The following is a 144,179-nucleotide window of genomic DNA, read 5'->3' as shown; positions in this document are numbered from 1 at the left end:
TAATCTCCTAATTAACTTACTAAATATCCCCTAGCTGTTAAATTGGGTATATGTGCTATAAAAACAGCCTCTCTCAAATTTGAGAAACTAACAAATAGCAGGTAGCAGAACTGGGGAGTCCTAGACATAAATCCTCTGTACGCGCTTCGGAGGTAAGGGTAAAGATGCTTATGTAAACGGACCTCACCTTGGATTGGGTTTGGGTTAGCCAGTTTGGATATATGCAGCAGCCTGGCTCTGAAGTACCTAGCACAGGGCCGGCTCCAGCGGTTTGGCTGCCCCAAGCAGCCAAACAAAAACAAACAAACAAAAAAAGCCACCATCGCGATCAGTGGCGGCAATTCAGCGGGAGGTCCTTCGCTCCGAGCAGGAGTGAGGGACCGTCCGCCAAATTGCCGCGGAACAGCTGGACTTGCCCCTCTCTGAAGTGGCCGCCCCAAGCACCTGCTTGGTAAGCGGGTGCCTGGAGCCGGCTCTGACCTAGCAGAATAATAGCGGGTAAATGTGCCACCCAGAACTGTAATATGAGGGCTAGCAATGGCTCCACCTGTATTTTGTGTGGTTACTTTCTGTGTCAGTTACATTCATGCATTTTATCTGACCAGCATTTGAACAGCTGTCTAACTTGTGCCTGAGTATCTGCCACGTGGATAGAGAACAGCTATCCACCATAAGAACAGTACAAAAACTTTTCCAAAAGCAGTTAATAACACTCCATCTCACTGTGAGTTTGCAGAGCCTGAGTGCAGATTTACAGCATGCTTTATGTATATTTTTTTAGTCCCAAGGTCCCTCCTTTTCACAGATACATACACAATGTGTCATGTAGAAAATATAAATTGTTGATTGTACAGCCACTTTCCTCCTTTTTAAACCTTTCCAAAGGTCTTTTTGCTAAATACACCCAGACACCATTTGACAGATGAGGGGCTAATTGCTCTGTGAATTACCTCTATCGATTCCTGTTTCATGTTGAGCCAAACAAACAAAAGATATTAATGCTTTGAAAAAAATGAATGATGACCTTTCTCTGCAAACACAGCTTGCGGCCTCTGATTATTGGTGATTCCAAAGAGCAGCGGTCAATCGCAATAGCTGTAACGCTATGATCACTATAATAAGCTTTCCTGACCTTCTCTGCCATGTTAAGTGGTTTAAATTTATTTGCCCAACAACAGTGGAGCTTTCATTTAAAGTCACAGAACATTCAATTCTATTTAAAGATGCTGTGTATTTTTTTAAAAGCTTTTCCTATAAAGATATTGTGTGCCATTCAGAGGTGATAACAACAGTGGAGACGAACAATAGCCCCATGCTATTTTAACCTGTATAACCAGAGACTGTAAACTCTAGTTACATTTATATCAGTTCAGATTTGTTCTTGGTCACTTATGCTGTTTCTCTAGCCATAGAAGTGTAATCTGTTTTGTACACTGTCTTCAGTAGAGTTCCAGTAGGTCTCTGTCTTTGCAGTTATGCCAGCCAGACAAGGAGAAACATCACTGAATGCAAACATAGTTCTAAAAGCTCTACTCGCTTTAATGAAGGTTTTGCCAGAAATGGTTGATAGCAGAACTTGGCCACAAGCAAAACTCAAATGAGTTCTTCGCTGACTTTCTCTCTCTTTTCCTTGCAGTTAATGTAAAATAACAGAAATCAAGGATAGGCAAACCTCAGTAGACTGGGTTGCTTATCTTTTTTCTAAGAGGTGGCTAGAAATTTCACTGGAACATCCTTTATCATGAGATGTCCAGCCCCTGCTTGGAGCCTTCAAAGCTACAAATACTTTGAAGACAATTCTGTCTCCTGAAATCTGCAGTGATATGATTCCCTATCTGTAAAATACAGGTAATAATATCTGCTCACCTTTTAAAGCACTTTGGTATCTGTGGATGCAGTGGCCTATCTAATAAAGACTAGAGATTAATTATTATTATATTTCAGTGCTATCTGGTTTCAGGTGAAGGTGGAAATAGAGGCAGCAGACACACTAGTGACTAATATTCATGCCTGCAAATTAATTATGGGCATCAAAACATGGGAGCAAAACTACACCCACAGAGATGAAGGCTAAGTGGAAACTCATTAATCTTTCTGGGCCTCCATTTTCCCAACTTCAAAATTACACTTACCCTTTTCATATGGGTGTTGTGAGATTAAACCCTTAATGATTTTAAGCTGCTTTGAAATAATGGAGTGGTCGATACTGTAGAAATGCCAAGCATCATTACCATCATTTGACTTCACTAGCAAATATTAAGATTTTTCTGTAACCTCAACTTCACGGATGCTACTTTTCTCACGTGCCTAACCCTTACTGGGGTATGCTGTTAGGGAGTAGGGCAAAATAAGCAGCCTCCCTCACTTTGCATGACCCTCAAGAGATGCAGGCAGAATTGCAGTCCCTGTGTTTAGGGGAACACTGAGACTACTTCCTCCCTCCTCCTTTGGAGCATGTGGTTCCCCCAAGGAGGCAGGAGGCTCTATCTTTGCCCTCCTCTATGCACTGCTTGTCAGAGCTCAATGGCTACAGGAGGAAAGTAAGTTGTACCCTACAAAGTAGGGTGACCAGATGTCCCGATTTTATAGGGACAGTCCCGATTTTTGGGTCTTTTTCTTATATAGGCTCCTATTACCCGTCACCCCCGTCCCGATTTTTCACACTTGCTGTCTGGTCACCCTACTACAAAGTGTTACAGCAGTGCATGTATTCTGCCTCAGAGAGTGTCCTCCAGGTTGGGCAGCTCTGCACTCCTCCCAATGCAGGGCAGCACCTACCAGCTAGACTTCACACAAAGAAGAGAATTTGTTTGAGCTTGCGATAAATTTGGGTCTATAATGAAGGTGACTCCTGAGAGATACAAGTATAGCAGTGAAAGAGAGGATACATCAGGTTTGTCAGATTATCCTATGCATATTGCCATAAAACCAGGCTGCAATCATGTTTGTGTCCATGAAAGAAACTTCTTCCCTAAATGCACTTATTATCAAATTCTCTTGAGGCTGGAATTTAATTTCAAGTAGAGCTTAAGTAATCAGACATCTATGTCTTGCAGCTGTGAAAGTCTGAGGCCTGTTGTCTTGCAGGAGACAGCTGTATCTTTAACATCACAATGTAAGCTAAAGTTCAGAATAAAGTGTGTTTCAAGCTGAACAAAATGTGGACGCATTTTTACACCCATATGTCATAATCCTGTCCACTAACTAATCGATCCTGAAAACCCTACTGCAGGCAAATAGTACTGACTCATACAAGTGGTTTGAAGAATCAGGTCCCACTACTGTACATGCCAGGGCAGTAGAGCTTCCTCCCTGTTTGGACATGCAGTGGCATCCTGCGTTTTCCACGCTGTTTTCTTTCTGAGCTGTGGCAGAAAGTGATAGCTCTTTCTGACCACAGGACTAATCAGTTTCAGGATTTTGCCTTTCACTTTATACCTGAAGCCGAGGTTTCTCCATTAGTAATGGGAATGGGTGAGAACATTGCAAGTCTTGTGGTTTCGATAAAGCACCCAAAATTCAGATGTCTATTTGAAAATCCTGACTCTACACTAATAATACACTGCAGTGCCGCTGAATTAAGTTCAATCATCTACAAAAAATCAGGAAACATCTTAGTTTGCAGCAAGGGAGCTTCAAGTTAGCTATTAGGAAAAACTTTCTTACTGTAAAGATAGCTAAGCACTGGAACAGGTTATCTAGGGAGGCTGTGGAATCCCCATCACTGGACATTTTAAAGAACAGGTTAGACAACAGGTAGACACCTATCAGGGATGGTCTTTGTATACTTACACCTGCCTCAGTACAGGGGGATTGACTACTACAGGGGTCGGCAACCTTTGGCACGCAGCTCACCAGGGTAAATACCCTGGTGGGCCGGGCCGGTTTGTTTACCTGCCGTGTCCGGAGGTTTGGCCGATCACAGCTCCCACTGGCCGCAGTTCGCCGCTCCAGGCCAATGGGGGCTGCGTGAAGTGGTGCAGGCTGAGGGATGTGCTGGCCGCCACTTCCCGCCGCCCCTGAGGATGCGGCAGGTAAACAAACCGGCCCAGCCTACCAGGGTTCTTACCCTGGTGAGACGCGTGCCAAAGGTTGCTGACCCCTAGACTACTAGATATTCTGAGGTCCCTTCCAGCCCTTCTATGATTCTACTGTAATGTTTCTGTTTCACTATGTATTCAAATAAGGAGTGGTGACAAGGAGCTTTCACTAACCCTTCCTGCTTTTTAATTTGGGTGTATTTTATGCACATTGAATCAAACAAGCAGGTAGGCATTCTGGAGTCTTGCAATACAGAGGCATCTGGTTAACAGTTGAACAGGTGTTGCAAATATGTTCACACAGTTGTCAATTTTGTTTTATTTTTGCACACCAGCATTATGTAGACTCCATTCTTTTGTTTTTATTTTCTGATGAAGTCTTTGGCTTCCTTCTTTCTTTAGTTCTAGGTATTTTTTTAAATTGTAGGTTTTCTACGGGGGCTCAGCCAACTTGATTAAATAACAACACTGACGTTCATTTGTTACCATAAATGTGATTGCTATATTTGAAGTTAGGTTGGTGGTCTCAGACTAGCCTTTTTTTCCTCATGGGAGGTCCTCATCACAAAATACTACTGGTACAATGGGCAAAAATAGGCATCCATATTGACAGCCACCACCTTTACAAAGGTCTCTGAGGCTAAAGTGAATGAGCAATGGAGACAACTATCTATTACCCCAAAGTTAATCATTCCAGTCCTGGGCTGCTGCACTCGGATGGGGATGGTGTGGGGGACCTTACTCAGATGCTGTCTGTGCTGCACTTGCTTTATGTGTAAATATAACTTAATTGTCCATAGGTTGTCAACCCTTTCCTTGAAAAGAAGTTTCTGCCCTATACTAGAGCTTTCCTCAGTAGAAAATTGCCTTTAAAAATAGGAAGGAAGAGAGAAGAAAAAAAATAGGCTTTCAGTATAAGTTGTTCTAACTATAGGTCTCCAAACTGTATTTCCTACTTCACCCTCTCACCTCTCTACACCCTATTTTTCAGGGCTACAAGATGTTTGCTTTACTCATGCTAAAAGTCCCATGAGGAATAGTCTTAATGGATGAACTGTTGTACCAGACTTTAGAGACATATTCTTAACTGGTGCAAATCAGTGTAGCTGAAGTCACTGAAACTATGCCCGTTCATGCTAGCTAGACTGATGATCCAGTCTCTTGAGAACAACAGAAACAAGTTACAATTTGTTTCTAAAAGCATGTATATATTGTAGCTGACTTTTCCTCCTGGTTCTGTCTCCTTTAAGTCAAAAATAGGTTCCATTGGAGGATACGATGCATAAATCAGGATTCAAACCATGCTTAGGTTTTTTTGTTGTTTTTTTTAAAAGGATTTTTTGCCCCCCGTCTAATTTTTAGAGAATACCAGTATAATGCTTCTGGAACTGAAACAGGTAGATGTAATCATTTATGAGTCTCTGAGTACTTTGCATCTGAAGAAGTGAGGTTCTTACCCACGAAAGCTTATGCTCCCAATACTTCTGTTAGTCTTAAAGGTGCCACAGGACCCTGTGTTACCTTTTACAGATTCAGACTAACACGGCTACCCCTCTGATACTTGAGTACTTGGGCTTTTATAGGGCACCTCTCTGAAATGCCTCAGGTTGTTAACTAAAGGGATAAGGCGCTTCTGAAGTTGCATTTCCACAGCCAGATGGGATCTCAGATTTTCTCCCTCAGCTGAGACACTTGCTTTTCAAATCCTGTCTAGGTAAATTACCTTTCCAGGGCTTGGTATTTCCTTTTTGGAGATTCCTTGGAAGCAATCTTAAGGGAATTGACTAACTTCTTAATGACTTGGTCAGACCAGAAGGAAGGAAACTTGACCAGTCCAGAGGGAGGCACCATTTCAGGCAGTCAGCATCCTGCAATTCTTCCAACTCACTGAATCATAGCTGTTTAACTCTCTTTCAAGGGCAAACTTTTTCCTTTCAGATAGGGCCAAGGTAGCAAAGATGAGGCCTAAAATAGTCCTAGCCAACCTTTAGCTTTGAAAACAATTTACAAGAGCCATTGCTCACTGCTGGGAAGAAGGCTAGCCGTGATCTAGAAGAATTGGACCAAGAATACCTCCTTGTGTCTGAGTTCCTGGAGATAAGGAGCCATCTACAGAACTGCAATAATTAATAAGATAAACCCACAGCTTCATGTACGATTACCAAGAATAAGCTTTAAAACAAGACTTGCCTATTTCTAGCTCATTGCTGGGGGGGCATTGCTTCCCTATCCTGAAATAGTCTGTCTGCTTTTTGCTGTATTTTATAATGTCAAAGACATTATATTTTTTACTAATTTTAGAATTCAATCTCTTAGAAACCTTGTTACAAAGAAACCTCATTTTGGCACCCCAACCATTCCATTTTAAAAAGGGCCATGACTCCAGGGGTTGTTCTGTGCATTTCTTTACAAAGCATAGCTTCACCTTCTCAATTAGCCAAGCCTACATTTACATTTTGCTGTAGGTTCTCTCTATTTCCAGTTCAGAGTTACACTTTTTCAGGCTAAGTGTAGCCTCGAGACTTTTTGTGAATATCTAGTGGCCAACATTCACACTAAGTTAGGGCATCATATTAATCAGGACTTGGGGCTTGTATGATAAGTGAAGAAAATAGTTGAGTAAGTGCTTCTTCACTCTTGTGGGATGGGAATTTGAATATGATAATGGCCAGAACAGATTTTCCTAGGTAATTTGTATCTAATAGAAGTGACTTTAAAAAAAATCAGGTGATAGCAGTTTAGCGTGGCAATTCAGATGCCAGAACTAGAAAAGGTCTCCATTGGTCTGACCTCCTCATAAGAGATAATGCCAAGGTTACTTCTTGAGCTCAACTCTGGTGTTTCCTGGCATGACAACAAAAAACAGGAGCCAAGGAGACAAAGGAGAAGAGGCTTCTGCCAGGTCATACTGTCTAATCCCTTAACAGAGATTTTATATTGGAGATTTCTCTGAAGACAATATCTAGATTCCTCTATTCCTGGATACTTATATCCTCTTGTAAAGTTCTGTGGAAGCTTTTCCTTCTTTCTGCAGACTCCATTAATGAGGATAATTGATTCAAGATGGACAAGGTGGGGTGTACTACTTGCACAAGCCATGATGAAACAAATCTCCTTATACAAATGATGTGTTTGAAATTGAATTATGAGAGGATACCAGGAAACGATAGCTCTTAAGAAGGGCAGTGCTAAATTAAGATTAGGTATTTCAATTCTTTTCCTTATATGTGCTACTGATAACATCTTAGTTTATTAAAACCAAAAGAATATTAAAAATCATTTATTTAAATCATTTATGTACAACATAATGTACAGCATTTTACAGCGTGGCTCAATAAAGCCCATCTGCAGCACCAGAAGTAGGGTAGAACTTGCTAGTCAGTTTAACTACCTGGCTGTGAACTGCAAGCACATTATTGTATGGGATGCAATACGAGACTAGCTAGATATTTTTTAAAAAAGGGTTGTCACTGAAAATGATTTTTCCATAGATATTTTCATATGATACCGTGAAATTAATGGACACTCCTTATCCACAAGACTCTTGTAATGCTTAAAATTACTCCGTAAAATTTACTATATATGAACAGAAAGTGGTTTTCATTTTAAACTCAGTTATTTTAAAAAAAGTAGCCTTCTCCAAATTATGGAAAAAAAGCTTACCAAAATGTTATTTTTAAATATCAAGGTGGTTTTTTTTTTTTTTTTTTTTTAACTTAGAGAGAAGCCAACTGCTAAATATAGTTTATATGCTGGAAACAATGACATAATCTTAGTTCTCGTGGTGCTGTTAAATATACAACTTTAAATATAATTTTACAGAAAAAAGTGTTTTGCTTAACAAAGATTTCATTTCACTGTGTAGCTGAGTAAATCACATGAATCACATTTAGCTTATACAGTGCTTTCCCTCTGTTGACCTCCCAACACATTAGATAAGGAGGACAAATCCATGACTACCATTTTACAGAGGTGAAGAGAAGTGACTTCACCAAATAACACAGCACACCAGCTCTCTACACTCAGCATCCAATTCCTTGTCCATTGGAACACACTGACCTCTAACACTTAAGTTAGTTTCTGATTTTTCTACGTTATAAATCATTGGGACTATATCCCAAGAACTGATTAGGCTCAAGTGATCCACACCAGGTGTCATGTCGCATCTTGTGATCCATACAGCTATTCTTCTTCTCATATTTATTATGATAGTGCTGGGGGACCACTAAAAACAGGGCCTGATTGTTCTGGGCACGGTACAAACACAGAGTAAAAGACAGTTCCTGTCCCAAGGAGCTTACAATCTAAAAAGAGTAGACAGCAGGTGGAGAAAGGGATAGAACATACAAACAGAATGAACCATGGTGGCAAACGTCAGGTTAGTTTCTTGATTTTTGTTTTGTTACTTTGGGAGTATGTTATGTTATGTTAGCAGGGGATTAATTAGGTGCAAAGACAAAGGAAGGTGGGAGCGGTTGGAGCAAACAACCAATCAGCACAGAGGAGTGCAGGTTCAGAGTGAAAAATGCAGAGCACGGTCAGACATCATCAGTGTCTGGAGGTCACTACTTGAACTGCCCTCTGCAGCTGCTGTGCTGACTTCAGTCTCTGCCCACCCTTCTGGTGACAAGGCAAAATTTGCTAGGATTGTGATCACAATAATAAGAGTGGGGGGTGATGGTGGAGGGGAATAAAAGGCAAGAGAGAAAAAACTGTCAATAGTGAACAACTAATTGCACTTGAGAATGTACCTTCCCATACAGGGATGCTATCACCTCAAAGTCATTGGTTCAATCCCTTCCCAGGTAGAGCATGATTAACATTTGTTACCATCTGCTAGTTGTTTGGTGGCCGATGTCAGTGTTTCCCAAACTTGGGATGCTGCTTGTGTAGGGAAAGCCCCTGGCGTGCCGGGCCAATTTGTTTACCTGCCCCGCTCACAGGTCCGGCCAATCGCGGCTCCCACTGGCCGCGGTTCGCTGCTCCAGGCCAATGAGAGCTGCTGGAAGCGGCGTGGGCTGAGGGACGTACTGGCCGCAGCTTCCTGCAGTTCCCGTTGGCCTGGAGCAGCGATCCGCGGCCAGTGGGAGCTGTGATCGGCCGGACCTGCGGACATGGCAGGTAAACAAACCAGCCCAGCCCACCAGGGGCTTTCCCTAAACAAGCGGCGTCCCAAGATTGGGGAACACTGAAATAAGTTGGTGGTCTCAGTCCAGTTCCTAGCAGGCAGCAATCTGCCTCATAAAAACTACTATCACAGTTGGTATGAATTTACACTCAAAGTGCAAAAGAGGTCATTGTTGGGACTGAAATGGCAGGGGGCAGTGTGGGGAAGGGTGTTCGGACTCCACCCATGCTTTATATGTTCTGTGGACAGAGAACTACCACCTCCAGAGTTGTTAATCTGTTATTTTCCACCAGAACTAAATGTGTTTATAAATTATTTGAAAAAAGAAAATAAAATAGAGGGGTTAGTAAACACAAGTCACAATTCCTATCAATAAGATAAATTTTAGATCTGTAGCAAATAGGAAGTTTTTCCTAATATCTAACCTAAATCTTAACTATACTTGTAATTTCTTTCTGGAACAGTCTTCAAAGGGAGATTGTGAAATCCTCGTAAGTGGAAGGTTTTTTTAAGAACAGGTTGGGCAAACACCTGTCTGGGATGCTCTAGGTTTACTTGGTCCTGTCTCAGCATGAGGGGGAATGTGTGTGTGTGTGTGTGTGTGTGTCTGTGTTGGGGTCCCATCCAGTCCTACTTTTCCAACCTGTTCTTCAAAAATTAAGGTTTTTAATAGGAAATACATACATATGATATTAAATATATAGAATACATAACTACATCTCCCTAGCTGCAGATTAAGCCCATTACTTCTTGTTCTACCTTCAGTGGATGTGGAGAACAATTGACCACCATCCTCTTTATAACAGCCCTTAAAATGTTTGAAAATTTATCAGATATTCCGCCCTAAGTGTCTTTTCTCAAGACTAAACATGCCCATTTTTTAAATTCTCTTGATAGGTAAGGTTTTATAAACTTTTTATTATTTTTGTTGCTGTCTCTGGACACACTCTCACTCTTTCATAATATATATTAGGTGGAGTTTATTGTGAACTTTAATTGCTAGAAGGCCAGATTCTGGTCTCTTTTACATTGGTCTGAAGCAAGTCTATGAGATTTGGAAGAGTCTCTCTGGATTAATACAAATGTAACTGAGGGCAGAATCTGTCTGAACATCAGCACAGACTCAGAGAAATGTAGGGCTGGCAGGGACCTCGAGAGGTCATCGAGTCCAGCCCCCATGTTTAAGATGTTCCCAGTATTCTTGTAAGAGAAGTTGTTCAGTGTATATACAACAGTTTTCCCATTCTCTATTTACATTCTCTCTTTCAAAAGGTACAATAAACAAACCAAAACAAAGCATAGCAACAACAAACCCATCCTAAGTATTATATCTTCCACTGGTGTAAATTGGTGTAGCTCAGTAGAAATTCATTTAATTAGAACAGCACAAATTTACTCCAGCTGAGGATCTGGCCTCATGTTCTACAGAACTTGTCAATATTATTTTATAAACAACAAGACTGTTAAAATAATATAACCCTGGCCCTTTCAGGTTTCACTGATATTTGATTGGTTTGAGTATTGGCTTTCTGACAGGGTTTGGAATGAAGCCATTTTTATTAATTTAGTTATTTTTGCTGATATAAAAGGTCGTCTATCATGTTAATGATGTATCGGTCTGTGGTACCACCAAACAATAATTACAGAATGTTCCTAATAGTAAATCATTTGTCACAATCACAGCTCACTACAACAACCTTTTGTTGAGCAATAGAATACATTAGGTGAATAGCAATACACCTTTATGCTTACCAATTAAAGGGTCCTCCACATATAGAATTGACGTGAATTCCAGTGGGAAGTATTATGAATTATGAACTGTTGCATACAACAATCTTGCTAGGAATACAACTTGCTGCTATTTTTTAACCTGTCAAATAATTTACATATGTCTTTTCAAATATAATTGGAGTCAGAGACAGACAGATTCCTGTCAGTCAGGTTTGAAGTGTAGGAAAAGAGAGAGAGAGAGATTTGGGACTTTGAAATATATTTGTTTTTCTTTCAAAAGTTAATTGGTGTACATTTTCAGAGTGCAGATATTCCTTGTCTTGTCACTCTACACAGTCAATGGTAGTATTTCTTCACATTTTCCCGACTTGGTGAGGACTGTGGAAATGTTTTCATTCAGAACAAAGGTTTCCAAATTATGGTCCACAGACCACAGGTGGTCTTATGATCATCCATAGAGAACACTAATATACAGCACAAACACATTAAATACCTCATTTCTCCTACTTTTCCACATAGTATTACTTTCCTGGAGTTTTTCAGGGACATTACGGGATCACATATGGGAAGGGAGTTGGTCCACAAGATGATCGGTGGACAGATGTGACCCAAAAATGTGTGAAAACCCCTGACTTAAAATGTTCCACCCAACCGTTGTGAGGAGCTAGGTTTGAAAAAACAAGTTGTGTCCTTTTCATTACTTAGTTACGTGTCCTGTGGAAGTGAAAGACCTTCACCATCATCAGTGGTATAGGATGGAGCCATAAAACACAGACACATGACTCTAGTGGTGAAATGCATAGACTGGCTCTAGATAGGTTTAGGTGACAGGACAGTTTTGTCTGACAATGGTCCTTTTTGGAGGTTCATAGAAGTTTTGGTAATTTTTAAACTAATTATCGCATAGTCTCATACTTCCTCTTGCCAAAGCACAGAGTGGATGTGTCAAAATACCATGAAACAGAATACTGTTCCTTCAGCTAGCTTGGATAAAAGTCATCCAGCTGGGTACTTTTATGAACTGCATTGTTGATCCTTGTGCCCCTGAGTAGTTGTGAGACAGTAACTGGCATAGAAAAATAAGTGATGAACTGCCAAAATAGTGCAACGCTCCACCCATATGGCTTAATTTTATCTCCCAGGCCTCTAACACCACACCCAGAGCAGCAGTGGAGCTGCCTATGAGTAATTAAGCCTCTTATTGAGTTGCATGGCAGAATAGTTTTCAGAACATCGGTCAAAAAACTTCAGATTCACAGATTTTATATAAGCCTCTTGACTTCTGCTCGCCTCTCTCTGCTTTCTAAAATTTCAACTGTTAGAGTAAGCTTTACTGTGAACTGCTGGGAATAAGAGTATTTGAGCTAGCAAATGCTAAAATGTTTGTTCATTAAACCCAGTGACTTTGAAACTGCCTCAGTGTGAATTAAAATAAAAACTGTCACATGCTTTTAACAAACAACTTTGTATAATAGGACCTCTGTCGGGTTTATTGGCAAAGAGAGCCGTTCTGGGAAGCAGTGCAGAGGAAAAAGCTGTGTTGGACTTACAAATGGACCATATTTTTTGGTCCATCTCATTCAAGAAACACACAAATACACATACATGCTTGTGTGATTTCTAGCAGCGGGAGATAAAAAAAAAAAGACACCTATGAGTAATAACTAAAATGCCAAGTTTTTCTAAGACAACAATTAGCATTATTGACAACTTAAAAAACAAAACATGGTGGCTCATAACTGGATGCAGATTTGTCACTTCGTATAACTTAAAAATGTTGTTTAGTTACAGTAGCCAACCAATCCGATACGGGATCTTCACGCCTGTGTGTCAAGAGTCAAGCATAAAATAGCTGTAAAGCAGGACAATAAAAAGGGTGTTACTGTAGGTTTCTGACAGCCTTGGCTATCGGCAATTAAAGAGCCTTCCAACCAATTAACAAAATTGAAATCAGATTTAAGAGGCAAGACTGGGTGGGTGGGTTTGAGGGGAAGAAAGGGCCTTGTTTCTTTAAACACCTCTCCTTGCTATTGTGAAGCAGAACATGCACACATTCAGTGGGCATCTCCAAACAACGAGAAGACAAACAGTGCAACCGGGTCCTCTGGAAGTAGTAGCACTGCTTTCCCAAGGGGAGCAAGAGTCCTTAACAAAAAAAAAAAAAAATTCAAATGGCTTCCTTGCCCCACACACGCCACCCACACCTCACCATGTTCTGTCCAGAAGAAAAATCCCTCAGCCGCAATGGTTGTTTTTATTAAATTCTCCTCAATAAAAAGCTCAGGCAGGATTTATTAGGTACTCAGGGTGGACGTTTAGTATTTCGCCAGTTATTAAGTGAAAATCAATAGAAAGCAAAGAAAATGGAAGTCACTGCACTGTTAGCACGCTGTTGTCGCCCAGATATTATGTCGGCTGTCTTGTAGATTCATGACAGACGAAAGCGGCCGGGAGAGAACTCTTTCTGCTTACATTGCAGGAGCCAAAGTGGGGTTATTCATTAGATCAGGCAGCTGGCCAGATGGATTTCCAGTTCAGTTTTACCATTTATCTTAAAAACGCCTGTATCGAGTGAGAAAGAACACTGATATTATGTGATATCAATGGCAGCTTTATGTATCTAAATCAGGATTTATTGTTATTTTGTTCTGAAGACCTTTTTTTCCTCAAGAAATACCATTTCACTGGAAGAAAATAATAGCTAAAACCTTGTCAAAGATAACCTTTCATGTTGTTCGTGCACCGCTGGTTGTAAAACAAATAGAACCCTGGGTATAAATAGGTTTACCCACATCCTTACAAATCATTCCCTTTAGGATTTTCTTTTTTAATGTTACACGCATGGAGTTTGGTCATTAGCTGTTTTCCTTGCCAGTAATTTAGCTATAAATAACGTCAGCATTTGCTTTAATTGCATTAAAAAGCTTAGGAGTTTTATGTCTTTGGAAGACCGTAGCTGCTTTTTTTTGTTAAGCTCCATTTCTGTTTGCACACAGATCACAACAGCAGCAAACTGCTTTACATGGGTTGAGAATGTTTCCAGCATAACATCAAAGCATCCAAAGATTTGGTTTTGAATAACTTATCAAAAGAGATCAGGCCCAACATCTCCCATTTAGACACCGATGTGAAGAGGCCAGGTATTCATCATCTAGCTGCTTGCCGTTCCCATTCTTTCTAGGATGTTCAGCACTTTTGAAAAATCTGTCGAGTTCTGGCCTAAATGGAAACAGAGCTCTTTAGAATATCTAGCCCACAGGGCCTATGTCTGAATTCACTTACATTGATGTAACTTCACTCACTGCAACGGAGTTACTCCTAATATATACCAGTAGGATGGAAAATGCTCATTTCACTTACATGGATGTAACTCCACTCGCTGCAACGGAGTTACTCCTAATATATACCAGTAGGATGGAAAATGCTCATTTTCTCTGCACAAACACAAGACAGAACCTACACACATTGACAGAAAGAACCACCGCATTCAGGAAGCTATGATTCAGCAAATGTTGATAGCGCTGGATTTAATTAATAGTGGAGAAGCAGTATTGATCAACTCTGGGAATTTTGGTATTAAGCATTTTTCACTGCATGTTTCACTTACTGGTGCACCAAAAAATAAATAAATAAATAAAGAAGGCTCAGTATGCAATAACTTAATGTCCTGGGAGACGATAAAGAAACAAATGAAACTACACATTAGCAAATACACTGGACAACAGTCTTTTCATTATTTTACATGGACAATTGTGATGGAAGGAATGTTCTTTGAGAACAGACCAGGATGATGAAAATATGACTAAGTGGCTAGTTATTGCTGACCACAAATTAAATGATTTGAGAGAGGCTTGAAGTGCAACTCCAAATCTGATTACAGCCAGAATTTGGGATGTGAGGCAGCAGGAAAAGCCAGCCATCTGTGTGGCTCAGACCAAGCTATAATTATTGATGATCATTTTTATTATTATTTCCTTTCTTTAGCTCATGACGGACCTTTCTCTTGCCCTCTTCTTAGATGTGTTGCAAGTCAGGTTACAGGAGAAGCAAAACTGTTGTCTTTACTAAAAACCTTGCTGGCCCATTAAATCACCCCTGTTGATCAATGATACTAACATTTGCAAGGGTCTTGATTTGTAAAGGTGTGTCCCATTAATGCCGATTGTAGCTAATCTGATAGCTAGCAACAGGAGTAGGAGATTCGTCTCACTCAAGAATTTTTCCTCTTGAGAAATTGCTTCAGCTCTAACATCCCTTGGTAACACACTGCAGTGGAAATCACTTACACCAAACTGGATACAGTGAAAGTCTATTTGTAGTGCAGAAGATTGAAAGTTGTAAGTTGGTTCATTGAACTGCAGCATGGGAATTGCAATTCCATTTACTATGAGCCTTCCCTTGGAGAACCTCAGGGTGTGGCCTGGTGCAGTGGTTCTCAAACTAGGGCCGCCGCTTGTTCAGGGAAAGCCCCTGGTGGGCCAAGCCAGTTTGTTTATCTTCCGCGTCCGCAGGTTCGGCCAATCGCAGCTCCCAGTGGCTGCGGTTTACCGCTCTAGGCCAATGGGAGCTGCAGGAAGCGGCGCAGGCTGAGGGATGTACTGGCCGCCACTTCCCGCAGCCCCCGTTGGCCTAGAGCGGCGAACTGCAGCCACTGGGAGCTGCGATCAGCCGAACCTGAGGACACGGCAGGTAAACAAACTGGCCTGGCCCACCAGGGGCTTTCCCTGAACAAGCGGCGGCCCTAGTTTGAGAACCACTGCATTAGGCCACACCCTGGGATATTATGAACATTTACAAACTCCTGTTGAAGTCAATTCGATTCATTGTGCTCCCACTGAAGGCAATGAGAATTTTGGGTGCTCAGAAACTCTCAAGATTGGCCCTCCTAAAAGGAGTCCATTAATTACAGAACTGCCAAGATAATCTCCTTCACTATATAGCTGCAAAGTCAATTCTTCACTATAGGCCATTTTATGCTTCACTTATTAATATTATCTCGGAACTTACTCTGCAAGAAGTCCTGTTGAAATCAGCAGAATAAGGCACCACTCAAGATAAGCAAAAGCAGCAAAATCTGGCCCTATTTTTTAAAACTATGAAATATATGCAAACATTCTGTGACAGAGTACAATTTTGTCATTGAATGAATGTGACTCTGGCTTTTTGTCTATGCATTAATGGGGAGAATGGATGCAGAGTTACTATTTACGAAATAAGACAGATGCTTAGGGGTTTTTTTCTGTGTAGTCCTGTAAAAAGTGATAAAATCCCCTTCCTAGCAAGGCCAGAATTTTGTTGGATGTCTTTGTGAAAAATCATTTGCCGACAACGGTTTAGAAGTTTCAGTTTTTAAGTGTGAACTCTGGCTACTTGCAAAGCCATTCAAGAACAGACCCCCTGATAAGTTAACTTTTCTGATTCCAAAGTTTTGCTTTTACTGTCCCTTGTAATAACTAGAAAGCCTGTTACATGCAATCCCTTTCCAGTTTCTCTACTGCTGAGGATGATTTACTTCTTGGTACTAAAAGTCCACAGTTTTGTAGAATTTTAAGTTAATTTTTCCCCCAGCTCATTTTGCACCTATCTGCATCCATAAACTTTTGTTTCATGTGAAATTTCACCTCTTACAACATCTTTGCATTTCTTTTTTCCTCTCTATTTTTATTCTCAAATGTATCTTGTTTTAGATCCTTTTTATCCTCCTGTTTGTGGGTTATACACTTTTGCTTTTATTTTCACCCTCCTTTTTCACTTGGCATAAACTGTGTTTTACATTGGTTTGCAAATATTGTAGGGGTGGTGTCTTTTAATGATTTGGGAAGTTGTTTGTGTGTGCCCGCTTCTGTATTCCTTGAAGTCGTACTTGCCTCCAATACATTTTGCTTTAAAAAACTCCCCACATTTTTATGCAAAACTCAGCATTGCTTGGAAAATGGACCATTTTCACACAGAGTGGATATTTTTATGAAAGTAGTTTGATTTCCACTGGTAATGTTTGCATACTTTCCACCAAAAATTATCCATTTTCCCTTATAGCAAAATATTCAAAACTGACTTTCTATTAGCATAACATTTCTTTATAAATATTTTGCACCTTCCTTGCTATTGATGCTGTTCATTTGACTGGGGTTTGCCACTTCCACTAAAGAGCACACCTCAACAGGATTATTTCCCACCTGTGTCTTTTTGTTCTGACATTTGATCTGACCTTCACCATCCCCAGTTTTGCAGAGAAAGCCAACTTGATCCTAGACATTCTACAAGGAGGCCTTGGCAGTTTGTATGGATTTGGTCAGAGTTTTCTTTATCAGTCCTAGGGCAGATTTAAAAAATGTCTTCTTTCCAAGTGGAACTCAAGACCAAGAGAGAATATTTTCCCTCCTCCAGCTGTGTTAACTCAGTAGCCCAAGCTCAGTGAGAACATTAAAAAAACACTAACACCTGATTTGATTAGATCAAGTTTTTTTCCCCTAGAATTGTTAATAAAATCACACTTCTTAAAAAAAAAAGAGGATGGAATGTAAATGCTGCACTAATTTAATTACACTTTGGCACTGGGAGACACTAATGTAAATATTCTGGTGAGTAGGCCTAAGACACTTGAAGTAATTACTTAAAGGCTTCCTTTCAAAGAATCTCCCCCTTTTTATTAAATGCCTTTTAACATTAGCACTTTCTTCCTGTCAAATTAAATGAAATTTCATTACTCTCCCTGACTTAATGGCATGAGGCTGCATGCCGCCAGCATGAGTTAACCCTCTCTGGACAGAAGATCGAGTTTGCGCACTCCCATTGTCTCCATGCCTCACCAAACTGGCTGGGACATCAGGAGAGAAAGAAACCTCACCTTGAACCTATCGTGATGCGAGCATGCAGTCATGAATAAGCTCTGCCTTTTGCCCCAAGATGGGAAGTTTTATTAAAGGTGGATTTCAAATAATTCACCAGCTATCGGCTGCTCAGACCCAAGACACAAAGTTTGGAGCTGAAATTGCATCTAAATCTCAACTTTCTCAGAGTTTTGGGATGTTCAGGTTAAGGGTTCTGACTTGAACCCACAATCAAGATGGGCTGACCAGTAACATTCAGATCCATATAAGGGCTAGGCCAAAATTCAACAGGGGCTTAGCCTGTTACATTCTCTGATTAAAAGGAACCAGAGAGGAACCCAAATTTGAAGCTGATATTAAGATTCCTAATGTATTACGTGCTGCAGCAAACATGCAAAGAGGAAGGCAGAATGCCATGAGAGATTCGGGTGACCATTTTTAACAGGCTTGTACAAATGCACCTTCAATATTAGTAGCAATTCAGTCTACACGCAGGAAGTGCAGAAATAATGCTCATCAATATTTGTGTAAGCAGTTCTAGCCTATGAATGTGCAGATGGATTGCATGGCAGCACACCTCCAATATTTCCATTGTTTGATTGGTTTTTAATTTAACATCTTTTAAAATTCATAATAAATTAGAACTGAACTACAAACATTCCAAGTAATGCCTCAGCTTTTATAAATGGTCTCTAACAACTACAGAGTCCCTCCCTGCTAGCTCCTTTAATTGGACAAAAGCGCTCTTGTGTCATGACAAATTTCATGCCTTGCTGTTCGCAAGATATATGCATGGCACAGGGATTAATCTAGCAATTGAGAAATAACTTTTGGGTCAGATTCTTCCAGCCTCCTGGGGAAAGGTAATACCCAGCACGGGGAAGGGTGACCCTTTACGTTTAATGACTTCCGAACAAGAACCTTCATTTTTTTTTGAGTTATTTTCTTAAAGGGTAAAGGTATTGCCCCAAAAAGGGAGAGGGCAGGGTCTCCAGCACTGAACTCCTCAATACCCTGAAAAGATACAGTGTAGGAAGCTGCAAGTTACTTGCTTCTACAGCAGGTGGTCTCATCAATGGGCTTCAACCCTCTTTTAGAGAGACGTCCTCTGTGTCTGTGAAAATTGTCTCCTTAGTGGCCCCCATTATCTGGAGAATTCTCTCCCCGTTTCTTTTTAAAACATTCCTCTTTTTTCCCCTCCTTTGCCTATAATTTTCTCTCTCCCTCTGCTCTTTTCACTTTAGACAAGGAATATTTTAACATAATCATAACCATTAGACAATACCTTTACGCCGCTGCTTTCTGGAATTCATAACATAATAAATAAGCTAGTGAGAAAGTATTATTTATATTGCCGTATTGTCTAGGAGCCCTATTCCTGGACCATGATCCCATAGTGCTAGGTGCTAAACAAGCAGAACAAAAAGACCATCTCTGCCCCCAAGACTTTGGCCATCGATTTTAAATGAAGCAGGATGGCTGGAATCAATAGATATGCTACACCAATAAAGCTTTAGTGCCAAAACCTCAGCTGGTGTACATTGGCATAGTTTGAGTTAAGTCAATAGACTTACACTGATTTACACCAGTTGAGGATTTGGTCCTAGATATAGAGAAATAAGAAAACAGTTCCACTTCTGTGCTGATTCAGTACTAGACCTCTGCTAAGGCTGCCAACAATGGAGGCAATTTATATTATCTGTAATAATGACTTTTCAGCTCTTTGAGGCATGCTCAGAAGAGACAGACCCAGAGATAATTTTGCATCACACACAATATGGGTGTTGCTCGTGCCAAGTTCCATCTTATCACTGATGTCCTTTTTCAGTACTTGGGGCATTTGGCGCTAAAAACAGGGACCTTGCAAGCTAATGTTCACATGGAACATTTTTTTTGGCAGGGTCCATAGGTTAGCCTATAAAGAAAGAAAATATCTATCTGTTTTCTTCTTCAGAGTTATCTGATTTTGAAAAGAGCTCTCCCCTCTTGTGAGGTCCAGGTAAAAGTTCACCCATTCCCTGGCTGACTGCTTCTGACAAACAAAAATTAAGACCTGAAAATAAGTATTTTATCTGAAAAAATGCTAAACATCTCTAAACAAACATTCAACTGTGCCGCTGCCAAATTCCACAAGTAAGAAAGCTACAGGCAGAGACAGCCCATGTCTCACTGGGGAATGATGGGTAAAGTTTGGCCAGCTGCCCCTTTAAGGCCTTCTGGGACCTTCAATCCAATTGCAGTGTCTTAGCAGATGTGAATTTCAAGGTTACACCTGGGTGTTCAAGGGCAGGGCCAAGTGTAATCGGCACTTAGATCATAGATTAATCTTATTTGCCATCTATTAGGTTTGATTCCTGCTTCCCTCTCTCCCTCCCTAAAGCCAGGATTATTGTGATAGTTTAAGATAATGGATTCTAACGGAAGAAAGGTCATGCAGGCATTGAGATTTGGAACCTTAAGATAATATGATTAATCTAAAAGCTTCTTTCAAAAGGGGAGGGGACACACTGTCATATGTTTAATTGAGAAGAGGCGAAGAGAGAAAGAGATGGAATTAGCAGCATGAAAAATAAAAGTGAAGGATCCCACTTCTTGTCAACAACTGCAATAAACTAGCACAAACAAACTCTTACATTCGTTTTCAGACCAATAAAGGAAGTTTTCCTTTCAGTCATGCTTGAAAATGATGATATTTTACCGGCGAATTTGATAAGAACCTCTATTTAGCTGGTACTTAATAGGTTAATTGTTTTTCTTAACTACATACATGGTTTACGTATCATATATCATCATATATACCAAGCACTTAGGGATGAAAGTTACTATAAAAATAAGATAGTACTCTGTGCTTAGGTATTATGGTGATGGCTGCTATACGAAAACCCTCAAATATAGAAACAAATTATAATAATATTGCATTAGTAGCTAAAATGTGCTCTGCGCTATATAGACATATAGAAAACTCCTCTGTCCCAAATTGCTAACAGCACTGTATAATTACTAATAATAAAGTTTAACTTTATTTGCACTTACCTGAGGGTATCAAAGCTAAAGATTTTTTAAATCACTTTGCCGTTGATGCTGTCAATTTAATTATTTTTGGATTTCACTCAGCACTTGCACAGCAAGGCCAGAAAGATCAAGCCATTTCTTTACATACTCCTCATTTAGTTCCAATGCTGAGGGGAATTTTTAAATAATTAGAAAAAAAAATTAACTCACGAAAAAGTTCCTATTCAGATTCTTGAGCCAAAGCCTCAACAAATAAAATGGGGTCTTAAACTCAGTATTGTCAGCCCCCAGCATTTAAAAAAAAATGACTTCAGCAATGAACATCAGGAGATTGGCTTAAAAATAACAAAAGTTGGGTTCTATTGATTTGGCTTCTGGCTTTTGAGCCTTCGGTGTACTTGCTTCATGTTTTCAGGCTTTTTTCTGCAATTGTGAGGACTGAACTTTCGTTGAGATTTCTGCCATTGGATATTGGTGCACCTCCATCCCTCCTATTCGCTGCCTGTGACACACAATAGTTTAGTCTCCTGAGATCTGTAATGCTTTGCTCTAATCCAGGTTATTGGGCTCAGTACAGGGGTAGCTGGGTGAGGTTTAGGGGGCTGTGATGTCAGGAGGTCAGACTTGATGATCTGATGGGTCCATTCTTGCCTTAAACTTTATGACTCATGAAATATGATGATTCCCGCACAAGTCACAAGAGTCTGCAACAGTATAAATTACTCAACCCTTTAAAGATCATAAAGAACTGGGTAGTGTGGGTTTTTTTTCTGCTGCTGACTCCTGCTGAATGGATTCGGAACTGCTCAACCAAATGTCAGAGGCCTGATACTTCTGAGGGTGATTTCCCTTTAACTCAAGTGGTAACAATGCTGTGCTTTGGAAGCAGACTGATCTGCGCCACCGACACTGTGAAGTTCTGAATAGACATGCTGTGTAACGTATGTCTACGCTGCTGCTGGGAACATGCGTCCCAACTTGGATGGACAGATATGTGCTACCTTGAGTAACTCTAGCACATTAAAAATAGCTGTGTAGCCAAGGTTAGCCTGGGCAGTGGCCTGGGCTAGCCACCTGGATACAAACCCTCAGGGGGGAGGGATAGCTCAGTGGTTTGAGCATTGGCCTGCTAAACCCAAGGTTGTGAGTTCAATCCTTGAAGGGGCCATTTAGGAATCTAGGGCAAAAATCTGTCTGGGGCTTGGTCCTGCTTTGAGCTGGGGGTTGGACTAGATGACCTCCTGAGGTCCCTTCCAACCAAAATAGTCTATGATTCTATGACCCCCTAGGTATATAATCAGGTGGCTGCCTGATCCACAACCAATTCAACCCCCAGCTACACTGCTAGTTTTGTGTGCTGATCCAAGGGGCTCATTGACATGGGGAAATCAGTGGATAGTATACAACTTTTTCACTTTTCTCCTTCTTTTCATTACTAGTTTTGTTCTCGTTTCAAATCATACTTCCTCAGCTGCTCTAAGAGAGAGAGAGCTGGAGAATTTGCTTTATCCCTGACCTTGCAGGCCGACTAAGACCTAGTAGGCAGATTATTCCTAGAAGCTCAAGAACTAAAGCAAGTGTTACTGCTGCTGTGTCTGAGGGGTAATGTAATTAGAACGTGAGCTATGACTGCTTAATAAAACCTGTAATAATAATATATGCCCATCATCATTCAGGGCTATTCTGAGAGTCCGCATGGTATTAAAGCAATATGAAATAATTAGTCCTGAATAGGAATGATGTGGCCCAGCGCATAGTTCAAATACAGGAGTCACTACAGAAGGCTTTAAAAGTGACAGCCCACAACATCCTCCTTAAGTTTGGGGTGCTATATGGGTAGGAGTATATGATAAAGAAAGTTAGAAAGCCAGTATCCTTGGAGCATTGATGTCTGGGCACCAACTGGGGGTTGGGTGCTGCAAAACGGACATGCACAAGTCAGACAGTTACGGTAGATATCTACCTACCAAATTTGCATGCCCATTTGTATGTGTGAAGGTGAGTTTCCACCTGCTTGAATTGCTCTGGAACACATTTTAGGATAGTTTTTACCTTCAAGAAACCACAATAATGGGCACTTAATAAGCAATTGTGGGCACAAAACTTACAGATGCAATCTCAGAGTCTCTGACAATGTTATCCATTAAACTTCTTATTTCACTCAGCAGGTGCACTGTACGTTTGAGTCACACTGATAACGTTGCAGGTAATGTAACCGATATGTCCCTTCCAGAGATTTCATCTTGAACAATGAACATGACTTTTTATCAGTTTCAGGCAAATAACTCACTGGAATGTGGCTAGTTTAAAAAAAAAAAGAAGAAGAAGAATTAAATTATATTTTGTTGTGTGTTTTGTTTTGGCTTGATGAAAATAAAAAAAACCTGGCAAGAAATTCACAAAATTTCTGAAATTTAGCAACACCAGAAAAACACTTTGTCTCAAAATGAAGGGCCTGATCTTTTGAAACACTGTAGTGGTGCTGATTAAGCAAATCACTTAAGTACATACTTAAGCTATGTCTACACTTACCATTTAAAGTGCAAAAAGTCCCTTTTTTGCACTAAAACTGCAGGAGCGTCTACACTTGTTAATGACTTTTTGGGGTGAAACTCAGAAGTTTCATCGCAAAAAGAAAACCACCTTCTTCACGGGAAGCATATCGCTCTTACCGCTGTTCTTTTTGCACTGTTGTGAAAGTGAAGACACGTTCTACCAGCATAAACTCCTTTTGGCCTCTGAAGGATATCCCACAGTTCCAAAAGTGACCACTCTGGCCAGCATCTCCGCTGCGCTGACGCCAGGTAAATGGACGTCCGCCCCTCCCCCTGTAAGCCCCGGGAAGTTTGAAACTCCCCTTTCCCTCTGCTTGCAGATATGGCAGGGAAAGCAGCCAGACAGCGGGGGGGAGAGGGAGGGTTAAAAAAATGCCATGAAAGAAACAAGGAAGTAATGGGGCTGCTGAGACATGAAGCAGGGCAGCCCGGGGCACTGATCAGGGACCCAGAATGCCTTCCGCTTACCTCCCCCTTCCCACAAGACCTATTGAGAGAGCTGCATTGTGGGATAGCTGCCCTACAGCCCTGCTCTCATCAGTGATGGAAGTGCTGCTAGTGTAAATACTCTCTGTCGCCTGAAGAATTGAGTGAGTACACAAACCAGTGCTTTACTTTCCCCTTTTCCCTATCACCAGTGAAACTTACAGCGCAAAAACTCTACAAGTGTAGACATATCCATAGCTTCAAGTATGTGAAAAGGCCAACTGATTTCAGTTGGGCTTATTCAGGTGCTTAAAGTTAAGCATGTGCCGTCATGTTTTGTTTTATCAGTGCCTACAACTCATTGACTTCAATGGAAGCTCTGGTCACTCACACTTTTCAGAATCAGACCTTTCACTTCCAAGAGGGAAGGTGTTCAAGCTGAGTGAAGGCTTGGTTTCAATTTGTGGAGACTCGGGAGCACATTTTCCCTGCTTTCAAATCTGCATAGACTCACAAACCCTGGGAGCCTGGCTTTAAGCTTCACATTCAAATAAAACCAAAGGTTCAACAGAAAAACTCTGCACAAAACACTGAGTTTCAGAGTATGGTACTGAAACCCTAACTCTAGCCAGGTTTACTTGAAACATTTGTGACTCCTTGGTTGACCTGAGGCCGAGTTCTACATTGCAAAGTCACTTATGCATGGTATTGCTAAAAACATTTCACCCAGGTCTAGCAGGAGGGCGATTTCTAAATATAGATTGAAAATGGACAAGATTTCAGGACCAAAGGTGCTGGAATAATGGATGGACTTTATTTCCCACTATGACAAGTGACAGAGAAAGGGTCCATTATTGGGAGCTGCTGTGCACCCTCAACTCAAGCTGAAGTCCATGAGGAGCTTTATGGTTTTGGAGATAGATTGTGATACAAAGACTTGCAGAGGTGCTATGGAAGTTGAGTGCTTCCAGCACCTCACAGGATAGAGCGCCAAATGATACATTTTGCCTAATTTACTTGCTCCATTTACAAAACATTGCCATCCCGGAAGGACAATCCCCTGGACGCATTCAATCAGTTCAATGGACTATCAGAATATTCACTCCCTTCTCCCTTGCTCGGCCTCTGGGCTAGTGCACGTTTTTCACCTTCCTTGGAGCTAGTTGTCAGTGCTCTTGAGTCTCTCCAGAGAACAAGTCTCTGCCTAATATATGATGTGCTTATTCATCCCAGACGCAGGGCATATCATTCTCAAATGACTGACAAGCGTTCTCAAATGAAGAGAGCCCAAAGTGTGCTCTAATAGTGATGGGAAGCATTTCTAGTCAAACATAAAGCAAATTAATGTGAGCCCCCACTGCACCTTTCATCTGGAAATGTCATAAAGTAATAAGCAGAGTGACCCTGCCAATGTCTAGGGCTGGATTTCAATAGATTTACATCTTAAAGGGCACCACACATTTTTAAATAGCGGGGCCAAATTCTGATCTCACTTACAACAATGTAAATCCAGAGGAACACCATTAATTTCAGGTGTAACGGAGATAAGAGTTTGTTCTTATGTTAAGGGATCAATGCAGGGCTTAACTTGTAATGAAAAAGATGCCAGGGCTCAAGCAATTAGGTGCCGGGACTTAAGCAGTTTTTTTTTTTTTTTTTTTTTTACTTTCATAACTGACGTGGAAGCCCAGAGTTCTGGGGCTCAGCAAATGGCAAAATTCTCATTTAACTTCAGTGGGAGCAGGATCTGACCTTAAATATCTTGTTCTTCAGGTTAGTTTCAATAACAATAGCTTTAAAAAAAACAAGTCCTTTGATCAGCAGTCATATTCAGAGACTATTTTGCACAGCTACCAGACACTTTGATTTTAACATAATATCATTGGTAGGCTGAAGGCCATATGCTAGTGTAGGAGACATTTCCTTAAAAAGAGTTTTCACGGCCGACTCTATGGCTGTGTCTACAGTTACATCTTTATAGTGGCACCACTGCAGGGCTGTTATTTCTCCCGTTGGTGTCATTAATCCACCTCCCCAAGAGGCGCAACCTAGGTTGACAGAAGAATTCTTTCCTTGACCTAGTGTTTTCTACACCGGGGGTTAGGTCGATTTAACTATGTTGCTCAGAGATGTGGATTTTTCCCTTCCCTGGGTGACTGAGCTGGGTTCAGGGCCGGCTCCAGGCACCAGCCGACCAAGCACGTGCTTGGGGCGGCACCTCAGAAGGGGCGGCCAACGTTGGGGTGGCGGGTGGCGCTCGTGGTGTTTTTGTTTCGGCTGGGCAGTGCGGGGGGTGTTTCGGCGGTGCAGTGCTGGGGGGCGGGGGATTGGGCGGCCCGGCGCGGCGCTCGGAGGGGGCGGGGTTTGGGCGGCCCGGCGCGGCGCTGGGGAGGAGCGGGGTGTTCGGCAGCACGGTGCTCGTGGAGGGGGACGGGGGTTTGGGCGGCCTGGCATGGCGCTGGGGAGGGGCGGGGGGTTCGGCGGCACGGTGCTCAGGAGGGACAGGGGTTTGGGCGGCGCGGCGCTGGGGGGCGGCGGGTGGTTCGGCGGTGCGGTGCTGGCGGGGGGTTCGGCGGCACGACGCAGCGCTCGGGGGGGGCGGAGGATTGGGCGGCGCGGCGCTGGGGGGGGGTTAGGGGGTGTTACGGCAGGGCGGCGCTCTTCTTTTTTGCCTGGGGCGGCAAAAAAATTAGAGCCGGCCCTTGCTGGGTTGATATAACTTTTTAATGTAGAACTGGTCTAAGTCTTCCTGCGTGTTTGTGCAGACCCTGCTACAATGGGGTGCCCATCCTGACTGGAGTCTCTGGTGATCATTGTTACAGTAAATAATAAATAAATAATAAATGAATATTTTTTATATTAGTGAAAAAGAATTCGAAGGCAAAAAAATTCCTGATAGCCTAATCTTCCTGGTGTTTTTAAAGAAAGAAAATGGTTTCCCACTTGTCTGGGAGAAAACAAATCTTCCTTATTCTGAGTCGTGTTTCATCTATTTAAGGCCAAGTTCACAAGTTGAAGATGAAGGGCCAGATTCTAACTGGGTCTGGTTAGGGAAACTGGCTACAAATAGCAAGCTGACAAGAAGTATGTCAGCTCTAGACCTTGTGCCTGTTCCTCCCGCCACACACACACACACACACAGAGTGCAGGGGGCATGTCAGAGGAGGAAGGGTATATGGATCAGGGATAGGTAGGGAGCAGGAAGAGGACAATGGCAAAACTTCACTAGGCTACTACTATTCTCCAATGAGGTCTGGTCCATTAAGGACCCTATGACAATGGCAGAATTTAGAAGTGCCTGCACTGGGGCTGGCTTCCTGATATCGGTTGAATCCCCTACACCAATGCTTCTCAAACTACGGCCGCCACTTGTTCAGGAAAAGCTCCTGATGGGCCAGGCCGGTTTGTTTACCTGCCGCGTCCACAGATTCGGCCAATTGCGGCTCCCACTGGCCGCGGTTCGCCGCTCCAGGCCAACAGGGGCTGTGGGAAGGGTGGCCAGTACGTCCCTTGGCCCGCGCCGCTTCCTGCAGCTCCCATTGGCCTGGAGCAGTGAACCACTGGGAGCTGCGATCGGTCGAACCTGTGGACACTGCAGGTAAACAAACCAGCCTGGCCACCAGGGGCTTTCCCTGAACAAGCGGCGGCCCTAGTTTGAGAACCACTGCCCTACACTAAATAGATCTCTGCTGCAGGAGACAAATTTGTACCCAAGTCTTTCATGGTTTCATAAAGGAAGAGGGTGCAGGGGGTGATAAAAAGTTAATAAAATTCAACAATTTATAGTAAGATTTAATTTTAAAGAGCTCTTGTTTCTCTGTGCTAGAACGAGGGCATCTAAATATCAAATCAACCACCTTTCCGGTTTCTTGAAACACAGAAATTGACAAGGAGGGAGGGAAAGAAAGAAAGAAAGGGGGGAAAGGCATACGTGAGGAAATGTAAGAAATATAATGTAATTTGTGTGCTTTTACTCAGTGCAGGATCATATTTCACTTTAAGTCTTTTCAGGCTTTTAAAAGTGAAAAGAAATTGAAATGATGTCCTGTTCCCTGGGGCTTCCAAATAAAGACAATTCCACAGCTTTCAGGTATGTGTGGTTTCAATGCAGTTTGCTTCTTTAAAATTTCCATCACTCGGTGCCCCCCTCCCACGCAGTGAGAAGGCAGGGCATAATAAAAACCCAGCATTTTCCCGTGATTAAAGAAAGGGATTGGAAGGCAGAAGCTCCTGAACTTCAACCAGTGACCAGCTTTGTAGCCCTCAGGCTGTCACTCAGCACCTGATTTTCAGGATAACTCCAGCTTAAATCAAGAGGAAGTGCAGGTGCTCAGCACCTCTCAGATGTTACGGTTTCCCCAAATGTAAAATGGGGATAGTACATCATCTCTAATTCACAGCGGGGTTGTGAAGACAGATCAGTTAATGTTTATGTCGAGTTTTTGAAATGTAAAGTGCTATATAATTGCCAAGGATTATTATGTTCCATTCTTTGCAGCTGAACCTTTTGGGGGAAAGAAAAGAGAAATCTATTAAATAGTACTTGCATTTTATATCTCCTGCTCCCTTTTCTTTTCTTTTGATGCTTTTAGTAACTAAAGAAACTTTTAAAGCTTTTATGGTCCTTTTCCTCTGCCTGTCTCTCTTACTGATGCACACGAACAATACCTAACCCTAGGCTCACATGTGCAGATTTAGGGTGATAATGACATTGTAAAGAATCACAGATGATACTGGAGGCACAGAATATCTATTAGTTCATCTGGTTCAGTCCTCTCCTTCCAGTGCAGGATTTGGTCTTACAGAATATTCTCCAGTCTTAAATGGCACCAGAGATAGATCCTGCTGCAGACATCATGGGCCAGATCTCCATCTCCTGCTGTAGCTGCTTTGTTATTATACGTATTACCATACAGCTTAGGAGCCCTGGTGTAGGACTAGGACATGGACATCACGGTGCTAGATGCTGTAGAAACACAGAAGAAAAGGATTATCCTTTGCACAGCAGCACAAAGTGGTCAGTAATCTAGCCTAATTGACTACCTGTGGATTTCCCCAATATGGGGAGTGGAGTAAAGCCAGCTCTGCCACCCCCTGATGTGGTTCAGGGAACAAGGTGTGACTGGAAGCTGCTGTGCTCTGGCAATCCTCAGAGTGCATATTGACCACACTGGGGCAATAGCCAACCATCATGGCTTAAATTAGACCTGTGGCAACTCCATACAACACCAGACCATCAGAGAACTGGCTACAGGAGCAGGTAGCCATAAATGGCTCATTTGATGCCTTTTCTGCCTCTCTCCCACCTCTGCACCCTTACCTATTGGGTGCATCTGAGAATGTTTTGAATGTTACTTTCCAGTTCCTCAACTTTGTCAGTTTCTGCACCAGCTGTAATTCCAAGTTGCATTTGGTGCCACAACATTCGGTCACTTTATTTTTACAAATTGGAGGCAACCAAGCACGTGCAGGCTGGTAAGGAGAATGTGTGGCTCGTCAGCCCAAAATCCACAGACTCCAGATTCTGATTCCTAAAGGGCAATTTTTTCCAGCAGTTGAAAGTCAGATTTTTTGGTTTTGTGAAGAAAGTTTAAGGTGAAATTAGCAAAAATTCAATGCTCTGCCAGACCACTACTGTCTGCACAGTTCTAAACGCAAATATTACTTGTTCTCATATGCAAAATAAAACAAAAAAAAATGGAGGGAACCTTGATCTGGGTCATAAACATGTTATGATAAGCATGCATGTAAGTCATGCACATGTATCCTCATAGGACCTGATCCAAAGTCCATTGAAGTCAATGGAAAAAACTCTAAATGACCATGGGCCATAACCACCTCTTCAGGTGAAAAGATGGCTAAACACAACTGGGACAAATACACACACACACACACACACACACACACACACACACCAGCATGCACCTGTACAGTTTTCGATGCCTCAAAGGCAAACATTCTACATTTCTTAGGAGACCCAGAAGAATGAAACAAAATCCAGGATACATGTATGCAAATAACAAAATACCAGAGTAAGGAACTAAATCCTTCTTTGCAACATGAATTCAGTAATAAGATTTAACAAATATATAAACTACCTTCAACAACATGCATTGGTTAATAGCTATACTGCTGCAGATGAGCTTTTAATGAAAGAATGACGCAGTTTTAAAGGGATCTCTCCCCTCTAATCAGAGATTGTTTGCAAATAAAAGCTCTATTACCTCTGATTTCTTGGCAGCCACTGGAGGAAAGGTCACTTAATAAAGTGCACTTATCCCTCATTTCAGGAAAACAATATGTCATCTCTATGTTCATTATTTACCAAATTGTCTTCATTTTTCCTTCACCTGCTGGGTTTTTGGCTATAAAGATAAATAATATTATAAAGCCAAGCTAGATGGTTTCAGAAAGGACCAGGATTTGTCACCGAGCTAGGTTCACAGAGTGAAAGAGAGAGAAAATGGGGGAATGGTGCTAAAGGATTCATTATCAGGAAATAGGCATCTAAAAAGTTTGCCCATACTTACATTTTAAAATACTGCACTGGGCTTACTGTTTCATATATACAATAATAGTGGACTTTTTTAAACAGTTTAACAAGTTACATAGAGAGAACCATAAATCCTGAGTGTAATACTGATAATAGGTCATAATACATGAATTTCAGCTTTTTACTGTAGAAATTCAAAAGTGAAAAGAACCATTTTGAAAATTAAGCCACTGGATTTTTTTTTCTTTTCTGAGCTTGTTCTCACAAAAGATTGAGTCAAAGCAAAAGCCCAGAACTGATTCCCCCTCTCCCCCAAGTTTATGATCCAGAACTAAACTCTGAAGTTTGGATCCACCTTTAGCTTCTTAGGAGACACAGAAGAATGCTACAAAATCCAGAAAATATGTAGCTAGTACACAGAAGCCCCTTTACCCGGTGCTGCTTCAAATCCTTCTTTAAGACCTAATTTTACTATAATCCCTACAAGAAATCATCTGTAAATAGACAGGGATCTGCCTGAATGTAATTTATTTCAGAATCAGAGCCTTAGTTGGTAAGCTGTTCTGGACAGGGAATGGGTCTTTCTTGAGTTCATACATACATAGCATAACAGGGACCCAATCCTAATTGGGGTTTATAGGCACTATGCACCATTTAAACTCAACTGACATGGCTTAAGGGGTAGCTAGGCCTTTTGTGGATTCTTTGAATTTTACCCTTTATTTCCAATCATTCGTGGCTGGTTGTCAAAACCTCACTTGAGAAACACTATATATCCATATACACAGTATGCAATGTAGATAGGAGCTTGGGGGTGCACAACAAATTTGGAATTAAGCCCTTAATGGGTAAGCATGCCAGCTTGAACAACTCCTTTGGCTGAAGTTTATTATATCCAGCCAGCAGACTGTCTGATTGCTAATAGGATTTCCAGTGTAATATCTACTTGTAAACAAAATACTGCACTTATCCACTGGGCATCTAAGTTCTCTGTGCGTGTGTGTGCATCCCCTTTAGAATCTCTTCCCTATATTCATTAAACAACAGGAAACAACCTCTTCTTGATGCAGCCAAAAATACATTGTGACAATCTTTCTAAGCAGTCTGTGGGATGCAAAGCAGATCTCCTATCAAGCAGAGCTTTGATATATAATTTGAGGAGGTATTTTTAAACTATACAAAGATGTTTGTTCCTTATTCCCTTTCTTCCGCTCCCATACTTTCTTGTGTTATTTTATATTCAGGGTAGCGTATGCCCTTCTCCTTTACAACATCCCACTGACCATGGTCATTCCCAAGTGTGTTCATTCCACCACCATACAGACATTGTTGTTCTCACAAGGGCTCATCCTCCTCATCATCACACATTTCTGACCATTGCAACATTTGTCCTGTGTCTTGCGTGAAGTTGCAGCACGCAAGACTGCTTTAAGCTGCCATGGAAACAAATGATAATGCTTTATGGCATCATGGAGGTAAAAGAGAACCAGAACGTTGGCTTTGCCCCAGGTGTACTCTCCCCACACCTCACTTAACAGGGGTGTGATCCTGTAGTATTCATTCAGGAAAAACTCCTGGTTGATTTCATTGGGATTTTTTGCATGAATGAGGAATTCTAGTCCAGGCCCTGTGACCCATAACTAATAATCTGCTAACATGTTTATTATTTTATTTATACCATTAAAAAAAAAAAAAGAATGAGGAACAGGGTATATAAAAGGGTGTCATAAGGAGGAGGGAGAGAACTTGTTCACCTTAGCCTCTAAGGATAGAACCAGAAACAATGGGTTTAAACTGCAGCAAGGGAGGTCTAGATTGGACATTAGGAAAAAGTTCCTAACTGTCAGGGTGGTTAAACACTGGAACAAATTGCCTAGGGAGGTTGTGGAATCTCCGTCTCTGGAGATATTTAAGGGTAGGTTAGATAAATGTCTACTAGGGATGGTCTAGGCAGTATTTGGTCCTGCCATGCGGGCAGGGGACTGGACTCGATGACCTCTCGAGGTCCCTTCCAGTCCTAGAATCTATGAATCTATGAATCTATGAATCTATGAAAACATTCATCCAAAGCCAGGTATGTATGAACCAAACACAAAATTCACAATAATAAAAAGAAGTAATTTCAGGTGATTTTCTTTCAACTGGTAGTGTCCCCATCATCATACTCGGTTCAGCCCTGATAGATGACTCCATTCAGCCCTCATCCGCCACCTCCCAAATGTCCCAGAAATAAGAGAGAGTCTGCGGCATGACCAGAAGGTTAACAAGCTGAGCTATGAGTGCCATAATCAAGGGTGAAGAACACCCTGATGGTAGTTTCCTCTCTTCTCAAGTGCCTCTGCTGAGCACAACTGTGGCAGTATGTCACGTGGAGACAGGCTGCCCACAGGTAACCTGTATGGAAAGTGTTAAGAGCTTCAAAGGTCAAAATCAAACACCTTGAATTTGACTGAAAGCCCATAGGCAGCAAGTGCAATTCAGAGCACTGATGTTACATGATTTCAAAATAGAGCTCTGTTTAATAAGCATTCCAGGACGCATTAGCTTCTGAATGGACACAAGGGACAGCCCCAGATAAAGAGCATGACAGAGGTCTGCTCTCAAGGTGACAAAGGCATGGATGGATAAATGCAGGAAGGTCTCCACATCTGAAAGAAAGGCTATCTTGCCCTTTCAAATGCAAGATGGAAAATATGCTGACATGGCTGCTACCTGGGCATCCAGCAGGAGGTTCAATACCAGAGTATAGGATAGAAGCCTATGGCTAGTTTTATAAATTAAAAATTAAATAAGTAAATAATAAGCCTGGTAAGTTGAAAACCTGATTCATAAGATGAGTAATGGCCACACTCCAGGGGTTAGTAAAGCGAATGTAACGACAGTCAACTCTTTTGATTGCTCCTCTGAACCTAGTATCATTCCGTGTTTTGTCCATATTAAACTTCAGCCAGCTTGCTGTCATCCAAGTCTCAATCTCTTAAAGACACTAAGTTGACTATACCACTGCACTAGTATGATGGACTATAATGGAGACATACAACTGGATATTGTTCACGTGCATGTTTCCCTACCATCCCTACTAGTGTCCTCATATGTATTCATTGAGCAAAAAAGTGGAGCCTATGGAACCCAGTGTGAAAGAGCCTTAGAGTTAGATGAACAATTGCCCATAATTACTCTATGAGTGTTCCTGTATTAAAAGGAAAGAAGCCATTTCAGAACAGCTCCATCTATTCCTGCAAGGGGCCACAACCTTGGCAGTAACTCTCAGTAATAATAAAGGCAACTGGACAGATCAGCTTGAACATGTTCTCTTAATTCATAGCCAGGAAGACACCGATGAACAATGCCACTAGTGAATTAACAGACCTGTACCCGGGTCTAAACCTAGACTGACCAGGGTGAAAGGAAGATGAATACTGCAAATATTGCCAGAGCTGATTATCCGATACATTCTTGGTGATCTTTCTGCTAAGCATGAGATTCAATACAAGTAAATATCTTACAAGGTCATCAAATCATCAAGAACTGAGTAGGCTCACCAACGCTTCCCTGAGAAGGTCTGGCAATGACTGGACTTCTTTTGAGACAGGCCATGCACGCATAAGCTGGTCAGAGAATTTTGCTGAAAATAAAATTGATAAAAATGAAAACAAAATTTTTCACTCCATTTCCACGTGTCCACCCTCCATTTTCCAACTAGTTCTAACAACAATGTTCCGTGTGAACAGAAGAAAAGAGCACGTTTAAGCTAATGCTTTTTCTTGCAAATGAGAAGCCAGATTCCATCCTCAGTTGTGCATTTATGCATGTATGCAGGAAAGAATCTGCCCCTTGTGTTTTACTTTATGAAACAGACAAACTGGGCTCAAAACAAAATTCAAACAGCATATATAACATTTTAGTTTCTGAGATTCAAGTTCCACAGTTAATACCTTTGCTATTTCTTACTTCCCAATTATATTATTTCAGGAATTCTTTTATATTTTCACATATGGCTTATTTGCCCTAAACACATCCAAGCGGTTTTGCAGGCTGTCTATGGCACTCAGGAAATTCATTTCAGCTGTAGCTTTGGAAAGAAGAAAAAAAGTTTTCCAGAAAGTGCTCCATTTGTGATGAGTTAAAATCCCTAAATCTGATTTTAAACATGACCAGATTTTACTTTCAGTATCATATAAAAGGATCTAGTCTGTTGATTCATGAAGCTGAAAATGAACCAAACCTAACATTTAAATTCTGGTTTTGTGCAGTTGAGATGTCTCTTTCATAGCTCATTGAGTAGTTTGCAGAGTAACACTGCTGGGACAGAAAATCCTCATTCAGTGATTTTTATATCGATCTGACTATTTAGGGAGAGGAGGCAAAAGATGGAAGGCCGGATCCTCATTGGGTGTAAGTCAGCATATCTCCAGCCCTGAGTAACAGTTGCTTTTACATTCAAATCTTCTGAAAACTAATTTGCATTTTAAGATAGTCTAAAATGGCTTAACCTGCCATAGTTTTCTGAACAGCAATGACACCCTAAGGGATGTTACAGCGTATATTGTTGCTAATGGAACAGATCACCTCGCCCCCGCTGGGGAAAAACAAAGGAGAGGGAAGCTAGTTGGGGAGGATATCTTTGCATGGAAAGCCTCATGGAATTTTACTCAAATCATAACTCTCAGGCAAAGGGGTGTTAGCATGTGATCCTCCTTCTTCCTGTCCAACAGACAGAATGTTCACCCCTCACAACCTACGAATGTTATAAAGGATTAGATGGAGTTATCCACATGGAAGGATGACCTTCTATTGAAAAACATAAGAAGAACATATGTTATGTTCTTCATTGACTCCAGGGCATACTACCTCTCCCCCCACACACAACTTGGTCTTCTCAGCTCTGTAACTCCAAAGGAGTTGTGCTGACCAGAGACTTTGTCACTCACAATTGCTCCTGGGATCCCAGCTTAGAAGTTCCCAGTGCAGATGGGACTCCATGGAAAGGTTCAGCCACAGACTACATTGACTGCTTGGTGTGTTATTCATGGGTTTGGTGATGGGATGATGTGCTTGCATCCCAACCTCACATTCCCTCAAACAGATCCCCAACTATGCAAAGAACTCTCTGAAAGTTGTGTGTGGGCATAGTATTACAGGTGTGCTGATCCCCTCTCTCCATCACAGGCAGAGGCAGATTCATATAGTGGGTTACAAACTAAATACAAGTCAACAATGTAATACTGTTGCATAAAAAAGCAAACATTCTGAAATGTATTAGCAGGAGTGTTGTAAGCAAGACACAAAACATAATTCTTCCACTCCACTCAGCATTGACAAGGCCTTAACTGAAGTATTGTGTCCAGTTCTGGGCATACTTCAGGAAAGATGTGGACAAATTGGAGAAAGTCCAGAAGAGAATAATGAAAATGATTAAAGGTCTAGAAAATGAGGAAAGATTGAAAAAAAAAAAGAAAAAAGAAGGGAGGGGGGTTGTTTAATCTGGAGAAGAGAAGACGGGGGGTGGGAAACATGATAACTGTCTCAAGTTTGTAAAAGGTTGTTATAAAGAGGAAGGTGATAAATTGTTTTCCTTATCCACTGAGGACAGGACAAGAAGCAATGAGCTTAAATTGCAGCAAGGGAGATTTAGGTTAGACATTCAGAAAAACTTCCTAACTGTCAGGGTTGTTAAGCATTGAAACAAATTACTAGGGAGGTTTGGAATCGCGGTCATTGGAGGTTTTCAAGAACAGGTTAGACAAACACCGGTCCAGGATGGTTTAATACTTAATCCCGCAATAGTGCAAGAGACTGGACTAGTTGTCCTATCGAGGTCCCTTCCAATCCTACATTTTTATGATACTATGACTCTACATCCATGTATTCCAGACCAATAGATATTTTTCCCATGACAGATTTCATTTCATAAGCTGAAATGCTTATTTAAGTAATCACCGCCTTTTAATCTCTATTACTGGCATAAATGAAACAGCCGGATAGAGGCAAGCAAATTTACACACTCTTAAACAAGAAGTTTCCTCAGGGACTTACCTTTTCCTCTGTTCTAATGTGACAGGCACATTTTCTTTCTTTCGCTTATATCTTTATCTTTATTGATTTTATAATAAACCTTACGTTATCAATGATCAGCATTTTTTCAGATACAATGATAATACTTTGCACTTACAGAATAATACTTTGCACTCATGGGTTCTTCCATTCAAGTATCTCAAAGCACTTTGTGAGCCTCACTTAATTAATGCAGATCAATGACAAGGCAGATCTTATTTTAAATAACTCTGAGAGTGGCGTCTTGCAACCCCCCGAATCATTGGTCAGTGCAACACAAATAATCCAACCCAAACACAGCCAACTTCACCCTGTTTACAAACAACATATCCCATCTCCTAGAACTGGAGGGGACCTTGAAAGGTCATCAAGTCCAGCCCCCTGCCTTCACTAGCAGGACCAAGTACTGATTTTGCCCCAGATCCCCAAGTGGCCCCCTCAAGGATTGAACTCACAACCCTGGGTTTAGCAGGCCAATGCTCAAACCACTGAGCTATCCCTCCCCCCATTTATTTAAAAATTTAAATTTAATTTAAAAACAACATGGGACCTGTTATTAATAGGTAATCCAAGCTTCTTAGATTACTGCTCTTTTGATTCACATGAAATGTGCTTTGAATTTGTTGACTGGAGGGAGAAGAATTCCTTGCTATAGGGACTTGACACCATCCCCACCCCAACACACTTCTCTCCATGTCAGTTATTGTAAAGTAACTGATTAAAAGATGCAACTTCATGTGGACAATCAATCTGTTCTTTCCTACAATCAAGATTTCTAATGCAGGGAAAACCACCAGGGTTCTGCACATTATAAAACTTTTAGCAAAGGGCTAATGAAATGCAAAGCTTCCTATAAGACCAGCACTAGCCTTCCTATCAAATCATCTGAAATATTTATTTGCCCTCTTGAATAATTGATAGGGGCATCAGCTCTCCCGGTCAATTGATTTATTAAGGGACTGTTTGGAATTAAACAGCTTAAAGTTATTAGATTTAGCAGCGACCTTGCTTGTTAGCATATTCATTTACCTACGGGAGCTCCCATTAGATATTGTTAATACATGACGTTCCCAGTCACGGCCTGGATCGCCTCAAATTGCATTAACGCTGGGCTGTTTAGCCACAGAATAACAGGTTTGATTGAGTGCTTGGGTTTGGTGTAATTAGATTTTCCTTGAAAAGGGGGGACTGTTTTAATGCTGTGTGCGTTAAACTAGATATGTCATCAGCATTACTGTAATTGGCAAACAGGAGCATCGGAGACCTGGCTGCGTGTGAATGTTTGTGTTTATGGTTTGTCTTCCCATTGTCATAGATGGCACATAATAACCATGCTAACTTACATATGCATGACACTGATAAAAAGTAGCCGGCCTCTTTAATAAGCATCTCTTTTGAAATCAGTGGAATATTCTATACTGAATAATGGGATCAATTTATTGTTAGTTAAAACTGCCAATTATTTCTCTGGCTGAAAAGGTTATGAGACTGGTTAATCAATGATGAAAATGGTGTGTGTGTGTGTGTGTGTGCGCGCACATATGCATGTGTGTTTCTACTCTGTGGATTTCTGTTGGATATATAGAAAAGGACACTTGCTACAAGACTGCTGCTCTCAAACTCACCAGCTCTATTGAAGCTCATTATAGAAGATTTGGGGCCTGAGTCACTGCATTTTTACTCTGGTTTCACACTGGTGTCACTCCACTGATTTCAATTCCACCAGCATGAACTCACAGTGGTGAATCAGGTATTTCATTTTTAATTACATGCATCTTGCTATGATTAAAGGTGCACGCAGGTAATCAAATGCTTGCTACCCATGCCTAACTGAAGAGTCCCTTTGGGTCAAATTCTGCCTTCAGATGCATGTGCATGTAATTCCCATTGGCTTCAATGAGAGCCCAGTGACAAAACCCTAGGGCAACTGCACCTGCAATACTGTGCTCAGTGCTGTACACCTTATTACCAGAGCAATATTGAGAAATTGGAGGAAGTTCAGAGGAGAGCAACAAAAATGATCAAGGGGCTTGCAGGACTGACTTACAATTAAGGAAAGCTTCAAAGACTAGAGATGAGTAGGTGACATGATATCGGCATTTGAAAAGAGTAGATAGTAAGGACAGAGAGGAGAAGTTAGGGTGGCACAGAGGGTATAACTTGGGATAATGAGATGAAATTATAATAGGGAGAATGTATGTTGAAAACAAGAAAAATCTTCTTGATCATAAAATGTATGAGGCTATAGAATAGTCACCCAAACCCCAACACTTAAGGCTTCGAGAACTATGCTGGACAAATCACTAGGACAGTGTTTCCCAAACTTGGGACACCGCTTGTGTAGGGAAAGCCCCTGGCGGGCCGGGCCAGTTTGTTTACCTGCCGCGTCCGCAGGTTTGGCTGATTGCGGCTCCCACTGGCCGCGGTTCGCTGCTGCAGGCCAATGGAGGCTGCAGGAAACGGCGGCCAATATGTCCCTCAGCCTGCGCCGCTTCCAAGAGCTCCCATTGGCCTGGAGCAGCGAACTGCGGCCAGTGGGAGCCGTGATCGGCTGAACCTGTGGACGCGGCCAGTAAACAAACCAGCCCAGCCCGCCAGGGGCTTTCCCTACACAAGCGGCGTCCCACGTTTGGGAAGCACTGCACTAGGAAATATATGATGGGGACAAGCCTATACTGGTAGGCAAATGAACTAGGTGAGCTAATGAATCTGAAGGGTTATGACCTTATTTGCATCTGCTTTTTTCTGATGAATCTAAGTGAGGAATCTGGCCTTTACAGGTTTATCTGGCAGGTGGTCAGAACAGATAGAAGTCATGTTAAAAATACAACATTAGTTTTCATATCCCTAAAATATTATTTTTCAAAGTACCGTGACTGGAAAGGAAGGGACTTCCAAGGATGAACTGTGCAGCCAAAGTGGCAGTCAATAGAAAGGAACAAAAGAGTGCATTTAAACAAACTGATATTTCCAAACAGGGGATAAGAGCCTTGGCTAGTAAGACCTGATCCAAGGCGATTTACTTCAATGAGATTTGGATCAGGCCCAGAGAGATCTACCTGAACAGGGGATAAAAATGATTGGCAAGTTACTGGGAGACAGAGCTGCCTGAATAGTTGAAATTGGTCTTAATTTTGTGAAATTAATTTTATTTTAGCTCAAGTATTCACTTATCAGGAACATGACCTTGCATGATCCATGCTAAAACTCCTGTTGAGTTGATGGGAGCGGTACATGGTAAGCACCACGGGGTTAGGCACCAAAGTGTTTTCCCCCCATGCTGATAAAATGACCGGTGGAACAGGATAATTTTTACTTATGGGGGTGAGGGTGGGGGAGAATCAGCCTAGGGAAAGGTGAGGAAATTAGAAAAAATAAACAAACAAAAAAATGACCCAAAGAGTTGCCAACCCTCTAGGATTGGCCTGGATTCTCCAGGAATGAAAGATTAATCTTTCATTAAAGTTTATGTCCTGTGATGAGACCTCCAGGATGAGACGTCCAACCAAAATCGGCAACCCTAGATCCTCAGACCTTTGCACAAACCTCAACCTAACCCTCTTCAGAAGTCTGAATATTTTAAAGGAGGTTGGGAGTTCAACATTCCTGTTTCAAGAAGAACAGGAGTACTTGTGGCACCTTAGAGACTAACAAATTTATTAGTTATTTGTTAGTCTCTAAGGTGCCACAAGTACTCCTGTTCTTCTTTTTGCGGATACAGACTAACACGGCTGTTACTCTGATTCCTGTTTCAGTTTGGGAAACCCCAGTACAACAGCATCCTGCTAATATATGAGGACTAGAAAATGAAACTGATCATAAACAAAGTAAAATTGACCAGCCTAGCCTCACTGTCCCAGCCAAAAGGGGGAGGGAGAGAGAGAGAGAGAGAACTAGCACCAATGAATAGTTGATTGGATTTTTAACAGTCACGTGGTTTTTACTAACCCACGGTGATAACAGTAAAACTGATATAATAGTTTTATTTTCAATATATTGGTGTCCTTTAAGAAGAGTTCAGGGACATTGTACCCTTCACAGAACACATTCAGGTCCTTTTATAGGCGCTGTGCACCCAAATAAGCTCTCTTTACTCCCACTAATACACAAGTGGACCGACTGAAATCAACGAGACCCTGTTTGTAATAAGGTACTATTCAGTATGGGTGAGTGTGGAACAATTGGGCCCGGTGTGATTGATCTCATATGTTCTTTTTGTGTTACGCATAACATTGAACTGGACACACACACACACACACAGGATGGGAGGTTGAATAAAACAGACTATAGCTTGTATTCCAGGGCTGATGTTTTATTTAAAGGAGCAATTATAGCTGTGATTCTTTAAAAAAAAAATAATAATAATAATAATGAATGTTTAAAATCATCACGGTTATTTTGCAGAGCCCTGGTTCAGCTCATTTGCAAGGAATTGCCTCCTTAAGTAGCTGAGTTGCTTCCCCACCCCCCCATGCAAAAGGCATTTTTAAAGGTAAGAAAGTGATGGTAACAGAAAGTGCTGCCCGAACCTTAATCACTGTTTACTGATTTAGTCCATTTTATTAGCAGGCAGTGCTTTTCCAGAGAGCCATTTTCCTGGCAGGGTGCAAAGACTGCTATCAGGGGCAAAAGTCTGTGTCTTGCTGCTACTTCCCTCTCCATATCCGGCTTCATAACTGCCACTAGCAGGCTACTGCAAGAAGGCAGCGGGGGTTGTAGTGTCAGAGTTCAGCCTCTGACACTGGTCCTCTAGAGGTAAGTGTGAAAGAGGGCTCGATTATAAAGCTGGAGGATGGCTACAAAGGACCCAACAGGGCATAAAAACAATATGCGTAGCACGCTGCGTCCCCTCTCCTGAGGCGACACAGGAATTGAAAATGATAGAGAATGTCACCCTTTGCATGGAAAGATTTGGGGTGATTTGTTTGTTTACAATTGTTTAAGTGTCCGAATCAAAATAATGGATTCAGGGAGGAAAACATAAAATCAAGACATAAGACCGGTTCGAAAAACATTCACGCGTTAGTACAGTTTTGCCTTTTCCCCACCCCTACCCCCCCATTTGTCACAGTCAACTACTGAAATCCTCTATTAATCGCTAAATCCAGATAATAGCGGAGGTGGGTTGGCTGACCTGTGAAATTAGGTCTGCATGTAAAAAGGAATTGAACTGCATGAGCTTTGGAAATAACTCTGTCGGTATTTACATTAGCATTTGAACATCAAAGATCTCCCCTGGGCTCCTCTAGGTTCCTCTAATCCAAGCACCAATGAAATAGCTCAGTTTTGCCCCCTCTCTCCATTCCCCCCCCCCCAAACATGCCATATTAGAGACCATATGAGAGATACCAGCCAATCAAGAGGCAGGGGACAGGGTTTTCATAGGTTGTTGGGTCCCACATTTCCATGAGACTGGGGCACAAGGAAATTCACTAACACTAAGGGAAGGGGGGAACAGGGTTCTATTTAACAGAAGATAGAGTCTATCCTGGTGGGCAGGCTTGCTTACAAATAGTAATTACCAGATTTAAAAAGAGGCCTCTAAGTCTGCCAGGCTCAGCAGCCTATGTGGAGTTGAATTAAACTCAATGCCAAAAATGATTTTTGAAAACATCACTGACTTTCATTGGGGCTCACAAAAGGTGATTATTTATTTGCATATTTCAAATCAGATATTTCACCACAGGAGTAGTTGATGTTTCTACACCCACTCCCAACAGAGGATCTCAAAGATTTTTACACAGATTAATGAATCAAGCCCCACAATGTCCCCTCTGTAATAGTATTATTATTATTCTCTTTTTACAGATGGGGAAACTGAGGCCTTAAACAATTTACGGTTCAGAAGGGTTCCAGTGGAAGAGTTGGGATTAGAACTCAGATCTCTGGCCTCCTTATCTTAAACTCCATTCTTCCTCCCTTGTAGTTGTCAAGTTTGTTCCTTGAATGTTTGAATTGCACTTAAATGTACCTGGTTCCTCTCTGAGACAACAGCTGAGTTGTATAAGCCTAGAAACACAGGCTATACCAAAATGAAAACAGACAAGTATTTGTTTTAATTTACTCACAGTATTTTCATCAATTATGACTACTCAGGTGAGTAAGGGATTGGATTACACCCAGAATCCCTATAACCATATATTGTTCCCTATCAGCTGTGATTCCCACACTCTAAGCCCATCGTAAATTTGTTACAAATGAGTCACAGATACACAGGAGTATGACTGTGGGGAGAGAATGGGATGTTTTTGACATGGAGATTGCTTTCTTCACATTGCTAGTTGGCTATGTGACAACCTATAAAATAACCATTATATTACACCTCTGCCCAAATAAAGGGATTAGTTTCTCAGCACTATTTCTAGCAAGAGTTAGAGGAATAAGCTGATAACCAAACAAAAATCCAGAGACATCTGAAGTGCTAAACCTGAATTGACCTCAAACATCCCAGCTCATCAACATTTTTTCTAAAAAACTCCATTTGACAGTGGGCTATATTTTCATCCCAAAGTATTTTCAGGTTAACAGCAAGCAGACAGCATTTGGTACAGTCATTTTTTCTCTGCCGTTCCAACCTTTAGTGAGGTGTGTTGGGGGAACCGAGAATCATTTACCACTATTTGCTAATAGTTTTGGTGAACTACACAGCATCAAGTGTTCCTTTCTCGTGAGGCCCATTTGTAGAGACATTGGCTGCTTTGCTCGAGAAACCCGAGGCTAAGGTTGATCTAACGCATTGCTTTAAAAGACTAAAAAGACCATTCAAAATTATAACCTAATCGAGGGAAAGAATGGACAATACATAAATAAATAAGCCAGTTGTATTGTTTTTGATATAATTATTACCATGGCATCATCAGTAGAGGCATCAACAGAAATCTCTATCCTTTCTAAATCCCATTCCCCACCACCTTTTTTTTTTAAATGGATCTTTACAGAATTTTATCCAGCTGGGGGAGGAGGGAAGAAAAAAAACAAGAGGATGAAGAGAGATCACCTTTAAAGCTTTTCCTTTCTTTTCTTGCCTTTTTTTTTTAAATGACAATAGAAATTTTTTTCCTAAAGTTGTATTAGGGATTCACTTAAGCAGAAATGAACTGTAATATGCAAATAGTTCTAATTGGACTGCTAATAGAGCGTGTCTCTGTTGTTTTTTTGTAGGGAGTTTTATGCCTATGTAATCAGTGCAGACAGCCGTTAAGTAAATGAAGAGGCAACTAACAATGTCAGAAAAGAGACCGGGCGGTTCCAGCTGACACTACCCTAATCTTCCAGGACCCATTAAATGGCAGTTTCAACGCATTACCTACCATAACATCCTTGAATATCACTGATTTTATTTGCAGTATCAAACATTCCATTTCATGCCCCATTAACAGTAGGAGCCTGAGCTTTTTGACGCAGCTAAACATTTTACTAACTACCTGGACTAAGTAACCAATTAACTTTTGGAGACAATACGGCCAATTAAGCGCGAAAAGGTAAGGCTGTCATCCCCCACTAAAATTGAATTTCCTTTTCCTGATGGCACTTATTGTAGGCGTTCAATTGTTAATGGAGATTTGGTCCCTATTAAAAGGATGAAGCCGAAGGATAATGAGAAAGTTCAGAGGACTTGGTTCCTAAAGAGTAGGTCAGAAAGTGTCCCAATTGGACACTAATTCAGTCATTTTTTCTTCATGCTAGCTCACTTACTGGATGGGATTGGCAATGTAGCTTTAATATGACCTACCATGATAATACATTGTGCAATATGGCAGCCTCCAAGACACACACAAGCATACATGGGTAGTTTGAGATCCTAAACGGTAAAGTAAAAATGAAAAAACTTTTTTTTTTTGGACAGCAGAAATGTTACATCCTTCTGGATTATTGCACCTAGGGTAAGCAGGAGGCACGCATCGCTTGTACTTGGGGTGTACTTGGAATGTGTACACATGAGGTGAACTTGGAAATCAACCCTCTGCATTTAGGCAGGCCACAAGGAAATATCTTTTTGATAAGCGGTGAGGGGTCTTCTCATAACTCCTGCTGATTTTAAGGTGTGCCATCAGGTTAAAGTCTATTGCTATGTCTTGGGGTAAAATATGTTAGAGTGGATATCAGCCTAGGTACCTAGGATAAACCACGGTATTTTCCTTTGGTTAGAAGAGACCTCAAGATACCATAATTGCTGTAGAGTAACAAACGTTGAGTTTTCAATGTCATTGAATGTAAATAACTTTCATTTTCTGAAGCAAAAGGCTTTTTGTTCTCTGAAAGTACATATATATATTCCCACAGTATGTAAAAATTACAAATATTACATATTTGAAAAATTACATATCAAGCAAAAATTGTCTAGTTCCACTGTAGAATATTGCCCAAAGGGAAAACTAGCTTGTGAGATGTGGGTAAGTTAATCATCATCAACCCAGCAGTTTATACTTCCAGTGTGACTTTCAGCCAAGGATCTCAAAACGCTTTACAAAAATCAGTACATTGGACCAGCTGTTTATGTGAGTTTGTAGATCATTTATCATAGGTTGCCAGGGTGCAGGGGGACTAGCAGGGGAAGGGGGAGGGAGCAAGGGGAGAGAGAGAAGGGCGGCGGCCAGGGCTTCAGTGGGGCGCTGCCACGCGGCCCCTCCCACTGTGCCCCCTGCCAGGAGGGCTCCACACCGCTCCGGTCGGCTGGGAGGGAAGGACGCGGGCTGCCCTGTTGGGCTTGCTGCAAGGCACTCCCGTCCTCCACTCCGCTGCCCCCTACAGGGCAGCCGGAGTGGAACAACAAACAACAACAACAACAACAAAAGCGACCGTGCATGCTTTGCTTGCTCGGCTGGTGCCTGGAGCCAGCCCTGGTTCGGGGGAATTCAGATCAGGGTTTCTTGGTTCAGTTCTTTATAAAGATAAGGGACTAGCTGCAAAGTTTGATTTAAACTTCAGCAAAATTTGGAGGTCGTGTTCAGTGCTGGGGCTTTGGTCCAGGCTAGGCATATGCATGCATTTAGGTGCTCATGTCTTTGAAAAGGTGGGCCACACTATCTATCCATCTTTGAGCTAGAGTGCTGTAGATGAATCTAGCAATAACTAATCAGCTGCATATGTATTTACGGCTCAGTATGTCCTGATCATTCTTACACATGGAGAACGTCATTGGTTTCCTGCTGTGGTAATACCCTTTAAATTCAGTTACTTGTACTGAGTGTGATATGGGATGGTGAGCACATGCACATAAGCACACACACTCAGTTCCTGGAGGAAATCATCCCATTTGGCAATTATTACCACTCTCCTTCAGGAGGGACTGGTTTCTGAGAGACTGCCTGCCCAAGCCAGGCATCAAACACCATCAGTGCTACATCAAAGGATTGCATTCCTGTGATGCCATATGGTGTAACGTCCCTTTAACTACAATGTCAGTATCTGTTAACAATGCAAGTATAATCAAACTGCTAATGTACTGGATCCATTTTGAGGAGGCCAGCAAGCAACACATTTGGGAGACTGAAACCGAAGCATGGTTTCCTTTTGTGGTTTTCCAAACTGTTCTGTGAATATTTTCAATATGTAAGACAAAACTAAACCTACATTAAGACAACAGCCTACACTGACATAACAGTTAAAGATTATCCTAGCCACAACACAGCCAGTTTAGATGATTAATCTAATCTCTTGAATGCATGGAATATCCAAACAGGAAAGCACTGAACTCTAATAGCAAAAATATGTCTTGGGCTTTTCACTACAATTCTTTACATCATTAAGTAATTACTCTTGACTAGAACCCCACCCTCCCATACTGCTACTTATGGTTACAGGATTTTACTGGCTCTTCTATGAAATCTGCCAATTAATGCTGGTGTCATTAGGCTTTTGCAAGACCCTGATTAAAAAAATACCTATGTGGTGGTGTCATTACCTTAGTTAGATACTACACTGCTTTTAGGATGCTGAGGTTGTTTTGGGAAGCAGGGATTTCAAAAAGCTGGCATTGCTCACTATTCTTGATGGGTCTCAGTTACTTGCAAAAATAATGTTTTACTATATACCCTGCTGATGCAACAAAGCTATGGAGGGGACAATGGATTTCTTTTCTGCCTTGTGCATCATTAACAGTCATCAGTGAAGTTCCAAGTGTAGAATTGTTATTTCTAGTCAGTGATATGAGTCAGAGCCAACATCAATTTTTTTTTCCAGATCCCAGGTTGAATCTACATCACTAACTGTTAAACTAAAAGAATCTTTTAACTTCTAAGATGAATAAAACTGTGTAATGGAGCAAAGGTGGCTCTCCATGGTATTTTTACAGTCACAGTAAGTTAGCTTGGGAAAAGTCCTGGCTTTATCAAACAAAAAACATATAATTTAGTTTAAAAGAAAAAATCCCATAACACAAAATATTTCAGTTAACATTATATGGTCATGGGAAACGGATTAAAAAAAATCTTATTTTATGTTTTTAAATAAAGCCATTAAATAACATTTCACTAGACTTTCAAACCACTTAAAAACCTGACACAGTGAAGATATAGCAAGCTAGAATTGTGACAGTTCATGGAGGAGTCTTGCTCAACAGAAATTTTCTAAGAAAAAACCCTACCCTAAAACTTCTGGATTTTGTCATAGAAATCATAGCTGTGGCAAACATACAGTATCAATAGCCAACTGCAAATTCAGGTAGTCCACGCGTGTAAGTGAGGACAGAATTTGGTCATGTAAGTACAAAACAGGCTCTTCATTAGCAAGAGTGATGCATGCAGATTAGAATTAGATAAGTGGGGACCTTTGAGCAGATAGCACAAGAATCTTTCCTTCCACTGCTGAATAATGCCACTAAACATATGTAGATGCTCAGGGCTGGCAGGTCTACTTAGAATCCTCTCTCATACACAGCTGCACTCTCCTTCCATAGTATTGTGTGCCTTTAGCTTCTTGTGTGCTAAATGGAGATTCACTCCTAATGTAAAACTTGTGAGTTGAATACTGGCTAAACTTGGTTTCCTTGTTATTTTATCACCAATGGGTTTTCTAGTCCACCCTTTCCCCAAGCAACCCCCATTCCTGCCTTCTCATACCCTCATCCTTGCCTATCCATTTATCAGTGGGGAAAAAACCCAAAGTCTGTCTTTCTATATTCAATATATTTCATCTGGTGTAACCAGAAACACCAGTCACCACAGGGCTAGATTCATTATGCTAACAAGGCCTCCCAGGTTGATGCAATTTACCCTAATTAGCTGATTCCTTTGCTCCTAAACTTTCTCTCCCCAGAGATGTTGCATGGTTGTGTTTTTGTACAAGCTGTAGGATACAAATTCCACTCTGGGGTCTGACCCAGATCCTCAAAGGCTCCTGACATCCAGTGGAAGTTGAGAGTTTAAGTACATTTGAGGATTTGGACAGTTGTTCCTTCTCCACAGGCTTTTGGCATTAGAGAGTCAGGTTTCTTGTGGGTCTGCTTCCTTGAGCCAGCAAATCAAATGTCTGGGGACAGAGTTTCTTTTCCCATCAATGCACCTAATAAAACCTAGGTGCCCTTGAAAGCTTCATTGATGGAGAAGACAACTCTGTCCCTGAAAGATTGTTTTTTTTCTGGAGGGCAAGACAACTCTGTCCCTTTATTCACTGTGAGGCTTTGACAGCTTCACAAAACTGCCATCTTGCTCCTCAAAATAAGAACCTTTCTAGAAACTGAATGAAAGATAGGATAGATAGGTCAGAAGAGAGATGTAAGGCTTATACCTGGCAGCTTCTTAAAATATCTCTAATATACCTTGCAGAATTCAAACCTAAGTTTCCCACATCCCAGGCACGTGTCCTAACCACTGGGATAAAGACAGACACAGACACACACAGTTTGCTGACAAATTCTGAATATTTGAGAATTGAATATTTTCCCTGATTTTTCAGTTTTCTGGCTGCACTGAAAAATCAATTATTCACCCAGCTCTATATTGTTTGGGTTTTTCTTCATGGGCCTCTGCAGTATTCACTTCCTCATCCTCCCCCCCCCCCCCCAAAAAAAAAAAAGTTCTCTGTCCTACACTCCAGAAATCAAACCTAGGTCTCCTAAACAGAAATGTAAACCAAAAAAGTACTGCCAACATTTGAGATTTCTCCCAGCTATACATTCTGTGAATCAAATGTTCATCCTATGATGAAGAGGAAAGTAACGTGTTGTCAGGCTGATTATGTTAAAGTGGTTGGGTTCCATGAGTAATTAAGGGGGACTGTTGCAAGTGGAGAGTCCTCTTCCCTGCTCTCTACTTGAGCAGTTCAGTCCTGGAATTGGCTCTATGTCCTATCTAGATCTGACTTAATATAGTATTTTAGGGAAGCCCAAGTAGAGCTACCTTAAAAAGCCCTGATTTACAGGAGACGGCTGTTCTGCACATGCTGAAAATGAGACTCTTTAAGGTGCTTCAAGGTGGGCCCCAAGAATCACAAGTCACTTTTGAAAGTCTTCGCCTTTTCTAATTTTTTACATAATTATTTTGTTATGCTATGTGAGATGTATTTGCAAGTCACCCCCAAAATTTACAGGAACAAGCTTCTTACCTCAGTTGTATCTGCATTACCTCAGGTTTTGTGTCTTTGCTTAAAAAAAAGAACACATTGAAAAAAATTCATTTTGATTTGAAGCTATTAGGAATGAGGATCCTTTCAATCCACCGACAAAATTCAATTTTTGCCTGCCATAATCCAGATGAAGGAGGAGAAAACACACAAGGAATTTGCCACTTCATGAAGTAATTTCATTCTGCAGCCTAAAATCGTTACTAACCTCTGCAACACTTAATTAATTGAAATGACTCTAGCTGTGGGATTCTGTGGTGAAGAGGTCTCTAACAGTTACATGGGATTCGACCTGGAATTCAGTTAGAGCTAAAAGATACTTGAACAACATTTTCAAGGAATGAAAAATGAAGACCCTGCTGAATTTAATCAATCATCTGCTTTCTTTATCATGTCTCTTGTTTTTCCTTTGGGATTTGCTGAATTTAAATCTTTCCCAGATGATGTACACAAAGTACCCACCTAAGCATAATTTAGCTTTCTCACACAGGGAAGAAGGGATGGAGGATAGGAGCTGGAGACATCTTTCATTCAAACTTCAGAAAGCTCAGTGCTACTGTGTGAGTTCATAGACCCATGTTTAACTCTGGGCCACATGACACCCATGAATCATATGATAGGTATAAAGTCGTTGGCCATTTGTAGATAACAAATTCCCTCCTTACTCATATTTACAACAAATGATGATATCATGGTATGATTAATAATATATATGCTGTATGTCTATCTTAAAGGATCCCAAAACACTAGAAACCAAGAGACACAAGTTTTATCCATGAGTGAATGCAGCTGCTTCGGCTTTGGAACATGGTAACTATTTAACAGTGAAAAACAATGTAGAACAAGCAAAACAAAGCAAAACAAAACAAAAAAAGATTTAAGAAGGCATAAGTTAGTCCTGTATCTGGCCAGGAAAACTAGCACCCCTGTTTACTCATAATATGGCATCTTTAAGGACCCTAAATCAGTTCCACGCTTCAGCACTGTATATAATAACATCCCTAATACCATGGTTCACTACTGGCTCAGAGGAAGCACAAGCCACAAAGACTTGAGTTGTCCTTGCAGGCCTGTCTTGCAAATACGGACCAGTCTTGCCACTCTTTGTTTGATCTAATGGGCCACATTACGCCTGACCCTAATGCAGCCACACAGGGAAGTCAACGAGACTAAGACCCAACCACACATTCATGCAGCTGTATCGAAACTTGTCGGATTTTGGATCTGGGTGTGATGGTGGGAGTGACAGGGACTGCAAGCCCACTACTTCTCCTCTGAACAAGTGGGCAGTAAGGGAATGGAGAGAGCTAGAGAATGGGTAGTCTTATACACCGTCCACATCCTCCAATTACTGCCAGCACAGATGAGCTGCCATGGAGCTATGCAACACCCATACAGGGCTGTAGTGTTTACAGCTCCCAAACAGTAAACAGGGAACAAGTACAGAAATGTGACTGACTGAGGAATGATTCCTCTTCAGGGCTGCTCCGAGCACATGATGGCCCTTGCTCAGGGCACTGACCAAAGGCTCTGTCTAGACCTAGGAGATCAGAGCCTGAAATGATATAGCTGCGGAGTGTTTAAAGGAACCTGCATACTGTTTTCTATTTATTTGTGGAACATATCACAGCCACCAACTGATAACAGGCTGTATGAGTGGACTTATTCCATCAGCAGCACAGTAATAACTGTGAAGTCCTCGGTGACCACAGATTTTCTATACTGTACTATCGTGAAGCTCATTTTACTGATGTAAAAACTAAAGATCAGTCAAGGGACATGCCCAAGGCCACAGAAGTATTTATTCTTTGATGGGAATAGAGATCTAGAGTTCCTGAGTCCCATTCCTGTATTCAGGTCATTGGACAGTGCCACCCAATCATCACATTTTACCTGGCTCCATATAAAAAAATCATAATCTTCATCTGGTTTCAATGCAAAACCATATCTGACCCATATTCACCCAAACCAGAACCTTTGTTACCCTTCCAGTGAGCCTGGGCAGAAGTTTGAATCTGTAAGGAAACCTGGTTAATTTTGTGGGATTTCTGGCTTCCTAATGGAAGTTGTAAAGAACTTTGTAAATTATGTGAAGACTTTATGAAATAGGGACTTCACTTAGATAAAAAATGACACTGGGACATAAAATAGTATTTTGTATATTAATACAATAATTAGAATAATTAATAAATTAACAGAACCATCAGCTTCCCCGACCTTCTTTCCCTAATATTGTCGTATTTTAAAAACAATTTCTCCAAAATATTTATTAATTGAAGCAATGGCACATTTAAACCACGGGACTCCTAAGTTTTTTTATGCCATTTGCATTTGTGCTAAAGTTTCATTTGCAACCAGAGCGATTCATAAAAAAAACAGAGCTAGTCAGGAAGTGGAATTTTTGTCCTGCAGAAAATTCTGATATTTTGACATTTGCTTTCCTCACGAATCAGGATGAAAAGTTGAAATATTGAAAATATTCATGGAATGGTGCGTTCTGAAAAAAAGATTTGGTAACATCAAAACAATAAGGAGAAATGCCAACATTTTCCATAAAAATAATATGTTTCAACACTTTGAAATGAAATATCAAATTGAAATGTATATTTCAACTGAAACATTTCATATTGACATTGTGACTTCCAATGACAGTAAAATGACATTTTAAGTAGAATTGACATTTCAAAATGAGAGACAAATTGGGTGAGGTAATGTCTTCTATTGGAGCAACTTCTGTTGTTGAGAGAGACAAGTTTTCAAGCTACACAGAGCTCTTCCTCGGGTTTGTAGCTTGAAACCTCGTCTGCTTCACCAACTGAAGTAGGATCCAATAGACGATATTACGGCATCTCCTTGTCTGTCTAATATCCTGGGGCCGACATGGCTACAACGAGACTGCATTTCAAAACTAAACATTTTGGTTTGGATGGCCATTTAATTTTGTTTTGTTTGGAAATGTTGCTTTGGAAATTTGAAAAGTTTCATTGAAATCAATAGTTTCCCAAAGAATATTTTTGAATGAGACAAAAAACACATTTTCTGATTTTAAAAAGTCAGAAAAAATTTAATCGCCAGAAAAAATGGGTCTCCCATAGTGCCTCCACCTTGTGTGAGCTAATACTGGAATCCCTTGAAAATGATGTAGCAGTTCAACTTGAGCCAGTGGAAGAACAATGCAATCATACAGTGGCATGCTCAGAAACCCTCTGGACTTGATGCTATAAATAATAATAAAGGGTAAATAATAAAAAAATAAAACAGAAACCCCACAAGTGAGATGTTTTAAATGAAAGGTGATGCACTGTGAACTTAACACACTGGCCCTTTAGCCTGTCTGTTAACAAGGTAATCTGATTGCTATTGATTTTTTTCACCTCTGTTACTAAGAAGGTGATGGAATGGTGTCCACGCAGATGTATTGAATCAGATACTAAACAAAGAGCAACATAAAGAACAATTATCAGCAGCCTTGCCTTCAGCTTGCTGATTATGACATTACTGAAAAGACAAGGTCTGGGTGACTTAAAAAAAATAAAAAATAAGGAGCATGTATGTGGAAAAAGGGGGGGGGGGGAAGGATACAGGTGTGTTGGCTTGAGTATGGGCAGTTCTTTCCTAAAGAGCTTTTTTTTATTCCTTTTTTATTGCCAAGAAAAGCGGTTTCCACTTCTGCAGTTTACTGATAGACATTAGAGTGTGATTAAACTAATGACTTATTTTTATGCTACAGAGAAAATAACACAATGGCAGGGATTGGCCACTGGATGGGGGATGCTTAGAGAAGTCCCTATGATGAGGTTTTGTTTATGGGTCTGTATGGAGGTGCTTATATCCGACTCGATCATTTCCTAAACGATGGTTAGGTGACTCTTCATAAGTGCTCTGGGATATAAAGAAGACACTTATGTGCACTGTAGAAAGACCCAGAATAGCCCAATGTGCTATTAATAGATATCCATCCTTATCTGAGTGACATACACTGGAATGATGGGCCAGATCCTCAACTGATACAAATCGACGTAGAACTGCAGATCAGCGTAGCTCCATTCACTTCAAAGGAGTTGTTCTGGTTTACACCATCTGGTCTGGATAATAAGAAGGCTAGTGCAATAAACTCCAACCTCGTGATATTAGATGATTTTAATTTTCCAAATGGCACAGGCAGTCCAACTTGCATTACTAGCAGTACAGTTTTCCCTGACCCATCCTGCGTAAACAGTACAGCCAAGTAGTTCTAGTGCTCGGCTGCCTTTATGTACTAGCAAAAGTAATGACGCCTAGTATGTGGTATTATTATTTTATGACATCAGCACGGTATGACATTTTCTCAAGGGCAGACCATATCCCCTGCCCTCCTCCATATTGCCAGCCATCACTAATTGACTGTGAAAGTGGAGAATTCAACTGTTTAAAGTGATCTCTTTCCTGAACTCCAGAACAGTTTGTGGATGGAAAGCAGCTGAAGCAAAACACTGGTTCAATTGCATTGTCCAGGGATATAGCCCCTGTACAACAAAGTGGTAAACATGTAAAGGAGCCAATTTACTACTATGTATCACTGATATTATCATTCTCTTTCAGAGACCGGAAACAGGTGAATTAATAAAAGCCAACATTAGCATCTCCTAAATTAAATAAACCATGTTGATCCTGATACCCTTACATTGTGTAGTACCTTTCTCCATTCAAATCAATGGGACTAGTCAAGGAGTAAGGTACTCCTCAGTGTGAGTAAGGGTATCGGACTCAATGGGTCATGCTGGTGTTAAACTGGTACAAGGTGGGGGAAGCTCGGGCCTCAGGACTCTGAACTTAACCATTTGCACTGTGTCATCCAGGCACCAGTGGTGAAGCATGGTAGAAAAGAACATCCATTTTTGGCATTGCAAGCCTATGTTCTGTCTGCTTGGCAAAGGCACAGCCAGAGTCTTGCCAAGTAATCAGTCTGAATCAGGTTCAGAGGAGTGCAGGACTCTAAATCTCTAATCACTTGGTTCCTGAGAATATTCTGAAATGAATCTCACCCCTCACTGCCCCCAGACAGATTCTGACAGTGCCTGAGCTGAACAAACAGGAAGTCCGTATGTTCTCTGGGCTCCAACATATGACAAAAATGCAGTTAAAGTACAGGACACTACAGTGCAAAGTGAAAGATGAGCCTGATCTGGAGCCTTAAATCCAAACATATTTGGACTCAGAGGATGAGCAGGTCCAGAATCCATACACAAACCTGGTTCCGAGTTTGCAGCTCCAGTCCATCTCTACACTGATCAGAGAGGGTTAAATGGATTAAAGGATAAGAGAGGGCCTGACACTGTCATGAATTACTTTATCTTTTGGTTTTGATTATACATCTTTCCTTGTTTGCAGTCACCTCTGCCCTTCCAGATTCTGGACAGGACCAGAGGCATAAATACTATGAGTAAGGCTGGTTGTTGGAGCCAACCCAACTGGCAACAGGATGTACCACACATAAATAAAAAAACCCTTAGTACTTCTCTATCATCTCCCATCCACGAATCTCAAAGTGCTGTACAGACATTAAATTAAACCTCATAATAGCTGTTATTATCCTTGTTTGACAGATGGGGAAACTGAAAACCAGAAAGCTTCAACAATTTGCCCAAGGTCAGAGAGAAAATCTGAAATAAATCAAGGAGGAATGGAACTCTGATTTTTCTATCACGTAGACTCATCCTAGAACTCTTCTCATGAGCATGCCAGTTCACTTAAGTGTTCCTACTCATGAATAAGAGGTTGTAATCATTTGGAGAATCTTTTGGGTGTGAATTCCAGCTAAATAGAAACTCTGCATTGGTGGTGGCCTGGCCTCATTCAAAGTACCCTTTGTGTCTGACTCTGTCCGCTTCAGCAAGGAGACAACTTGGGAAAAAATGTGGTCAAAATAAATAAAGCACCAGAATGGAAAAGGGAACTTGACTGGAGATAAACGAATCCTCTCCCTAGATGTGTTTTTGTTTTATCACAATGACCTTTCAGAGAAAAGATGAAGCCAGCCTCAGGTAAAAAGAAACAACCACATTTCATCTACAGTTAGCCTTTGTGACCTCTGAACTCTGCTTTTCTATCTGAACCTATTTCCATACACCATTTCTCCTCTCCACAGATAAGGAACATCCAAGTGCTAGCCAGGAACATAGAGCTTTAATACAAAGGCCAGTAAACAAACACGGCCACTGCTTAATTGGTGAAATTATCCTCCTTGTTTTTTTCTAATATCTCCTGTTCTGCATGACACAGGAGCCTGATAAACTGCATGACGGGGATCAAACCTCACCCCACATGGCACATTTAGCAATATATATTTAAATATATATGTGTGTGTTGTAGTATATCTCATTATCGTATCATCACTTTTCAGCTATCTCTAACACAAGAGTCAAGGGGTTTGGGAGCACACACAAAAAAAGAGAGATTTCTAAGAGAGCAGGAGATTGGGTTAGGGTCAGACGAAAGGGTAATTATTGTTAAATGTCAGGTTAACTCTGAAGGCCTCAGCTCATCCAACTGAGAGCAGATTAGCCCAGATGGAGACATTTTCAACACGGTTCTGTCTGGCCAATCAGAGACAGCTGGGATTAGCCAAATACCTTCTCTCATCTGCTTGCTCACTGAAAGGTCAGTTTCTGCTCATTGCCTCCCTTTTAAGATGTGGGCTTTTTTTTTTTCTTTTTCTTTTTTTTTTTTGTGGCGGCCGTATGCAGGAAATCAGGACCCTTTTATCAGCAAATTAAATATTCAACATCTAAAAATCACTTTTTCTGAGAGTCAACTTCATTCACTTTCAAGAGCACTTTTATCTTTTTTTTTAAGAGCTGGGGAGAGAGAAAGAGAGAGAGAGGTACCAGATCTTCAGCTGCTGTAAATCAGTGTAGTTCCATAAACTTCAATGGAGCTACATCAATTTACACCAGCTGAGGATCTGGCCCCATAGTATATGATTTGGATTTTTTCTTCCTCATTTTTATTTTGCCTATCTTTCTAAAACAACCCAACCAAACAAAAACCCTATGGTAATTTTGTTCTCTGCATTCATCTGTTTAAGGGCTACAGTTTATGTTTTCTGTCTAAAGGAGTAAGAAAAAAAAGAACACTAGCACCACAAAACCCTGAAACTAACCCTGGAGTGCTTTAAAAACTAATCGGTTTTTATATACAGCTCTTTTCCCGGACAGTTTAAATAAGTACAAACATAAAACTCAGTGATAAAATGAACAGGAACTGCAAACAAAAATCACACTCACACTGCATTCCCCGAGATCTGTTGTTGGATACCTAGAAAGTTCTTTGATATCTAGATTATTTTTATTTAAAAATAAATCCCTTTTCTTTCTTTTCTTGTTGCTCTTATTTTTGGTGCAGGATTTGTACTGAAGTGGTAATAAATCTATAGTAAAATATTTTGGCTTGATTCTCATTTCACTACGGCCCCTTTACTCCACTTAGGCAGAGTAAAGGGCCTTGAAATGGGTATGAACTACATTGGCACTCACTTTAAGACCCCCTTTCATTGCCAGATCTCTATAAAAAGGACTTAATGCTATTTATTCATATAGGACTTTATTCTCATTTACACTATCAGCAGGCTTAGGGCCCAATCCTAAACCACTGATGCAGTTTTGTAGGAGTAGCAGCAGGATCAGGCTGTAGGTTCAAATCCTGCGAGATGTGGAGCATCTCCTGCAATACAATGAACACACTTTAACTCCCAGGGGTGTCCTCATTTACCTGGCAGGTAAGGGCACTCAGCATCCGGCCAACGCCAAACAGGATCAGGCAAGTCATACGTCTGACCTCAGAATGTTTGCACAAGAAAAATAAAATCAAACCCCGGTGAAGAGAGAAGATACGCAGAGGTTGAAGGAGAAAATTAAAAAGAAGAGCTGTAGGGTTTTTTTTAAAAATCAATACAATAATAATAATAATTAAATCACAGCCCATCCTCCCAACCCCCCATACTCTTCCAGGCTAATATTAATAAAGGAGGGGAGCACTGGTATATATGTAACAAAGCCCTGTGACCCTTTGGTCTCAAATCTCCCAGATGATTTTGGAACTTCAGAAAGTTTTAGTTGCCGTTTTTCCCCATTAGTTTTCAATATCATAGAATCATAGAATATTAGGGTTGGAAGAGACCTCAGGAGGTCATCTAGTCCAATCCCCTGCTCAAAGCAGGACCAACAGCAACTAAATCATCCCAGACAGAGCTTTGTCAAGCTGGGCCTTAAAAACCTCTAAGGATGGGGATTCCACCACCTCCCTAGGTAACCCATTCCAGTGCTTCACCACCCTCCTAGTGAAATAGTGTTTCCTAATATCCAACCTAGACCTCCTGCACTGCAACTTGAGACCATTGCTTCTTATTCTGTCATCTGCCACCACGGAGAATAGCCATGCTCCATCCTCTTTGGAACCCCCCTTCAGGTAATTGAAGGCTGCTATCAAATGCCCCCTCACTTTTCTCTTCTGCAGACTAAATAACCCCAGTTCCCTCAGCCTCTCCTCGTAAGTCTTGTGCCCCAGTCCCCTAATAATTTTTGTTGCCCTCTGCTGGACTCTCTCCAATTTGTCCACATCTCTTCTGTAGTGCGGAGACCAAAACTGGATGCAATACTCCAAGTGTGGCCTCACCAGTGGAATAATCACTTCCCTCGATCTGCTGGCAATGTTCCTACTAATACAGCCCAATATGCCATTATCATCCAATATCATGCAACTCTGTTAAGCAGTTGAGAGTGAAAAGCATTAGGATGTGAAGTAGTCTCCTAAGTGAGATGGTGGAAGTTGCATTGTATAAGCCTCTAGAAACATATTGTAAGGACAGTCCTGCATTGATAGGGAGATGGGCTGAACCATGTAACTGACCTTTTAAACCTCTTCTATGATTCCATGGATTTACTGTGTATCAGGATGGGATTGGAATCAGAAGAAATGCAACCAGCTGAACTGGATGTAAGGAGAACGAGAAATCTCACAGGGAAACTTGATCTCATGTGAATTCCAGCCTCAATATATAGCCTCAAGAATTGTGAAATGCACTGATAAAATCTGGACAATTATTATGGGCTAGATCAGGGTTTTTCAAACTGGGGTCGCCGCTTGTGTACGGAAAGCCCCTGGCGGGCCGGGCCAGTTTGTTTACCTGCCCCATCCGCAGGTCCGGCCAATCGTGGCTCCCACTGGCCGCGGATCACTGCTCCTGGCCAATGGGAGCTGCTGGAAGCGGCGTGGGCTGAAGGACGTACTGGCCACTCCCATTGGCCAATGGGAGCCGCAATCGGCTGGACTTGCGGATGGGGCAGGTAAACAAACCGGCCCGGCCCGGCCCGCCAGGGGCTTTCCCTACACAAGCAGCAACCCCTGTTTGAGAAACCCTGGGCTAGATCATGCCCTAGGCTACATACCCCTGCAGAAGCATATAGGGAAGACCCCCACTTAGGCCCTTGACTGGACTATCCAGATCTTGGGATAAGCATGCAGAACTAAATGGTTTCTGTGCACCTACTACACTTCTTCACCAAGAGTGAAAGAAGGAGGGGATGGGGAGGGGTATGGAATGGGTAGAACCTTGGCTCTTCTTCCACCCCCGAGGTGCCAGTCAATGGAGTGAACCCACCTTTCTTTCCCTGTGATGCTTCTAGGCTGGAACACCTCCACCACCCCTTAGTCCGGGTTACAAGAAAGAGGCCTATTGTTGCATTATTGGTGTCCTTCCTGACTACATGCTCAGCTCTCTATTATAGACATAATCAGGACAGATCTTATTCCCAGATGCTTGAAGTCTATATCATAAGCAGCAAAACATCTGGGTGCTTATCTGAACTGATCCTCAAAACTTTCACCCTGAGTATGACCTTCCTCTTTTTTCAACGGAACTTCTATCATTGTAGGAGACTGCTCAGTGAGAACGTGTGTTCCATGTGCATGTGATTCAATGTGAGCCACATATGAATTTCGAGTCTGATAGCACATTTGAGGAGGGGTACATACATTTGATGCCATTTAAAATAACCAAGATTATTATTATTTGTATTCAAATGGTGCCTAGAGTCCCCCACTGAGATCAGGGTGTCAGTGTGCAAGGTGCTGCACATATATGGAGAGAGAATGTCCTGGCCCCAAAGAGCTAACAGTCTAAGTAGGCAAGACAGAGAAAGGAAACAGACACAGAGGGTAAAGTGACAAGCTCCAAGTTACATAGTAGATTAGCAGCAGAGCCAGGATTAGAACCCAGGACTCCTGGCTGCCCCACCAGTGTTCTGTTCGATGCGTATCGCTGACTTTCAGTTTGTGCCATAACATGATATTTTCTTGCAATGCTTATCTTCTCTACTTAAAAAGGAAATGTTAAACAAACAAACAAAAACAAACTCAACAAGACCTGCAGGAGATAAAACTACTGTACAAGTGGCAAACACTGTTTTGTTTTAACCATGTCCACCATTGTCTTGTCTACTCATTCCCAGTCTTTTAGTTCCATGATCCCCTTGTGCCAAGACACAGGAGAATTTGCTTAATTAATTGCCTTGCACTCCAGAAGGCAGTGGGACTTAGACAGATACAGATATCTCTGTAAGCAACATTGCCTGGGTACTGATAACATGCATCTGAGCTCCAGCCTCTATTTAATAATAATAATTAATTAATAAGATATTTTCGTGGTAGGGATCATATTATTCCTCATTTTAGAGAGAAGGAAACAGAGGCAGAGTGGTAAAGTGATTTTACCAATGGAGCACAGCATTCCAGAGTTCCAAATGGAACCCAGGTGTCCTGACATACAAGCCAGTACCTTATCCATTGGAGCACACTACTTCCAAAGGAAAGTCCAGCCTTGCCGTTTTAAACTTCGCCATCCCAAAGAGCTGCTTCTTTCAAGTCTATATAGTGTTCCTAAGTACTCAATACACTTAACAAGGTGTTCTTTACCAAAATAAATATCACTGATATGTATTTGAACTGGATTACCTGAGAACACCAGGGAATCTCCAATCTCTCATTTGTATTCAGACCATTGCACCTAATCATGGATCTGTTTAAAAAAAAGTCTTTACGTGTATGTATTCATTTGCTAAGCCACCATTTCAATGGCATTGAATATTGTTTCCTGGGGACCTGCCAAAAAAACTGAGGAATAGCTTTTATTAAACTTGGGAAAGAATGTAAATCTGAATGTCAGACCCACAAATCTAAACGCTAACCAAATAAACTCATAGGTGAATCAAGCAGGGTCCTACCTAGGGCCAAATTCTAAAGTGTGTGCGGCTTTTGTTGCATGTACGTTTAAATTATATATCAAGCAGAGAAGATTCAAGGGGGTTATGAAAATAAGAGTCCAAAGGAAACAGCTGAACTCAGTTCTGTTTTCTAAGCCTCCCAAGTCGTAACGTTGTTTAAAAAATTCATATTAATTTACTGCAGAGCTAATTTAATAAATGAAAGTATTTGAGCGATTGAACTTCTTAGTGCAAATATAAATCATGTTGCTTGAATTCACATGAAGTGGGAACAGCCTCCCCTCCACAGTGTATTTAGGAAAGTACACAATGAACTTTGGGGGTGCATAGTAATTGAATTGTGGGAACTTTGAAATCATAGACTGAGCTGTGGATTTCATCATGCCCAGGGTATACTTTTATTCCAGTCTCTGAAATATATTAGAGAGGCCATTTTCATAAAATCGTGGGGCTGGATTGTCTCCTGGGTCCAAGCTTGGTTCAGCTCAGGAGAATAGGGGGCCATGAGGGAGCCAGTTAAAACTCCCTGTGTAGACGTTCAGGTTTAGGCTGCAACCCCAGCTCTGAAACCTGGTGAGAAGGAGGGTCTCAGAGCCCGGGCTCCAGCCCAAACCTGAAAATCTATACTGCTATTTTTACCCCCCCACAGCACAAACCCAAGTCAATTTGACCTGGATTTGGTGCTGCAGGGTGTTTCTTTGCAGTGTAGACACCTTTAGAGATGGGTTGACAAGGTCAAGTTTGGGTTTTATCAGGCCCCAAATAAAGATGTTTTCAATCCAGGTTCTATTCTCTTCAAACCACAGATGTTCATGAGGAAGGTGGGGAATTAGTCCTCCCTTAGAATAATTATATTAGTTTTGTAACTACATTACAGTTACAATCGTAATACAGGCACTTACTATCAATACAGTTATACTGGCATCAAATTAGAGTAACACGGTGGTGAATCAGGACCAATCCAATATGAATGAAAATGGAAGAACAACTCTGAATCTTCAGTGCAGACTTTGTGGGCCTTTGAATCCCTAGGAGATTTGCTACAAAGCTATCAAAGCCAAAATTCTTCTGTGCTAAACAGTTAATATTTATAGGTAACTTTGCAATCATTGCTATCAACACACAAAAAGTGACAATAATCCGATTGCCATCACTTTAACCAAAGCCCGTGTCATAAACCTTGTAATTTTCTGCTGTCATGCTCAGGCACTTTCAACACATTTAAATTAGAAAGGACTATGCTAATTTTGCTTCATAGCCAGGGTAATTGTTGTAAGACATAATTATCTTTTTTTTTTTTTAAGGATCATTTTATTCTCCAGAGTTGTTTAAATTCAGTCTCAGTTACCGCTTGTCCTTTCATCCCTGCACTTCATTCCGGGCCCCATCTCCATTAAATTATTCCTTTCATCTTTGTTAGCGGAAGACAACTTAACCCTCCTTTCCAATGGACATTTTGGACCCTGGCATACCTCCATTAAAGTCAGAGGAATTATGCTAAGGATGAATCTAGTCCTTTGTTTCTTGCTGCCCTTCCTGAAGAGTCCGCTGTAATATGTTGAGTCATCATTCATACTAATTTAAAGGTACAGTCCAGTGTTTAGCCCTCTCATGTTTCAATGCATAAGATCTTTTCCCCATAAAACAGACTCTTGGAAGGGGAGAGCTTAACACACCCAGTCCCAGATAACTTGATAATACTGAAGTTCAGTTCTGTGGCACACACTATTCCCAGATGGGTTTTGTTAGGCAGGGTTGGTCACTGATGTTATCATCTTGGCAAACAACCAAACACAACATAGAATATCGACTTTCCATATGAGTCAGTTTCAGCCATCAGGGGGCTCCCTTTTGGCTTGTCTCCAAGAGCCTTTGGACCAGGCGGGTCCTGGTTTAAGTTTTGGTTGCCGTAGCATGTAGGATGCACGCACTCACACACTGCAAGTCCAGCCAGCAGGTGGGCAACTCTGCTAATCGGTTAAGTCCACTCTTGTGTCTGGCTAACCAGGCAGCAGGCACAACCTGTGGGAGCTGCCTTGCAAAATTAATGCTGCCTGCCTCATGCTGCTGCTGCTGAGAATATCAGTGTATCTTCGTGGCAAGTAGTAAAGCTGCAGCTCCCTTGTTATCAATGGATCTTCCAGGGCACCTGGAGTTAGAGCTAAAGCAAAGGGTATTGAATGCAAATACCACTGATACTAGTAACTGATTAAAGGCTGAGTGCTGAATACAAGCATTGTTTGCAACCCAAGTGGACTGATGTTGGCAGTATGTCCTCTTGTGATGCCAAATGGAAGACTTGAACACAAAGAGGAGAGACATTTAGGCTTGATGCCAGCAGACCTTGGCATGCCATGTACTTCTCAGAGCATGTCAGAAAGTTAGTTCCCGGAATGTTAAATGGTGTCCCTTAGTAACTGAGAACCTGATGCCTCATAGGAGCTTCAAATGGGTCATTTTTACTACAGGTTCAGTGATTTTGTTTAAAAAAAGTACAAATGGGGGAAATTTCTGGCAGCTATGGCCCTCGGTACATTACAGCTGTGGCCACCCCCACATGTAAAAGTCAGCAGTTGTGGCTTATTAATAAATATGTTTACTTATTAAAAATATGTTCAGTAGCACAGGGCCCAGGCAAGAGAATAAAGTGGAGTTATTTGACCATAGGTTCACACCAGTCTGCAAAAAACATGGAGGGATTTACAGTGGAATAATTAACGCACCTTAGCTGTCCTGCTGTAAACTCCTAGTGGAGACAAAGCACTATAGTTTTTACCACAAGATATCGAGGTGAGATCACACATGGGCAGGGGATAGTGTTGCCCATGGTGACTGACCTGATTTGGTTGTGAGAGAAGAAGGAAAAGAACATGAATTAGCAATCCAAGTCTTTCTGGAGAACCAGTTTCCTCACAAGTCCCCACTCCTGGATTCCTCCTAGCTTATGATAGTGTATCCACCACACATTAGCCGGGAAAGGTCTATTTTGGCTCAGAAGGGATTGGGTAACCTGACAGGCCACACCCAAGGGAGGGTTAGGCTTGAGGATGGAGCCGCATTGGTCAGGAGCAGAAAGGGCTAGTATAAAGCCAGGCAGTGAGGGCAGAAAGGGGCTGCATTTTGGAAGCCTCCAGTCTCTCTCTGGGCTCAGAGGAGAAGCTGAGAAGGTGAGCTGTGCTGAGGAGGGAGACTGCATGGAAAACTTCTGCTACAAGATGCCTGTGGTATGTGCTGTGTGTAAAAAAAGCAGAGGAATAAAAGATACATCTGGTGAAAGGAAAACGGCCTGGTGGTGTATGACCATGAGCTGACAGAAACAGACTAGACAATAAGGCACACTGAGCAGCTGAGAGAACACTGGGGGATGTCCAGTGCTTGACTGAGAGAAGGTGACTAGAAAAGTGACCTTCACAAAGACAGGGAGATCCTGACACAATGGAAGAGATGCTACCCAGGCTAGTCAAGCTAAAGACACAGATGCAGAAGACCTAGCAGCCAAAGAGGCAAGCATTCCTGGGCTGGCAGACAAAGTAGCAGCAATGAGTAGAAAACCCATTTTGATACTTTCCAACCTTCCCTTGCAAGCGGCAGGGGAGTCGGCTGGAATTATTCAGGTAGAAAAGAGGAACGAATGAGTTCGAATCCCAATTCTGCCACTGACTTGCTGTGTGCCCTTAGGCAAGTCACTTCATCTCTCTGTTCCCCTGACAGACAGCAGAGAGATGGAGATGGAGCTTACGCCAGCACTCTGGTCACTATTAGCACTAATTAGGTTCCCCTGGAGAAGGCCTGATTGGGGTTAGGAAGTTAATGAGCTAATTAGCAATTAACAGGCAAGTGATTTAAAAGGTGCACAAGAAGGAAGAGCTTGATGAGGAAGGGAGAAGAGAGTGAGAGTAGGGGTACATCTACACTACAGGGGGGAGTCGATTTAAGATACGCAAATTCAGCTACGTGAATAGCGTAGCTGAATTCGACGTATCACAGCCGACTTACCCCGCTGTGAGGACGGCGGCAAAATCGACTTCTGCGGCTTTCTGTCGACGGCGCTTACTCCCACCTCCGCTGGTGGAGTAAGAGCGCCGATTCGGGGACGATTGTCGCGTCCCATCGGGACGCGATAAATCGATCCCCGAGAGGTCGATTTCTACCCGCCGATTCAGGCGGGTAGTGTAGACCTAGCCTAGGAGTAGGAGTAGGAGTAGGAGTAGGCAAAGGCAAGGGGAGTTTTCTGAGTAGAGACATGTCAGCCCCTCCCCATTAAAAAAGGGCCCAGAAAGCTGGAAAACAGTGCAAAGAGGCAAATGCACTGATATGTATTGGAGGAGGGATTGAGACCCTGTAAATAAAGTACATGCCAGTGTTTGCAAGAAAGGTCTCAGAGCTGTCTGTGTTCATGGAAGAGGCGGGGGTATGATAGGTGTGCCCCGTCACAGCACCTCATGCTCTTCAACTGTAAAGTAGTAATACAGGCCAGGAGGAGTCACCCATTAATATTTGTATAGCACTTTGACTATGAGCTTAGAATAACCTCTCTTCTGAGGCCTTCTTTGGAGTCCTAAGATCACCTAGAGTCTCCCAGTAATGCTACACCACCGGGTCAGCTTCTCATCATTTTAAATGCAGCCCTCTACGGGTATGTTGTCTACACTCATTGTAAGCCTGGGTTTACAATTGCTGGACCCAGGTCTCACAACCGTGCTAGCACATCCACACTGTGTTACGCAGACCTTCTGACTCAGGTCTGCGGCTTGACCTGAGTCCACGCTGCAAAATGGCAGGGCTTGGTCCTGAGTCACAGCGGGACTTGGGTGCTGACCTAGCCCCAGACAGAATCCTAGGACCTGGGTCCTGAGTGTTTGCTGACCCAAGTCAGACTGATTTGTGAGTGGACTGAAGGGCTGCTTGGACTCATACCTAAGTCAGAGCATGGACGTAGTGTGGAATATAGATATACCCTAATGGTCAGCCCAGTTCTCCACTGCACATCAGTGTATCAGCACAGCATCCTGTATTAAACTAGGACAGGGCTGGAATTGGTTTCGATGCCTAGGGAGCTGAATAACTCAGTGCCTAACATTTTGAATCCCATTCACTCCAGCAACATCAGTGGAGCTACACAAGGATTGACTTGAGCATCCAGCTGTTACTGCATCTATCCCTCTGTGTAATACAACGGTTGTTCATTCAGTAAGATAGGAAATAACGTTCTCACCTTGTTCTGAACATATATTTCAACCTAAGCTTTCTCCCTCAATCTAGGCCAGAGGTCGGCAACCTCTGGCACGCGGCTTGCCAGGATAAGCACCCTGGCGGGCCGGGCCAGTTTATTTACCTGCCGATGCAGCAGGTTCAGCCGATCGCGGCCCCCACTGGCCGCGGTTCGCCGTCCCAGGTCAATAGGGGCGGCGGGAAGCGGCGCGGGTGAGGGATGTGCTGGCCGCGGCTTCTGCGATTGTCTGAACTTGCCGCGTCAGCAGGCAAATAAACTGGCCCAGCCCGCCAGGGTGCTTACCCTGGCGAGCCGCGTGCCAGAGGTTGCCAACCCCTGATCTAGTCTCTTCCTAGAGTTTTCCCTGCAGGACTTCTTCTGTTCCAGCCCTTAGTTCCCTCCATATCAGCAAGACACAGCACAACCTCTTGTATCTTGGTTAGAGCTAACTAAATTGAACAGCCAATATGTGTAAACAGAAATTACTATGCATCTTTGTGAAGGATTCTAGCACCTGAGTTTAGGTCAGGATGACACAGAACAAGAATCCTGCACTCTTATAGTCCTCTGTCGTGTTATAGGGACCGGGTTCGACTGTGTGCAATCCTACTAAAGTTTCCATCTACGCTATTCCTCATAATCCCACAGATTGCGATACACATAATGACTGTGACGGGGTGGACAAACCCCAGACTGGACCAGGAGAGGGAGGAGCTAATTTCTGTCCTGAAGGCTGAGGGTGAAGCCACCCATAGCATCTGCCATGTATACTAAGCCTTAATAGAACTTGGCTTGACAGCTAGTCACTCTTGACAGAGGGATTTTGTGTCTGACACAGAGAGACCCTAAGGGGTGGGGCGAGCAGCCTTCATTAAGAATCTTAGGAGGAACTACATCTGGGGAAAGTGCTTGGACTGGGGAGCATGTTGTCTTATTACTGATTTATCTGTTAATAAAGTCAAACTCCAGGAAAGAGGCAAGTTTTGCCACGGTGTGTATGGGACGGGGGGAACAGAGTCATTTGGGTAGGTAGGGCAAGACACCTGAATCTTGCTCACCAGCCCCTAGATTGCAGGACTTCTGCACAATAAAGTATGAGATCCCGTTAGTGGGGTTCCTGCCCCTCACTGTGAGGCCTGCTACAGCAAGAAGGATAATAATAAAATATGGAGATATACTTATCTCATAGAGCTGGAAGGAACCTTGAAAGATCATCAAGGCCAATCCCCTACCTTTACTAGCAGGACCAATTTTTTTTTTGCCCCAGATCCCTAAATGGCCCTTTCAAGGATTGAACTCATAACCCTTGGTTTAGCAGGCCAATGCACAAACCACTGAGCTATCACGCCCTCATGTTACTCCTTGCCTGCATCTAGAAATCTCCACTCTGTTGCAACTTTTCCAGGAATAAATTCCTCCCAGATTGCCTTTTGTGTTCTGTTTTCTATAAGTTCTTAAGGTCCACACATTACCATAGTATCTGAGCACTTTCCAGTCATGCATTAAGCAATGCGACTCACATCTGTTACATGTTGTCTACTGAGTGTGCTGTGTAGTGTCAACATGGCAGGGTTCAATTCTATCTAATGAAGCATTCCATTTATTAATAACAACACCATTTATCTCTACCAGAGTCTGCTCTTAGGCCTGGTCTACACTGGGGCGGGGTGGGGGGGGGGATCGATCTAAGATACGCAACTTCAGCTACGAGAATAGTGTAGCTGAAGTCAACGTATCTTAGATCGACTTAGAATCACTTACTTCGTGTCCTCGTGGTGCGGGATCGACAGCCGCCGCTCCCCTGTTGACTTTGTTTCCGCCTCCACTCGCCGCGGTTCACCATCCCGGGCCAATAGGGGCGGCAGGAAGTGGCGCGGGCCGAGGGATGTGCTGGCCGCGGCTTCCCACCACCCCCACCGGCCTAGGACGGCGAACCGCGGCCAGTGGGGGCCACGATCGGCCAAACCTGCCATGTCAGCAGGTAAATAAACTGGCCCAGCCCGCCAGGGTGCTTACCCTGGCGAGCCGCGTGCCGAACATTGCCGACCCCTGATTTATCTACACTACACGCGATAAATCGATCCCCGATAGATCAATCGTTACCCACCGATGCGGCGGGTAGTGTAGACGTACCCTTAGTTACTCTGATGTAAATATGGAATAACTCCATTGACTTCAATATAATGACTGATTTTATACTTGAGGACACATTTAGCTCTCTATCTGTCATTATCTACCAGCCTGGGTACTACTCTTACGAGTAGGAGAATGCCAGTGACACCAATCAGCAATACCATATGCTCTTCCAGCATCTTCCCATGTCGCTTGTTAATTGATGAAGGCACCAAGTTCCTCAACCACTACAACTTGATTTCTTGGCAGCTGTTGTACAGAGCTAGGTTCCTTGAGTGGGGCCGAACTAGAAAGATCAGCTGCCACAAAGACAAAGAAAAATGTCTCCGGATGGTCTGTGTGCCAGCGCTGGCTGAGGACAGCATACTAATGAGTGAGGATGTGGCTGATTATGAGTCTGTCACAGAGAAAGACTTTCCATGTCCTGGGACAGAGGAGAAATGAAGTTCATCTGACTGGAAGCTCTAAAGTCAGATGGATCTTTTGTTATATATATTTAAGTTTCAAATGTCATGACTCATTTTTATCAGTGTTAATGACTCTGATGTGTTTCAAGTGCAGCATCTGCAAGCTCTGTGTCTGTGTGTGCCTATAGTGCTACAGGTTAATTTAATTCCTGTTGCAAATTGTCATGATGGACTGTCTAAAGTAGACAGAGATCTCTGTGACCAGGCAGAACTAGTGGATCTTAAAATGGTGCTTCGACCCTGCAGTCTGCTTAAGCAAAACTGATAGTGGGAAGTACCTTCGGATGTATGGAACTCAGATCCTTGAATTCAAGTGTCGGTGCTTACTTCTCCCCGAAGTGGGAATATTGGCTATGCTTAGCTATGGTTGTCATGATTGCTGGTAATCTTGACTTCTCATGAGAAATAGAATTAGCTTTTTCAATGGCTATAACAATCACATTGCTGTAGTGTGCCCAAACATAGACAATGTTATGATGACATTCCTCCTCCAGCAGAGGTCTCAATTGAAGATCATTATAACTGGGAAAGTAAGGAATTGATTTCCCTTTCATTCAATATTCAGGTATCCAGAAGCTAAAATAAAGATAATGACTGGTATAAACACCTAGATAGATTAGATTAGATTAGATTAGATTAGATTAGATTAGATTAAAGATGGATGGATGGATGGATGAACAGAGCTGGTTGAGCAATTATTTTCTCCATGAAAAATCTCAATGCATTTTTTGCCATTGAATTTTTTTTTCCAGAAAGTTGTATGTGTTTGTCGCAACCCCAATAATTGAAACACTTTTGGTTTTCAATTATTCTCCCATTTGTTTTTGTTTTTTTACAAAAACTGTGAAATTTTCCATTTTGTTGGAAAGAAAATAATGGTCTGTTGAAAAAGCATCACAATAGAATTTTTTTGACTAGCTAGACAAGATGGCTGAACTAGTTCAGAAAAATAGGTCTAATTTCCTAAATCAATGCCTATTTATTATTAATATTATGGTAGCACCTAGGAACCCAGTTAAGGTTCTTGGCCTGATTGTGCTACGTATTGTACCGACAAGTAATAAAATGACCACACCTGCCCCAGAGGTTTTACTATCTAGGTGTTAGATACAAAAGGTCTTTTGTGCTTTTTAAAGGACTTATCCTTTTGAAAGATTCTGAAAAGTTCAATCATTTTTTGTTCTGCTTTGTTTTGTTTTTTCACTGTTTCTCGGGTTTGGATGGGACTGGAAACAGAAATGCTCAGTATTTTCTCTACATCGAGTCTGGAAGCGTGGCAAAGTTATGAGAGAGCCTAGCGCTAGAGCAGGTGTCAATAGATGCATTGTACTTTTTCAGAACTCTAGAGGGGGCTTGGAGAGGAAGCAAGATGGTGGCACTGATACATTTTGTGAATTAAAAGAAATAAAGAACACACTTTTAATCTTTCAGACTGCTTGGTCACCATAAAAATTCAACAGATTAAAGCAGTGCAGAAAATTCAGGTAAGGTATTCCCCCCTGTAAGTGCTCATCCAAGTCAAACCTAAAGATAGACTAATTAATAGCAATAACTTGAACTCTGAGTCTTTTGACATTCATCCACCAATATTCCTCTCTTAAAATGTCCAAATGCCAGAACCAGGACAGAAAAGAGAGGGCTTGTGCTTCCGCTATTTAGTGGCTGCCAGGGCTAACGTGGGCCCAAGAGCAGGCTAAGGCAGTCCAATTTGCACCCCTGATTCAACAGCTATTGCAGGAGTGCAAAACTGCTGAGGCATCAGAATGCTTGAGCTATGCTTTTTCCCTTCCTGACATGCCCGCTTTCTCTTCTTATCCACCCCATCTTGACCCTGAATTTCCACTGTGCCAGGGGATCATGGGACATGATTTATTTGTGGACCTTTGTCAGTTAGCAAATAATCTCCTGCACTGTTTGTAAGCATGACATTTTCAGTAGGTGTTCTTGGTCATTTAACAGCATGCAGCTCTTTTTGTAGCTCCAGCAAAAGACCCTTAAGGAATCATTTATTGGTTAAATATCTCCATTCTCAATAATGGATTGCTATTTTGTAAGCACAAACATTTCCTTTCAGTTTAATTTTCTGATTTTGAGGTTGCAGTGGGGTATGCTCTGGAGAGGGAATAAAGTCTGGGATCATGGCATTCATACACTCACAACTTTTATCCTCCTTATCAAATGCTGACTAGCAAAATCTCCAGTACATTAACTTCTCTGCTTTTCCCTGGGGCCCTAGCAGCTCCAGTGGAGAAACTTGTGACTTTAGTCTCCCTCTGTCTGCTTAACTCAGAAGCATCAGTTCTCTCTGATCTCCATCTGAAATAAACAAACATTAAGAGTTCTTCTTAATTTGGTATTACGAGCACTGTCCTTTTTGATTAGCCAGCCAGGTAACAGAATTCTATCTAGTGTTTGTTTGTTAATCAACCGCATTGAGTACCCATATAAGGTTCTGGATTCTCAATCTTTGAAAATAAACTTCCTTATTTATCCACATAGCAGGTTCCGGTACAAATTTTCCAACACTACCCACAAGTAATGAATTAACAAATAAATACTGTATTTCCACTATCTTTTGAAGAAATCATATTTAGGGATGAGGAAATAGTTTCCATGACCTCTTTAATCCTTCTTCTTACTGCTGAAACTGTCAATATAAAAGTACTGGGACCCACCAACTCATTGCATATATCTCTTTAACTTGTAAAGGCAAATCCTGAGGTTTAAGTCTTACATTTTAAATCAAGTCCTTACTTGCACAAAACTCCCAATTACTCCAGTCTGAGTTTGTGCAAGAAAAGGGACCTTAATGCATATGCTCTACCTATTGCACTTTTGTGAGATTATAATATGGACTCCTATGAAATAATATGAAATTGATCCTATTACAGTTCTCATGTATAACATTATAACACACACACACACATACAGAGTTTGACATGCTATCTAGCATCTCATACAGTGAGGTCTTGGTCCATGAATAGGAACTAAGATTGTAATAATATAATAATAACAACATCTGAAACACAGATTTCCTTCTTACATGGCATATCTCTTAAAAATTGAATAATGTTCAATCACTACCAGTCTGAGCTGGATTTGATACAATAGCCTGATCATGAAAGGCCTTGTATTCCATTCCCAGTTTCTTAAACCATCCATTTCTCCACGAGTTCTATTGGAAACAGGAGAGGAAAATATCATAATTAATATTATAAGGCCTACTCCTGGGGGAATTCCGCGCCACTGTGCAATGCAGAATTTTGCGGAAATTAATGTTGTGCATGCAGAATTTCCTTCCCCCCAGGGCTGCTGGACCTGGCGGAGCCCAGCTCACACATACAAGACACTGCCGGGGGATGGAGGGGTGCGGTGAGGGAGGGAGAGTAGAGAGTTCCTAGCAGCTGCAGTTCCCAGCAAGCCCTGAGGGAAGGAGATGGCAGCGCCCACAGGAAATGCCACACTAGCCTGGGAATGAGCATCAGGCTGTTTCTCCCTCTGCATTCCTGGGTCCTGAGGGGCTTGGGAGGTGTCTGGGCTGAGGGGAGGCCACAGCTGGGCTCTGAGGGGGTGGGTGCTAGGGTGGGGGGCGCATGGCTGGGTGGGCCATGGCTGGGCTCAGGGGCCAGTGTGGGTATTTGGGCAAGGGAGGCCCAATGGCTGGGCTCTGGCGGGGAGGAGGTGTGGGTATCTGGGATGGAGGATCCCACAGCTGGACTCTGGGGGTAGGGGTTTTGGGTGTATTGGCTGGGGGGGTGCAGCTAGGCTCTAGAAGTGAGGGGTTGTGGGTGTCTGGCCTCCTGGCTGGGCTCACGATGGGGGAAGCAGAAAAACGGGATCTGGGTTGTCATAGGGGTTTCTTTAACTCTGTCTTCCTGGGGGAAATTGTTTACATGTTTAAACTGTTAGAGACATACTTGTTGACAGGTATTTTGAAATAAATGACCAAAATAATTGAAACTGGCATCATTATGTAGCATTATTTTGACTAATAACATTTGCAGAAATTTAAAATATTGTATACAGGATTTTTAATTTTTTGGCGCAGAATTCCCCCAGAAATAAAGACCTTAGAGGCTTGGGCACAGATCTTGCCCTACAGTAATGCCCATTGCAATGCTTCAGCAGTGGAAAAAAGCTGTAGTGCTGCCCTAAAAGGGCAGCTGGGGAGTCCTTGGGCATGGAGATTTAGCCCCATCCATGACTTGATGTATGTAAGGGTGGCAAAAATCTAGTCCTTGATGTCTCTTAGCATAAACTGAACAGCCTAACATTTGCCCAACAAATTAGATTGATATTATAATTGATTTTTACTGTTGTTATTATTGTTGTCAGATTTATTATTTATTTTTACAACACTCCAATGTGTCTTGCCACTTTATAGTACACACGGAAAGACATGGGGGCCTGATTCTCCTCTCATTAACACCAGTGCAAATCTGGAGTAACTCCAGAAATCACTGGAGTTACATCAACATGGCTGAGAAGAAAAAAACTCTGATTGTGGTTTCACATACACTGGGGTAGCTCTCATCTTGTGGTTTGCATCTGAGAATCTCCAAGTGCTTAACAAAAATGGATATGGGTTGTTCTCTCCATGGTACAGAAAGGAAAACTGAGGCACACATAAATGAAGTGACTTGTCAAAAGTCATATGGCTGGAATAGAAGCGAAATCCTTTGTTCTCCAGTGTAATGTCTCCCCCACTGGACCATGGATTATCTCAGGGGATGGCCACAGAGTTATGCCTGTGTAAAACCAGTGTGAGATTAGATTTAGGACTTTGGTGTGCAAACCCAAAGATTTTACAATCTAATCTTAGATGTGATGCAATGAGTGGCATTAGCAAACAGTTGGGAAAGGAAATAGTGAAGAAGAAAAAGGGTTACAACAATAAACCTCACATTTTACAGAGCTTAGATTGAGCATCAGTGTGATCCAGTGGATAGAAGACTCCGGAGACTGCTGTTCTATTCCTGACTCTACTACTGACCTACCTTGGTCAAGTCACTTTGCCTCTCTTCTCCCTCCGACTCTTTGTTTGTTGTAACTATTTAGATCAGTGTTTCCCAAACTTGGGACACCGCTTGTGTAGGGAAAGCCCCTGGCGGGCCGGACCGGTTTGTTTACCTGCCACGTCCGCAGGTCCTGCCGATCGCGGCTCCCACTGGCCACGGTTTGCTGTTCCAGGCCAATGGGAGCTGCTGGAAGCGGTATGGGCCGAGGGATGTACTGGCTGCCGCTTTCAGCAGCTCTCATTGGCCGGTTTGTTTACCAGCCGCGATCGGCCGGACCTGCGGACGTGGCAGGTAAACAAACCGGTCCGGCCCGCCAGGGGCTTTCCCTACACAAGCAGTGTCCCAAGTTTGGGAAACACTGATTTAGATGATAAAGACTGCGGAGCAGGGGCAGTCAATTTCGGTTTGAACAGTACCTGGTCTGATGGCTCTTCGATCTCAATTGGGAGCCTCTAGACAAGCACCACCGCAATACAAAGAATAATAATAAGATTCCTCTCAAGATATTACTCACTATTATTTATTGTGAACACGGTTGCTCACTTAATTCTTGTTCTTATGGAAACTGGGGAAGAAGTTACTATGTTACTTTGTAGGCATACTCACAGCACACTCAGTAATGTACTTAAGACTTAATACAACCCTTTTGAGGTCACTGGGAAGACTTACATTGATTTAAATAGAGCTGGATCTGTTCTTGGAGCATATGGATGTCCATGACTCTCAGTACCTTGCCTGCTTTTACAAGGAATGAGAGAGCTGGCACAGCAGAGGGCAGCAGATGCCACGGCCCAGATCCTCAGAGGTATTTAGGCTCCTCATTTCCATTGCCTAAACACCTTTAAGGATCTGGGGCAGCATGATGACTAAAGGAACTTGGAAACAGAACCAGGAGGGCAGTGTGCGAGGGAGAAAGTGGAGTAACTCCAGATTAACACACATTAACAGAATTTGGTCCATTGGAGTTACTCTGGGTTTACATTGGTGTCACAGGCCAGTACTTTTAAAGTAGATTCCCCTAACTTGCCAACCTTGCCAATTAAAATCAAACCCAAACTATTGTAACAAATTTTAGGCTCAGTATTCACCACTCTCATACCTGCAGATAATTAGCTGCGAAAATTCCCTGTGAAATGCTACCATTTTGTTACTGCAACCATGTCTTGCACCATCCCCTTATTTCTCCAGCATACACAAAGCCAAATTCTGGAGTTTAAATGGAGTCACTCCAGATTTACACTGGTATAACTGAGAGCAGAATGTGGCCCATGCAGTGCCCTAGGTCAGAAGCAGATGGTGAGTATTTCATAGTGGGTGCAACCTGCTCTAACTGTGAATCAAGAGTGCTAATCTGTGTGGCAGTTTGGTTGATTCAGACTAGCATTCAATACAAGGGTGTGTGTGTGTGATAGTCAGCACAAAGCAGACACATGCTAGTCACCAACCCCAAACTGAACTCTGCCATCTCACAAGGGGCTTTAAAAAAACATGAGCCGGCACACAGATGAGCTCTTAATAAGCAATTGCAAATGCAGAATAAATAGAATGATTGAGCTGCATATGTCTGACACTATCTTAACTCATTGACTGTTTACTCAAAAGTTATTTTTGCTGTGCAAGAGAGCATCAAGACGACCACCTATTGATTCACTTTCCTCCCTCAAGATGCTTACAATCTATCAAGCACAGAGAGCAAAAGGGAGAGAATGAATCTGCCCCCTGGCACAGCAGGAGAAGTTGTGCTGTCTGTGAACAAGAGATAATTTCTTCTCTCTACTTAGCTTGGTAAAGGACGCTTCCCCTCATTTGGGCAACACATCTGAATAAATTCTCTTCTCCTGATTAAGCCATCCAAAGGGGTGATCTGCCGCCCCAGCCTCCCTGCTTAGATTTAACCTCAATGGGTTAACTTCATAAAACTGCAGCTCTTTATTCCAGCCTGCGATTTCCCATCATACTTTAGGACCAGCGAACCGTCCCTTCATTGATGGCACCTTTTGGCTTCACAATAGAAGCCAATTTGTTAGAATTCTTCACAGGTCAGGGGCTGCGTGAAGATGTGGAGGGCGCAGCAGTGGCCGCTGGAAAATGAAGTTGTATTCGCTTGGCAAATTATACGTCTACTGCACTTTATGGGCCTTGATTTCCTTTCCTCTCTCCATCTCACTCTCCCCCCTTTTCCAGGCCCCCAGCCCCTCCCATATCCTCTCTTTCTTTTTTTAAATCAGAGAAGCGTGTATGTGAGCTATCATCACATATCCAGTTAATGTAGGTTAATAGATTGATTCCAGTGACACGGATCATAATGAACAGTAAATTGTTTTATCTCTTAAGTCTTATTTGGTCAGCCAGGAAAACATATGAGGTAATATGGCTTGGACTAAATGGACCGTATAATAGATCTCCCTCTAAAGAATAAGGACAGGGGTGACAGCGCCTCTTATGATTAATGAAAATAATAATGGTCCTGAAATTGAAATTTTTCTAATTTTTTTCCTTCTTCTCTCTTGGCTGCCACCAAAAACTTCAGCCAGCGGATGATTTGTGCACAATAACTGCCTCTGACTTCTTCCTTGGCTCCTAATACAAGTTTAGGAAGTGTAGGGGAGGGAGATGGCAGGGGGATGGATGGTTGCATAGATTTCTAAGTGCACAGCTTAGCAGCTGAGGACCATATAAATGCATATTGTTTTCTTTTAAGTCCTTGGTTTAAAAAAGGTGCCTGGGGCTAGGATTTCTAGAAATACCTAAAGAAGTTAGGTGCTCATCTTCAATGGGATTAAATCAGTTTATTTACATAGACAGGAGTCCAGACATATACCCACCTACTGTACTGTTGTTACTCACCATTTGAAATAACTTGTGGTTATTAATGATTATTTGTTTTTGTTAAAAGCCAACAATGTTCTTGCCTAACTCATAAAAACACCTGGCCCCAGCTGACGAATCTTACATACTAAACAGATGAGCAACCCAGAATGCACTGGGAGAGCTAGAAAAGGATTCTATTTTACAGTGTCAGGTGATGAATGGTATTTTCACTAAAGCAAATTAGCAATGATTCTAGCTACCTGGAAGAAGTGGGTTGTGATGGGGATTTGAAAGAAGGGTGGGCACCTGGTACATTAGGATAAGGAAGGGATGGTGTTCCAGGCACAAGGGATGGCATGGGAGAATGCAGGAGAAGATGAAAACATCTGTCCTCCATCCACCTCTTTACACAGTAGTATCTCTGTACTAAAAATGTAAATAGCCTATCTTCTTATAGCAGAGGCCAGCCTGACTCATTGCTTAGCACCTGGTACACAGTGACTAGGGTGCAAGATTTAGGATTAGTTATCCACAGAACACTAGGCTGTTGGAGTAGAAAACCCATGATGTTCTCCTCCTCCAGGTTGGGAAGTGCTCATTCCTGACCTTTGAGGGCTGGCATTCTCTCAATATTGGAAAGGGGAATGAGAGATAAGAACCAGTTGTGTCAAGGACACCAACAGGTCAAATCCAGTACAAAATCAGAGTTATTACGAGAACAGAAGTTAATGTTTACTCCTCAGTGTTGCCTCAAGCTTTACGCATCTTGGATGAAGTTCCCCACTGTGCCAAGGATCAGGATTTATGTACTATCTCCCTCTTAAATCTCTGCTAAACCCTCAAACCCCTCAAATTGAGCTTAAATTCCTTCTAACAGAACCCCCCCTCACTCGTCTCAGCCCCTGCAGTTCCACCCCATGCTCCTAATAGTTGTACAAAATATTAAAACCCTGATTTCATTTCCCCTGCTCTTTATAGGGAATAGGAAATATAAGACTTGATCCTGTTCAGGACCCAAGATAAGCTTGATTCTGAGCAGAATCTGGTCCAGTTCATAGCCTTTAGATAGGAAAAAGGCAACTTGGTGCTCAGGAAAAATTAGTACTAACTCCTACTGGTTTGGCAAAAGGGCTTCCATTTGGGCCTTGGGAACTTTGATTTTGAAAGGCCCTCTGCACAGGAATGAATTTCCCCCGTGGACAGTCTATGTGTTATAACTCTCAGGAGAAGTGAAGCACAGAATATAGGGTAAACCCTCAGTCCTTTCTCAAGCAGATTCCTATTTAACTCAATGGGAGTTTGCCTGGGTCAAATTTGAATAAGGACCATCAGATTTGGCCCATGTAATGGATCCGCGCCATCCATCTAGCAATCTGAATCATTGTACATATGGAGAGCAACAGCTGTGTCCTGTTACAGTGTTTGCCTTAACTGGGTTTACTTAATTTTGTTTAAGACTGTAACAACCAACCATAAATGCCTTGTCCCTTTTATTCTTGTTTTATCTTTGTGCTTTGTGGCTTCTTCATCAAAACTGTTTTCATTCTTATAAGATTCTTAAAAGGTTTTTAACATTACAAAATTTGGGAAACCAGAAATTGTACTTAAGAGTGAGTTGATGTAGAGTGGGTCTGTTTCCTGCCTATTCAAGTGGGGAGAAGAAACAGTTGTAGCTTTCTTTTCTCTGATATCTAATCTTAGTATCTTGCAGTCCTCGTGCATTTGAGTTTTACACTGGCTGTCAGCAGGCAATCAGTTCAGACGGTCAACTCCTTTGGATTAACATCCCGCTCTGTAGTTCGGGAATATTAGCAGCAGAGTCAATCTCGGCAGCAGGAAGCAGCTGGTGCAATACAAAAAAAGGAAGACTGAAAGCACCCCTCTGAACTTCAAGGGTCTGGAAAACCCAAACTGAGACTAAACTTCATAAATATCCCTAATCCCTAGTTTAGAAGCCAGAATTGTTTATGATTCATGGCATTTGATGACATTTAACAGCATGCAACCCATTACAGCCCTTAAGTCATTACACAACACGGCAGAAAATGCCATCAGGTGCCACAACAACAAGGCAGGTTATTGGAAGGACAGGTTCAGTTCAGACTAGATCAGAATTCTGATGGATGTTAGTCTAGTTCCAGACTGAACCCCAAATCTGCCAATAACAGACCTTGCTTGCCTCATCCCCTGCTCCTTTGTACGATGTACAAGCCTAGTGAATTGTTCAATAGAAACATCCCTACCTGCTCCTTGAAGAGCAATGGCAAAATAGGGCTTGATCTGGTTCAAGGCTCAGGATAAACTTGGGGTCCTGAGCAGAATCGGGGCCAGTTCATAGACTTTATGGCTAGGCAAAGGGCAACCTAAAGCTGAGACAAGCATAGCACATCCCTTACCAAGCTAGTTAAGGAGCTTCTGCTGTGGTTCAGTTGGTAGCGTAGCAGTCTATAGAGCATAAGGTCTGTCACTTAAGTCTAAGCAGTGGCCATGCATAAGGGAACTCTGAGGTTACTGATGGGCTTATAACAGCCCTTACATGTAAATGAGACATGGTTGTGAAGGATCTTAATAGGGTGGGAACCAAGATACAAGGTATATAGGTGCTTAGCTTAGCTTAACTTTTGAAAATTTTCACCCATATGTCTTTAGTTTGGACTTAAATAAAAAGACAGGCTGAGCATTCATCATTCCAGTGCGCAGTGAATTACAGAGCTGGGACAAAGAATTACAAAATGCCATAAGGTTACCAAAAAAGCTGAGAAGTATATATCACATAAGCACCCACAAGTTTGAAAGCTTGCCCATGACTCTGGTAAACTGGGACAGAAAACTCAGAAGAACAGGTTTTTCAAACATGACTTCTGGCATTTCTTGCATCTGCTAGGGCCAGAAAAGTTATCTCAAATATATGTTGGCATTTCCTCTTATGATCTGGCACCAGTTAGTCTATAGGAAGGCCTAAGAATGAGCAATATTGGGCGGGAAAAGTTATTAAAACTTTTTTCAAACCTGAGAAAGCTTTGGCTTTATTTTGTGAGGAATTTTGGGTTGATTCCTGATTTACCTGAATGAATTCAGAAATCTCTCCAACTGATTACAACACAGCTATCTTTGCAAGGCTTTTCAGTACCTTAGAGAATGCGTACAATGGGAGACGAAGGCTAGAGCACAGATGCATCATTTAGTCCTTTGGCACTGTGTTTATCTGGTCAAAACATCCAGCAGTCATCTACAATTAACTTATTTATCTCTGGTAAATCTTTGATGTAGCTATTTGAATGAATACACCATGTTCATATAATATACATATATCATGTACATATGTATATACCCTCTGTTTAGACAAATGGAGAGACTATATGGGTACACACACACACACACACACACACACACACACACACACACACACACACACACACAACTATATTATTTTTGTGTTTTATTGAGGAAAAAAGATATTAAAAAATCCAATGACTGATTTTGCTTCTTGAACCAAGTCAAATATTTTCTTGTCAGTATGCTCATAACTTCAGACTGCAGAGGTCACGGCCTTAACTTTCTCCTTCAGATGGTTTGTGAGTGGAATGTCCTTGAGATTAAGTCTCCTTTTGTTTTCCTTGGGAGGGGCTTTGCTTACACTGGCAAGCAGCTGAGACTTGCCAAGGTTCTCTAGACTCTGTTTATTAGATTTTTATCTTCTTATCAGAGTCTTCCTCCTTAAATCATGTCAGCGTTTACCACTCTTCAGGGATTCCTAGTGTTTTATTGTCTATGAACTGCTTGGGGGGTAAGGGAAGAGGGAAGGCATCCTAACAAAAACAACATTTATATAATGGCAGAAATTGGAAAGATACAATTGTCTTCTTCTTGTTCCCATCCTGCCCAGTTACCTATGGGCCTAATTCTGAGGATTTAACTAACCTAACCTATCATGGTCACTACCAGTGCTACATTTCTATGGTTTCTTATTTAATCAAGCTTTCATTGATCTCAATGAGAACTTTGTGCATGATGAAAGACTTCAGAATTTGATCCTGCGCTTCTGCCCAATACTGGCATGGTGGCAAAAATCAACAGAGTTGGTCACTATACTGGCACTGGTCTTCTTAATTAGCTAGCTAAAAGGGGCATTATGGCAACTGACCAGATTTAAGCTTTACCAAAACTCAACAAAACCCCATACTTTAAATCCAATAGACATAAGTCATCCTGTGTCATATATAGTGAAAACTATAGTATTTTGTATTGATATCACATGTTTCATCAGAGGCTCTCAAAGCACTTACAAATCTTAATTTATGTATCTTCACAACACCTTGTGCGGTAAGTTAAGTACTGAAAATATGATTTGTCCCTTGAACACAGAGCAAGCCAATGGGTGAGTCAGGTGCCAAAAATGAACATAATGTGGGCCATATACATTTCATTTCTACTTTGGAGGCTCTAAAAATAACAGTGGAAATAACCTGATTCATACTAAGGGCATATGTGACTCATAAATTTGAACCACATATGCTTGCAAATTAGTCATGGTTGAATTAGTGATGGATGCTAATCCAAACCAACTGGTCCACATTCAGTCTTAGGGCAAGTGGGTGCTGACTCCCCAAGAGTGATCCTGCTTGGAAACACAGCTTAAAATACGGAGAGGAAAAGAGTTTGGCCCTTTGGTCTAGAACTACAGCTCCGGATCATCAGCTGATGTAAATCAGAGTACCACCTATGAAGTCACCAGCCTGTCTGAGCAGAGAACCTGCCTCTACATACCTAGGTAACACAGTGATAGGCACATTAGAAATTGCATAAACAGATCAACCATGTTTTTGTATGTTTTCATGGCATACCGGGGGGAAAACCTAACAAACCTTTCAAATACATTCATCTTGGAATTGCTGTCATACTCTGTCAGCAGAGTGAATTAGTGGGACTATTCATACTTTTCTGCTTTAGGTAACTATTCTTTTGATAATGAATCTTTCATGATAATTGCTCTTCCAAAGAGAGCATTTTTCACCCTTGTTAAAGCAATACTTTCTTATAGAAATGTGCTTAACATAACAGCCTCATGGCTGGTATTCCTTTCCAGTTGATAAGAGTGAAATGAAGGACGCAGACCTTGGAAATTTGGGACAAGTGGCTAATACAAGGAAGATAAAAATTAATAGCAAAGAAAGAGGTGTGAATTCTCATTGCTGGTGTTATGTATAACATTTTACAGTGACTTCTCTATCAAATGCTAATACTTACTATACACAGAATAATAGGTTAGTCAAAGTGAACTAGACTAAATAGACATCTTTCATAAACACAATGGTGAAGCTTTCAGCTTCAAATAATACTAGAAGGAAAGGAAATCAAAGCACTGGATAATAAAACCAATAGGTTTGGTAGAAGGGTTGGGTAACTGACTCTGGACATAGTCTTCTCCAAACTCAACCCAATTTATATCAAGTTTATGTTTAGCTGTTTTAGTGTTGCAATATCATTAGCTACAAATTCTTCCTTGCTCTTTCTTTACCGTCTGGAAAAAAGTCAGCACCAGCAACATTTGTGGAACCCTGAAAAACTACAGCATGGACGGCAACTTAGATTTCATGAACAACTCTAGAAAACAAGCCACTTTGCCCTGTCTGCTTTCATACCATGAGCAACCCTACAAAAACTAATCAGTGTGCATACAAAATGAAGGAAAAAAACCTATCATTCCTATGGAAATAGATTTCTATTGCAAACTGAGAGCACAGCAAAACAGTGAGGCTATTGTCACCCCAGGAACGGAATAAATGAATGGAAGATGTGCAGCTTTTCTTCCTCACATGGCAGCTGTACTAGTACTGTTTCAAACTATTTGACTCCAATGGCAGTAATATATTCTGTAAGTTCTAAGAGTAAATGAAGTGGCAAACCTTTATGTGTCACAACACTAGCTCAGTATTCCAGGACCAATTCACTGACATCAATGTTATCTAGATGTGGAGAGGTGGAGGAGTACCACTCTCTGTGTGTGCATGTGTGTGTGTGTGTGTAGCTGCTAAACTAATCCTGCATTCTGTATCTGAGTAGTTTATGATTGTTATAACTTCCATCTATTCCAACAGCTTAATACTAGAGTGGAAACAGAGTCCACCAACTTTTTTCCCCTAATATCACTGCTCTGGATGGTGCCCTGTAGTTATTACTTGAGAAAGTCTTTTTTTTTTATCAGCAAGTGACTATGAGCAGGTTGACTCAATGTAAAGGAATCATTATATTATGTGCCTCAGATGCCATTTATTCAGCGAAAGTCTACTTATGGAGATTTTAATTTAAAGTAGGCTCCTTCTCCCTCTTAGAATCCTCGTGATTTCATATCCCATTAAATGATCACCGTATAATGTTTCTGTGTGCTCCTTGGTGCTTCTTTTATGAAAGGGAGAAATCCCCATTAAGTCCAACAAAGTCTCATTTTGCAAATAAGAAGCAGCCAAAGGCACTAAATTCAGTATGGAGAAGAGTGGGAGAAATCGGTCAGATAAGAATGGACCCGGAACTTCATCCAAACCCCCAAACTTGCCTAAAGTTGGGAACAGCCTGTGTTAGGGCATTCTCTCTCTCTCTCTCTCCCTCTCTTTGCTTTCCTTCGTTTCCATTTTTGTGACCCCCAGACCTACTCCCCCAGGCACCACTATCCAGTGGCACAAGGGCAAGCTGGGGAAGGGATGATCTCCTCCCCCAGGATGCAGAGCCGCCTGGCTGCTCCTACACCTTCCAGCATGCAGTAGCATCTTCGGCACTTGCTTTCCCTGCCACACATACACATGAATGAAGATGACTTCCTGGTGATTCTAGATGGTTAAGGCGCCACTAGCATGAGCAAAAGGAAGAATACATCTCTGGCATGCCTCAAGGATTTATGTGCACCATATAAGCAAAGTTAAAATGATTTTACTATTAAAAATTGACTGTATTTTTTAATGAACTCACAGTATATTTCAAGGGAATACATGTATGTCTAAGTTACCTACTTCCAATTGTTAATGTATTCACTAGTGCCCTCTTTAAAGAGAGTTTTTTGCACTGGGACAAGCTATTAAAATAAATAGAGGTGCACAATGGAAAATATTGTGTCAGAAATTTACTGCAGTTCCCTTGCTGGTTTTGAACTTTTTTTTTTTACTTTGAATGTAATCAGAAAAGGATACATTTGATTCATTATGTACATACTTAAAGGGACAAAAGACCCTTCCCTGTCCTTCCTAGTTCCCTTTTATCCAAAGAGTGAATATTGCAGAAGTCCAGGAGTAGACTTGCAGAACTCACTTTTTGTGGGTTTCAGGATCCACTTGCAGGGAGTGGCACATGAACAATCCCTGCCAAGTAGTTTAGTGGTTTGCATTCTATTCCTTTACTCTTCCCAAAGAGTTGAGCGTGGTGGGAATTATATGGTCTCCTAGTAGAATAAAATCACTTTTCCAATAGACATCAACTCTGGGGTGTCAGATAGAATACTCTGCTACATTTTTGTCGCTGATTGGCCAAAACAGAAAATTCATATAATCTATGGAAGTTCAACATTCTCCAGCGGGTCAGAGAATCAAACTCCGATCAACAAACTTCAACTGGTTTCAGAGTAGCAGCCGTGTTAGTCTGTATCCATAAAAAGAACAGGAGTACTTGTGGCACCTTAGAGACTAACAAATTTAGTTGCATCCGAAGAAGTGGGCTGTAGTCCACGAAAGCTGATGCTCTAATAAATGTGTTAGTCTCTAAGGTGCCACAAGTACTCCTTAACTTCAACTGGATTCCTGACAAAATAAAGCCTCTGGCTCATGCTAGGCTCTTGGAGGCCTGTTGTAATAAACACGTCTTCAATTGGCGTAAACTGCCTGTACTTCTGAAGAAGGGGCATGATTCCAATCATGTAGTGATTGTTTGATTTAGGGATAGAAAATGACTGAGTCAGTTTCTGTTATGATATATAGGGCCTTGTGTGTATTCTGCATTCCATTGTACCCAGGCACAATCACTGACTTTAGCGGTGTTAGAGACATGGAGTTTAAGGCCAGAAGGGGCCACCAGATCATCTAGTCCGGTGTCCTGTCCACCAAAATCCAACAACCAAAATTAGTCCAAAGTACTACAACCCACAGGAGTTGGGCCACGGGCAGAAAATAGGAGGGACCGAAGTGCATCAGTGCCAGATAATCCTGGCAATTGACTATCATCCACACACTGCAGAAGAAGGCAACAAATCCCCAAGGTCACTGCCAATCTGACCTGAAAGAAAATTTCTTCCCAACCACAGATATGTTGATCTGTTAGACTCTGCGTGTATGAACAAGAACCAGTCACCAAGCATCTAAGACACAGAATGCTTGGGGCTACCTCAGAACATGGCCCATCCCACCCAATGTTCCATCTCCAGCCGTGACCATCCTTGAAGATGCTTCAGAGGAAGGCGATTAAAAAAACCCTACCAGAATAATTGGGTTGGGGGAACAGTTCCTGACCCCTGCAGGTAGCCTGCTGAAACCCTGAAGCACAAGCTTTAGGAACATAAGGCATAAACTAGAAGTGAGCCCCAGGACTGCTGAGCTATCACAAACAACCCTGTATAATTGTATATTAGAGGAGACTTTGGCTCAGCACCCTTGGTTCGTTTATCTCAAAAGCTCATGCCTTTTAGTCCTTCAAGTCTGTCTTGGCGGGTGGAGTTCACCAGACTTGGCTCACAAAACCAAAATTAGCTCTGAAGTCATCATGAGTCCTGTATTAATAGTAACCAGAAATGGATCCAGGCCACCAGGTACCAGATTAGGAGTCCCCCAAAAATTGGCAGGGCTTTTCTCTTGGAGGTAGAGCTCAGTCACAAAGTTAGGATCTGCATTGAGACTTTGCCTAAAGTTCAGGAAGTTCTGCTAGACTCTCTTTCCTTATTCATATTGAGCAGCAGCTGACTCCAAAAGTTACCATGTTCAAAAAAAGAATAGAACTTTTCAATGAATCTCACAATCTAGCCCTATATGATTCTTTAAGGTGATACTTGAGGGCCAGATTCTGCCATACTTGCTCCCATTGGGCATGACTCTTCCACTCTTACTCAGGTTGTATAGCATTTTACTTCGCCAGTGCATCCATTTAGCTCACTGGAACTACTTGGAAAGATCGGACAACTCAGCTTGAGTAGAGTTGGCTGAATCTGGCCCTTATAAAATTATGAATGAATATTTCTCATCACCAGGCAAGGTTTGCAGAGTTCTCGTTCTCCACTTTTCCCATTAAGAACAATAAAATCTCTTCTTTTACATTGCAAAGGTAGGCAAGAGGTGCCTGTAGCATGCTTCCCCAGCCTGGAAGAATCACATCTCTTTAGACATTTTTGTTTAAAAATAAAAGCCTCATCAGGGCTAAAACTCTGATCAAAATGAATGGGAATGTTTAGATTTTCACCATTAAGAATATGTAGATGACACCTGAGAAATGGCAGGGTGGACTGAGGTCTCAGGTAAACAGTGAAAGCTGGAAAGCCTGCTGCAGAATCACAGTATTGTACTCTGGGAAAGTCATGCATCGAATACATGCCATGATCTGTACCAGTAAAGAAACAGCTGCTGTGCTCACCTCTGGTTAAGAGAGAGAAAGGTTTCACTGAATTTGAAGTGGAGTTTCATATTCTCTGTGTAACTATCTCAGCTTTAATATGCCTTTTGTTTTCAAACCCGTGTGTGCGGGGAAAGTGAGGAAAGCCGGGCTCTCCAAGAGGTAGTAAATTATTAGTCTGTTTGCTTAAACCTACTTGCCGGGATTAGCTCCATCCTACTTTGTGCCTTCTGGATTGAAGGTTAGACAAGGGTCAAGTAGGAGATTTCAACACATCTGATGCAGGCTTACCCTCTCCAATAAGGGGGAAGCTTTTCAACCAGCCTAGACTAATGCTCCCATCTTAAACTCTGCTTTGTTTCATTTGTATGTGTAAGGAGGCTTGAGGGCAGGAGGGGACCATTTTAAACCCCAGTTCACAAATCCATAACATCCATCATTATCTGTCTCTCCGAAGCTATTATCCAGTCTCTCACAAAGCCCGCTATTCAAACATACCCAATTCCACCAGTAAGGGCCATGTTTAACTGGGCTGTAAAGGTACATTGTTGCAGCATTTCTGATATTATTCTCCAAACGTGCCTTATGAAAGAATAATGTTGTGATTTTAGGCTGGGCTTTCCATGGAGCCTAAAGGAATTGGGAAAAAATATCCTATTGAAATTCAGTGGTCGTTGAACGCCTAACTTCAATAGAAACTTTTGAAACCCCTAGTATTAAATTTTAAAGTCCAAGTCCTTACGGAGTCAAAACAAATATTGATGTAGTGTGTAGTGATCAAAAATTGAATATCGACTTCAATATCAGCCCTAAATAGAAGATATAATGCTATGTTTTAAGCTGCAAAGGATAGATAGATAGATAGATAGATAGATAGATAGATAGGGGATCGATCTATCTATCTATCTTTTACTTGGCTGTTCCCTCTCACTCTTCTCTTCCAGTCAAGATATTATATCCAACTTCCTGACACTGAAACAGGAGACACCATCTGGGAGAAACACCCAGAATCAGGTTCTCATGAAAAATAATTGTACTGAGTTTAAAATGATGTGCAATAAATACTTTGGCTCTACTTTTAAGAGGCATAATTTGGCCCAATGTTATTTAGGACAGACTGTTTTGTAAAAGTGGCTGGTGATGGAGTGGGAGAAGATGGAAAATGGGTGCATTACCTGAGTTTCAATGCCTGGAGGCACCATACCTGTATCTTCTACAGAAGTGCTCAGAGAAGTACAGTGAACAGTAGAACTTTCATCACCCACAGTGAATGCAAATACTCATATAACACATACTTCTGTTGGTGAGGTCATCCTCACGATAGCCATTTACTCCTAACCACAATCTTCTATGCAAGGTATTGCAGCAAAGGCTTTTAGTGGCATTCAGACTGTCCCCAACCACTGCTACCTCATGGACATATCCTTGCATCATTTATCCACTTGCTTCCTATGAGGACGTTGACTACAACTCCCAGATGGCCACAGTGTCTCTAAACTTAAGCTTACAGGCAACTTTACAAGGATGCCTCTGTGTTCCTTTTAACTAAAAAGAAAGCTTATAGAGTGCAGATGGCATGCTCAGAGACACAGAGGCCATTTCTATGTGCAGTCTCTCTTTGGGTCCCACCACTGGGGGTCCCTCTCTTTTAAAATGGCAGCACTGTGTGCCTTTGAGAGAGAGATGCAGAGCCACCTCACTCATTCAGCACTAGAGGTGAGAAGAGCTGTGTCTCCAGTGCACTGAAATTACTCAGTGTACAAAGGAAGTCCCCCTTCAATGTTATTTATCTATGTGACCGCTCTCCGTAGCACAGGGAAACATGCTCGTTCAGCAAAGAGAGCATTTTGTCTGGTTCTAAAGCAAGCACATCAGAAAAACTCCACATAATCTTCCCAATAAATCCACCCGAGGCCCAGCACCCACTTCAAGTTGTGATTTTTTTTTATTTAACGAGCAAACAAAAATAAAACAACATGCACACATAATGAGACAATGTCCTTTTCCTACAAGAGAAGAGTTCAATAGTTTAATTTTTGTTAACCGAAATCCCTTGTACTAAGGTAAATTACATTGCCTTTTCTATTACTAGCTCTGTTAATTGTCAAGCTATAAGAGTTTATGCACTCATCCAAAGCAGCAGAGAATTTCCCATAATGTTACAAAATAAAACCTGACAAAGCACAATAATCTTTAGTTTATTGATGTGCTACCAGGCTGTGGAAAGCATCAGATCTGTAATGTGCTTTGGTTAGGAAATTGGGGTCTAGGGAGAAATATTGGGCACTGCAGAAAAACATCAGAGCTTGTGTGTGTCTGTATGTGTGTGTGTGTGTGTGTGTGTGCGAGCACACACACACACATACCCGGAATTTTAAAGAAGGAAAATGTTTGAGGAGGTATTTTAGATTGTACAGAAAATATTTGAGGGACAGCAGAGTAAATGCAAACCAAGCTAGACTGGGGTGGGGGGGGCGATATTGTGTGGGGAAAGGGTTTAAAACATGTTAGCTCACTTTTTATTTAAAAGATGTTTAAAAATGTTAGTGCCTAGTATGGACTGAGATTAACACTCTTAATCATATGTTAGCTAGTTGTGGACAACCCTAAGTTGCCCCTTAGCATCTGTGGTTTGCAGATGTACTTTGGTTTTAATGGCTCCAGAAAGAATTGCTACTATTGACCTGTGCCTAATGGTGAGTACACAAAACATGACCAGGTTTGGCAATCCAGCATCACTTTCCTGGAAATAAGAATTCCTAGAAGTGCTTTTGCATTTGGAAAGCTGTGCTAGAGGCCAAGTGAAAATTGGCAAAGTTCAGGTTTGGGGGACTGTCAAAAAATATGGCTTAAGTTTCTAAACCCTATTCGATACCACAACTTGCTATGCATAGAAAAAAGTCATCTAAGATATGGGCCGAGAATGGGATTTCAAATGTGTGAGAGTTCTCCTTGTTTGTAAATTTCAAAGATTGGGGCTAGTTGTATTGATTATCCTTGATTGTTCAGCCATGATAAAGTATTTGTGTTTTAAGGACAACAGGGAAGATTTATTACACTTACAGCATAGGGCTAATGGGTACTAATTTTCCAAAGCTGGTACAGCATTTTTTTAATGAGTATGTACGCATTTTGGGGGAGGATGTTCCAAGTAGCATCACTCCGAGGGAACAGAAATTTGGGACCGTTGACATTCTTGCTATGACATTTTTCCAACAGAGGGCAATCCAAGCACTTGCCCTTTACCGCACACTGATGGCGGATGAGCATTCACACTTCTGCTTTTCAGTGCAGTTTCTTGTACATTTATTTGAATTGCATTTTCTTTTATGCAACAGAAAGGACATGGGCCTCTTTATTGTCCTGATTTTGTATTTAGGAAATGGCACGGGCAGACAGAGAGATTCTGTCCTTTGCAATAAAGGATGGCAAGATGATAAATTAGTACTCTCAACTGAAATTGATTACTTTGTGTTCCCATCCAGTTCATATGGTAGCAACACATATGCTCTGAAATACCATAATGACACATTGGAGAAATCCTATCAGGTTGGCCTTGTGGAACATTTTTCCCTTTCCCTCCCCTGTTGGCTCAAAGGATAAACTACAGTGTATTCTGTTTAAATTAGGGAAAGTTACACACGCACATGCACGCACATTCTAGACTCCCACTTGGAAACCCTTCAGACAACCTAAGGAGGCTAAATGCTAAAATGACAAATGTCACTGATTGTTTTCTTCTCCGTGCCTGGATATATTTCCAGTACTCAGAGGAAGCAGCTTATGTTGCAAAGTCTGAAGTAACATCAAGCCATCTTAATACAATTGTACCTGAGATGGTCCAAGGAAACACAAGAAACGGTATAAGGTTCATTGCTGTAATTTTACTTTACATTTAGCTCTTTCACATTCCCTCCCACTGATATGGAAAGAACTAGCTTGATGTAATCTTTGTAATATTTTATTTGTTTGGATTTCTACAATAATACATTATTAAGTAACAATTATTGCTAAGTTACTGAGTTAAACTGATTGTAATTCAGTGTGTAATCTGATGACCTCTCATCCTTTCTTACATCTTTCAGTAGAAGGAATGCAACAAAATAGTATCAAGGCCATAAAATTATCTCCAGGCAAGATTCTAAGACATTTCCCATATCCCCATTATCAGGGGTCAGTGTGTCAAAGTTGTTTTGTGTATTTTTAAAGATGGAGGACAACATCAGGGATACAGCAGGCCCTAGATGACACAATGATTAGCATCCTATCTTTCCACCCATGGAGAGCTGGGTTCAGAAACTAATAAGATCAGAATTAGGGATGGATGAACCACACACACACACAAAACCCAAAAAAACAATGGTTTGGTTCAGTTAAATGTCTAAACTTCTGGATGTTTACTGAACTTCCAAAATGATCCCTTCACTTTAGCGCACTGGTTTTCAAACTGGGGCCACCGCTTGTGTAGGAAAAGCCCCTGGTGGGCCAGGCCGGTTTGTTTACCTGCCACGTCCACAGGTTCGGCCGATCACGGCTCCCACTGGCCGTGGTTCGCCACTCCAGGCCAATGGGGGCTGCGGGAAGTGACGGCCAGCAAATCCCTTGCCCCTACACAAACAGCGGCCCCAGTTTGAGAACCACTGCTTTAGCATAAGCCCATTCCCTCTTGCCCCCACTTGGCTTCCCTGGAGATTATGTACAACAGTCTGTGGCACTGCACCAAAGATAAAATTGGCCAAAATGGCTGGATCCTCATGTTGCATAAACCAGTGTAGCTCCATTGATATAACTGGAGCGACGCCAATTTAAACCAGCTGAGGATCTGGTCCCAAAACTTTATCTATGCAGCTGCAGGACAGATGCTGCCTTAAATGTGCTCTGATCTTCTCCAAAAAGTGCCCAGTAGTCGCTTCAACCTGGTCTATCAAGAGGCCTCAAACTAAAGATGTTCATAAGCTTCAAGCAAAGGAGAATCAGGATTGTCCTTTCAAAGGGAGCCTTTCATTTAACAGTGACTGTATAATTTAGATGAATGGGGGGAGTCACATAAAATTATACTCACAAAAATTTAAGCAGGCTCTTGTAGAGGTAGTTTTCTTACATTTTCCCATATTGCATAAAATAATAAATTATTTGAATAGTTCTATTATCTGTCCTTAACTGAAACATACAGTGCCTGTCCTAGTTCTTCAAAAAGCTTGTTAATATGCAATCACCTAGTACAACTGCTAAGTTTTTAAAGGTCACCGATGTTTTATTCATAAAGGGTGGTTTTCTGGAGGGAAAAAGGTTACAGTGTCATGTAATACCATATTCTGATAGACGCTCGGCTTCAAAATGTATTTCCTAATGGTTTGTAGTGGAGGAAAGGCAGGTTTATTTAGGGGTGTTCCATGAAAGGTTTCCAGGATAGCAGCAGCATGTAATTTTTAAGATACTGTTAGAAAGATTTCAGATGCTGGAGGAGTCGCTTCTTATTTTACACCTGCCTTGCTTTCAGAACGACAGGGAAGAGGAAGACAGAATGGTCTGGTGTGTAGGGTTGTGTTTGCTTGTTTAAATTTAAAATGTTATTTTTAGGAAGGCAGCATGAGATTGTGTCTTGTTTCATTGATCCCCAGTCCTAAAAATCAATCCATTACGTCCTAACACTCTTCAAATAATTCGCTGTGTGGTTTTGCCCAGATAACTTAACCACTCAGTGCCTCAGTTTACCCATTTGTCAAATGCAAAGAGCCATGGAGGTCTGATCCAGTTTGAGATCTGAAATTTTTCATATTTGGTGGTGCCGGTTTGTCTGGATCCAGTGATGTGTTTGGTTCAGGGCCATTCCTAGCAAAGGAAGGAATAAAGTACTTTTCTAAAATGCTTCCAGAGTATCAGATTAATAAATAATAAATTATTAATACATTTTACTATCATGGAATAATACTATCAAAGACTACAGAATCTATCAACACAACCCAGACAATTAATAATGGGAAAATATGCACCGACCGTATTACCAGCCATTAATATTTTTCACAACCATGGAGGATGCCACTGTAAATGCAATATTGACCAAAAATGGCCACACCGTGTTTGAGGCCAACAATATTTGCAAAGCTATAGCAACACTGCAATATTCTAAGTGTAGGGACACGCTGCAGTTTCTCAGATGCCAAGATTTGGTAAAAGCTGGTTAATAAATGATGACTTGTTATTAGTGGGAACCGCGACGCACATGCTAATTGCTTTTTCCCACAGGAAATTGCAGAAATGAGTCATACAGGGCCAGATCCTGCCGTTATTTAAGTACAGACTTACTGAAGTCAATAGGGGTTGTTTGAGGGCCATGAAATGCACAATTTGGCCCCTTATTGTCATGAATATGAGAGAATGTTGGCAATAGGTTCTGAGGCTAGAATAACTGAATTACAATAATCACATTCATATTTCCTAGGTTACCTAGGGAGGTGGTGGAATCTCCTTCCTTAGAGGTTTTTAAGATCAGGCTTGATAAAGCCCTGGCTGGGATGATTTAGTTGGGGATTGGTCCTGCTTTGAGCAGGAGGTTGGACTAGACGACCTCCTGAGGTCCCTTCCAACCCTGATAGTCTATGATTTCCAATCTCTGCAACCACACAGAGCTTTTCGGAGGCCAACATGCATGTGTGGTTTTTTTGTTAGCTTAAACTGAATGAACTAATTATCTGCATGACCCCCAATACCAGGGAGGAGAGGCCATTGGCATGATGTAACTCCACAACCTTCTCAGGTGGACTTTCTGTTGGTGGGATCTCCCCTCTGGTTTATGCCGGCAGAATCCAGCATAACACATAGCTGGATTTGGCCCTACAGGATTCTGAATGGTGGATTCAAATTCAGACTGGGAATGAATTCCCAACTCAGTGATTCCTCCACATTTCCTATAATAACAACTATCAAATGGGGCTGGTAAAGTGTATTATTTAACATTATTTCTCTCTCCCTTGTTTGTTTATTTGCAGGTTACTTAATTTTCCTCTAGTGATTTCACCCTTTTCTATTGCCCCTGCCACTTGTGACTCAGGACTTGGCCTTTGTGGAAGCAGTGATTCTGCTTTGTGACTCAGGTGGTTTCTCTTTCTTTTTCTTTTCCTCTGTGTCACCTTTCCTTCTATTTATTAATCCTTGCTTTTCCCTCTCTCTATTTGTTTCCTTGCCCCTGTTATTGTTCTTCACCCAGCCTTTATTTCTCTCCTTTCCTCTCCCCTGGTGGTCATTCCCCATCTTTTTTCTCCTCCTCCTCTTATTATTATAATATTTTTAAAAAAAAATGTATTCAAAAGAACATTATTAAGGTTGCAAAATCAAACACTCAATAGTTAAGCTATATCAGAATTGAAATGGTCTGTGCATATCCATTAGGATACATTCTTTAGTTACATGATCGCACGCTACTTCTTTCCAGAGGACCCCTATCTCATTCCGTGCACACTTAATGAGCAGCCATTCACTATTTTGTTTTCTCCTTGCTGGTCCGTGTGTGGCTACAGCCCTTATTTACTGCCCGTTATTCAAACCATGCACTGAAGCCAAAATACTTAATTTCCTCCTGGGCTTTTCTAAAGTGCTCATCACTACAGCATCTGAGTGCTTCACAAACGTTATTCTCACAAAGCCCCCTGAGGTGAGATAGTGATATGATTCCTCTTTTACAGAGGGAGAACTGAGGCACAGAAACATTAAGGTAAAAAGTATCCATTAATATGGGGTGTCCAATCTGAGACACTTAGGACCTGTGTTTTCAGAGTGCTTAGCATTATATAGCATTTTATCTGTTCCAAGACCAGCTCCAATTAACTTCAGTTGCTCCTGTGAATGCTCAGCATTTTGCAAATGCTCAAGTCCAATGTTTCTCAAACTGGGGCCGCCGCTTATGTAGGGAAAGCCCCTGGTGGGCCGGGCTGGTTTGTTTACCTGCCCCGTCCGCAGGTCCAGCCAATCGCAGTTCCCACTGACTGCAGTTCGCCGCTGTAAGCTAATGGGAGCTGCGTGAAGCAGCGGCCAGTATGTCCCTCGGCCCGCGCCACTTCCAGCAGCTCCCATTGGCCTGGAGCAGCGAACCGCAGTCAGTGGGAGCCGTGATTGGCCAAACCTGCGGACGGGGCAGGTAAACAAACTGGCCTGGCCCTCCAGGGGCTTTCCCTACACAAGCAGCGACCCCAGTTTGAGAAACACTGCGTCAAGTCAGACACCCAGAAAATGAGGAACACACCATTGACTGACCAGGACAAGCTAGTGAACGATTGACAGATATGTGGGATGGGTTTAAATGTCAGGCTGCAACTTTATTAATAATACCTTAGGGAGGAGCACAATATAGCCTGATCCCATCTCTCAGGAAGCAGGCATTTAATTGACGACAGCGTAGGGATACAGGGCTTTGATCATGGATCAACTAGTAGTTCGGAAAGACACTCCCTGATGTGTTCCACAGACTCAATGCAGTTGTGAAACCTCTCCCTCTATAAGGGGTTGGTGGGTGGAGTGAGAGAGGGCACAAGACTGGGGGAGTGTGTTCAGTCCGCAAAGACTTCAAGCCCCTCGCCCCCATGAGCACAAGATTTAACGCTGCAATCCCAGGTCCCAATTACCTCTGGGAGCTCTGTAGAGCCCTTTTAGTCTTTACCCACACTGGCAGTCCTAGTGGCGGGAGTCCAACGGTTAGTGTGGACACATCCCATACCTACCATGTCTGGTATCCATCTCCTGCCTGAACCAGTCCCCAATGTCATGGATTCAAATACCAGCCCCGGCACCTGACAGATGAATGCTGTCCTCTCCAAAGATCTCATGGTCATTGTATCAGATATCACTATGTGTTATCACCACACTCCAACTCTCAAATTTCTCCCAGCTATCTCATGGTTAACGTTTTTTCTTGCCCTGTCAATACGGGGCTGGCTCAATGGCAAACTTGCCAATCGAGTGTAAGGCCATAACTGAGGAATCAGCTTCACAATACTCTGTTTCTTAATACTTAAATTTAATCCAGTGCAGTCCCCAAGATCGTTTTCACCCAGGTGAATAATCAGGACTTCAATGTGGCTGTAGCTCAGCCATCAATGAGTGCAGCAGGGGCATGAACGAGTCCCACTGCATGCCCCATCTGCCAGACCATTAAAAGGCAAATGACTCTAGCCATGAAGCGCAGACACAATTCACCAACTGACGTTACCAACATCCAGCTACAACTGGTGAATCAACCCAACGTCCTTCTGAATTCCATCCCTTGAATCTACTCCAGTACAGGCCTCGAGATCATTTTCCCAGGGTGAATAAACCAGGGCTTTAGGTGGGTGTGGATTGTTCGTTAATGAGTATAGAAGAGGCATGAACTGATTTCACAATTTGCTTCTCCTGCCACACCAATGAATGCCTATAGCTTTGGCCTTGAAACCACCTGCTTTCTTGTGGACTCAATGCACTACAAAGCACCACACAAAACCAAATGTTGACTACGATTTGGATAGGGTTAATTATTGACAGTCCGAGCAACCTTTCCCCTTGTGGCCCCAATCCCAAAAGAATGTGTACCAAAATTAGCTGGGTTGACACTGCAGTAGGCCAAAACTTATTTTCACTACTGCAGTGAACTGTGGTATCTTGTTAGGACACTGAATGTCTATGGATATTCTATTTAGTTGCCCACCCGTGCATTGCATGCCAGCTCAAATAACTGGGATATACTTTCCCATCTTGATTCCCAGAAAATACTCCCCTTAAAACAAAATGAACTTATTTTTCTTTATGGGTTCCCCTCCCACTCCCTTGTCCCCCAACTCCTTCCCCCAACAAATAGGTAATATGGCTCAGAGTCACAAGTAAAAATGTATATAAGAATGTGACCTGACCAAGTAAGCTTGCTTGTTTCAATGAATAATGTCTGATCTGAAAGTTCCAGCAGTACTGGCAAGGGTGCCAAATTCACTGAGGTTATGAAAAGAAATGTGAACCCTGAAGAACACTTGGAACGAAGGCAATTGATGGAATAAAATCATTTTGCTTAAGACAGAGGCAGGCTGGCTGTTGTTATTCACTCTGGCTCAGGCCGAACTCGGAGCTAAAAGCCACTTACTCACTGATCTGTGGATCTGCTGTATTATTAGCATTTTATTCAATTTCGGGAAACATGACTTTGCATTCATAAGTGGACAGTGAGACTCTTTGCCTTTCACAAATGGATGAGGTCTTTGGAGTTATTAAATTATTGAGGAAACAGTTTGTCCCAATTTTCAGACCTAAGTTGGCTTACTAAACAAATTTCAATGTAAATAAGGTTCTAAATCTATGCATTCATTAGTACTGTTTAACAGCAATGACATTTCTTTGGCAAGAATACTTTCTTTGAGAGCCTATTTAACCTCGGGTCACTTTAGCTAAGGCCCCAATGGTGACGGGAAAAAGTGCTGTAGTCAATACAAGGTTTGTTTTTTCTTTTTCTTTAATGGTCCGGTACAAAATTTTAATTTGGCAACCCACAGAAAGAAAAAGAGCCAGACCAAAGAATGTGTAAGGCAAAACTGTATGGAATTTGGAAAGCAAATAAAGTTTTTTCGTACTCTGTTTTTATTTCGCATACCGCAGCATCATCTTAACCGCAGGGAAATTGTGTCAGTGTGAAGAGAAGAGCCAAGAATTGGTAGCTTTAATCTGAATCAACCCCCCTTAGGTTCCCTCCCCCCAGACTTTGGGGATTTGAATAAAATAAGACCTAGATTCAGACCAGCCTTGAATTTGATATTTTCAAACAATAGCCTATAATTAAAGTCATCCCCAGTTTCGCCCATCTTAGCATAATGACGAAGACCTAAGACTATCTCCATCCTATAGCAATCGAGGGCAGCAGAAAGAGCATGATCTGTGTCCTGATTGTGTCCCAGAGCTATGCATCATGGAGGTTTCACACAGAGCAATGTAGAGAAATTTGGGGGAGGGAGCCAACGATGGAACAGGGACATGGCAGCCGGATCTACAACCATCCATATACATATCTACCGTGCAAAAATCCTCATCTGCAAAAGTCTCTGGGTGCACATGACGACAGCATATCAAAGGCTGCACAGATGTTCACAGGTTTTACTGTGGTATCAATAAAGGATTCTTCTTTCCCCCTTCTCACCTCCTCTCCCCCCCACCCCCCTCCACTCCCAGGCACCTGGAAGACCCCTTTGCACAAAGTTTGGTTGATCTAGGTTTGCACAGGTATGGAGGCTTTGGCCCCAGATGATCCCCCCACTCCAAAAGTATATTTTTGTGCATGGCACAGTTGTGTTCATTAATATTATTACCATCCAACTTGTGTCACATGCTTTGCAAAACATCTCCCCTTCTGCTATTGTAACCTGAGAACAGGAGCATCTCAAATCATGCACCTACTAGAGGACAACTTCGCTTCCCAAGCCCTTTGCATAATGGATTTAGGATAGCCTAGAAAAAGAAGCTGGTATATATTGCTTACTATAACATCACATAAAGAATGAGTATTTAGGTCAGGATGGAACAACAAAGGGATTGTTCCAATATAAAATCCTGCCACAGCTGCCGTTCTTTCTATCTAGCCCCATTACCATAACATCTGATCACCTAATGGTCTTTAATGTATTTATCCTTACAGCAACCCTGTGAGGTGGGGAAGTTCTACTATCTCTCTTTTACAGATAAAGAACGTAGGCACAGGTGGACTAAGTGACTTGTCCAAGGTCACACAAGTCTGTGGCAGAGAAGTGAACTGAACACAGGTCCCTGAGTGTCAGCCAGCATCCTACCCCCTAGGCCATCCCTCCTCTCTGTTACTATTTAAGGTGCACTTTCCCAGGCTATGATGTTGTTAGGAACTATTGGGTACAATTAGTGCAGTGGCTTCAGTCCAAAATCAGGCTGTGTTTCTCTGCCTCTCACAAAGGAAATCAGAAATATTTTAAGCATCTTCCCCACAGTATGTTCCTTGTCCCTTTATCTTCTTGTTTGTCTCTTCCTGCTTAAGAAGCCAAGCACAGAGTATTCTGCCTGTGTTTGGCAAATGATGAAGGAAAAGGAAAATGGAATGGAAAGATCTCTCCAAGAATGTTTGCCTCAACTGTATTTTCTTTCCGAAAACTAATTATTCTGGCTGGAAAAAGTCTGGACCTTCAAGGTTTGCTTGGAGCCAAAAGTTTAGGTACATCAAGAGGAAGAAGGAACAGTCCTCTTGATCAGTTAGCCAAAACATCAACAGCACACTTGCCGGTCATTCTTCAGTGTGATTATCTGATTGGCTTGCAAATTGATAATTCCCATTTAGCTCTGAACAAATATGGACTTGCTCTAAATTGCCCAATTTACCACCTTCCTGGGGTTTGGCTTCATTGGTAACTCAAACAACACATAATTTTGTCTACATTTTCTCCCCAGTTTTAGCTATTCCTAGGATTATACCTTCATAACCTCTTCTTACCCAGGCAAGAGGCAATGGATGTTATCCTGACCCTGTTGAAAGCAATGGGAGTTTTGTCATTGACTTCAAACGGGCCAGCATTTCAGCCAATGGGTCTCCTCAGAAGTGTTCTCCTCATTCCCTATGCACAGTTAGCTCAATTTTTCAGTTAAGGACAGCAAGGATTAGGGACGTGATGTGGCTAGAAGCTGAAGCTAGGCAAATAAGGCAAACATTTTTAACAGTGAATGTAATTAACCACTGGAACAATTTACCAAGAGTCGTGGTGGATTCTCTATCACTGGCAATTTTTAAATCAAGATGGTATTTTTTTTCAAAAAAGATCTGCCCTAGGAATTATTTTGGGGACGTTTTATGGCTTGTTTTAGATGGGTCAGACTAGATGATCACAATGGTCCCTTCTGGTCTTGAAATCTATGAATCTGTGTAATTGAACTTAATGTAAATGAATATGCTAATATTCTTCAAACACAAAAAATGCACACACATATCCTTACAGGTTTCAGAAAGAATTCAGAGCAATATAGAACTGCTCAAAACCTTTTAAAATTTTTGATATGCGATAGAAAAGATTTTTTTTTTTTTTACATTGGACAATTTCATCAAAGAACAGGAAAAAATATTCCCAAATTATTTGTTTGTGATTTTTACCCTCTCCCCCAGGTTCCAGCCATCATTAAAGTAGAAATACCTAAATATCACAACAAAGCTATTCTCATTATATTTCTGAATTAGCCTAAGGTCGCATTTCCATTGACTCTTTGATGATTAAATGGCTAGGCCGCTGGCCTGCTGAGTGACCTTTGGAAAGTCAAAATAGGGGTAATGATACTTGAAATCCTTTGAAAAGTATTTTGTGACCTATGGATGACAACTACTATATAAGACCCAGGAAGTATTATTATTATTGTGATAAAATATGGACCCAAATACTCTTAAACTCCAGAAACATTTATACCTGCACACAAATTTCAAGATTTTCCCCTTCTTTCAACAAACAGAACTAAAATCCCAGATTCAAACACAGGGTTAATTTTGAAAAAAATTGGGATCGGGATCCAAGCTTTGCAGTTCAACACCAAGAGTATAAGATTACTGAAAGTCACCAAGAGGTATTATTGCGGGTAGTATTATAGTTTCCATTAATCTGAATGTACAAGAGTTTGATACTGCAGAAATGCTTCTTGTCAACTGTGATGCAGATTTTCACAGATGCTGAGGTATTCCTAATAAGGTCTGTTTTGCCTTAGACCAGTGTTTCCAAACTTGGGATGCTGCTTGTGTAGAGAAAGCCCCTGGCGGGCTGGGCCGATTTGTTTACCTGCCACGTCCGCAGATCCAGCCAATCGCGGCTCCCACTGGCCACGGTTTGCTGCTCCAGGCCAATGGGAGCTGCTGGAAGTGGCGCGGGCTGAGAGAAGTACTGGTCACTGCTTCCAGCAGCTCCCATTGGCCTGGAGCAGCGAACTGTGGCCAGTGGGAGCCGCGATCGGCCGGACCTGCGGACGCGGCAGGTAAACAAACCGGCCCAGCCGCCAGGGGCTTTCCCTACACAAGCGGCGTCCCAAGTTTGGGAAACACTGCCTTAGACTATTGTCTGACTGAGAATCATTTCCAGTTTAGTTCCTGCCTACAAGTTATACCCATGGAAGCAAACAAACTACTAACTACATGGTTTCTAAACATCACAAAGTACTCCTGTGGTTATTGGCCTGATTTCCAGAATCAAGAGGCTCAGATAAATCTGGTTAAATATTTAGATACTTATTTCATTCTTATCAAACCTTTCATGGGTGGCTCATTAACATTTCGGCTTGGTTTTATGTATCAACTTTCTATTGCTTACAGTTTTTTTAAAAAATCACCCCCCAAAACTTTAAACAGATGGGATTTCAAAATAATGCAGCAAAACTGTTCAGATGAAGACACTGTTTAAAATCTTTATAAATGATTATATCCACAAAAAGTTTTAAGGAATTTCAATTTCAAAAGCCTCTCAGTCATCTAATAACTTATTAAATATCACTGAACCATTAAACATCTTCAATTTAAAAATGAATATTTGGGGATAGACATCTGGTAATATGTCTTAATCCTATTTTTGAGATTAGATCCATTTAAAACATTTTGATATGCTTTTAGATTAAGATTAAACCTTGCTAATCTGTCTGAATATTCTGTGCCTGCCACTGCATTTACACCAGTCACTAAGAGCTGTAATTAGGGGTCATGTTTAGGGTCAGATTTCACAAGGTAATTTTCATGTGTTTTAGCATTAGTGCCATAATCAGAGGAGGGGTAGCAGAGGGAAACGGGAGGGGAAAACTAACAATGATGCTTGCTGATTAATTAAATTACCAAGAACAGAAAAATCAGAAACAAAAATGACCTAGGCATTAATGGAATGCTTATTTGGAGCATTTTGATAGAAAACTGCTCTCTGTGTTGAGTCTAACTTACAAATACCTGATTAAATTAGTTTTCAGTATTTAAAAGCTGGTTGAAATAAATGATTTGTGGTATAAACCTATGGTAGATGATGTCTTTCTTTAGTGGTATTTCTGGATTTTAAACAGCATTACTTTATCTAAATATACTTCATGGAGTCACAAACCCTAAAAGGTATAAAATAAAGTAGATTGAGATGGATTAGGTTAATTAATGGGTATGAACTGGCCTTTCACCTCAACAATTGTAGACAAGTTCAACCTAAGAGCTTAAATCAGAGTTTGCTGTTCTAAGCGTTAGTGGACATTAATTCACATCATATAATTTGGCAGAGTTGGCCCAGAAATGAACTTGCCATGGATTTGACCCTCCAAGTCATAGATGGGGCAGCACAAGAGGAAAAAAAAAAAAAAAAAAAAAGCAATATATTCCAGCTGCTCACTTGGTTTGTGGATAAAATAAAGGGATTTTATACTGTTTTCTGGGACAAATATTAAGTTCCTTTGTGTGTGTGCATGTGCATACATATGTGCATGAGAAAAAAAGACAAAAGTGACTTAGGGCCTGATCCTATTCCCTTTGAAATCAGTAATAAAACTTCCTTGTCTTCAATGAGAGCAGGATGAGGGTTATACAGTAGATCGTAAATAGAACTTTCAGTGTGTGTTTTTGTATATGTGTATACACTCACAGGCTTATATAATCAGTACCATTTAGGGCTTAAAATGGGCGACTTCTTGTCAGGATTCTTGGTTTCTATTCCTAACTCTGCCACTGACTTGGGGTGATACTCTCTGCTATTGTCACATCTGTAAAACCTATATAATGCTTATGTGCTTCACAGGGTATATGTTCATATGTTCTGTGTGTGTGTGTGTGTGTGTGTGTGTGTGTGTGTGTGTACGTACATATACCCTGTGAAGAACATAAGTATTATATAGGTCAGGGGTTCTCAACCTTTTTCTTTCTGAGCCCCATCCCCAGCATGCTATAAAACCTCCACGGCTCACCTGTGTCACAACAGCTGATTTTTGCATATAAAACCAGGGCTGGCGCAAGGGGGTAGCAAGCAGCGCAACTGCCTAGGGCCCCGTGCCACAGGGAACCCCATGAAGCTAAGCTGCTCAGGCTTTGGCTTCAGCTCCGGATGGTGGAGCTCAGGGCCTCGGGCTTCAGCCCCATGGAGTGGGGCTTCAGCTTTCTTCCCTGAGCCCCAGTGAGTCTGATGCTGGCCCTGTTGGACAGAAACCTGCCCGCGCCCCTGAAACCTACTCATGGCCCCAGGAGGCCCAGGACCCCTGGTTGAGAACCACTGATGCAGGTTTTACTGAGGTGAAAATAGAATATATGAATTCAAGCACTGCTTTACAAATATCAGCTAGTTAACTCTCCTATTGTATATGTGTATCTATAAACACACACATACAGCATATACTAGACCGAATATTCTGCTCTCATTTACACGCCTGTAACTCTGAAGTCAATCAGGTTGCGTGGGTATAAATGAGAACTGAAACTAATCCATTCCTTTTAGGTTTATTGTTTATGCTCTAACTGGAATTCAAAGCATGAAACTTTCAAATCATCACTGATCATCATTATTCATTGATAACTATGCAGGAAATAGTAAATTGTTCTATGAATAAATCTTTTTGCCTGAAGACAGCAACAGGAGTCATGATATGTGTTTAATAGATTTATCAGTTTTACGTGAAATACATTTCATTTGAAAGCTCCAATTAATTTCATGGATGTTCTCTATCGCTGCTGTAGCACAGATCACCTGGAGAACATTTGGTGTCTGTGCCTATATGCAAGAGGTGGTTTATGCTACTGCATATTAAGAAATATAGCTCGAGCAACCTGAAGAAAATCAAATTAGTGACTGCCAGTCTGTCTTTCAACTCCGCTCTTGGTACACCACTTGTGCTGATGTAGATCACAGAAGGTCAAGTGATGAGACCCAAACTGTCCACACAGTGACAGAAGGTCAGCCATGTGAACCCGTCTGCCTGTACACAATGCAGAGTTTCCAGGAAGCGGTCATTCAGCCAGTCTGGGCTGTGGGAGCCAAGCGCCTATGAATCAGAAAGCTGTGAATGGCTGAAAGCTGGATGGATTTAAGAGAAGCCCTATATCAAAAACCAGGCCAGCCTAATAAGATGAAATGGTTCTCCAGGCCTGTGAGAGGGAAGTGGTTATTAGCAAATATTTGTACATTTGGCAGAGAGATCATTGTTTTAGTGCTAATGCAATTTTTTTCAGTGCTGTGTGGCTGCAATATACTTTGTGACCTTTTCACAAAGGTCACAATAAAAAAATAAAATAAAATAAAATAAATAACTGGAGATGAAATGCAATATCCTAAATATAATATTTTTGTATGCAGAATTGTATGCAAAGCCCATCAGGTCTATAGTGATTTCAGTGGCTGGTACGCTTAGGATTTTATATATGATAGGCTCTCTCTGTGAATATGTGAATCTTACACACACACACACACACACACACACACACAAACACACACACACACACACACAATTCAGAGACACAGGATAAAATAGATGGTCCCAAACATTAAAGAGAACACCATAAAAGTCTGGAGAAATTTGCATCTAAATACTAACTTTGCTGTGCAAGCCCACCTCTATATAACTTGATAACTGCTTTGAGAACTGTGAATGGAAGATGCTATAATAAGTGCAAGGATAATGATTATTCCCATGCTACAGATGGTGAAGCCAGGAACAGATAGGATAAGTAATTTTCTCAGGGTTCACATGAAGAATCTGTGGCAGAAATGATAATAGAACCCAGATGCCTTGCGTCCCCATTTTTTGCTGTAACCATTTGCTTATGCTTCAATACATGTGTATATATAAAGTGATTGTGCATGTATTTAAATAAAATATAAAATCACCTTAAGAATCTGAAAACGAACAGGGGACTGTCAATGTCTATGTTGGTATTGAATTTTATAACTGATTGAAAATTTTTCATTGAAATTTTGATGGAAAGCACACAAAATATCACAAACATTTTAGCTGGTTCCCAACCTCCATTTTACATTCAATTCTGCTAAACGTATGTTACACACACAAAAATCCCCTGCCACCTATTCTGGGACCTTTTAATGCCCTTTATGGGCACTGTACCTATAGCAGGGGTCAGCAACGTTCGGCACGCGGCTCGCCAGGGTAAGCACCCTGGCGGACCGGGCCAGTTTTATTTACCTGCTGACGCGGCAGGTTCGGCTGATTGCGGCCCCCACTGGCCGCGGTTCGTCGTCCCGGGTCAATGAGGGCGGCGAGAAGCGGCACGGGTGAGCGATGTCCTGGCCACGGCTTCTCGCCGCCCCCATTGGCCCGGGACGGCGAACCGTGGCCAGTGGGGGCTGTGATCGGCCGAACCTGCTGCGTCAGCAGGTAAATAAAACTGGCCCGGCCCGCCAGGGTGCTTACCCTGGCGAGCCGCGTGCCGAACGTTGCCGACCCCTGACCTATAGAATCCTGCCCCTTCTGCTAGGGTGGCTCATCACCCTTCTCTTGAGCCTGTGCAGCCTGAGTTTAGACTAAGATAGCAGCCAAAGAGCATCTCACAGAGCTTCTCCTGACCCTTCTTTACAACATCTTGGGATGGGGGAGAAGCCTACCTTCCATCCTCCTACAAGAAAACACATAGAAGAGGAATCTAGGGTGAGGTTCTCTTCATAGTGTCCCCCCGCCCAGTCATTTTATTAATGTGGACCCCAACACAAAACCAGAATTGGTGGAGTGGAGGAGCCAGTGCAGAGATGTCAGGCACTGATTTATTTTGAACAACTATATACCAGGGGCATGGATGATGTATTTTTCTCCTATCACCTTCTAATAGCGCCCCTTCCCATGTGAAAGGTCTGACGAAACCCAATTCACTCAAGTGAGTTCAGATAAGAGTCCTCTTTCCTTTTTTGTTTTTTTTTAAGCATAGTTCCTTCCCAAGTTCATTCAGAATCTTTGATTGCCCAGTTTTAATGGGTTTTTGCAAAACACAGTTTAAATTGGTACTGGTGAGATTTTGCACTCCTTAGTTCATGAGCAAAAAGAAAAGAAAGACAACCTGTGATGAACCACTGTAATCAGAGGTCAGTTCAAGGGAATGCAGAAATCCAGATCTGATGCTTGTCCTGCCCTCAGTGTCCACTGAAGACAGGCACTGAAATCTCCCCGGTTATTCCTCTTCATATTCCAAGGGAGTGAATAAATGGAGGAAGGAAGCTGCATAACTGCCTCAGCCTGGTGCCACTTTGTCAGTTAAAATAGTTCACCTGGGATTGTCAGAAGTAAATTCTATAAACCCTGGTTCTGTTCTTCCTGAAGTCAAAGGCACCAGGAACAGACCCAGACTGGAGGTTTATGCCTACCTGGAATATACTCTAGGTCCATGTGCCATTGCATGCTGTTTCCAAAGTTTCTTAAAGCTACTCACTTGTGATCACACTCAACTGCATGTAGAATTTGCAATAGCCTGCACAATGAATGAATAATATCCACTAATAGGAGCCAGGCACAAGAAGAACATTGGTTACTGATAGGGTTTGGATGGCATACTAAATTGGTTCATTGACCTCTGACCTTCAACAGCCTGAGGTTAGTTCTGGATTAAATCACAAGTGAAGTGATCACAGAGGTTTTCCTTCAAAAATTAACACTTGGTTTGATTCAGTTTGACAGAAGTAGCACAAAGATGCCAAGGACCAAATTAAACAGAATTGGATTGTTTGCTGGTGCATCTGTTGATGGCAATATTACATTCTTTTTGCCTGCCCTGAGCCAAAAAATACCTGGTTTTGGTCTGTGACATAAGAAATTATTTAAACAAACAGCTTTTTTTTTGGCAGCCTTTTCAGCAAATAGGACAAAAATAATAAATAAATAGGTATGATATGGCATAAATACACCATTTATATGTATTAAAACAAAATTCAATTCAGATTATAAAAGCCTATAGATCTGCCAGGGTGTGTGTGTTTAAATTAATCTCTTCCTAACATCATGTTGCACTTCTACGTGTCATTGAGTGAAACTCAAAATGTTTGAAGGTACAACTAAGCAGCCAAACTTTTCATGCTTGTCTTGTCTTTAAATCAGAAGTGTGGTCTGCAAGCCAGGCTAGCCTAATCATAAAAACAGGGTCTCTTGTGAGTTTTTGAGTGCATCCTCTTTCCAACAAGAGCTAAACTACTTCTAGAATAAAAAGAACTTTTTGGTGGTGCTTTAGCTGCCATTTCTGGATAAAAGCAAGAAGTGCAGAAAGCTGTGTAAATAAACTATAAAAAATTCAACACACCACAAAAGTATTTTTGCCCCTTGACAATAATTTGGTCCCTGATCCTGCAATGAACTCTGCATGGGTAAATCCCTTTGCTCACTCAGAGACTCACTGAAGTCAGAGATCACTGCAGGATAGGGGGCAGAGGTTTAAGGGAAGGCTCAAATCAGCTCCTAAGAACTAGTTCACCCATCTCTTGGTGTAAAATGTTTTCAAATTCTGGGGCTGATCCTGAACTCCTTATTCAAAGAAATGCATTGGGAAGTGCAGGCTTAGGCTATTTGGACAGTGAGTATCAGCACAACTGTACAGACAAAACTGATCTTGGTCTCAATCTTGCTTTGAGAAGGCCTGAAGCAGTTTAGTAGATTGGCACTGAGTCCATGGGGCGCTGGGAAAGCTGATCCACTTATTCCCAGCAAGAAGCCAACATTTTGTCCAAACAACAAACCCCAGTTTGCTGTTGTCATACTTTCATTTAAAATGCAAATTATTTTTCTTTATGCCAGAACTCATAAAACTTTTTTTTAAATGCCATTTTAAGCCTTCTGAGAAGAAAGTGATACTGTTTGTTTTTTTCTTATTCAGATTGGTCTCTATTATCATGGGAGACTTAATATGTTGCATCATTCTAGCTAAGTAACTGGGCTTGGTTTTCAGAGATTCCCATCATAGAGCAGGCCTGGGATGCAGAAATGAACACTAACAAGTTCTCCCATATAGAAGCCTGCTTGTGAATGTAGTAGAGTTTTTTGGGATATACACTCACCAGTTATAACAGGGGTCGGCAACTTTTGGCATGCGGCTCGCCAGGGTAAGCACCCGGGCAGGCTGGGCCGGTTTGTTTACCTGCAGCATCCGCAGGTTCGGCCATGGTTCAATGCTCTGGGCCAATGGGGGCTGCAGGAAGATGTGTCTGGTTGCCCAAGAAGCAATTGACTTAGACACTCCATCAGGCGTTTTGCACATGGACTTACTTCCAGAACTGACTCCTAAAGATGCCACCAAAATACCAAGGGAAAGAACATTTTGCCTCCTATTTTCCATTTGTTTGCCAGGGTAGTGTACCCCTGTATGTACTGAATCAGAATTTGTTAGAGAGAGAACACAAGAGCACATTGATTAAGAGAGTATTGGTGCCCACGGAGCTTTTCAAAATTGACTGTGACTCATCATGAAAGGGAAACCTTCTAATTAATGAAAAAACAAAAGGCAGAGCCTTTCCCTCAGAAATGGGCTTCTCTTAAAAAAAAATTACAGCATTGGGGTGAACCTGGTGTTTAGAGAAGTGAGAGCCAGTAAGCACGGAGTAGAGCCAGACACACAGGACAGAGATGGAAATCTGGTGCCTCTGGATAGCCATGAGGCCAAAGAGGGGATTGTTATTTTCCCTTTCCCCCAAACACTATGGAAGCTCCACCCCAAGTATCAGGATCACTGGCCTGGAGATGGTCAGGGAGGCAGAACGGTGTGGGCTGGCTCTGAATAGTTTCTCTCTGTGGCACTGGCATCCCTGACCCCACAAAGACTTCTCACTTAAGTTAATGCAGAATAGGCTTGCATGAATATAGTGTCATGGGACCTCCACTTCTAAAGAAGGACCCTACATACAATTCCCTTGCAGCACAGATCCTGTGATATGATATGCATGTCAGGGAGCCAGGGGCAGAGGGAATCGCAAGGTATAGGACAATCACACAAATGGCCCTAGCCTCTGGTGGCTCCTCAAAGATACACTGGATTTAGGGACCAAACAAGCCGTTCTCTTCCACACCCCCAAAGGCAACAATCAGGTGTAAACTCTATGAGAGGTAAGTGGTGGGGTTTCCTGTCCTCTGCATGGATTTCATATCACATAGGGTATGTCTACACTGCAATTAGACACCCCCAGCGGGCCCGTGTCAGCTGACTCGGGCTCACAGGGCCCCAGCTAGGGGGTGTTTAATTGAAGTGTAGACATTCAGGCTTGGGCTGCAGCCTGAGCTCTGGGACCCTCCTGACCCCAGGCTCCAACCCAAGCCCACATGTTTACCACTCAACTAAACAGCCCCTTAGACTGAGCCCTGCCAGCCCTCGTCAGCTGACATGGGTTTTTAATTGCAGTGTAGACATACCCATAGGAGACAATGTTGCTCCAAATTGTCTAGGCTCGGGTCATGATTTTGCAGATGTTGCATGTTTATTCAAACTGCACCAGTTCAGCCTGTGACACAAACAAGCCCCAGCCTGCAGTCCTCGATCAGGCAAAGCTCCTGTTGAAATCAGTCAGAGTTTAGCCTGATTAAAGGATACAGGGTTGAACCAATAATAATAAAGGTAATAATAGTAATTAACAATCAAGTGAGCACTTTTCATCCATAGTTCTAAAAATGCTTTACAAAAAGTATCATTATCCCCATGTTGGGTATGGGGAAACTGAGGCACGGAGAAACAAAGTGATCACCTAACAGGACAGCTGCAGAGCTGGGAATAGAACCCAGACACTGAGAGTTCACTGTGCTCTCTCCGAGGCTACACTGCCCCCAGAGCATTTAGCAGCAAGGCACATGGTCTAGCATCAAGGCATAATGAGACCAGCTGAGGTCAATGAGTTTTAATGAAAAACCTGAGGTCCAGATTTAGCAATTCCTATTCATGTTAAATAGTATGATTTAAATGGGACTTCTCAAGGAGTAAGTTACTCCTCATTGTGAATAGGGGTTATCACCAGTTGGTCCTTAGGCTTCAAAATACATTTGATTGAGTTTTATTTCATCCATGTGAATTAAAACACCTTTCAGGGGGAAAAAATCCCAGTCCTTATCAAACCCTCCCTTATAAAACCACTGGCATGATGCTGGCCAATGGGGCAAAGGATGTCTTTCAATCTAGCCTGGCATGCCTATGTATATTTACTTTTAAAAGTTAAACATAAGCGGACATGCTGAGTTCCAAGTACTTGATGGATAAAGGAATTAATGATTTCATATCTCTTGCTATATAAATATACAAAAATCTTTCCCTGATGGGTCATGGAGGATTTCATGTGGATGTGAACTCTGTTTACTGTTAGTATTAGGGAAGTAGTGGCTTTTTAACAAGTTACTCATGCCTGGAAAAAATCCCAGTTTTGCAAGTTGTCCTAGATTCTCTGCCAATTGTCCGTGGGAATCATCAGGATGGGAAAAGTTCAGATGTGTTTTAAAGAGCTCACTTAATGGAAAATAGGAAAAAAATAAAATAAAATAACACATCATTGTGTCAATCTTCTGGGGAAGCAGAAGTAAAATGTTGTGACCTGGCGGCTCAATTTTTACTTTTTTTAAATGCTTTTGGATTTTAATCTTATCCATTTTAAGTATTTTGTTTAGACCATTCTCCTTCATCCAAATGCACAGTGGCTTGGCTTTGCCGCTGACTGAATCAGCGGCAAAGCTGCTTTCTGTATCATTGGCATGTGATTATTAATATTCTTTATTATTTCTTGAGAGCCTTTAGTGTGCTTGGTGCTTTACAGAATAATGAGGTAACCTGGACCCTGCCTTCAAGCATTTTATAGTCTGTGGATCTTGCCTTTAAACCCTTACTTACCCCAGAACTCCAATAAAGACACAATTTATCCCTGTGTCAGCTCTATGGCTGGTGTGGGTGTGCATGTAACCTATGCCTGCTTGGTGTGGCACTCTGTCCCCCTCTAGTGGCAGCTAGACCAGCTAGAGCAGGGGTGGACAAAATTTTTGGCCCAAGGGCCACATTTGGGTGGGGAAAATGTATGCAGGGCCATGAATGTAGGGCTGGGGCAGGGGGTTGGGCAGGGGGCTCAAGGCAGGGGGTTAGGGGGCTCAGGGCGGTGGTTGGGGTGCAGGAGGAGTTTGGGATGTGGGCTCTGGCCTGGCGGCACTTACCTTGAGAGGCTCCGGGGTGGCAGGGGCGCACAGCAGGACTAAGGCAGGCTCCCTACCTGTCCTGGCCCCACACCACTCCCAGAAGTGGCCGGCATGTCCGGCATTGGCTCCTGGGGGTGAGGCAAGTGACTCCGCTGCACGCTGCCCTCGCCTATGGGTACCACCCCCAAAGCTCCCATAGGCTGTGGTTCCCCATTTCCGGCCAATGGGAGCTGTGAGGGGCAATCCCTGCAGGCGAGGGCAGTGCACTGAGCCCTCTGTCCCCCCCCACTCCCCTGAGGGGCCACAGGAATGTGGTGCCGGCCACTTCCGGGAGCGGCGCAGGGTCAGGGCAGGCAGGGAGTCTGCCTTAGCCCCCCACTGCACCACGGAGCTAGCAATCCTGTGGGCCGGATTGAAAGCCCTGACGGGTCTCCCCTGAGCTAGAGATCAATGAGTCTACATCAGCTTCAGCTAAGAGACTTGTGCCTTTTAGCTCATACAGTAGAGGCTTAAGCTCCGGAGGTCCCAAGTTTGATTCCAGCTGACAATGACGACCGGGGTCTGTCAGCATTACGCACACATGGAGGAAAGGTGGCTACCCTAACTTGGACTCACCACTCCTATCGCCCCGACGGAACTTGCTGCAGGGGAGAATCACCAGCCCAAGTCATGCTGCCTCCAGCAAGCCCCCCGGACTGCCATGTTTATTCTACCATATGCTAAAGTTCTCTGTACCAGTGGTGTCACAGATATCATACAATAAAATGAATCAGCCCCATAGACTCCAATGGGACTATTCGGGAGAGTAAGAGCAGAGGTTTGTAGGATCTGGCTTGCTACGTTTTTCTCTCATGTAATTTCTCCTAATGATCACTTGTTTCCTGTTACAATCAAGACTTTTAAAACTTGCTGCATTGATTTTGTCACTTCAGAGACCACCAAGTGACTAACAGTGCTGCAGTTAGAATCCTTCATGGATGTCACATTTAGAGAAGCATTAATCCACTGATTTAGCTTTAAATAGCAATAGTGTTATAGAACATGTCACTAATTATTTGCTTCCCAGCAACAATGCGTGCCTTCTGGTACATTCACACACAAAAAGATGAAGGTTAAGTAGGGGGCTTTCTTCAATTTCAAGTGGATACATTGTATTACAGTGACACCCAATAAATCCACTATGGCGGGGAAAGAGGAGGAAGTATTCCAGCTTGAGATGTGCTCCCATGAAGTTCCAGAGCCAGACCCCCTGAATTTGGAATTCTAGGTCCGAGATTTGATCCCTATTGTCCAATAATCCTGCCAATTGTGTACAATTCACGATTCAGAACCCAGCTCTGAATTCTGCATCTCAGGCCAATCTAAAAAAACCCCTATTTGGGGAACAGAGAACAGCATCTAACATCATCTGGAAACAAATTGTCAGACTGGGTGCATTTTTAAGATATGGAGTGGGGAAAAATATGGGTTTTGTGGTGGATCCAGATTTTTTTTCCCTCAAGGTCTAGCCAAAAATTAGCTTCATTTAAAATAAGATTAGTCTTTTATGGGAACTGGTTGTACAGTTTGGAATTTTCAAGGGGGGAGTGGAGGGAGAGCAGCTTTGTGGTATCTTAAATATTTATATTTGAATAAAAAATTATCGAACATGTGTAACAGCTATAGAACTTGACATCATTTTTTTTCTCACGTGAAGTTTTGCTAAGCAATATCCCTGCACATTCATTTTCGCTCTCTCTCTTCCGTACTCACCCCATCAGCCAGAATTGTATTCTCGGCTTTTTAAGGTTTAATTGTCTCAGCTGTTTCAAATCACATATTGGGCTAAAACTGGGCTCTCAGTGGGAGATGCTACCACGTGCGATCTACCTATTTTCACATATATTAAACTATGCTGTACTCTTCCAGGCCACTTTTGATTTATGAAGCTTAAAAAAAAAAAAGAGTTTCAAATTATATTGTAAACCAAAAATGTCATCTGACTTTTTTTTTTTTGGACAGGAAACTAATCCCCCATATGAGATAAAGCCTGTTAGTATTTTCACACACACATAAAAACTGGATCTCAAATGGCATCAGAGTCAGTGTCATTCTTATTGCGCAGTGTTGTTTCCTTTTCTGGACCATGGTATGCACTGCTGCTGTGCAGTGTTTCTTCTATGAAGACGCAACTGCCATTGAAATGAATAAGGTTCTGCTTATGCCAACGATTCCCAGGGGACACTGCCAAGTTCGAATATTGTTCAGCCTCGTTGCACAGCATGCCATTGAAAGGCGCTGTGGTGCAAATATACCATTGCTGCTGCAACACTGAAATAGGAGGAACTCGTGGGTGGGAGGGGGCCATTTATTCTAGGTGCCAAGGGTCTCCTCTGCAGTGGGCTGGCCATTGCCAGACTGGATTGTCGTTAAAGCTCCTGCATCTTCTGTTTGATGAGGAAGGCTGAGTCCCTGTGCTGGGTCCAACTAGTCTAGCCTGAAGGGTCTGGAGACCAGGGCCGACGAGGGGGGGGGGGAGCTGGTACAAATTACCAGGGCCCGGTGGTCCGGAAGGGGGCCGGGGCCCGGCTTCCCCCTGTCTTGTCGGCCCTGTTTAGCCGGTCCGCCCTTGCTGGGGGGCCTGAAAAAATTCCGGGCCTGGCTTCCCCTCCCCCCACCCCGTCGGCCCTATTTAGCAGGTCTGCCCTTGCTGGAGGGCCCGGAAAAAATTTTTCACCGGGGCCCGAACCTGCTCACGGTGGCCCTGCTGGAGATAGGGCCACGTGTTCTGTAATTGCAGAGCTCCATCTGCCCAGAATCCCCCTAGAGGTGAAGCACAGAAGCAGTAAAAACCTATGTGTTGGAAAAGAAACCATTGAGGGGCTGTTATAATCCTAGGTACTCGTGCAAGGTTGAGATGGGATAATTCAGCAGGTATGTGTAATTTGGGTGGCATTTTTACCACACATTATTTCTGCTTAAAACAATGAAGCGTAAAACAATAAACCCCGGGGGGTGGGGGACGGGGACGGGTGAAAGCATATTGGTGGTGCATCTTATCCAATAATGGCATCTTTTTGTGAAGAGCTTGGCGAATAGGCTCTCGTTACATATTTAATTGATTTGCTACCCTTCATTGAAATATGTATTATTATTACTATTGCTAGAGCTTATTATATGTGTATATCATTGTTATATTTAATGCAGTATCAACCAATGGGAGAGCTGGGACGGAAATAGTTTCTCCGTCCCATGAAGATTTTCTAGATCTTGAAAATTCTTCTCAACCCTAATGTGACAAAAGTCAAAATCTTGAAATTTTGGGTGAACTGCCGTTCCGTTAAAAAAATTCACTTCAGGTCAAGTGAAACATCTCATTTCTACAGTTTTTAAATGATTCCTTTCAATTGATTTTGATATTTTAATTTACTATAATTAGTTTAAATTTCAAAATGAAATGTCATTTTGAAATGTGAAAAAAATATATTTTTGCTTTGAAACTGTCAAAACATTGTTTTTCCCAACCATTTTTGAAACAAAACATTTGCCAAAACTACAAAGAGTTTTGCTTTTCACAAAATCAACCTTTTCCAATGAAAAATGTTTCATCAAAAAACTCCCAACCATCTCTTCCCAAAGGACCACACCAGGATCAGGGCCCCATTGAGATGGGTACTGTACAAACATAACACAATAGCACAGTCCCTGCTCTGAAAAGTTAATATAAACACATCACAACAGGTGGGTGGAGAACACAATGGAGGAAGGCAAGGGAAGACAAGATCTGGTCTGGTCTACATTACAGATCAGTATCAGTATAACTACATCACTTAGGACATAGGCTACATCTACACTACGGGGGGGGGGATCGATTTCAGATACGCAAATTTAGCTACGGGAATAGCGTAGCTGAATTCAACGTATCTGATCCGACTTACCCCGCAGTGAGGACGGCGGCAAATCGACCGCCGCGGCTCCCCCATCGATGGCACTTACTATTACCTGGGCTGGTGGAATACGCACGTCGATTTGGCAATCAATTATTGCGTCCCGACGAGACACGATAAATCGATCCACGAGAGATCGACTTCTATCTGCCGATCCGGGCGGGTAGTAAAGACAAGCCCATAGTTATTTGGACCTAACCCTTCCCACTCCACCCCCCCTCCCCGGTAAACAGAGCTATGTCCAGGCAACATAGCTACTGCCTCTTGGGGAGGTGGATTAACTATGACAACAGGACAGCTCTCAGAGCATCTTCATTAAAGTACTACAGCAACACAGCTGCACTGGTGCATCTATGCTGATGCAGCGTTTTAAGTGTAGATTTGCCCTGTGATAGGAGTTTAAGGAATTAGTATGGACATATATCGTCCAAGTGGTTGGACCTCCCTACCCACAAAGATCTCAAGTTTAATGCCCGTTTAGTATAAATGAGATGGGGCCATTGGCAGAGCTTTGTCTGTGAGGGCCTCAATCCTTTGGAATGCATCCTTGATGAAAATAGCCCATTGCTCTCAGTGGGAGCTGCTGAGTGCTAAGTGCACTTCATTTAGAGGCCTAGGTGGGATCTGAGCTTTCCTGAAAATCTGTTCTTGGCTACCACATACAAGTTGCCAGGCACAATATCTGTGCACAAACCGTGACTGAAATGCCTTCACCTCTAAGTTTCTCTTTTTTGGTAACTTTTTTTTTTTTAAATGGACACAGATGCATGTATCAAGTTCTAGTAAGTCATTAAATTAACTATTATTCACTTTTGTGTTTTGCTTTTCAGGTCATGGTATTATTTTAACTAAACGTAGTTTCCTCTCGGAATTTTGCTGGGGCATTCATAATTTAGACTTTAAGTGTGGTCCATGCTAGATTATTTACACTTTTTTTTGTTCATGTTAGATTACATAAACTTGCACAATTTACCATGAGTAGACATTTGCCCTAAACTTCCTTCTGTTTCTCTTTGTTATGCCTCTAGATTCTGATTTTGTCATACCATGTCCTAGTCATCTTGTAGAAGGTAACTTTTCAATCTCACATAAAACTGAGCTCCTCCTGATCACTTGATGATCATTAAAGATATCCTGGTACTTTATTCCTCAAGAATAGGATTGGGAATGAACAATGTCCTGGCTAAATTCAGTAAGGGGAGAAGTGATTACTAACTGAATATAGTCTGCAAAATGTTTTGGAATCCTATAGGACAGTGTTTCCCAAACTTGGGACGCGACTTGTGTAGGGAAAGCCCCTGGCAGGCTGGGCTGGATTGTTTACCTGCCGCATCCGCAGGTTTGGCCGATCGTGGCTCTCACTGGCTGCGGTTTGCTGCTCTGGGCCAATGGGAGCTGCTGAAAGTGGCGCAGGCCAAGGGACGTACTGGCCGCCGCTTCCAGCAGCTCCCATTGGTCTGGAGCAGCAAACCACGGCCAGTGGGAGCTGCGATTGGCCGGACCTGTGGACGGGGTAAACAAACCAGCCCGGCCCGCCAGGGGCTTTCCCTACACAAGTGGAATCCCAAGTTTGGGAAACACTGCTATAGGATGAAAGGCACAACATAAATATGTCATTTCTTTGGGACAGAGACCTATGGGAGAAAAACAGCCTAGAACAAGATGGACTAAGTTGTGCCACTCTGCCTTACTGAGCAGCCTGCATTGTCTCTCCCTGTTTTTGGTTGTGCGTTATCATTCTGGATTCTAAGAATAAAAGTAGTATTACATTGCAGCCTACCAGCAGGAGTAATTGATGTCTTTATCTAACTTGCCTGTGTCTATGCCATGACTGTAACAGGACATTTTTTGTTGTGTTTGTACACAGCCTAGCACTAAAATAAACTAAATTATAAATTATTATTAATAGTATATTTTTTTACAATGCAACTGCCATTTTGATTTACCCTGGGGTAAATAATGTGATGCCCCTTATATTTAATTGTAAACTACATGGAAATCATTATAAAACCACAATTGTCCACACCAGTAACAAGGTTTTTGAGGCAACTTATTTTTAATTTATTTTCTAGGTGAATAAAAAAAAATCTTCCTGATTGGAAGGCCCAGTCCTTCAAACAAAGCACTTGACTTCAATTGGAGTTCCATGCATTGAAGGTTTGCAGGACTGGCCTCGACATCAGAAATATGTTGTTGGCTGGTAGATGATTATTATATAGAATGCTTACTGCTTTGGCTTCACAAGGATCACCTGTCATTCTGGCTTCTAAAAGGGGCCACCAGGCTCCCTACTATCCAGTTGATTCTCCTGATGAGTATTAACTGTCAGCAAATGCACTGATCATTGTTTAAAATTTATACCAAACCACCACTTTTTGAGCCCCTGTGAAGCTCTGCACTAGCTAAAGTTCATGTAAGGAAGTTCCCTTAGGAGGAATGCCTGATTTGGGACCTGGGTCTTTAATTCTTTAAATAAACCTAGACTTTTGGTGAGGAAAAACTGGAATCTTCCATTAAAATGTCTTACAAGCCAAACCACTTTGGGGAGCTCAAATGCTTTAAACAAGAAACCAAAATGATCTTTTCACTTTGTGGGTGTTCTCACCATAAACTGGCTAATACCCCCCTCCCTCCCCCGAAATGCATCTGCGAGGCTCTAAGATTAATATTGATATAATGTCTCTATATTTCTACTTGGCACCTGTAGAATTGTTGTACTTGCCCATTAGCACTCCATTTAACATTAGAAGCCAGTTAATAAATTCTTCCTTCCTGCATAGGAAATTGACTAAAAGACACAAAATTAGCTTTTAAATTTTAAAGAATTAAGATCTCTACAACTTACTTTTTTCTTTATTATATTACCTTGAAAATGAGTGTCAAGCTGCATTCTCAGCAGTGGTATAACCTGGTAAGCTCCTCTGTCTTTCAGCCTTAGCATTTCATGGATAGTGTGGGTGAACAATGTGTATCTTTTCTCAGCCCTTGCCCTAAGGCAGTTCTCAGGCAAAAAACAGGCTTGGACAATTGTCTAGGCCTAAGGCCTGAGAGGTCAAAAAGTTCAGGCTTTTGTACTGTGATGCTTCTTGGATTTCTTTATACTCTTTGTCTGGTAACAGATAAATAACTAGGGCTTTTATCCTTCTTCTGTTGAACACAAAGAAGTACCATCCTGAAAAGGAAACAGACTAAGAGAGAGATACCTTCTTTCGTGGAGATTTTATGTTAACGTTTTTATTTTTAAGTCCAAAATGACAAATTGTCCAGTTTCAACCATGTGTTTTTGACATCCTTGCAACTAAGCCTGGATATTGAAATGCATGTGTAGCACTACATTACACATATCAGTACACATATCTACATCTTTCTGAGTGAAGAACTGAAACAGAACCATGATTCAAACCTCTCCTAGTACAGGAATGTTCAGATTTGGCTCTGGGTCTAATCCTCAGCTCCAAGTCCAGGGCATTAACAACTCAATCTGAACACTCCTCACTTCAGAAAGTTTGGGTTTGGAGCCAAATCTACAGCAAACATCCCAGCTTCTGTACACTTATCATTCCATCACACTGCAGTTATTTCAGAAATCTTTTTCATAACTGTGAATCTGTATCTATAACGTGTTGTTGAAGTTTAAAACTAAGGGCTTTAAAACTGTGATACTTATATTAAACAGAGGTTGAAGGATAGGACTGGATGGGGGTTGAAGGATTCAACAAGTCCGGGGTTCAGGTTCAATGTAATAGCCACATAATAGGTTTATAATTTGGGGGTGCCAAGGTTTCTTCTCTTCTTTAATCACAGTTTGTGTTTCACTGTTTTATTACAATGTTTGCTTAGCTTGTTGTGGGTTGTTTTCTTTATGGTGCTTTCTCTGTAGACAAGGGTCGAATTCTGCTTATCTCACTCCTGGGAGTAATCCCATTTACTTTATTGACTAAATCCCAGACACACTTAGCTCACACTTCCTTTTAGCCCAGCTGGAAGTTTGGGTTAAAGGAAGAGGGCTTTCCAACTCACACTACTCCACGGCCATGTTGTTGAAATCATGGACATACAGAACCAGGGTGAGGAAAGCTGTATTGTATAAACACCATAATGCTTGACACATGACTAAATGATATATCCTGACACGTTTACAAAACAAAATGAAAATCTTCATTTGTCTTAAGGAACGGGAAGTGCTCCCACGCGTTTAGACATCTGCACACTCAACATGTGGCAATTATTGTGCTGAGGAATTGGAGCACTTAACTGCTGTGGCAAATTAAGGCTCTGGTGATCAGTACCTTCCCTCCGCTGCAAACAAAGCGATCTGTGGTCTAAGGGCCACTGAAGGGGAGAGATGTCTCTGAATGGCTTAATCCCGTCAAAATAGATTTACCTCCAGCCAGAGCTGTATCCGTTGTTTCCGCTTCCCTTCCCTTTCATTTGACTGTGCAGTGCCACATATCCTAAAGCGTTTCTTAAGCCCTGTTATTGTGTGTTTGCTTAAGTACTGAAATTAAATACACATAATAAAGCCATCTGCAATGAACAGAATTATTAACTGGCGTACCATATTGATATGAGAATGTTGACTATACAAACACACAGTACACACACCGATCTCCAAAGAATTTGGCATTTCTCAAACTTTACAGTGTGCTTTTGAATGTGTCCCAAGTTATTTGTTCCCAAGGGATTCTTATTTACTTATGCTGGAAACCACACTAACAAGGTTGTCTCATAAAAATGTTTCAATCTTCTTGTGAAAAGGTCTTCTCTTCAAAAAAAAAATAGTAATGCAATATACTCATCTTTTAGTAATTTGTTTGGGAAAGTGGTCAAATGGGGATTGTAAAATTACTACGAAGATGATTTATCTTGGATATTCGGTCATATCAGTTCCACATTAACCCTTGGTTGCTGTATATTGCATAGTTGTCAAAGTATGTGTGGGTATGAAATGCTTCAGCACAGGGCTGTGATGACCTGGTATTATCTCTCAGGATTTCCCATGAAAGCAAAGAAGAAACGCTAAGAGGCAATCAACATTGGATTGTACCTAGCTTCTATACAAACATGTAAGGATCGGATTATTAATGCCTTCTCAGGCAAACCTATGTTTGTCTTTATTTCACAAGCAATTTTCATATCAGGCTGGAAATCAGAAGAAAAAGCTCCACTAAGCCAAGGTTAAAATGAATTTAGCCTTTGAACTTTTAGCAAGGAGCTAAATTAAAGTTTAAACTCACTTTTATGTAGTGATCTCTTTCGACAAATTAAAGCATACATGCAGACTTATACACATGAACAGAGCTACAAATCATATCCCTGGGGAAAAGTGTTACTAGGATTGCAGTGAAGTGCACATTCTACCTTTAATCTATAAAGACATCATCGTATACTTATAATTTCTTTGGTAGTAACTGAAGAATGCACTGGATTTATTGTGTTAAATGTCTGCTTTGAAGCTGAGACGGTTTCTATGGATTTTGACTAGTATCATTGAGGACAATTCAGCCTGCAATTTCTATTGTTTATTTATTTTATCCTGTTTATTATGGTAGTGCCTAAGGGCAAACAGAGGACAGGGACCTATTGTGCTAAGCACCATACAAAGAGAATAAGAGACAGTCTCTGCCCCAACAAGCTTGCAATCTAAAGAGACAAGACAGAAAAGGTAAAGGACAGGAATAGAATAAACAAGCAAAGTGAACAGTGAGATGGCAGCAAACACCATGTTAATTCAACAAGTTGTTTGTTATTTAAATAATTTTTAATGTAATGCTTTTGATAAAAGAGCTTGGTTAAGAAAAAGCCCGGTAAATACCACCAAATGTTTCTTGGAAAAGGGACAATAGGGCCATTTTAACCCCAGGGGGGAAAATGAACAACTTCAACATTTGGAATGTTCTGATGGAATTATTTTCCTGCTTTTTGACCAGTTCTAATAGTCAGTATTTTCTACATTCTATTGCTAAAACAGATGGTGACTGGATATATGGCACCAGATCCTCATCCCTCTGTCCGGCTGTCTTGTGCTCCATAAAGTAGCTGGAAAGCTGCCATAACAGGGCAGTTAGCTATCCACACAGAATAGGGGAACAAATGAGGGAGCTACATTTGTTAAATCTTTTGTCCAATGCAAATAGTTCTTACAGCTCTAATTACAGATCTTCCTTTTGAGCATTAGGTCCAAGATTGAAGAACATAAGTTCTCTCTCTTACTAATCGTTGCCCCAGTCCCTGGCCTCTTTACATGTCAGGGAAGTTTCAGCAATGGTTTTAAAAACTCAAACTTTCTTTTTATTCAGCCCTATCTTGAACACTTTCTGTTTCCTTTTTTGTTCTTAATCCTAAACCCTGTCACACTTGCTGCTAGAGCTGGAGTGCCTCGTCTTTTACAGGATGGACAGGAACAACAAATTTCATTGAAGATGTCACCACTAACACTTCTTTAGTTGACCAGTAGAAGGTGCATTGTGAACAGTGTCTCCCCCAAACACCTGTGACACAGCCAGTCTCTTCTAACTGGATGATTTGTTTTCCTGAGTATAAACAATAGGACCGACTTGACCTGGAGGAGGGACACATCGCCTGCTGACTACAGCTCTTACAAGTCCCCATACAGCCAGCCTTACCCTCTGCCTGACTAGCAGGTGGGGTTCTTTTTGTTTCTCACAACATTTCAGGCCAACTCATTTTTTGTTTGTTTTGGGTTTTTTTGAGGCGGGGAGGGAGTTAATATAATGCTTTGGGGCTACTATGAGCTGCAGAGAACTAGTCTTCTTGTAAATCTCCTTAAGCTGTTAACTGGGGAACTCTTATCTTTTTGTTAACATTAATGTTAACAAATCATGTTCGCAGGCCTGAGAAAGCCCTCTTTGGACCTACTAGATTTGTATAGCAGTAAGTTGTTTTTCCTGCTGCTGAGAATATATCTGAGAGCACCGGCTACCACAGTATGCATTCAAACATTGCCAAGCAGGCAATGATCTATAAGCCAGGACAACTTGCTCTGTGAAGGAGCAGGTACATATCATCCATTGTACCAATAACCTGTTGATTTAGCATGTGGGGTTTAGAGAGTACCCTCCACTCCCTCTTTCCCAGATGCAACTGGAGTGCCACAGGGTTATTTACAATTTGTATTTTATTTTAAAACACAACAGGTAAATATTTTGTATTAAATGAAAAGAAGAGGAAACCACCAAATAAGTTAAGGAAATGACATTCAGTCCTTTAAAATTCCTCTGTTGTACTTGGGGTTTCGATAGGATTTCCAAATAGTGGGCTATATTACAGAATGTGTGTGCTGCAATTGGGAATGAGGCAAATGGATTGAGATTGAAGTGTAAAAAAAATACCAAAGACCTTCATTTAATCATGAGTATGAAAACATAAGAGTATCACAGAATAGCATCAAGCCCTGAGATTCATAATTCTGCTTACTTCCCAATTCTCTCCTTTAGATTTGATTTCCTTTTAATGTTGTTGTTCTTCTGTAATCAAATGAAAGAGTAAGATATTTGCCCTTCCCCCAAAATTCAGAGCAGTTAGTACTCTATTACCGCTTAGGAAAACGTGCCAGAGCTTGCTTGGACCATGAGTGATAAGTATAATCTATACTACACACATTTGCCCAAAAATTGAGCCATAGTCTCCATTTTAATTGCATATTTTTATATACATATTTGATTGCATTTGCACAGCTGAGTACCATTTTTGTTCACAAGCAAATTGAGTGGATGAGCAACCAACTGTCTGATTTGTGCATGCAAATGTGAGTTTGGTATGTGCAAAGGACAGTTGTGTGTGCCAGCATGGAAATAACTATGCAAATGAGATGATATAATGTGATCGTGGTTATGGTGTTAAGTGTTAAGCCCTATGCAAACTAGATATTTCCATAAACCTGAGCAGACTTAGACTGAACTATCTGCTCATGGCTTTAAGAAAAACATTGAGCCTTCACTCTAACCCAACCGCTGACTCAGTGTAAAAATTCTCTTGATTTGGACTTACATGTAGGAATAACTTATTAGTTACTTTGATTCACTCTATCATATCTGAATTATGTAGAGTGACCCTAGTGATAGGTTGTGAATAGGCCTCAGAAATTCTGATCCCAGTTCTTCATTCTAAACTAACTCACTGCTCTTGGAGACACAAGGTGGGTGAGGTAATAACTTTTATTGGACCACCTTCTGTTGGTGAGAGAGACAAACCCTTGAGCTTACACAGAGCTCTTCTTCAGGTCACTGATCTTGGTCAAATCGCTTAAGACATTATGTTACCAATATTTAAAATGAGTATAACACTTAATAACCTCATAGGAGTCTTGTAATACTTAATACATGTTCGTAAAATGCTTTTGGGTTAAAACCACTATAAGTGCAAAGTCTAAATATTACTAATAGTACCTTATTGAGTTACGCCAGCTTTATCTTGGTATAAGTAAAAGGACAATCCAACCCATCTTTTTTCAAAAGTAAATTGAGTGGTACTGATATAAAACCAATGTGAGGAGAATCAGGCCCACCAGATTTTTAATTTTCTATTTAAAATGCTTACTTGCATTTCCTCAATAAATGTAATCTATTTTAACATGGGAATTCGCCTCTTTAATGATGCATGCTTCCTTTTGGCTGATGTGGGAGCTGAGTATTGATGTGTGAGGGTAAAGATTATGTATATGAGTCCATGGGATTGTAGCTGAGTGGAGTCTAGAGGGGTTGCTGCAGGTTTATGACAAGCAAAGAAATTCCACAACCACTCTTGACTGACTTGAGGAAAACTCTATTTAAAGCTGACCAGAGGCAGCCATAAATGTGCCATCCTATTCCGTTGCTACTATTACTGTGGGGTTTCCCTGCAAGGGTAGCATGTATATAACGTCTTCCACTGAAAACTGACACCAGTCAAGTTTTATATGGCTTTTTTGCCCATAGCAGGAGCTTTTTCTACAACATGGGCTCAAAAGCTCTGCTGTGGGCAAAAAAGCCACGTAACACTTGACTGGTCTCAGTTTTCAGTGGAAGAAGATGTAAAAGATGAGTGTGAAAATGGTTTCAAGCTAGGAGAATTGTAATGGTAGACTGCAATTAATTTTTCTATCTGAAACATATTATCTGTGTCGGAATAGATTGTAAAGTTCCTTGGGGCGGGAACTGAGGTCCAAAATCTGATCTCAGTTACACTAGTGTCAATTTGGAGTATACCCGTTGGCCCTCTCCCATGTAGGAGGAAGAGACATGACATTTATTTAATTATGGTCAAAACCTCAGATCCAAACACCTTTAAATTTGAACTGGGAGTCAAGCTTTACAACTTGCTTTTATCTCCATAATAGCCCGAATCAAAAATCCAGATTTGAACATGCAGAAATTTGGGATCAGACATGGATACGGATATTGTGAATTGGGTCCATCTCTAACAACAATAATAAAAATGTGATAAATCAGGTTCAAACCTCTCCCTAAAAACTTCCAAAACAAAAACACTCCACTACAGACACTTGTCCCTTTAGGGAGGAGATGAGAGAGAACAAACGCGTGGCAAATATTAGGCGTGTTGCTTAATACACTATTAGAAGATGCTCTGATACTAGGTGATGAGCACAATATAAAAACCTGAATAGAATAGAATGCAAAAGATTCAACTGAAAGATCCCTGTTGACTTCAATAGGCTTTGGCAGATAAACAAAGGGCTTCAGCCAGGGTTTATAAATATTAAAAATAAATATATTTTTTTAAAAAATCCACATTAAATCAAGTTCTGAAAAACAATGTGGATTTTGTAATCAGATAAATCAAGGCAAAATATAATTTGCCTTTTTTCTTTAATTCATGAAGGCTCATTACATTTGTTTTTGATGGCATGGAGCACCCTTTTCATAATTGCGGTATAAGAAAAAATCCACATCAGTTCAGGTAATATACAAAAATTAAATAAAATAAAACCCTCTTAAGTATTATCAAGCACTCATCGCATATCCCAGGATTAAGCTGTGTGAATGGGCAACAGGAAAAACCCAGGAGTATCGGATTGCAGGAAAGAGCTGCTATTTATTTATTTATATAATAAAAAGCTTGTAACCGATTCCAAAAAGCAGCCCCCTGCTCTGGAGTTTGAACACAGGAGTAACAAGATAAATTCTCTAAAATTCTAATTGGAGAACAGTTGACTTAATTGGTGCCCATTTGGCAGACAATAGGAAAGGAGCACTGGTTGGGTCTGATGGCACCCTGGGGGGATATAACCTTGCAACAGGCCAGAAAGCTCCCAGGGACAGATTGTTTCCTGAGAAGAAACCATGAGACGAAGGGCTGGATTAACCCTCCAACTGTCAAGCTTTATTAGTAGTAATCAGGCTAGATATATCAAGGGTTAAACACAGGAAACTGAACTGACAATGGAGACATATGTCTCTTTAAAAACGAAAGATGGAGAGGGAGAAAGAGTTGAGGGGGAGGTGCATACACCAAAATGAACACAAGTGGTATTCTTTCAGGTTCAAATGAAGCATCCATTGGTCACAGATCTTCATCTCAGTGGTGTTAAATGTCGCATCTTCATGGCTTCTGAGTATTTATCATGTTTACAGGTCACATTTTCCCACTTCCTGACTCCTTCCTTATTACAAACCTAAGTGACTGTTGAGACTAAAGTGCTGCTTTCCTCTTAGTTAGCGTGCTGGCTTTCCAAGGTTAGATTCTGTACTGTACTGAGTGGTGAGTGCTCACTGCTAGGAAAGGACACAGGGTCAGATTGTTTTAAAGATCCCAAAAGATGCAAATTGTTGTTTTCAAGAACCCATTTGGGCACCTAGGTGCCTAACTCCCTAGGCATCTCGGCACTTTTGAAAATCTCACTTGGAACCTATTTGCATCTTTGGGCACCTAGATATCTTTAAAAATCTGCCTCCAGAACTATAAACATTATGGCGGAAGTTTTCAAAACAGCATACAGCTTCTCCCAGTGAGCCTTCTTTTGGAAAGCCCAAATCATTTTAGTACCTGAGCTCTTTGGAAATGTGTTTTGCCATCCAGAGCAACCTGCAGCGCTCTCTCTCTCTCTCTCTCTCTCTCTCTCTCTCTCTCTCTCTATATATATATATGATGATTTAAAATAGAAACAATTAACCTCAAGGTCAGGCATTCCCAGGCAGTTAATGCCCACCTGGATTAAAAGCCCTCAGGCCTTCAACTCCTGCAGCCAGCTATTAATGGCTGGAGATTCCCCTCCTGTCAGGAATGACTGTTCAATTATAAAGAAGGGACTGAACTAAAATTCTGTCTCTGACACTGCTTATCTCTGAATTTTGGAAAAAGTCAAATTTGAATTCAGACCCAATCTTTGCAGTTCAGAAGCATCTCTATTTAATTATAAAGCTAATGGGATACTTACTGACCATGAAATCTTTTCCTATTGGCTATTGCGCTGGTTGTTAACTACTAGAGAGTCACCTGTATGTTGGACAGAAGTGTATCCATGGCAACATACAGGTCAGCACAGGGAAAAAGGTAATTACTCTAGTTATTTCTCTAGGTTCCTCAGCAAACTTGCTACCAAATCCTAACCTAAATAAGTGGCAGGTTGAGCATTTCCTGTCTACTCATGTCCCTGAGTTAAAGCCCCGGAGTTTCCCCTCAGGCCTTCAACTCCTCCACGTGTTTATCACTACCAGAGCACCCCTCAGTCACTATTGCTTAAACACCAGCTGGTGCTCAGGGAGCAGTTCACTCATGGTCTGCTCTGTAATAGTCCTTTTCTGCCTTGAATTAAGGAATTTTCCTGCCAACTGGAAGCCTTCAGCAAAGCTAAAGGAGTAATTAATATTTTCTTCATTAAAAACGAGAAAAAAAATGTAGTTGGGGCACATGAGGGGGCATTCCATCAGAGTTTTTTAAGCCAAGCTAGCAACTCTACATTGAAAACCCGCCTGTAGAGTGTGAAGCAGCCTTGACCTTTAGAATCGAAGGTTGCTGAAATCCATTTTGATTGGTGTTCACCTATCTGCCTCTGCCTCTTTCCCAAAATGTCACGCTTATGGGGAAATTTTGTTATATAAGAGATGAAAGATCCTCATAGGCAAAAAAAAAGTACCTGTTTTTCTATCTGGCCTTTCAATTCATATTCATTTCTAGCCAGAGCAGGAATGGGCTATGAGTCTTTACCATGCAAGAAAATTTTAAGTTTGAATGGGAGTATTGGTATGGTATCAGTCAGGAAGTGATAAATCCAATGGAAAATTTTAAGATTAGGATCGAGAGAGACTGTTTAGAACAGATGAAATTCTACTTGTGACATGAAATTGAAAGGAGAAGCAATCTGTGAGTGGAACCAGATTTTATTTAAAAAAAAAATATGATTTAATTAGACTTAAGCACAATATAAAGAATGCACCAACTCAGTTGTATTGTCTTTATTTTCCCCTGCCTAACATTTGAAGCAAAGTTGGATCTCTAAAATTCAGTCCTTATAATTTGCATTCTAAGTGTACAATTCTGACTGCCACTTCCCATCTAATAACTGTTCCTTTTGTTTATCTATAATCCATCCCTGTCACTGCATACCTGTAGTGCACCTTTATCGCTAGGCCTCGTATCTGCTGTACTGAACCCATTCAGCCCTGGGGCTTGTCAGTTTTATGATTCATGGGTATATTTTACCTAAGATCCTACAAAGAAGGTCTTGAAGTAATTTAAAAAAACAGGTATTTCAGATGGCATGCTGTGTGGAAGAAATCCCTTATTGACTAGTCTAATCTTGTATAATGTAATCTAATAATAAAGCCTATTCCCAGAGGTAATGCTCAGTAGATATTATAGTGTTAAAACATGTTTTATGCTGTGTTCTGAAACATATTAAGTATAACAGAATTGTCCAGCTCGCTCCTGTGTACCAGCTACTAAATAGGGCAATAATGCTGTCAATAAGGTAAAGTGTTACTATCATTTTAGATTTCTCTGTTGCACAGGATTCAGTTATCTTCTCAGCAATCAGTTAACTGGCCACTCATCAGAAGAGGCTGCTTGTAGATTTCCAGGTACTGTCTGTGTATTGTACTGTATATTTCCCTATATAATAAATAGACCAAATATTCCTGAACTTTAGGGGAAGAGATTCAAAATCAGATGCCAGAGCTGAGTTGAATGTTTGATTGGCCAAAATTTTTTGGGGGGGGGGAATTAATTTCAGTTTGACTCCAAACATTATTAATTATTATTATTATAATTATTATTATTTTTGCTATTGCCAGCAAATAGACATTTCCATTATTGACCCAGCTGCAGGTAGGACTCATTGTGCATACTGGTAAGGTGGCCATTGGGCTATGCACTGCTTTTTTCCTGGGGATTGTGCTTCTTTCTGCTTGCAGCCATGTGGTAGAAAAAAACAACAAACAACAACAAAACAAAACAAAACAAGCAAGATTCTCCGGGGCAACAGCCTATTGTAGAAATCTTATGCCACCCAGAAAAGGGGCATCACTAGGGCTGGCAATTTTGACATAAAGATTGATCTTTAATACCTGGAGGCTCCAGGACAATTCTGGAGGGCTGGCAACCCTAGGCATCAGAAGAAAAAAATACAGTCTAGTTGTCAGTTGAGGGACTAGCACACAATGGGTGCCATCCTGACTTCACTGAAGTCTGTGGGAGTTTTACCATTAACTTCAGTGGGGCCAGGATTTCACCTAACACATTGGGCCAGATTGTGCTAGGCCGCTAGCCCTGTGCACAGGGGAGGACAAAGTTGCATTGAAACTCCTGTCACAAATAAGCTCGGTGTGAGCCCTGAGGTGTAAAGTGTGCCAAAGTGAGAAGCAGGGATATTAAGTGCTTTAAAGAATCGTGCACTCTGAGCTATCTCCCTGCATACTGGGCCACACTGAGGCTCCATTCCTTTCAGAATTCACCATGAGGTAGTATGACTCCACACTGCCCCCTACACAGGAGTGCAGGTAAAGCACGCATTTTAGCCTGTAACAGTTACATGTAGGCTGAGATGTGTGTGCCTATCTACCTTACACTACTTACAGAGAGCCTTATGCTCTCTTTCAGTTCACAAGTTTCCTTTCAGTGACTTACAATTGTCTCAGAATATTTAGCATTTGAAATTATGCACTGAATAGTTTCCACCAATAATGCACAGCCTGCAGCTTGTTTACAAGCAGTTCATTGCTAGTAGTCAATACTCAAGCTGTATTGGTTTGTTTTGGTTGCATGCATAGGTCAAGTGGTATTGTTTCTGCTACCTGATTGGATAAGTGTGCCTCTTAGAATCACACTTTTTCAATACATGTGTTTTATTTAGGAATTCATAATTAATCATTTTTGCAAATATTCTCCAACAATCACTTAAATATATACTGATTTCAAAAATTCTATAGGTCATTTAACTGAGAGGAATTTTTATGTAGCAAGAGGACAGAAAGTGGGAGTGAATTACAGTAAAAACAAATTCAATATTTTATTCATGTGAATATTCTTGGAAAATAATTGGCTAAACTTGTTATAAATGCACTGCAGACAAAAATATGTTGTGGCTACGTAAAATCATACAAAGTCTAAATTTATTCAAGCAATAATGATCAGTAATTGATTTGGGGATATCTTAAGTGCACAATCGTAATTAGATGAATTCATTAATATAACTACCTCTATTGTACATACAGTCATGATAACTGCATGTACAATTGCATGTGAAATTGCATGTATAAGACTCCATCAGGCTAATCAGGCTAATAAAATAAAAAGGTCCCTGCCAAGAATAAGTTTTGTTAGTTAAAAAAATACTCAAAATATTTTAAATGATAACTTGCTAATTATACCCTAATGTTGCATTTATATTAGTCCCAAATACAAAAAAATTAGGAATTAATATAACATGGCAACAATTGCAACTGTGTCCTATACATGGACGTAGCAAGGGGAGCACTCTCCCCTTGAGTACTTCCTTGCAGCTGGGTGAGGTACTGCAATCTTCCCCTCCTCCGGCTCTGTAGGTTGCCAAACTTGCTAGGCAGGTCTTCAGTGATTCAGTCCTCTAGCCAAGTCATCAGGGCAACAAAGGGTTCAACAAACTGTCTGTCCTCACCAGGGACTTCAACCTCCATCCCTGGGCCCTGTAAATCCAGCCCTCCACTCAGGCTTCTAAAGGAGTCATTTCCCTTTCTCTCAGGACTGACCACTTTCCCCATGGGGGAACCCAGGCACGCTCAATATTCCAGGTTCCAACCATTGATCTCTTAAACAGCAGCTACACACCACTTCCTTTAATTCATTATTGCTATATTCCCTTGGGCCTCTTCCCACCTGGTCACTTTACCTCCACCCATTACTTTAGGGTTAGAGTTCCCAAGTCTTTTTGCTCCCAGATTTAGCAAATGCAGCCCATCAAGTTCCTTTAGTCACAGGACCCTTCTTTACCCTTCTAGTCCCAGCCGGCTAAAAGTGACTTGCTAAACCCCTGCAGCTCTTTGTAGCTGAGCATGCTCAGCTCTGATTGGCCGCTTCCATGACGGCGCTCTAGGCAGGCCTGGAGGACCCACCTTCACTGCTCCTTTCGGGGACATATAATAGGACCACAGGGTCTCCAGCAGGGGGTCACAAAGGGCCAGGTACCCCCATCACAATGCATAAATGTTCATTTAATTTAAATGTAGATAACTGTTACATCTATATGTGTTATCTATTGCATACCTGCTAGACCTCAATAGATACAATATATTAATGAACAATTGCTATTTAACATGTGTTTGTAAAGCCCCCCAGGGGTGATGACCTGGTTGAAACAACCACAATATACAGTTATGTAACAATATTAATATAGCTATTTTGATATTTGTGTTGTTAATAACTGTTATATATTTATGGAACATGAAAATGCTAGCAAATACACAGCCTCAATGTGTTTTGCAAGTACTGCAGATATATCTCTTTAGAAGTCATTATGTGATGATATTCAATTGGTGCTTAACATGTAACAATTGCCTTATTACATTTAAATGAAATCCTCCTTGAGCCAAATTTAATTTAAAGTGTGGCCTAAATTACTCACAGGACTGACAAATGTTTTGATTGGAGCATTCCTAAATTATTTATATTGCTTTATTATTTTTAAATGGATAGACAGATGCTTTCTCATTCTAATCCAGAGCTGCTAATATTGCTCAGAAACTTTAGCAACCAGACACAGTCTTAGCATCCTTTGATCATTTCATTCAGGATTCATTTTATGCAGTAGGAGTTGAAGTCTTCTGTGAATAAGGTTTATAAGACATCTGTAATTGACTAAATGCAGGGCAGATTCTCAGCTGGTGTAAATCTTCATACGTTATGTACATCAGTTGAGGATCTGCCCCATTATTTTGGGTTTCCTCGTACTAGATTTTTTTGAAAGGGTGCTCCTGGAAATGATCTCCTCAGTACATATTCTATTCTATCAAATGAGGTACCAACAGCATAGTCTGCAATTGCAGCAAATTACTCTAATGTGATTATTATTAAAATATTCCTTTGGATTCTTTGTACAAAGTGACTGTTCCTCATCAGAGGGAAAACACACAGGTATGCTCTGTGCAAGTGAATTCAACCCTTTAGTACTCCGATTCCCTGAAATTCTCCATATTGATTCGTAACCTTTGGTGGTGGGGGAGGACTTAATTCTCCATGGTTTCTGATCACTTAGGCTTTTCTGGGCTTGGGTAACACAGCATGCTACATGTTTTCCTAACAAATTGCATTCGGACACTTTCCGACACTTTCATTATTTTAACTCAGGTAATAATTAGTCACTGTCAGAGCTAGGACTTAGGTTGTGCAAATCAGAATAAATTTACCTTGCTGTAGCAGCAGTCACAAATGAAGCAATAAATTAGAAATAGCAAATTGTTACGGACTTAAGAGATCACCACTCAGAGTCGCTACCTGAAATCCAGGAAATTCTATAGCACTGCCAAGATTTCCTTGAGAGCTTAATTTTTCCAGATAACTTTGTAACAAGCCCTGGAGATGTTATACACATGATGTTCCCTGAGACAGAACACTGAGACTCTGCTAGTGCAAAAAAACAGAATGACTGCAGTGTTTCTTATTAAAATGAAATGCATGTCCTTTGAAGGTCTTCAGGGTTCAGAGTCTTTTCTAACCGCTATATCCTTACTGTTTGTATAGATTAAATACACTGTGGGTAGTTGCAAAGCTCCATCTAATATGAGGCTGCTACATACTGCCTTGTAAAATCCATTAAAGTCCATCACATGCACTGTCTCAGTAACATGCGGCTTGTTGTCCCTGGGCTGCTTCAATGAAGCATAGAGTGCCTGCTTTGAAACTTGATTAAAAGACTTCATTGAAAGTAAGGGAACTAACTAATCAGAATGCAGGGGTTGCCATCATGGGACTTGAAAAGTTCATTAATGCCCCCACTATGGAAAATCGGATGGGAGACGATAAAGGTGCAACAGAAGTGGGGAGAGGAGGTCACCCCTTTTCTAGATATTATCTAGGACTTAGAGCAGGAGACTGGAATCTTGGGCTCTGTTTCCCAGTTCTTTCTCGGACTTGCTGTCTGTCCTTGAGCAGAGCACTTAGGCCTGCATTTTAAAACTTTTGAAAATGTAGGTCTGCATGGCTCTGTGCCTCAGTTTCCCCATTTCATAACTAACTCCTGGGGGGAAGCAGGTATTTGACTCAACCCTCTGAATCTCTTTGTGATGGTGATCTGTGGGTACACATCACGCACCTTCAAGCGTTCCAACTAGGCAATCACATACTTCACACCAGCTTGTTAAGGGCCCTTTTTAGGGTTCCCACCATAGTGCCTGAAGAAGTGGTTGGCTATTGTACATCTCCCATGTCATCAGTTCTTAGAGCTGCTTTACATCACAACCTTAACAGGGGAGTGATAGTGAACTCACAAGCTTGAAGAGTCAATCTCACCAGTGTTAATTCTCTAGTGAACAATAATCATACAGCTTCACTCAAGAGATCCTTCACTAAGGAGTTGATTTATGTGACCAGAGTATATGTGTGTTTATTCTCCTTGTTCAACAGAAACCATAAACAACATTCTTACAAATTACCATTATGAATAGCATGGTTAGAGTATTGTATGGTCTTTTTTCACACACTATATCTTATCTAAAGTTTATGACTGCAGGATGGACTACTTTTTCTGCAGCAACTCTATAGATTATCTCCATTACCAATTACAGAGAATGTCTTTTTCTGAGCCTTGTGCCTACCCATTTGTTACCTCCTTAAATGAATGAGGGTCTTGATTACAGGCTTCTTTGCTCAGGAAACCACCATATTTGCAAACACAAATGCATATATACACTCTAATGAATAACGAAGATTATTTATTGCATGTGCTTGAAATAATGGTTGATTTTGGAGTGCCTTTCATAAAACCCACATCAGAAAGTGTGTTATGTCCTGACATTTCATTGCAGTTCAAGTAAAATAGTCTTTGGAAATTGTCTTGCTACCAAATTGCAATCATAAAGGCATGGCTTCAGACTCTGAGAATCACTTCAGATTGTGAACTTCTGGATAATATATAACATAAAGAGTTTAATTGAATCAGCCAGTTGGGTTTTTGCCCAGAAAAGTGGAAATTTAAATGCTGATGCAGCTTTAGCTTCCAATGACACCAGTCAGCACTCCTTAGATTGGATTGTAAATAATCTTATTTTAGGATATGCAGTATGATAGGGATAGACTTGTCTGTAAACTTGCTAGCAAAAGTAATTAAATAATTCCATTGTGTACTAAGACATATGAAAAATCACTGACCCCAAAGAAAGATTTGATAAGTATTTTCCAGCAGCTACAAGAAAATACTAAATTTTTAGCAACCCTTGTCTTATTTTAGAGCTGCTGTGGCAAATCACCTCTAACAAAATAAATAAAAACTCAGCAAAAGTGAAATCCTGACCATTCCTGACCCATGTTTGAAGATATTTGTGGCAAGTATCTTTCAACCCAACTGAATGTTGAGAATTCCTCCTTTTCGGGACCAGAAATTCAAGCTTGGTTCACATGCCACATTTGGAAGTTCATCCTTCTTTATTTGAATTCTAACCATCTCACATGAGATTTTTCAAGCACTAGTTAATGGCTGCTAGAGACAGAAAAAACAAATTTGGAAAGATCTCACACAACATCCTGAAAAAATGAATAAAATCCACCCAAACTAAATTAAATAAAGCAGAGCTGATCAACATATTTCATTCAAAACTTTAAAATGAAAAAAGAAATGGCCTTTTTTGGGGGTAGGGGAATACAGAGAAGATTTTCTTTTTTCCATTTCTCAGTTGGTTAATAAAAAAAAATCTCAACGTGAACCACAAAAACATTTTTGTGTTTTTTAAGTTTTTGCCTTACCCTGCCCCCATTCCTCTTCCTTTTATCCTCCTCTTCAACCTTTTTCATTAACAAAGAGACAAGAAGAAGAAGAAGAAGAAAAAGAGGTTGGAAACGTAAAAACTGAAAAAAAAAAAAGAAAGAAAGGTTTTGGTTAAAAAAAAATCCATTTTTAATTGAAAAATGAGAAACAAATCATTTTTTAAATGGCAAAATTCAGGAAAACAAAGAAGTGTGAAAATGTTTAATTAAATATGACTACTATCTTTCAGCCAGATCTAAAAGTGTTTTCTGAGGAGTGGTGCTACCTACTATGAGCAATATCTGGTTTAAATCAGGTGAAAAACAATCACCGCTCACAATAACCTCTGACATAGGTAAATATACAGTACTTATCATTTTATATCTTGGGCACAGACTGGTTATATTACTTCTCCACGGTCTCATAGAGTACTAGTGGCAGAGATAGAACACAGAAGTTCCAACTCCCAATCCCTTGCACTATCCATTAAATACCCTACCTACCTACCTCCCATCCTAATTATCATCAAATTTTCTTTATGATATTGACAAGGGTTATGGCTGAGTGGAGGCTGTTAGATGATGTTCTTTCTTCTATAATCATTTTGTTGGTGTTGGGAATGAAAAATTACCGCAGACCAGAGATGTGTTACATTATGATGCACCAGTGGCATACGTAGCTATAAAGCCAGCCCATTGGGCCACCAAGGAAGACGTCCTCCCCATTGCCCCGTCACAGCACCAGCCACTGGGTTTTGGTGCAGGAGAGAGGAGTGTAGCTCGAATGCTGCTGCTCTCTGGGTACTCTTAGCTTCTGGGGTGGCCCCTTAGGACACTATGCAGTTTGTGTGAATTAGACCAGCTTTGAAGCTTCTTCTGACTTATGCTGGGGGGCTGGCCAAGCCTACAGTTGCTCCAAAGTAGGGGACGTGGAAAGGTGACTTAAAGCAACCTTGACCCTCTCATTGCCCCATCTCTGCATCAAAAGTAGCTCAGCTGGAACAGAGATTTAGGGCTCCTACTTCTCCCCAAAACATATTAGCTAACAGCTCTACTTCAGCTCCCCCCAAATGTGAACATATATCCAAAATCAACTTTGCAGATGGATTTTACTTCCATTAAATTCCACAGTGAAAAAGCCATATATTTTGTTTAATTCAATTACGGGTATACAGCACTTGCAAAAAAATAGCTTCATATTTGGATTTATGGAATTATTTTATTGAAAAAGAATTACGTTACATATTTAAATCCCTGGTGGCAACTAATGTTTTATTAAACACCGTCCAAATCCAGCTGTGACCATGCAATAAAACCTCCAAGGGGCAAAAAAAGAGAGTATTTTATATTTGATTTCTGCATGCAACTACTCACTTGCCTAAATTTTGCCCATATGCCATTCTGTTCTCCTTGACATTGATGTTTAATATATGTTCAACATGCTGCACCCCTGCTTAAGTGTTCAGAAGGAGCATAGCAAATTACATACCACCTATAAAATTCCATAAAACTGGGCCCAAGGTCACAAAACAAAACCTTGTGCTAATCTATTATATAAATGCACTTAATGGTGGTTAAAAAAATACACAGGAAGCCAATCCGTAGCAGGAGAAGTTGATTCCATTATAGAAGTTTAGGAACTAATGATGTGACTCCGTGGACAGATATTCACCCACTGTAATTAGCTTTAAAGTAAATCCATTTGTTTGGATTTTTTTTGTCATCAGGACATGCATTTTCAGTCTCATGTGCCCAGTGTCTGAAAGGTTTACATTACATAAAATTAGGACTATATAAACTGTCTGCTTCATCTCTTTTATAATATGATTGCCCCTTCCCTTGAATAGGGTAGCCTAATTGATAGCCTCCATTGTATGCAATGCACGTCAATAAATACGGAACATGAATGTGAATCAATATTGTGTTAGTATTGGGATTAAGCAAGCTATTTTCTGCTCTTTTTTTCCTGAAGAGATGAATATGAGTAAATAAAATGAGTGTTTGTCTGAAATTGTGTCTGGGGATTAGGTTTTGTGTTTTCTGTTCAGGCACAGCACTGCAAGTGACTCTGTTCTCACTACTTCGGCCTAGTGCTGACAATAGAAAACTCAGGCATGATGCTTGAGGGGAAACAGGAAAACCCTCCCTTTCCCCTAAACAAACCAGCTGCAGTTACAGAAGTTAAAAGGTTCAACTTCTTATAACTATTTTTCCTTCCCCCTCTAATTTATGGGAGTCTAATTTATAGGGATATTATTGACTTCTTGATTTTGTTTGTTATTTTGTGGTATATACAATGCCAAATCACTACAGGATCCAATATCATGCCACAGTCCATAGGCATCTTATATTTATTGTGCACATTTTTATAGCGTGGCATAACACAGTTCAGTGATAAATGATCACAGAGACCATTTTAGACCTGCTCTTGATACTACAGAGCTTCTCCAGAGTGACTGTCAGTGGGAGATGAGACTGGAAAAAGGAAGAATTTAATGTAATTAAAAAAAAGAAAAAAAAGTCCTGGTTGTCACCAGTTCAAAGTTAGTCCCTGGGAATTTGAAGTCTGAAACGTAGGAGCTTATGAAAAAGTCTAGGCCATTACGCTGCTAGTCAAAATCGGAGTGTTTCAAACGTAGAGAAAGATGAGTCTGCATCGTGAAATGCACCACGCTAATTGTGTAATGTGCACATTGGGGAAAGGATCTCACCTGATTTATGTAGTGATCAGAATTCATTATTCCAGAGGTGACAGGTTAGTGCACTGATTCTTTGTGCTTTCAAGCCCTGGCTAACACTTCCTGGCTTGGATACATTGCCTTTTGTCTCTAAGCAAACAATTTATTTTTCAAAATCACCTAAGTGACTTATTTCAAAGTAGCAGCCGTGTTAGTCTCTAAGGTGCCACAAGTACTCCTGTTCTAAGTGACTTAGAAGCCTAAGTCTCATTGAAAGTCACTCAGACTTAGGTGAGGCAATTGATAAAATTCGAGATTTAAGCCAAAAAAAAAAAAAAGCAGTGGCTCACAGGTGGTCATTTGTTGCGTTCATAAAGCTATTTCTCGATTTTAATTGAGAAACTGACTTTTGTCAACAACATTTTGTGGTAAGTTTGTTTGTGCGCACCTGCATGAAAAAGTCATTGGTTTTTACGCACACACACAAATCAAACACACTGTGTTGTGGAAATGCACAAAACTATCAATTTTTTTTGCCCAGCAGCAAAAATGAATTCCCACCCCACCCCACCCACACCCAACTCACAGTGGATGAACTATTGTTTCCTTAGATGGATTTCCTACAGTCAGTTTAAATGGTGGCTTGATGGCATGCTTATGGCTAATCAAGTCTCCAGTTGGAGGGGATCTGCTTAATTTTCTGTGGCATCTTGCATCATAATATGTCACATCAACTTGGATGAAACAGTGGATGGGTTACCATTAAATAAGGCATCATTCTTAAATGAGTTGGTTGAACAGTCTCTAAAAACAAACAAATATCAATGACTTGACCACCAAGCGTCTTAATTCTTTTATGACTAATTATTATTAGAGTGATGCTCTTTCCTTCAGATCTGGGAGAGTGGGGGAGAGGATACAGTTTTGCACCAAATAGTGAGTTTGCATGAGTGCTTTGAATTGTAATCTACACTGGCCGCATCTCTTGCTCTGCCTAGTGCATTACCCCCAAGTACCTTAGAAATTAACAAGCCAGCAAATTCAATCAAACTTTTTTTATTGGCCTCCCGCCCCTTTCTCTTTTGTTGCTATAGTAAAAATGTTTCTACTTTTCTACATCTGTCTGCTGTTACCAACAAAACAGTGGAGAACAGGAGGTGATCTTTCTGTTTTCGTTCCAGCAGCCTGGCTCTGAATGAGTTTAATCGGCTGAGAAATGCGACTGAAAAGGGCTTTGCTACCCTTTCTAACGCCACTGAGCTCAGGCTTTCTGTAGCCTAGCGAGTGACACCCTATGCCTTATTTCACTGTGGATTATTTAGAATGCTTCAATTGTGACTTTTCAATGTGGTCCGGGACAGATCAAGGCAAAATCTCCGACAAGAAAACAGCAATGTGAATATGATGTGACTGACTGCCACACAATAGACTAATACCTCTTAATTTGGACTTTTAGCAATCGTTTACCATCCGTATGCCCTTGAAGATTCCAAATCCATTCTTACAGAGAAGAAAAAAAGTCCTTTTTCTCCCAGTATGCTTGGCGCACGCCCCCCCCCATAACTGGAGAGCATCGATCAATGACTCCGTATGCATTTAATAGCTTTATTTCAAAGCACTTTACTCTTAAAAGCACATCTCAGCACGGCATACTATTGAAATACTGTGCAGGTGTAATTAAATGAGCCAATTTTTGGTCATGTGTTGTATGCAGTGTTCTTTGTTTGCTGTTAGAACTGGCAAGATGAGGGTTGGTCATTTCTTATTTTTAGTTGGGCATGATTTTGTTTTTGTCTTTTTTTCTTAATTAAAATACATTATTTAGTTAATGTGAAATTAGTGCTGGTTAAAGATTTTCAGAGAATAAAGTCCTCATTGGAAGTATATATCACAAGGACTAGCAGCACAAACTTCTTGATATGCTGCAAACCAATTGTGTGTCTCATTAGCATCAGAGGGGCAAACTTTGTGGGTGAGAGGGTTATTCAGTAGACCTTTCATGCACCCATCTTATGAGACTTTTCTATGGAGATTGCCAGAAAGTTGCCTATTAATGCCAGTTATGGTGACTTTTTTTTAAAGATATGGTCCATATCCATTAAGAACTGGACTGAAACCATCAACTTATTTCATATAGGTCACCAAGCAACCATCAGATAATGGCTTTTGTTTACACATAGAGCTTGAAAAACACTGCAAAAAGTATTTGAGAGTATTCATATGAGTAAAACCCATGAAATTCCTTCGAAGGTATTTGCTATCTTTAATAGTCACTTTTCACTAACAATCAGCTGCAGAAAGAGAAAACACTCATGCTGGGCCATTTTTGAAATATCTTTGCAGTTTGGGAGTCATCCAATCATGAAGAAGAAACAATGCCATGTGTCACAGATGACCAATCAGGCATCACAACTAGGCAATTATGAATAGGGAATACTCAAAACAATAGTCATGGTGAATAGTTTGAGGTCAGTCCACTGGCTGAAATATGTTCATAGGAACCATTTATTGTATAATTTGGAATGATGAACATATTTGTAAAAATCAAAGTCAGTCTGTGGCTAATTCATGAACAAAAAAGAGGACAAATTCATCAGATAAATTGTTCACTGTGGATAGTTAGCTGAGCTTCAACCTGGGATAGCATTGAACCTGGTGACCTAGAGGTGTAGAGCTGAACAGCCCATCACCAATCACATCTGAATCCAGTGTACCAGACTGTCTATTTGAAAATTAAACAAAGACCCTACTGCAGTAATTGTGTCACCTTATGTACTAACAGTAATTTTCCTGGCTAAGCTCAATATCTGGATGAGCAAATAGAGCAATTGCCTGTTGTGTCACTTCTCTTTTCCAAAGCTTTATATCTGTTCAATTCTTTCTCAGTGCTTTCCTACTGCTCTTCACAAAAACATAGCAAAGCTCCTTATAATAGGCAATAAACTGCACAGATGGCTGAACCGTCTGAAATTAGACAAGAACCAGAACCTTCGCACAAAACTTGAACCGCAACTGAAGCAAACAAAACAACCCTTCCCCCAAACATTGTTCATTTTGGATAGGCCTGTTCATTAAAGCTGGTCTGAAAATGGTTTAATTATCCCCACAGAAAATTTTGAGGTTTTGTCACTATGCCAAAAGCCAAACATTTTTGGTTTTCCAGTGAAAATCTGAAAAAAGTAACACAAAGTAGGCACGTCCCTCCCCTCCCGCACCCCCACAAAGAATCATTTTATCAAAAAAACAATTTTCCATCCAAAAAAACTTTTGATAGAAAAACTGAAGACTGCCCTACTGACCACTCGTGGTGTCAATTTATATGAATGGCCATTTCAGCAGAGTTTGTAAATAATCATAATTCCATTGACTCCAATGGATCAACGCTGACTTCTCCTGTCTGAGGATCTGGCCCAATTAAGGGAGAAGGAATGCATGGTGTTATCTAGACAAAATAAAATAAATATCACTGCTCCAAGACATTTACAGCATATAAAAAAAAATCTGGCTCTTTCTATCAGCCTCCTCAGGGAGGGAGGAGAGGAGGAAGAATGAATGACTCCAGCTATATGGTGGCTCTCTGAGCCATCCTGCTAGTGTAAGGCAGGATTAACCAGAAAAGCTAAAGAAGATGATGTTCTACAGTGCATCATACTGCTGTACCAAAAGAAGCAGACACCCCCCCGTCAGCCCTTCTTATACACTGCAGCATACGCATGGGGGATCAGCAATTCATTGGACTGGCAGGCTGGCATGAATGCCACAAAGTTCAGGCAGGCATATTAGCCAAGCTTTTCCATTCCTCTTTAGCTTGCAACCAACTGCTAGGAAGTGCTGATCTGCTCAAGAAAACATAGCAGGTCTGCGCAACCTGCAGAGGCCAATCTATTGGCTCCTTCCCCAAGATACAGCTAAGGAAGCAAGGGTCATCCAGTGGATTAGAAGGTGGATAGGAATCGGCAGGTAGGAATTGCCAAAGCAACTAGCATCAGATACAGCAGAGGGTGAAGGGACTTCTTCTGTGCTTTCTGAATTCTTTCTCCAGTCAATGGTCATACAATATTTCTGGATCCCCATTTTTGCCATGTTTTTGATTATTGAGGGTTGAGTCTGAAAATGTTTGGCTTGGATGAGCACTCCAATGTATGGATTTTTGTGTGTGCTTATTTCACCTCCTTTGGCAGCAATTATTGGCTTTCATCACTAAGTCTCTCCTTAGTTATAATTGCCATCTCCTTTGACGTGGTTAACTAGAAGCAAATATTAATATGTGTTTAATGGGCTTTCATAAACTGCTAGTGGTCCAACTTTCACTTTGTACAAAAAAAATGTTGATCTGTGATTTTGACTGCTGGTTGAATTTAACTCAAAGGTTTAAAGAAAACACGTCACTCAGGCTCATAGTGCATGAATTGAGGTCCTTCTGCCACCAAACGCCCGTCTTTCCACACACTCATTTCGTCAAACATCCCATGGCCCCTCCTTTCCTCTCATGGGACCATGGGAAAATATTTCTCTTGACATGAACTCCTGAGCAGCTAGCACTTGCATTTTCTTTCAGTGCACATTTCATTCAGAGTAGTGTTGCTTTTTCAGAAAATATTTCTTTAAGAAATTAGGAATGATCTTATTTTGTTTGTCACGGTAGATAATCAAACTTGTTGCACTGAGAACATGGAGATTGTGGGGTTGGGGGAGAGGGATGTTTTAATTTTAATTTGCTTTGATTTAGGGACCCTCTTCCAAAATCACTTAAAATGCTTTTTAATATGTAATTCTCTGCCTTCTGATGGTTCTGCAGGATGGCGTTTATGGGTATGGTAAGGAATGTTCTGAAGAAATGTAAAGCCAAAAGGTTTTATAGCCTCCTATATAATAGCAATAATTAATTAATAATCCTTGAAATTTACATAGTGTTTTCTATTCAAGGATCTCACAATGCTTCCATCAAAAAAAAAAAAAAAAAAAGTCCCTAAGTGAAATGTCCTCCCCATTTTATGGATGGGGAATCTAGTGCACAGAGAAGTGAAGTGACTTAAGCCAGATCTCCTGAATCCTTCAACTGTGCTTTAACTGTAAGGCCATCCTGAATCAGTTACCCTGTAGTTCAGTTAGAAGTAATGATAAGAAAACTGGCTCAGATAAACAAGCGGTGACCTGAACTTTCACCCAGAACTCAGACCTAATTTGAAGCACATTTATTTGTGGCTGACATTCTCAAATTAGTTTAGGTAACTTATTTCCCCTTTCCCCCCTCACTTTCACTCTTTTGTGCTTCCTGGATCCCTCAGGAACTGGAAAGGCAAGTGATGAAATGCCCACCAAGCCTACTGAACAGTTTATACACGTGGAAGAAATTCTTCCCTGAACAGTCTGAAAAGGCCTAAAGCCAGATTGTTCAGAGGGCAGCTAAATCTTCACTTTCTTTCTCCACAGTCCTTCTGCAGATGGATAATATAACAACTGGTGTCTGTCACCTTTCCTTTGAAGCTACCGTTGTTGTTGAAGTGCAAGTATCGGCAAGTAGAGTTAGCTACACTTTAGCAACACACTCAAGAACAAGGACTACATCCTAAATGATATAAATCACATTTTATTGGCTTACTCAAACTGAGGAAGTGGCTCTTCAAGTCTGCAGTAGAAGCACACTTTGGGCACTTCAGTTACTTCCCATTGCATTATGGGGTGAAGGCAGGGTTTCTGGACAATAACAGGAGGAGGAATATTCACAAAGATAAGTCTTTAGGAAATGGATATGGGGTCCCAGTTTACTAGTCTTCATCTCATTGAGGGCAATAAATTTCCCTGAAGACTCTATTGGCAGGGTATCACTGCTGAAAATGTTTGCTGCCGGCAATACTATTATTTTCCATGAGAAACACAGTCCCGTGAGAAAGCACGTTCTCACTCTTTTTCTGTGGGAAACACCAGCAGAAGAAGGAGCCCAAATCCTGCGAGACTGTGCAATTGGAAACAACACCAGAAGCCCTCTTGTTTGTGTAACATATTGTAAAAATATTGAAGGGGAAAGATATGTTTTCATAAAATTATCTCAGTGCGAGAGCTCAGTTTTAAAGAGCCTCTGGATTTATATCTACCAGCTACATTTCCCAAGGAGTTTCAGTCTATTCCAGTTGTCAATTTATGATCTTTAAAACATTTTTAAAATTGACTGAACCTTAACTACATCCCACCTCATCTTGTACGAGCCAAGTTTTACAGATGCCATCTTAAAAATCAATTCAAAGAACAGCCATAAACTTGAAAGCTTCCTATTTGAAGTGTATATGGCAGAATGCAATTTTGTTTAATTTTAATTGACAGAGATGTCAGCCTCAGAGAATATTTTAGAATATTAGCAGGAACAGTAAACTCGTGCCTTGACACTTTTATGATATAATGGTATAATTCTCTAGAAAAAAAAAAAAAAAACCACTGTCAGGATTTACACAAAAGTAGTACATGTTTTACTTTTTCCTCAGTAAAGGAGTGACAAATGTATTACTAATTACACAATTACTTTATTATGTAGAACCAGTCATAAAACCCTTGCTGTGCACTCAGCAAATCCTCGCTTCATGGAAATGGAGGTTTTTGTTTTCTTTTGTTATTCTCAAGTGAGGACCTCCATCTGCGGAACTTAGTCCTGTTCACTAGTACAGGGTTTCTCAAACGGGTCGCCGCTTGTGCAGGGAAAGCCCCTGGTGGGCCGGGCCGGTTTGTTTACCTGCCCCGTCCGCAGGTCCGGCTGATCGTGGCTCCCACTGGCCGCGGTTCGCTGCTCCAGGCCAATGGGAGCTGCTGGAAGCGATGGCCAGTACGTCCCTTGGCCCGCGCCGCTTCCAGCAGCTCCCATTGGCCTGCAGCGGTGAACCACAGCCAGTGGGATTCGCGATTGGCCGGACCTGCAGATGTGGCAGGTAAACAAACCAGCCCGGCCCGCCAGGGGCTTTCCCTACACAAGCTGTAACCCCTGTTTGAGAAACACTGCACTAGAGTCTGTGTATTAATGTAAAATGTATAGCACAATGCAAGCCATATTTGTTGACACGGGGTAGATCCTCAGTTGGTATAAATGAAGCTATGAACTTTTATTCCTGCTGAGAATCTACCCCCTAGACATGTTAATCGGTTATCATGGAAGGCCTTAGTATATTCACTTGAACTGGTTGTCTCAGATTCAGACTACTGTATGTTAGTTGTTTTTTTTTTTTTATGGTGCCCACGTGCCACGGCAACAGAGCACCACATAAAAATACATAAATAAATGTATTAAAGTATTTACATAAGTCATGTGGAGGTGCCAGTCTGATTCCAACAGATATAGAGATGGGCCTGAAGTGAAAGTCTGTTTCTGGAACCTTTTCTATCACTTCCCTCAAACATTAAGTATGTTCTGGATCTGAACCTACATCCAAATTTTGTGAATGCTCCCACCTTTATAATAGTCCAAACTAAAACCCTCCCTACCCCATACCAAATATTGTGGTGTTTGAAGTCCAGATCAAAATTCTATACCTTCATCCCTTTTCTAAACAAAGACATAAAGGGAAATGACTTGGGATAATGTGAGTAATAACTAACTTTAATGGAACTACTTGTGCTCTTAAAGTTAAGTATGCCCATTAGTACTTTGCTGTATTGTGTCTAGCTGCTTAAGCCAGGTATGTCAGTAAGTTAGTGAGCAATTAACGATTATGGATGGACAAGCCAGTTGGAGTAAAGAAGAACTGGCCAGAACCTTTGCCCTTCTTTTGAGACAAACCCAAAGCGAAGGTCAAAAGAGTTTGTTAAGGATGTGCTTTTTCTGAGTAAACTGGCAAGACTTTTGAGGTACATCCACCACTAGTAAAGATGTTGGCATTGTGTCCCCCTGGAATTCCCCTAGACATAATCAGAGATGAACTCGTTTTCCTATTTGACAGGCATGTGCCTGGGGCTGGAATGAATGATAATGTGCTATGGCCAAAGCTGGTATTCTGTGATCATGGAGCTTTTAATATGGGGGCAGAGGAATCAGGATTAAGGTTTGCAGCTGCTAAGATGCTAAAGACCACATATAGCTCCCATGACTTGGTTGTTATCAAGCGTAAAATCTTTTGAATACATCCTTAAATGGCAGCACTGTCCTAAACTACTCTCCTACATAACGCCTTTCATAGCTTTAAGCTGGAAAAGGTTGTTGTGATGCTGACAGACCCAAGTGCCAACTCATGCCAAGGTCCCCATGTCTCAACTGAACACCAACAAATACACAACTGGAATCAGTCTGGTGCACCTGTATGTTAGTATTGTTAAAAGAGGTCTTAGAATCATAAGGATATTTTTAGTGTTTAGATTTTATTTAACTCTTTCAAGTTGCTGCATGCTTCTGTGTCCTGTATTATAAGGTAATATTTGAGAGGTTGTGTTGTGAGCCTCTGTGACTGTGTAAATCACTAGACAGGAGAGGGACATTAATTAGTGTGAAGGGCTGATCTTCAACAGGTGTTAGACCCTTCCCAAAAAGAAAGGTCCATCCATACCAGATGGACTATTGTGGGGTTTTGCAACTGGAATTTCCCTATGTACCATCAAGAAGAGGACCAAAGACTTTTGTTGTTATTCTGCCTCTTCCCCGTGACGATGAGTCATGCAAAGGACTCCTCCCATCAATTGAGCTTTGCAACCAAAAGCATGTGGGAAGAAAGGAATAAAACTCATAACAAGAAGGAACAGATTATCTCTATGCTGCTTGAACACTGGGGAGCAAGATGTTTCTAGGCATAAGCAAGAGATCCCCAGCTGTTTAGCCTGGGTT

Source organism: Malaclemys terrapin, chromosome 10 (genome assembly GCF_027887155.1).
Source record: "Malaclemys terrapin pileata isolate rMalTer1 chromosome 10, rMalTer1.hap1, whole genome shotgun sequence".
Classification (NCBI taxonomy): domain Eukaryota; kingdom Metazoa; phylum Chordata; order Testudines; family Emydidae; genus Malaclemys; species Malaclemys terrapin.
Note: the sequence above shows the minus strand (reverse complement) of the source record.